The 119,676-nt window shown below is 35.7% G+C and overlaps 2 protein-coding genes and 1 pseudogene across 3 annotated transcripts; 1 reads left to right on the top strand and 2 right to left on the bottom strand.

Annotated features, from left to right (window-relative positions):
* Positions 1-11,696: 11,696 nt before the first annotated feature.
* Positions 11,697-28,956, bottom strand: LARP7 (La ribonucleoprotein 7, transcriptional regulator). Of its 2 annotated transcripts, none has more exons than XM_039217272.1 (12): positions 28,823-28,956; positions 23,062-23,265; positions 22,333-22,433; positions 22,178-22,261; positions 21,874-22,038; positions 21,702-21,795; positions 21,262-21,615; positions 21,037-21,181; positions 19,099-19,366; positions 15,908-16,067; positions 15,597-15,688; positions 11,697-11,886 (listed from the first exon to the last, which is right to left on the bottom strand). In XM_039217272.1, the coding sequence occupies exons 2-12, from the start codon at positions 23,261-23,263 to the stop codon at positions 11,806-11,808; spliced, it is 1,746 nt and encodes a 581-aa protein (XP_039073203.1). In that variant the 5' UTR covers positions 23,264-23,265; positions 28,823-28,956; the 3' UTR covers positions 11,697-11,805. The 2 variants fall into 2 exon arrangements, with proteins under 2 accessions (XP_039073203.1, XP_039073202.1); XM_039217271.1 differs by lacking the exon at positions 28,823-28,956 and adding an exon at positions 27,399-27,491.
* Positions 28,957-29,382: 426 nt separating this feature from the next.
* ZGRF1 (zinc finger GRF-type containing 1) lies at positions 29,383-118,862 on the top strand. The gene is made up of 28 exons (XM_039217256.1): positions 29,383-29,510; positions 35,944-36,034; positions 37,921-38,001; positions 48,508-48,567; positions 50,485-50,670; positions 50,965-53,191; positions 58,939-59,012; positions 62,715-62,765; positions 64,960-65,043; positions 67,066-67,251; positions 77,262-77,412; positions 78,428-79,065; positions 80,184-80,322; positions 81,089-81,273; positions 82,425-82,621; positions 84,099-84,238; positions 92,926-93,069; positions 94,378-94,492; positions 96,863-97,122; positions 98,901-99,060; positions 100,504-100,581; positions 101,028-101,175; positions 105,519-105,646; positions 107,779-107,902; positions 117,025-117,201; positions 117,333-117,467; positions 118,141-118,402; positions 118,553-118,862. Exons 2-28 carry the CDS (start codon positions 36,014-36,016, stop codon positions 118,696-118,698), a joined length of 6,297 nt encoding a protein of 2,098 aa, XP_039073187.1. The 5' UTR covers positions 29,383-29,510; positions 35,944-36,013; the 3' UTR covers positions 118,699-118,862.
* LOC120220217 lies at positions 61,299-62,227 on the bottom strand (annotated as a pseudogene).
* Positions 118,863-119,676: the final 814 nt, after the last annotated feature.

The raw sequence follows: 119,676 nt of genomic DNA, 5'->3' as shown, positions 1-119,676 counted from the left end.
AGTTTTTAGAATAGACGTCTTTCAGCTCCTTGGTTAAATTGCCTCCTAAATATTTCATTATTTTATTTTTTTCTTCTTTCTTTTCTTTGTTTCTTTGTTTCTCTCTTTTTTAAGTAAACTCTACTCCCATCATGGGGCTCGAACACATAACCCTGAGATCAAGAGCTCCATACTCTACTGACTGATCCAGCCAGGCACTCCGTATTTTATTCTTTTTGATACTATTGCAAATGGACTTGTAAATAGTTCATTGTTAGTGAATAGAAATGCAACTAATTTTTGTGTGTTTATCTTTTATCCTTCAACGTTACTGAATTCACTTATTAGTGTTAACAGTTTTTGGTGGAGTCTGTAGTGCTTTTCATGTGTAAGAGCATGTCATCTGCAAACAGAGAATTCTACTTCTTCCTTTTCTATTTGCTTGTCCTTTCCTTCTTTTTTGTTGCCTGGTTGCTCTGGCTAGGGCTCCCAGTATTACAGTAAATAGAAGTGGTAAGAGCGGGCCCCTTGTTGTATTATTCCTGATCTTAGAGGAGAGACTTTCAGCTTTTCACGGAATATGATGTTAGCTACGGGCTGGTCATATGAAGTGTTTATTATGTTGATATAATTTGCTTCTATAGCTAATTTGTTGAGAGCGTGTTGAGTTATGTCACATACTTTTTCTGCGTCTATCAAGACGGCCAACACATCTATTTTGATGCTTTCTATGCACCAGGTACTTATCTGGGCACAGAAGACCTGGCTTAAAATCCCAGCTCTGCCATTTATTAGCTTGTGATCTTGGACAAGTTTCTTAATCCCTCTGATCTCCAGTTTCTTCGTATGTATAATGTATCTATCTCATAGGATTGTTCTAAGTATGAATTAATAAATATATAGTGCTTGCTACAGGGCCTGGCACAGTAAACACCTGTATTATTATTCATTAATTCAACAGAGTTGAATAAAGCAAATAGTGAAAATCCACACCATATCCCACTCTGCAGATACAGCCACTGTTAATATTTTGGTTTATATTTGTCCGTATTTTTGGTATGCATATACACATTTTATATCTGTATGTATGTAAACATGTTTCATATAAGTAAAATTGTTTTACTCTTTAACTTGCTTTTTTACTTAACTACATTTATTTTATAATCAGAAAGAAATCAATATCCACTATATATTATAGTGGATTAAATACACTAGAGAGTTACATGGCTGGCTCAGTGGGTAGAGCATGAGGCTCTTAATCTTGGGGTTGTGAGTTTAAGACCCATGTTGGCTGTAGAGATTACTTAAAAATAAAAATCTTTGAGGGGTGCTCGGGTGGCTCAGTGGGTTAAGCGTCCAACTTAGGCTCAGGTCATGACCTTGCATTTCATGAGTTAGAGTCCTGTGCAGGGCTCTGTGCTGACAGCTCAGAGCCTGGAGCCTGTTTCAGATTCTGTGTCTCCCTCTCTCTCTCTGCCCCTCCCCTGCTCATGCTCTGTCTCTGTCTCTCTCAAAAATAAACATTAATACAGTTTTAATTAAAATCACTTAAAAATATTTTTAATTAAATATATATATTTTAATTAAAATCATTAAAAATATATACTATAGTGGCATCTGAGCAGCTCAGTAGGTTGTGTTGCTGGGTCCAGTGGGAAACCAACTGGATGGGATTTGATTCCCAGACTCCCAAGAGACCCTTGACCTCCCCCAGGTCCAGCCCACACATTTGCCTTTGGTTCGGGTCTAGTCAGTAATGGTCTTGGTAGCAACATGGGTTCTTCACATGCATGGCACAAACCATATCAGCTTTACAGGAGCGGCAAAAAAAAAAAAAAAAAAAAAAAATGCTTTTAGAAACATTTAGCAGGCCCTTAGGATTTCATGGACCACTTTTCACTTCCTTTGTACTCCACCCCTTGCCTGTCATAAATACTTCTAGGAATTTATTCTAAACACAAACATATAATAATAAAAAATTAGAGGGGAACCTTGGTGGCTCAGTTGATTAAGCATCCAACTTCATTCAGCTCAGGTCATGATCACATGGTTTGTGAGTCTGAGCCCCAAGTTGGGCTCTGTGCTTACAGCTCAGAGCCTGGAGCCTGCTTTTGGATTCTATGTCTCCCTCTCTCTGCCCCTTCCCCACTCACACTTTGTCTCTGTCAAATGAATAAACCTTAAAAAAAATTAGAAAACCAAATGTCAAGCGATAATGGGTTAATAAGTTATAGTAGGGAGTGCCTGGCTGGCTCATCAGGTACAGCATGTTACGTTTGATCTTGGGGACCCACACTGGGTATGCATAGAGATTACTTAAAAATAAAATTAGGGGCACCTGGGTGGCTTAGTCGGTTAAGCGTCCGACTTTCGCTTACATCATGATCTCGCGGTTCGTGGGTTCGAGCCCCACGTCGGGCTCTGTGCTGGCTGCCAGCTCAGAGCCTGGAGCCTGTTTCAGTCTGTCACTCCCTCTCTCTCTGATCTCCTAGAAATAAATAAAACATTAAAAAAATAAAAATAAAAAAAATAAAATTAAAAAAAATCTTGGAGTGTCCAGGTGGCTCAGTCAGTTAAGCATCCAACTCTTGATTTCTGCTCAGGTCATGAAATCGAACCCTGAGTTGAGTTTTGCACTGAGAGTGGAGCCTGCTTGAGTCTTTTCCTCTGCCACTCTCCCCCTGTTCCCCATGCTCTCTAAAATTATAAAAACCTGTTAAATAAAATAAAATTTCGAAAACAAAATCTTAAAAAAAAAACTATAGTAGATAACATAATGGTGTACCAAATAGCTATTAAAAGTAACAATGTGGGTACACCTGGGTGGCTCAGTCCTTAAGCATCTGACTTCGGCTCAGGTCATGATCTCACAGTTCGAGCCCCACATTGGGTGAGCTTGAGGTCTGCTTCCAGTTCAACACAAGCCCTGCTTTGAGTAAAAAAATAAATAAATAAATAAACACTAGCCCCAGGGAAGTCCCACTTCTCTCTTTCTCTCACTTCCTCTCTCTCTCTGCCCCTCATGGGATTCTACCCTCTGCTCCCCCTTGCTCACTTGCACTCTCTCTCTCTCCGAAAAACAAGCAAAGAAATAAAAATAAATAAAAGTAAAAATAACAACCCTGGGAGCCTGGGGGGCTCAGTTGAGTGTCTGATTCTTGGTTTCTTCTCAGGTCATGATCTCATGGTTTGTGGGTTCGGGCCCCACACTGGGCTCCATGCTGGCAGTGCAGAGCCTCCTTGGGTTTCTCTCTGTCCCTCTCTCTGCCCCTCTCCTGCTCATTTCTCTCTCTCAAAATAAATAAACACTTATTTATTTACTATTTATTTTTTTATTTTGAGAGAGAGAGAGAAAGAGAGGGTGCAATGAGCAAGGGGCAGAGAGAGAGAGAGAGAGAGAGAATCCCAGGAGGGGCAGTAGGAGAGAGAGAGAGCAAAGTGGGGCTCACCCGAAGGGGGGCTCATGTTCACCCAAAGTGGGGTTTGAGTTCATTCACTGAGGGGCTCATGCTCACCTGGAGTAGGGCTCAAGCTCAATCAATGTGGGACTTGAACTCACAAACCATGAGATTATGACCTGAGCTGAAATCAGATGCTTAATGACTGAGGCCTCAAGATGCCCGTAAATAAATAAACTTAAAATAAAAATGATGCTATTTTTGAATGATTACCATATGCCAAGCATGTGCTACATGGTACATAATATTACTATGTATATATTTTGTAGATTAAAAACATGACTTGGAGGGGCAGCTGGCCTGCTCAGTGAGAAGAACATGCAACTCTTGATTTTAGGATTTTAAGTTTGAGCCCCACATTGGGTATAGAGATTATTTAAAAAATAAAATCTTAAAAAATAAAAATAAAATATAAACCTGACTTGGAAAAGATAATATCTATTGACAGAAAAATCTTTACAGGATACTGTTCAGTAAATTCAGGACATTAAGAAACAGTGCAAAAACTTGTATAAAGTTTTGGTGACTTTCTTTCCCTTTTTGTTCTTATATATTTTCTAATTTTTTCTTTAGTAAATTTGTGTTAATTTTGTAACTCAAATACAATAGGCAAAGATTTTTTGGTGGGGGGATGATTTTTTTTTTAAGTAGGCTCTATATCCAACCTGGGGCTTGAACTCACAACCCCAACTGGGGGGGACAGGGAAGTGCTGGCTGGCTCAGTTGGTAGAGCATGTGAATATTAATCTTTGGGTGGTGAGTTCAAATACCACGTTGGGCACAGAGCCTACTTAAAAAAAAATGTTATTTTCAGTACTTGCGAGAATTTAAAAATCTTTCTTCATTGTCTTATTTAGTCTTTCTTCCTGTTTATCGAACTTGTTGGCCTTTTTAAAAAAAAAATTTAGTGACAGGGAAAATAGAGTTGGTTTCCTTAGTAATAGCAGCTAAAGCTCCCAAACATTCTTGTCTTTTTGTTTTTTCCATTACTTTCTTTTAAAACTGTTTGGATTTCCTGAGTAATAGATATGCATACTAACTATCAGTCTAATTTTATTCTAGGAGCTTGAAAATCATGACTGTGAAAATGGCCTGATTCAAAGTTTAAATCAACAATTTTAACAGCTTAAATCAACAATTTTAAGTGGGTCACCAGTTACTCCTAGAATTTTCAGACAATTTTCAACACTGTGATTTAAGTTCAAGGGCTAATGTTTTATTGCCACAGTTGTCAACAAGAGTTCTCAAATTAAATGCGAGGATTATTATTTGAAGGATTCTTCAACTTTCTATTCATGTTTTTTTTAATTGAATAAAATTCATGGTTATCAAAATATATAAACAACCCAAAGACCTAAAATTGAAGTCTGTCTTTTTAAAAAAAAAATTATTTTTATTTATTTTTGAGAGAAAGACAGAGTGCAAGCAGAGGAGGGGCAAAGAGAGAGAGGGAGACACAGATTCTGAAGCAGGCTCCAGATTCTGAGCTGTCAGCAAAGAGCCTGACGCAGGGCTCGAACCCACAAACCCCAAGATCATGACCAGAGCTTCACCAAAGGCATCATCATTATCAATTTCCTGTGTATTATTCTAAAACGTGTTTAATGTAAAGGGGCACCTGGGTGGATCTGTGGGTGAAGCATACTGTACTTCTCGAGGCTTAATATTCATCTATTTCTTACTCAGATTTCACAAGTCTCCCTTGTATTTACAATAATTTTTTTCCTTTGCTTAATCAAGTGCAGTTAGCTTCTATTTCTTGCAACCAAAAAATATTAAATAATAGGGGCATCTGACTGGCTCAGTCAGTAGGGCCTTCGATTCTTGATCTCATTTTCATGAGTTCTAGCCCCACATTGGGTGTAAAGCCTACTTACAAACAAAAACCAAAGAGAAGAAGCACTTGGGTAGTTCAGACAGTTGGGCATCTGACTTCAGCTCAGATCATGATCTAGGGGTTCATGAGTTCAAGCCCCATACTGGGCTCACTACTGTCAGCACAGAGCTCGCTTCAGAACTTCTGTGCCTCTCTGACCCTCCCCTGCTTGTGCTCTCTCTCAAAAACAAATAAAACACTTCTCACTTGTTCTTGCACACTTATTCTTTTTTCTGTTTACTTTTTTTGTCTTGCATACTTATTCTGTAAATATGTTGCTGGGTCCCATACTAACCTATTCTTACTCTGACAGGTGAAGAGAAGTAAATCACCAAATGTTTACTTCATGAGATGGGCAATTATAGCACAGCATAAAAGCTCTGTAGTTATTTATTAGTCATGTGCATGCCTGAAAAGTGGCATGAGAACTATTGGGCCAAGTATGCAGGAAAAAGGGATACTTATAAACCAGGAGCGAAAGAAGACTTGGAACTAACTGGGGCAGTGGCCTTCTCAGATAATAGAACCAGAGATAAATGGGTGCCCCTCCCACCTGGTATTGCATAAGCATCTCATATTGACTCAGCTTTAAGAAAAAGGGAGAGAACCCTACACTGACTGAGGTTAAGAATTTTGAAGAATGTGGGGCTTGAAATAAAGTTGAATAATAAAATAAAGTTATACTTCTTGCACACTTTCATGGGTTGAGATTTCTATTGCAACAGAAATAATGGATTTTGTAATGCTTATTTTTGAGAGAGAGAGAGAGAAAGAGCATGAGTGGGGGAGGGGCAGAGAAAGAGGGACAGAGGATCTGAAGAGGACTCCAGGCTGACAGCAGCCAGCTGGATGCAGAGCTCGATCTCACTAACCATGTGATCATGACCTGAGCCAAAATCAGTTGTTCAACTGACTGAGCCACCCAGATGCCCCTGGATTTTCTAATACTTCAGTACTGTAAGAAAAACGTTATTATTTGACCATATCCATTGGGCCCAAAATCTAATTTATCAATTGTATAATGAATTCACTAGTTAACCCATAGGATATCAAGATTAATTTTAATATATTCACCCAATTTTTTTAAGTATCACATTATTTAAAATAAGGGCTTGGCAGGTGTGTGTTTGGTTCTAAGTAATTCCATGAAAATTTCTTCGGTTATAAGGGGGAGAAACCACTTAAGTCCTGATAATTTTTTTTAAGCTCTATGCTCGACCTGGGGCTTGAACTTACAATCCTGAGATCTAGAGTTGCATGTTCTACAAAGTGAGTCAGCGAGGCACACCCTGACAATTTTTTAATCACTGCACTAGAAACATATGGAAATACAAATTCAGATCTATTTCAATCAAAAGATAACAAAGATTACCAAATGGTAAGACCTAGAAGAGCCTTTCCCTAGTATCATCTAAGTCTCTTGTAGAGCAATTAGCATTTGGATATTCTCAACCGATTCTTTCTGTAACTGAGTCAGTATAAGCTATTACTATAAATACTACCACTGATTCCAGTTGTACTGTGGTTCCTCCAAGTCAGTGCTATCCTACTGAGATATCATGTGAGCCATGTTAAGTAATTTGAAGTTTTTTATTAGCTGGGGTGCCTGAGTGGCTCAGTAGGTCAAGCATTTGACTTGAGCTCAGGTCACGATCTCCCAGTTCCTGAGTTTCAGAGCCCTGCATGGGGCTCTGTGCTGTCACTGGCTGCTTCTTATCCTCTGTCTCCCTCTCTCACTGCCCCTCCCCTACTCATGTGTGCATACTCTCTCTCAAAAATAAACATTAAAAACAAATAAAAATCAAAAAATAAAATTTTCTCTTAGCCACATAAAAAAAAGTTTAGTAATATTTTAACCCAATAAATATTATCATTTCAATATGCTATTCAAATATCCAAACATTATTATATGTATTTTTAGAAAGCTCTATGCCTGGGGTGCCTGGCTGGCTCAGTTGGTAGACATGCGACTTTTGATCTCGGGACTGTGAGTTCGAGCAGCATGTAGAGTAAGTGCAGTTGACATTTTTCTTTTTTTTCAGAGAAATAGAAAGTGACCACGCACATGCTCTTGGGAGAGGGGCAAAGGAAAAGAGAATCTTAAGCAACTCCACTTTCAGCGCATAGCTGACATCGGGATTGATCTCACAACCACGATGATCTGAGTGGAAATTAACGGACAGAGCCATCCAGATGCTTTTTTAAAAATTAAACTCTATGCACAATGTGGGGCTTGAACTCGTGGCCCCAAGATTAAGAGTCACATGCTCTACCCACTGAGCCAGCTAGGTGCCCCCAAAACACAACACTTTTAAGACCAGGCCCTAGTTAGTTAAGATAAAGCAAATCTAAAACCTTTCAGCAGACATTTACAATATAGTTACATATATTATAGTTCTAAGTATTGCTGTAGAACTTTTTCCTATAATGGTTGCAAAATCTCAGGTTGGAAGACATGTTGAGATCCCTGTTCAAATTCCTGTCCTTAAAAGTTCCTACTTTGATGATAACCTAGTTTATAATATGAACCAAGTCTCCAAGTTTGGATCACCTCAGATCTAGAGTACTATGGCAATCTACAAGAATATTAGTTTTTTGTCTTATTTCCCCAGCAGTGTAAGGATGGTCTCAAGCACAAAATAGAAAAGCAAAAGATCACTGGGATGTCATGGACGGCGTGCAGATTGTGCGCTACATACCTCCAAGAACACCTTCACATTGTAGTCTATGCAAATGCCAACACTGGCGCATAACTTGTACAGCTGTGTAAATGAGACAGCCTTGTTTGTGGTAAGTCTGTTAACAGACAGGTGGGGGATGAATAAAAATGATAGTGTGGACTCTTTTCTAGTGTGACTTCTTCCTACTTTTTCATTTTAATTGCTTCCTACTTTTTCACTTCAAGTTTATATTTATAAACTTCTGACATATTTAAAAAAATAAAATTTGTGATTTCTATTTTAAAGAAAGGTATTGCTTTAATTAAGGTTGTATTTGGCCACAAAGTCTCTCCTGCTAACTCAAAAATTCCTATTTATATGTCAATCTTCTGGACATCAGAGAATAAGAAAAGAAGGCAGGACTCACAGGCTCCAGACTGGGAAATTATTTTGTTAAAAGCAGATTAAAAGATATGGCTCTGTAAAAACATAAAATATTTATACAACAAATGTATTATAAACCAAGTTGAAAAGCAAGTGGTTGAATGGGAGAACACATTTTCAGGGACATGTTAACATAAAAAGTTCTCCAGTTCAGTCCTTAAAAAGAAATTATCCATGCTATAAAAATCTACAGAAAGTAATTTGCTGGGTCGCCTGGGTGGCTTAGTTGGTTAAGCATTTGAATCTTGGTTTTGGCTCACATCATGACCATATTTATCATGAATACATAAATTCAAAAATAAAAAAAAGAAACTTGAAGAGGATATGCATATATTTAACAAGCATGTGAAAAGCACTCAATCTCAGAGTAATCAGGGAAGTACACAATCAGGGAAATACTCATTTTCACTGCATGAAAAGGCAATGAGATGCATTTGCATGTCTCAGATCAGGAAAAATGAAAAAGAATGATTAGAACCTGTATTTTTTTTCAAAATAGTTTGTTTATTGTGAGAGAGAGCAAGCACACACACAAGGGGGGTAAGGCACAGAAAGAGAGGGAGAGAGGGAATCCCAAGGAGGCTCTGAGCTGTCCGCATGGATGGAGCCTGATATGGGCTCCATCTGAAGAATCATGAACTTATGACCTGAGCCAAAATCAAGAGTCAGATGCTTAACTAACTGAGCCACCCAGGTTCTCAACCTGTACTTTTTAAAAAGTAAACTCTATGCCCAAAGAGGGGTTCCAAGTCATAACCCTGAGGTCAACAGGTGCATGCTCTGCTGAGCCAGCTGGACACCCCAGATTCTGTATTAGTAAGAGTTTAAGATTTAAAAAAAAAAAAAGGAAAATGTAATTGTTGGCAGTGAAAATTTATACACCATTTTGGGCTATTTTAGACACACTATATAAAAGATATATATGTATTTTTAAATTTTAAGTAGGCTCCATGCCCAACATGGGGTTTGAACTCATGACTCTGAGATTAAGAGTCAAATGTTCTGCCAAAGGAGCCAGCCTGGCACCCCTAGAAGAGATCTTAATCCCAGCAATCCATCCTGCAGATAGACTTCAAGAAAGGTGGACATGATGTTCATTGCAGCATTGCTCTTAGTAGTAAAAGAGCAGGCAACTACCAGTACAACAGAAGCATGGTTAAATAAACTCTACCATGACATGGAAAACATCAGCTGGAAAGAATAAAATAAGGGAGGAAAGGAGAAAGGCAGGAGGATGGTTAAGAAGGGAGGTATCACAGCTGTTAAATGTGTGGTTTTCAGAATAAGAGAAACTGAGTTTAAATCTCAGATTAGTTAGCTATTATAACCTCTGACAAGTGCTTCAGTTTCAACAACCACTAACAACAGCGACCAATGGGTGGTACTGAGCTACTGTAAGGTGTAAATAAAATTAGTTTTGCAGCTAAGAAACTAAATCCCACCAAAATACACAAAGATAGGTACATTGCAGCACTTAACCAAAAGAAAAGGAATGTGAATACTGAGAATCAGGAAGTTGAGTAAGAAAATATCCTTCATTTGAGCAAATCATAACATCTGTCCTTGGGGACCATCTTGAAAGACACTTTGAATTTAACTCAAATTAAACAAGTACTTATTAAGCAATTGCAATGTGCTAAGTGTTAGATAAAAAGCAAATTCACTTACCCCCCAAAATGAAAGGTTCATTGAAAGCTTGGAAGGTCAGTCATCATGAGTTAACTTTTAGGAATGTATCCCACATAATCTGGAGCTACTTGTTACATTACTTACATAGTATCATGATTTTGTTGACTTGTCCACTTCCCCAAGGCTGTAAAGGTTATAAATTGCTCAAGGGCAGGGTGCCTTTTCCTGGTAGCTCTTAAGTCTATAGTGTCAGTGTCAAATATGTAGCAAGGGCTAAATAAGTATTTAATTAAATGAAGTAAGGAATAAATAGAAAAATGAATGAATGGGGTTTCTCTTCCACCTTTCTCGTTTTTCCTAGGGAGTTACCTACCAAAGTGTAACTTTTATTACCTATTTTTGCTTAACGTCTATAACTACTGTTGAACTGTAAGGTCCATGGGAGAGGGATCTTTGTCCCAAGTGCTAAAAGTGTCCAAAGATATTTGTTGAATGACCACTTATCTTTTTTTAAACTGCCAAGGGGAGAATTTCTGAAATTTTACTTAATAACCCTTCCAAAGTCACCTTCAGACAGTCCTCACTGAGACCAACTGAATCCTTGAAACTTACATGCAACTTTTGACTATTCTGGATCAACTGAAGCATAATCAATCATAATCTTCATAGTAAGGTTTAGTAACTATTTACAGATCTTTCTTTTCCTCCATTAAAGCGTGTGTGTTAGATTTCCTTCATCGAGGAAAAAAGGGGCGAGTCCGTGGCAAATTGCCAGATACCTATTTTTAGTATTAATAAACTGCTGTCACCCCAACCAGTAAGGCAGCCAATCACCTCAAATCCCTGGCCCATAGAAGTAAATAGTTTCCTGACTGTAGGTCTTCTACAATTAGGCACCAAATTAGGCCCTCACTTCTGGATAAAGCTGATGGAACTAGGAATGGTTTCTAGCCCAAGGAAATGAACACCAAGGCTGCTTTTGATATTCTGACAAGGGATTAAGATGCCAGTCATGAAAAAGCCCTCTAGGTTCAGTTCTGAGAAGGCCTTAAATACTCCAGTCTGTGATTTTCCTGAATAAAATGATAGACTTCACTTATGCCTAAGGCTGAATCTGAGAGATTTTTTTTTCTCCCTGTGTTCATAGCATCTGGTACATTTCACTTTGGTTAGGCAAAAATAAAATGTTTAACTTCATTTATGAAAAACTCAATACTTTTAAAAGTTTAACATTTTAATTCGAAACAGTTCGTATGGCCTGTTCAGTGGAAGCTCAGATAAGCAAAGTGCAATAAACAGAATGAAGTATCACACATAAGTCTCTGTATAAATCAACATGAAAAGATATCCTACATATTTGAAATGGAAAAAGCAAACTATAAAATAAGCACAGTGAGTCCACTGTCAAACAAATTTTCTTAAACTATTTTGTAGTATTATTTTTGCAAATGTTTTGTTTTTGTAATATAAAAACAACAAAATTAATGATAGTGTTCAAAACATATTTACTAAATCATTTTGAGGTTGATTTGTAGAAGATAATTTCAGCAAATAAAATGTTTAATGTAAAACTGTGGTATACAATGTACTGGGCTCAAAAAAAAGTCTTATTTACAAGTTAAGGAAGAAAGGAATTTCTCTTAATTAACATAGGTTTCAGAAAAAACATTCTTTATTATTTACTAGCATAATAAAATGGATTTCCTAAGAAAAGTTCAAGTATCCAGTGAAATGTTAAACGGTGAACCAAAAGTGGTTTTCAATCATATTCAGAAAATCTAATATGTTTGCTTGCTTGTTGAGTCTTTGCCAGTCTAATCTTTTCAGCTTTGGTGATTAACTACGGAGAAAGAAATTAGAAATTAGAATGTATTGGATACTTAAAAAGATAATTATGAGTAAAAAAATTCCACAACTATCAATCAGGTTGAATAAAATTTTTTTAAAAGAGGGAGAGGTAGACAAATAAGATAAATTAAGCTTAATCCAAATCAATACAGAAAGAACTATTCAGGATTATGGTTTCTTAAATATAACAGATAATAAATCTGAGAATTATTTAAAACACTATCACTTAAGTTTCACATTATTAAAAATTTTTCAATTGAAAACAGCCACTCCACGCTGGCAGTTTTTTTTTTTTTTTTTTTTTTAACCTTTTAGGACGGTTCAGGGTCCATAGTGGTTAGTTGTTTCATACCCCCTTGGACTTGAGTATTAATTACCAAGACATTTCTTAAAGGACATGTGGTCCTAACTTATTATATTATGTGTGTGAACTCATGCATTATTGTAGTGAAACAATATATTTTGGGGTGTGTGTTACATAAAGGTTTGCTTACAAATCTGAAGATTAAAATATTCTACGTAAGGATCTGCTCTTAAGAGAACTTCTTACTTAGCACACTCTTAACGAAATACTTTAGTATTTTTAAAGGCAAATGAAATTATATGGAATGTAGAACACTGTTTAAGATGTCAAAATATTCCAAGAGTTTTCTTGATGTAGAAATTTTAAATATCTTATTGTAGATTTGAGGAAATGAAAATCTTACTCCCTTAAAAAATAGATTCCAGGGGCCCCTGGGTGGCTCAGAATGTTCGACATCCAACTTCAGCTCAGGTCATGATCTCATAGCTCATGGGTTCAAGCCCTGCGTCAGGCTCTGTGCTGACTGCTCAGAGCCTGGAACCTGCTTCGGATTCTGTTTCCCTCTCTCCCTTCCCTGCTCATGCTAGGTCTGTCTCTGTCTCAAAATAAATAAACATGTAAAAAATAAAAATAGAAAAAAAAATAGATTCTAGTAATTATTCACCAGAGTTTTCGTTAAAATGTTTGGGGACTGTGGCCATTGGTGGGAAGTCACTTTTATTTAGTTTTTAGTTTCTTAAAATGTTTACTAAACATTAAAAGTTTACTTTAAAGAACAAGAGTCAGCATACAGATAGACTGGCTGGACAAGGTAAAAATACAAGTATTTTTAAATGCCAAGGTAACCAAATCGTTTATGATAGAAAACAGTAATAGCCACATGAGGATCACATTCACAAAAGTCATCAGCAAAGCCAGATTCAGGGCTTATATCTATGGAAGTAAAGGTTTATGCTATATATTTAAGGGTTTTATTACTTTGAAAATGAAAATAGGGTGTATTTGTTGAACTGTCTTTCCCTGCTGACTATCTAGCATATCAGTAATTGGTAGAGAAAAGACCATGTTAACTAAATTTCAAATATGCTTTAAAAGCTAAAGACAAATGAGAAAAGACTCACTGTCTCCAGTAGCTGTTATCTAATTTTACCAATGTGCTCAGAGTGATAGGGAAGACTACAAAGGCTAGCGAGAATGAGTAAGACCCTTTCTGGCAGGTACTTCATCATACTGATCTTTTGTGATAGGTCTTAATTTACCCACGCTTGATCTTTATATGTAAAAATACGATCCTAAGTAGAAAATATCTTTTTTCTTTACCTATCCTCTCTCCTCTTTTAATATCGTAGAAACTGACTGGGGCTGAGGAAACTGTCCCGTTTCCTTTTGCTCCCTAACATGAAAATGAAGAACAAGATTTATTACCAGTGCTTTTCTTTGTTCAATTCTGGACCAAATAATACAATACTACTGGGAAACTTTGAACTGTCATATCAGAAAAGTGCTAATGTATACTGTTTTTAGATGCTAATGTTTCCCTAAATATTCAGCTTCCCTTACTAAGGTGCTTGCTCCCATCTCCAGCTATAATGGTCTTCTTCCCGTCAAGGCTTCTGGGCTTTCTGTTGCCTCTGCCTGGAAAGCTGGGCATTTAAGCTCTCGTGTTTAGTGGCTCACTTTCCTGAAGTCTGCTTAATGTCACTTTCACAGAGAACTTCCCAGAAAACCTCATCTCACAATACCCTTTAATTTGAGTTTTATACACAGCATTTGTCATCAGCTGACCTAAACCCTTCATCTGTAGGCTTCATGAAAACAGGGTTTTGTTACTTGCGGCTACATCTCTATTTCTTAGGATGATGGCTGACACAAATCAGCACTCAAAAAATATTAATTAAATGAATTACCAAAAAGGTAAAAAGTAGACTGACATACTAATTATTGTGTTTTCTGTACAATACGCACTTTGTGTGGTTCCTTCTTTTAAGTACATGATAGGAGCCAACTAGCTACTTTCACAGCGTCAGCTAGGATCCTATACTGTTTATGGAACAAATCATGGTAAGGACAAGTCTGGTGGTGCAACAGATAAATGAGATCAGGAAAAAGCTTTCCACCTCAAAAACAGAGGGCTACTCATTGTGTTCCAATACAATTTATAAAATTCCCTAGTCAGTGTTTATTTCCTTGCCTCAAGTTTATTTATGGAGGTCGGATCTTTCTGAAAACACAAAACTAATGCCTAGTTTTAAAAACATACACAATTTAAATGAAATTCACATCAATCAGAAGGATAAGTACTGTTTAACAAAGTGATTTCATTTCAGTTGTGAGCTCTAGAGCAATGATTTTAACATTTAAATAATCTCAAGCAGGCTTTGAAATTAACACCTCATAGACCTAAAAGGGTCTTTAGGGAGGAAGGAGGCCTTCCCACATTTCAGCAAATTCGGTCTGTATTCATGGAAACAAATTTAACAAAGACCAGTAGGAAACCTCCCTCCAAATCATCTTAAATTCCAGTGAATGCTTGGCAATAAAGGCTGATGAAAAACACTTGCTTTTTCATCAATCAATGGAATCCCAAATCAACAAACCTAGGATACAGGAAGTAGTATGATTCTAAGTGCTAACCAGTCACAGAAGAATGCCTATCTTTTTAGATTTTTATTTAATAATACTCATTTTAAAATTTTGATAATAGCTTTAGTTACTATGTACCCTTAATTTGTCCTAAGCACTTAAAAATGTGCTACTATTTATAATAATCTGATTAAAAAGAATGAACATGACAGCTCACAAGCAACAATAAATATTAAGTTACTCAGTATCATTTCAAAGAAAATTATTGAAAGCAAGTCTTATTTTACATTATTTAAAGTATTTAAGCTTGTTAGTTTCACTTGTTGACTACTCTGGAGAAAAAGGAATAAAGCTTATCATTGCTATAACAAACATTAGGCATAAAGTCTCCCAATCTTATCTGTGGTGGCTCATATCTTTAAAAACCACACTCTTAAATACATTGTGTTTTTACCACTAAGACAATCTTTAATTATTTACTACCAAACTACAATACATAGCAACTAGAAATCAATACTGCTTAAATTAAATTGCTACCACCAGGTACAATGAAAGAAAGGAAAACAAAAAACCTCTAAATTAAAATAATGTACCCTGTGGGTAAAATAATTCTAATTTTGTGTATTTCAAAATCCAGAAAAACAAGTATTCTCTCCCACAATTTGAAATGCAGTATATAACATGTAAATCTTTGTCGTCTATAGGAAAACCAAGGTTATTTTAGAACTACACATTACTGACTTCTGGATAACATTCAACTATTTATATTTAAGCTACCAAACAACTATAACAAAAACAAAAAATGAATTGATTACCTTCTCAGTGCCTCTTTTCTTTTCACGAGGCTGATTAAGTTTGGCCTGCCTATCTACCAAAATCTTCTGCCAATACCTCTGCTCATGATCACCTTGAAAACAAACAACAATAATCACTGACACATATAAAGAAACATACTCAAGGCATTAATCACACTTCAATAATAAAACTATGGATGTCTGACTACATTTAATTCTACTTTGTACATACTAGAATGTGAAAAAAAATACTAGTTTATTAACCAAAATGAGAAAGCATAATACAATCATCTCTAAATAAAAGAGTTATTAAAAAAAGACTGAAGTTTTACCGGAAAGGATCTCGAGATTCCAGGAGTGTTTCTTTTTAATTTCCGTATGTGCGTTTGTAACTGCTTGAGCATCCTCAGGGGTTTTAAATCTAGCATGGCATTCTGTATCTCCTTCTAGCAAGTCCACATAAACAACCTCCGAGATTGCAGCCAAAGTATCCTGTATGAGAGTTTAGAAATATTTTAAATAAATAATAAAAATGTCTGCTAGTAATTCTAAAATTATCCCCATGGCTGTGTCAGAATGTATTACATAAAAAAGCCATATCCAGTTTAAAATGAGAAGTAACTATCCTACCTATCATTCTTCCAAAATACATACAGGGGTACCTGGCTGGCTCAGTTAGTACAACAGGTAGGTGACTCCTGATCTCGGGGTTGTGAGTTTGAGCTTCATGTTGAGGCTAGAGATTACCGACATAATCTGGGCTTGAACTCACAACCCTGATAGCAAGAGTCATAAACTCTCTTGATTGAGCCAGCCACACCTCCCCACTTAAAATATACACAAATACTCTTAAAATTGACTTGGACAAAGTTGAAAACGCTAATAAAAACCTTTTTATCAACCACAACCTTAGAATATTAACTAAAATAGGACTACTATACAGAGAGACAATAGATTTATAGAGCAGGATATACAAATAATTTCCCCTAACCCCCAAATCAAGAAGGGGGTTACAAGTCTTGGTTTAGGTGAAATAAGGGATAAAATTGAAAACACAAAAAAACCCAGAATGGGTTGGGAGAGAAGGTGCATTTCCACTCATTTGTACAAAATCCTTTACGACTTAAAATATTTGAAAAAAAAAATTCAACTTTTTCTAACAACGCATGAAAAAAACATTTCATGGGAACCTACAGAAATCCTAGTTTCCTGAGTAGATTTATGGGAATGTAGCTCAAGAGCTCATAGTTTCTGATGAAATACCTGAACAATCTCTTCTAAACAAGTTGTGGTCATCCAGCAAGGAAAAGTTTTACCTATAATGCCTGCTGTGAGGGCAAATTAACAAGATTCCTGCATTCCTAATCAATTCTTCCCAGCATGTTCTGTGATGTAAACAATGCAATTATGCAGGAATGTTATATAATTCTTCATTCATCAATTTCCATTCAGAAAACCAAAGAAATTACTAGAGATTTCCAACTAAAAAAAAAAAAACAGCATTTTACCCATCTGACTTCCTTTACTTTTGACCCAAATTTCAAGCCTCAAAGAATTTAGATTATTTTTAGATGTTGGATTTATAAAGTCTGAATTCCATAAGTGAGCAGTATCTGGAAATATTATTTCATCATAAAATAAGAAAACTTTATTAGTTAGTGATAAAGAATAAGCAGTATACTTAGCATACTGTCTATCTCAAAATTGGCGCTTATTGATTACTAATTACATGAAAAAAATAGAACTGGAGGTAAATATACTTGGCAATTCTTTCCACTTATACTTTAGTATTAAATTTAGACAGAAAGCAAGACAAATAATTGGTATGAAGTTAATGAAATGTGAATATATTAATTGGTAGTGTTCTGTAACTGACTAAGATAGATTTGATTACTAATATTTTAAATATTACCTATCTATCCAGTATAATGTTAGGCTAATCCTGGGACTTAAAATCACTCCTTAAAATGATAAATTAGCCTGGTAATCACATAGGCAAGTTACATAGCAATAAACATCATAACAACTCTTTTTTTTTTTTCCCAGCAAAATGTAAGTAACTACTAACTTTTATGATTTGGATAAGTAACTTTTAACTGGTATATCTTTTAGATAAAAAAAGCTCTTTGATGAATATTACTGAACCTATGTCAGTTATTTCAAATAGCAAACTCTAATTTTTCTTTTAAATCTTTTGCAACCTCACTAACCACAGCTTCATTTACAGCCTCAGTTTTTTTATCCTTCTAATCTGAAATTCTGTATTGTTACCATACTCTGAAATGCAAGCTGGTAAAACCAATTTGGGATTCACCAAATCCCTAATCAATATCGTAAAAAGAACCTAAACTTATGTTAGTGACAGGTACAGGATTTGAAAGGAAAAAGGGTTTCAGATAAAGTGTTTACAAGCTTATTACAGTGAGCAACTTCAATGGTTATGCAAGTTAAAAACTGTGACCAGTAGGAGTCTATGCAAAACCAGAACAACATACTACATGATGATGAATGTCGGTATAACAGTTGAAAATATATTTGCTATGAAAATATATATGCTATTTTACAAAGGAATATGTCAGTAGGAAATACGGTTGTGCTGTTACAAAAGGCTGTTAGGTGATCAAACAGATAAGTACAAAAAGACTGCAGATCAGTAGGTATAGCAATTTGTAAATTATGTAGAACTCTATTTGCACATGCATACAAAAATTTTGTAGCTTTTCAAAATATTTTACACTGCTCTGTAATTGTTTCACATTTTTAAAAACACTCAGTGCAGACTGAAAATAACAAAAAAAAATTTAAGGAATATTAACAAAACCTTTTTTCTCCAGAAAGTCTTTTATTTCTTCTTGGAGAAAAATTTCAATTTCCAAGGGGATTAACAGACAAAAATTACTGAATTTAGTTAAAAAATATGCATATATTATCTCTTTGATACTAAAACAGTTCTGACTTTCCTTAGGTCACAAAATCTTTTAGGAATCTACTGGAAGCTAAAAGCTCTAATGAAAACAAATTATGTTCGCTACAAAAATCAGACAACAGAAGATGATTAAAAATTCATAATAATTTCAGACCAACTCTAATGTTGGTCTGAATACGTTTTGGCATGAAATATCTTCTAAAATCCATTTTCTCTCAAAACAGAAAATGTCCCCTAAAGAAATACTAGGAAAGCATTTTACTCTTTTTATTCTTTTAAGTTATAATGACTACAGTAAAGCTTACTCATTCAACTAATCAACCATTAATGGCACCAAAAAATAAATAAATAAAATTAGCAAAGTGCAGCTCTATAGAAAGATGTTTTAAACTATGCTCATTGAAATTTAATCCAGCAGGGAATTTGAGACTTCACATTTTACTTTAAGTCAAACACAAAAGTTATGGTGGAATCAAATCTAGAAGTAGTTTATTGCAAAGGAACAAATTCTATTGGTTTTGCTTTGTTCTCCATTTTCACACTCGGAAATTTTAAAAAGGGAAGAGAACAACTACCCTTGACACACAAAAGCATTACCCTGACTTGTTTCCTGCCAGGTAGAGGCTCAGTGCTAACAATCTTCACAATCACGCCACTCACAAACTGGGGTCCTGTTGCATTAACCTTTTCCTGGGGACAACACTCTTCACTGTTGGTTTTTTCATTTTCTATTCCAGAGTTAGGAGGTACTCTGTTTGTTTCCATTTTTGACTCAGATTTCATTTGGGATATTGTTTTTTTTAAAGAAGCCATGCTGGCCTTTTGCAGTGCTAAATACTCTTTTTTCAAATCCATCCATTCGCTCCTAAAATGAAAAGAATGTACTTTTGAAATAATGAAAACAGATGGCCAAATAAAAAGTAAATAGCAAAATGTATACATTCACAGTCTCTTGTAATCACTCCTCTGAACTTTTCCTTCTTTAAACACCCATTCCCATTACTTAAGTCCTAAGTCCATCCAGCAAATATGCAAAGGGAAGTTCCATTTGACCCAACGTTCGGATTAAATGTTTTACATTTGACAATTCTTGAATATGTTTCAAATATTTTCCTTTATGAAAATAAAAGTTTTGAATTCATTAACTAGTGACAATTAGTCGTTACTGGGGGGAAAATGGCAGATTATTATTTAAAGATTATTTGTTAAACTGCTTCCAATTTGAGAGATAACATTCCTTAGTATTTACTTGACTCAAAAGGAATTTCTAAGAAGAAAAAAACACCCCATGGAAGCAATTTATTTATTTACATACATTTAACATGTAGATGTCTCTTCAAACAGCTAGAGCTCCTCCAGATAGAAACACAATGCCTCTCCAGGCTCCACAGGAGCACTCATTGTTACTCTAATCTATGCCATCAAACAAGCAGATAGGGGATTTTTTTTTTTTTTAAAGAGAAGGATATCTTGTGGTAATGGTCTTAGTTGTTATTATTGACATCTGTATACTTCAAAAAAAAAAAAGTATCCAGACCCACCCAGGATCATACATTCCCAGAGAGCTGATACATTAGAATAACAAAAACCTCTTGTAATGATTCTCTGAGATAAAAAGGCAAGAGGAATTCAGCAGTTAAGAATAGTATAAATACAAGTGCCTGAAGTCCTTGCCTTTTAACCTTCAAGAGAAGGACCAGATACTTGGAGAGTACAATTCAGGAAGTATCAGAAAAACTTTCTTCCCAAAGGTAAGGCTTTTTTCTTCTTTCCTTTTTTTTTTTTTTCTTCTTACATGGTTTCCACCTTGAGTGGATGGACTCCCTTTAACTTTAACATGGAAGTACTTTCTTTGACTTTTAAAATAGTAAGTGCTTCCATGTTTTAGTAGAAGTGAATCCAAATCCTTCCTCTGAATGTAACAAGTAGACAGGCTCCTTATAGGGCCCAAGGGAATCCCCTTTGCTTTAACATGGGGGTACCTGCTGTGTAAAACAAAAGTAAGTGCTTCCATGTTTCAGTGGAGGTGTTTCCAACTGGACACAACTTTATATTGATCCAGTATTTTCTAAGCTTACTTTACAGGTTAAAGAATGTTCATGATTTCATGTTAGAAGACTAGGCTCCCCACCACTTAAACGTGGATGTACTTGCTTTGTCTCTAAAAAAGTAAGTGCTTCCATGTTTTAGTGATGGTAAGTCTTACTTTTACATTTTAGAGGTTTACAAGGCCTAAGAGAACTCACCATGTAGGGTATATTTAAGCTGTATCTTTAAATTTGTCAAGGAACGCCCTCTACTTTAACATGGAGACGCTTGCTGTGACATGATACAAATAAGTGCTTCCATGTTTTAGTGTGGTGGTTCCGTTTTAATCCTCAATTGCCATCTATACCCATTATGTGTGCAGATCTTGGCTACATGCCATGACTGTTGCTAATATGCAACTCTGTTCAATACAAACTGGAATTGCACTTTAGCAATGGTGATGGAGTGTGTCAATTTTCAACAACAGAACTTGTATCACATACTTACTTTGAAAGTACTCTTAATGGTATAACCTCTTCTCCCATTTTATGCCTCTCTTTGTGTTTTTTCTTATGCTTCCTCTTTGCTTTTAAAAGGGATCCATCTTTTACGTCTCCCGTGTCTTTTTCCTTTTCAGTAGAGACTTCTACATCTTAAAATGTCAGAAGACTAGTTTTAGATTATTATTTTTAATTTTAGATAAAAATTAAGCTTTAATTTGTCAGTCAATACCTTTGTTTTCTTTGGGAACTTCTACATCTTCTGTTTTAATAGTGTCTTTCTGCGTCATTTTCTTTACTTTTGACCTGGAAGTTGGGTGTTCTGCTTCTTCAGAGATACTTCTCTTCCTCTTCCCCGTTCTGACTGTAGGTAAGCTGGATACTTCTGCTCTTTCCCGTTTTTTCTTTTTCTTTGACGGTGGCTTCTGGGGTTCAGTAATTTCTACTTCAGATCCCTCAGATGCGGTCCTGGTTCTTTTCATTTTCCCAATGCTCTCCTTACTCGCGTCAATACTGGACTCTTTGGTCTGGATATTGTCTTCTTTCTTCATTCGGCTTTTCTTCTTCTTTTTCTTTTTCTTTTCTTCTGTAACAATGCTGCATCATTAGTTTTCATTTTACTTGAACTACATTTGTTTACTTAAAATATTAATAGTAATTATATTAAACTACCTGATGTTCCAAGGACAGGAATGGGCTTATTTTTTACTGTCTTAGGAAATATGCCAGGTTTTCTTGGTGCTTCTTCTGGTGGGTTGTTAAGAAACTGAAAATCAACAAAATTTTGTTACTATTTAAAAATATTTGCTAATTCTTTGCTTTTCTTTTTAGGTTCCGGACCTACCTCAATAGCTTTTGCTGCTTGTTCTTTTGTTTCAAATTCCACAAAGGCAAATCCCTTTGGATCTCCAGTAGATTTATAATGTGGTATACTTATATAAACAACATTTCCACATTTCCCAAATACTCTTTCAATCCAACTGTGATTAACATTTTTGGGAAGTAATTCCTATGGTAAATTACAAGCAATATTAAAATAGAAGTACTTTTTCTGGGTCAATAAACTTTTACTTGGATTATTAAAATGTTTCCGTCAATCTTTTGAATGCCAGCACTGAGCTTTTTTTTTTAAAAAAATAAGGGCTTACCACATACACTGTCCGCTCATCCTCATCCTTTGGTCGTTCACCTAAAGGCTTTTTTCTCCTGATTCTGGTGCCTTCTAAGTCCAGCTAAGAAATGGGCACATGAGGTTAATAATTGACATGACATAATTCTGTGATATAATTGTAATAATTCTTACCTCTACAACAGATGAACTTTTCAGTGCTCTGGCTATTAACTTTCCATCTGTGGTCAACTTTTTCATTTTGTTGAAAGACACGAGAAGTGATATGTCAACATCTAATGGAAATGCATAAGTTAGTATTACAGAATGTAAAATCTAAATGACTGCTAAAGGAGGAGGATAAATGCATTTTGGTATAAAATCAATCACACTTCCCTCCAAAAAACTAAGGAGTTTTTAGACTTGGACTAGGGAATATGCTTTGTCTGAATTAACCCATTAAGAATAATACACAGCATTCAAAAACTCAACACTCAATCCCCAATCCCATGTTCTATTTCCCCTGAGCTTGCCAGGAGCTCCACCACACAAACACTGAGCCTGGGTAGCTCAGAGGAGTTTGAGCCCATGGTTTCGCTCAGGTCATAATCTGCTGCCAGCATAGATCCTGCTTGAGAACCTCTGTCCCCATCTCTCTCTGCACTCCCTTCCCCTGCTAGTACCCACGTGCGTGCAGACTCTATCTCTAAAACAAAAATAGGATGTGTGTCTCCAGAATTAACTGAAATCTTTGTCTCTATTTGCTGCCATCCTATGGAAAGTCTTTTAACACTAGAAATATTTGTCCTCTAATGCAAAAAAAGAGGTATAATAGTTTTCATGTGGGAAAATTGAAGAGTGTATGTAATAAATTTTAAGGCAGCATCTAAAAACTATTTCCATGATATGGTGAAGTAAACTTACATCCGTCTCTGGATTTTTCTATTTGTTCTCGGAGAAATCTATCCTTGTGAAGATTTGCATCTCCAAACCAGAAATCCACTTGCTTTGCAATATCTGCAAGCACTTGTTTAACTCGTGACCGTTTCTTTTTTTCCACTTCTTTTTTCTTTTCAGGATTTTCTTCTTCCATTCCCTTTTCTTGATTTCCACTTTCAGTTTCCATTCCTGTGTATTGAAAAAAATATTATAATCACGTGTAATTGGTAATACAGGAAAATATTTCGGTTAGTCTTCAATTCTCTGAAGGGTTAATAGACTCTTAATTCAGGTGGCTGAGGACAAACTGGGTTAACATTTGCAGTCAGCTGAGGAAATTTACATTGGCTTTCTGGTCTGGGTTTTTAACATTTTAATCTTATCTGGAAGTTTTTGATGCATTTTATAATTCAGGACCAGAATATGGTAGTATAATAAAAGCTCTACCAATATCTGTATCTCACCAAACTACACTTCTAAGTCAGTACGTCAAAGTGTAAGATTAAAAGACTGAGACATTTTCCATCTTAACAAACTCGAAAAAAGTTATATTGTTAATCACAGTTTTAAATATACAATCTCCAACGAAATACGTTGATCTTGGTTTTGACTTTTTAAGCATTTTTTTTCCCTTTATTTTCTTTTTAAGTAATCTCTACACTCAATGAGGGGCTTGAATTTACAATCCTGAGTTCAAGAGTCACATGTTCTATGGACTAAGCCAGCCAGGTGCTCCAAAATATTAACTTCTGTTCACTAGACACATAGAACTGGCTTTTTCTTTTCCAGGTGAACTTCCCATCCCAGTGTTTATTTCTTGGACAGCAATTGTCAATACCTCTTTTCTTGAGTTATTTTGTCTCTTCTTTGCTGTACCAGTTATCTAGCTCTTTCTAAAACTTGGCTGGCAAATCTTCAACCTAGGGCCTTCTGAATTTGCTGTTCTCTACCAAACATCGCCTAGATAATATGACTTTGCTCCCTCACTTGCTAAAGTCTTAATGTCACTTCATTTAAAACTGCAAATTTCTGGATACTCTGTATCTCCCCTACCTTATTTTTCCTTTACTGCACTTATGTTCTAACATTATTATATACTTTTAAAAATGCTTATTTGTTTTTGGGAGGAGAGGAGCAAAGACAGAATCCTAGGCAAGCTCCTCACAAAGCCTGACGTGGGGCTCGAATTCATGAATTGTCAGATCATGACCTGAGCTGGAAGTTGGACGCTCAACTGACTAAGCCACCCAGGTGCCCCTACTGTACATTTTCGTACAGTAATGTAATGTTAATGAAATCAGGTTTTTGTCTGTTTTGTATACTGATGCATTCCCATTCCCCTGGCACAGAGAAGTCACTCAAAAATTTATTGAATGAATTGTGGCATCTTCACTGAATCACTAGAAGTACATATACAGAAATGTATAAATGAGCAAAGGCTTATTAAATCGGGCCTGCAATGAGATTTACCCCTATAACATAGTTTTCCCATATTATATTTTCCCAAGCTCCCAGTATACCGTTTTCTTGGGACACAGGAGAGTGAAGACATAAGGGGAGAGTTTTATCTGTCTCCCCTATAGCACCAGGGTGGGAGCCACTATTGGTTGGTATGCAGGCCTTGGACCTAGTGACCAGAAAAACTTATTAGATTGATGGGAAATAGGGGCCAAGGCTTTTACATACCAAGATGATTACATACCAAGATGACCTAAAACATTCTAGTCCTTTGTATGAAAGTCACACATGTCTGTTGTAGGTAAAGGGGGAAAAAGTGGATCTGGGTTAACTGATGAGTATTTTGGCATTTTCAGAACAAGCTGGACCTGATTAACCAAGTACCAATTTTGAAAACACGCAAGTAATGAGGTATTTATTGAGATGCATATAAAATGGAGTTATTTGTCAGAATTAATCATTCAAACAAACAAACCAACCAATCAGGTGTCATTTAGTGCTACAACCACATTCTTCAGCCCATCCTGTCAGGCTTCCCTGGTCGTCACCCTAGTGAAACTGAAAACAGTGATCTCCACTGACTACTGGACCCTTTGGCAATCTCTGCAGTCAAACTAAATATTTTCTTCATCTGGCTTCCAGAAAAGTTTTCCTCTTTCTCAATTTCCTTTTCTGGACCATTCTACTTTGTTCTTCCTTTACCTGCTACCAGAACTGAATTTAGTCCTGGGCTTCCTTCTTACCTCCACACATATCCTTTCAGAGGGTCCCAGGCTTTAAGCTCTTTAGCTCCATGCTGATGTTTCACAAATCGATATATATTCTCCAGCCCTTAGTTCTCCCATTTACTCCCCTCATTCCAACATTCAATCATCCATTTATATCTCTGCTTATTTCCTTAAGTATATCTCATGTGGAAATGGCAAAGATTATACTCTCAAGTTCTAACAAACCACTTTTTGCCTTGTTTTCACCATCCTGGAAAAAGCCAATCACAAAACTGTTGAGAGCAAAAATCCTGAAATCCTCCTTAATTCTTTTCCTCATATGCCAAAATCCATTAGCATTCTTGTTAGCTCTACCTTTATAAGGCAGATTTTGAATATGAATACTTTTAATTTCTTTTATCAACTGGGCCATGCTATCATTGTGTCTTGTCTGAACTACTACAAGAACATAACTTGTGCTTGCCTCTACTCTTCTTCCATTATCATTAGTTCCCTAAATAGTAGGCGGCACAGTCATTTAAATATGTAAATCAGAGCACATCAGTCTCTTGGACAAAATCCTTCAAAGGGTTTTTAATCACACGCAAAATCCAAAATCCATTGATGGCCTACTAAGCAGTATGCTATCTAGCCTGGGGATATCTAACTTCAATTCTTACAATTCTTTCCAACAGGTTCACTCCAACTACAACATATCATTTCTTACACATGCTAAGAGCATTCCCATCTCAAGGTCTTTGCTCTTGCTGTTTCCCTTCCCCACCACATCACAGGGATGTGATAGAGATCTGACCTATTCGTTCAGGTCTCTATAAATGTCAATTTCTCAAAAAGACTTTCTCTCACTCAATCTTAAATGTTCCTTACCTGGCAACCTTAACCCTATCTATCCCCTCTATCACCACTTTGTATCCTTGGATCCTCTTGTTGCTTCTTGGAATTATAATTTGACTGTCTGTCTACCCCACCAGAAAACAAAAACTATGAATGAAGGCAGGGACTTTCGATTGATCACAACCTAAGCACTTGTTAAACAATTAAGTATTTAAAAGACTCTCATGAACTGCAAAATGTTAAGCACTTCAAGTTCTTTTGAAAGGGGATAAGATTATAATTTTTAAATAAGTGGAAGCTAAAGATTATCATTACAGCAGGATCCAATGTTAACTTTTTCTTTTGCAAAAACTCCAAATTAGTAAAGGGCAGACTATCAGCTCTCTAGTTCCTTTCCTGGTCAGAGCCACCATCTAAAGAAACAAAGGACAGCATTGCATAAGTGAAGAGTCACAATTCTCACAAACCAAATTTTCCCCATCATTTTCATCTCAGAGACCCTCCTTCATTCCTTCTCCTAAGGATTATTTTTGTGACTTGGATAATTAAGTTCCAAAACTCTTGCCTAGTGTGTATAACATAGGTCTGCAATTTCTATCTTAAGAAATATATTCTCTAGATAATCAAATACACCTTTGTATTAGAAGAAGATATGGATGACATACAAAGTAGTAAGATAGGATACCATTTAACTTTCCTATGCAATGGCCACTGGAAAATCAGGAAGTTACATGGCAGTACTTTTGTCCCAGTCTTCTTTCTCCAACTCTACCTTCTCACTCCTTCCATAAAGCGTAACCGTTATTATCATTTTATCATTCATCAATCTTTCACAAAGTCCTATCAATTCAACTTCTGGAATGGCTCTTCTCTCCCTCCAGAATTTCTACAACTACTGTTGCTCTAATATGGGAACAGTTTATAAATGGTCCTAGAAATCATCTGTCCTTCTCAGAAGCTGTGTAACTTGTCTAAAACACAGATCCAATTTTATGATTTTAATGTTAAAACTTTCAACATTAAAAATTATTCAGAATTTTCTTATAATATGGTTTAAAAATTGGTAATAAAAAAACAAAAATTAAAAAATTAGTATTGAACCAGTGACATCTAATTGCTATAGAGAGCCTTAAAGAATAAAAGTTACTGTTTAACAATGTCAGTTACTTTACATATATTGTTTTAAATCCTCACAATTACAATCAGGTAGTTTCTTCCAACTTGTTTTGACAGAGGCTTAAAGGTGAAGTGAATTGGCCAAAATTAGCTAGGTAAACAAGTTCTGATAAATTTGATTTCTACCTTTTAGTACAACCTCTTGTAGCCTGTCATCATTCATTCTATCTTCTGATTCAGATATTCTTAACTTAAAGTCCATGGAATTTTGGGTGGGTTTCAAACAGTCTTGCCAATTCTATGAAATTGTAAAAAGGTATATTTTAAAAAGAGAAATTTAAATATAAGTGAATAGAACACGAATACACATCGAATATTTTAAGTAATAAATCAAGGAACTAGTTAAGTAGGATTGTGTGTGTGTGTGTGTGTGTGTGTGTGTGTGTGCGTTCTGTTTTAGGAACTAGTTAAGTATTAAAAAGTAGCCCAGGAGGCACATATCTGGCTGACTGGGTAGACCATGCGACCTTTAATCTCAAGGTCACAAGTGGAGCCTTAAAAAATTAAGTAAAATACCAGTTTAAAGGAGAATTAAAATAAATAAGCAATCAAGAACACTGAAACGAGTTTGTTAATAGATGTAAAACTGGTCAGGGTAAGAACTGCAAAATTAATTTAACTGTAAGACTAATTTCGATTAACGTTTTCTACAATTTACACAAAGTAAAATAACTCAATGACAATGGAAGATACAACCTAGAAAAGTGACCTAGACAATACATACAGTATTATGTTTCTTGGACATTTCACGGTTCTTCATAATTTCCCGACAAAATTATAATAACGCAAAATATTTGGACATGTACATGAATTTTCCTGGGAAACTCATCCATTGCTTTTATCGGTTTTAGAAGAAATGGTATTGTCAAAAACGTTAAGTTCTAGTCACGGCTGACCATCCAACGGTACCAAAACTCCCTTGCCTGTGTGCATGTTTTGAATTAGTCTTTTTGTCTTGTCTTATAAACCTCTATTCAATTTTCAAGACCCACGTTAATTGGCATCTTACTCCCTGTAGCTTTTTAAGACCACTTCTCAGTTAATTGCTTCCGTATTTTCCCTAAAGGGCATCTATTAACGCACTCACTACACTTAACAGTTCTGTCAGCTCCCTTCCGTAACTGATTTTCGTTTCTTTGATGACAAAAACTAAAACCTTGAAAAACAAAATGACTTATCTTCAAAACACAAGCCCTCGCACTAGCTATCGTTTGGCCGCCGAGGCCCACGACGAAGTAAAGCAATTTCCACTTTTGCTATGGCCCGCCTCAGCATCCGTCCTTTCGCAAGGACGTCGCCAAACGCTGAGCGGGACCCCAACCTCCCAACGCCGGACAACGCGCGCCCCCAATCTCTGAAAACTGGAACTACAAGGGCTGCCAAAGGACTTTTTGCGCGTGCGCAGAGAGAACTGACACAAGCAAACTGATGGGTTTGCAGGGAGGGGGCGAGGAGAGAGGGACGACAGATAAAATGGACTGCGTGAAAAAAGAGAAACTGAGACCTCGCTCAACCTGAGCAACACTATCTACAGTCTACTTGGAACTTACTCCGCTCAATTCCCAAAACACAGGGCCGGTGATTGCGTCCTCCAACGTTTTCGTCTCCAGATCCTTAAGGTCCTGGTTTCCGCGTCATAGGACGAGCGACACCGTTCTCCGGTACGCCTCAGAAAAGAGCCCGGAGACGGCGCGTCCGTCGCTGACGTCACAAGCGTGAGCTGGCGCAGGGGGCGGGGCGTCGGAGTTCGAGGCTGGCCTAGGAGGCTCGCAATGAAAAGTTCGGCGGCTTGAAAACGCTGGTTCTAGGGGGCGGGCTGAGCATTGGGTCCTGATCTGCTATGGTCGCGGGTTAGTGACGTCACTGTTTTTCGCGGGAGAAATTCGAAAGTGGATTTTATGCAGTGGACCGGTGAAGTGAACTGTTTTCCCGGGATTGAAGGTGTATAGGCAAGGGGATTTTAAGCGAGAGGCGACGTCACTGATTTAGGGCAAAGAGTGAAAAGAATCTAGATTGCCAGAAGCTGACTGATCCGAGTGCTGTGTGGACCAGGTTTGGGTAGTGACAGTCACACTTGCTCCGAATCCCTGTAAAATTGGTGCCTCGTCTTCGCCGGTTTTCCAAGCCTATGCTCTGCAGTTTTCGCATCCGTGTGAGGACCAGAGAGAGTTTTGCTGTTTGTTCTTATGACTGACAAAGGGGCAAGTCTCATTGCCATTTGGTTAACACAGGATCATGGTAATTATTATCTTGGTAAATGAAGCGTGGGTTTCTTTTGGTTATTTGGACTGACTGGTTTCTTAAACAGGATATTGGGTTCAAGACGCAAACTTTTGAATCTGTGAACCATTTAGAGATTCTAAAGGCCCTGCCTTTTCCAAAAATAAAAGACCAAAAACATCTTGTGGTATTTAAAAGGAAGTGGCACTCATATTTTATTAAGAATACTGAAATCTATGTATGAATGTATAAAGCAGTGTAAGGATGTATGAGTATATATGTGTGTGGGGGGGTGTTTGTATGTGTCTGGTTATATAATCACAACATCTGAGATCTCCATATCACTTCAAAAGCCTAGCACATTAAACTTTGACCCTTTGGAGGTGGATCAACACTTGATGTGGATAGAAAAATTTCTTAAAAGTATTCATAAGAATTTTTTTTCTTTTCAAATTTTTATGTAAGTTATAGTTAATTGACATACAGCACAATATTGGTTTCAGGAGTAGAACCCTGTGAGTCATCACTTGCATACAACACCCAGGGCTCATCCTCCTTAATACCCATCATGCATTTAGCCTGTTCCCCACCTCCCTCCCTCCATCAGCCCTCAGTTTGTTTTCTGTCCTTAAGAGTCTCTTGTGGTTTGTCCTCCCCCCCCATAAGTCTCTGACTGACTTATTTAGCTTAACATAATATACTCTAGCTTTATCCACCTTGTTGCAAATGGCAAGATTTCATTCTTTTTGATCGCTAAGTAATACTCCATTGTGTATATGTATGTATACATGCACCACATCTTTATCCATTCATCAGTTGATGGACAGTTGGGCTTTTTCCATAGTTTGGCTATTGCTGATAATGCTGCTATAAACATCAGGGTGCATATACCCCTTTGAATCTGTATTTTTTTAAATCCTTTGGGCAAATACTTACTACTGAAATTGCTGGATTACAGGGTAGTGGTATTTTTAACTTTTTGAGGAACCCCCATTCTGTTTCCCAGAGTGGATGCACCAGTTTGCACCATTTCTACAAACAATTTAAGAGGGTTCCGGTTTCTCCACATCCTGGCCAACACCTGTTGTTTCTTGTGTTGTTTACTTTAGCCCTTCTGACAGGTGTGAGGTGGTATCTTATGGTTTTGATTTGTATTTCCCTGATGCTGAGTGATGTTGAGCATCTTTTCACGTCTCTTGTTTGCCATCTGGATGTCTTCTTTGGAAAAACGTCTATTCATGTCCTCTGACTGTTTCTTAACTGGATTGTTTTTGGAGTGTTGAGTATGATAAATTTGTTATAGATTTTGGATAGTAACCCTTTATCAGATATGTCATTTGCAAATAACTTCTTCAATTCCAGAGGCTGCCTTTTAGTTTTGTTGATTGTTTCCTTCCCTGGGTAGAAGCTTTTTATCTAGATAAAGTTCCAATACTTCATGTTTGCTTTTGTTTCTCTTGCCTTCCACAATGTGGCTAGTAAGAAGTTGCTCCAGCCAGGGTCAAAGAGGTTTCTGCTTGTTCTCTTCTAGGATTTTGATAGTTTCCTACCTCACATTTAGGTCTTTCCTGCATTTGAATTTATTTATTTATAAAATTTATTTATTTTGAGAGAGACAAACCTGGCATGAGCTGGGAAGGGTCAGAGAGAGAGAGAATCTCAAACCAGCTCTGTGATGCCAGCATGGGTCCTGATGTGGGGCTCGAACTCACAAACTGAAATCATAACTAAAACCAAGAGTTGGACAGTTAACGGACTGAGCCACCTAGGCACCCCCATTTTGAATTTACTTTTGTGTATGGTGTAAAAAGTGGTCCGGTTTCATTTTTCTCCATGTTGCTGTCTGGTTTTCTCAACACCATTTGTTGAAGTGTCTTTTTTCCACTGGATATTCTTTCCTGCTTTGTGAAACATTAATGGACCATATAATTATGGGTTTATTTCTGGATTCTCTATTCTGTCCTGTTGATCTATGTGTCTGTTTTTGTTCCAGTACCATACTGGTGATGACTACAGCTTTGTAATATAGCTTGAAATCCAGAATCGGGATGCCTCCAGTTTTGTTTTTCTTTTTTAGGATCGCTTTGGCCATTTGGGGTCTTTGGCAGTGCCATACAAATTTTAGGATTGTTTGTTCTAGCTGTGTTAAAAATGCTGGTGTTCTTTTGATAGGGAGTGTATTGAATATGTAGATTGCTTTGAGTAGTACAGACATCTTAACAATGTTTTTTTCTTCCAATTCCTGAGCATGGAAAGCTTTTCATTTCCTTGTGCCCTTCTCACAAGGAAAGAAACACTTTCTTTCATAAATGTTCTATACAGTTTTCAAGAGGGTCTTTTACCTCTTTAGTGAGGTTTATTCCTAGGTACCTAATTGTTTTGGTGCAATTACAAATGAGATCGATTCCTTGATTTCTTTTTTTGCTGCTTCATTATTGGTGTATAGAAGTGCAACAGATTTCTGCACATTGATTTTATATCCTGAGACTTTGCTGAATTCATGTATTAGGTCTGGCAATTTTTTTGGTGGGTTCTTTCTGGTTTTCTACATACAATATTGTGTCATCTGCAAATAGTGAAAGTTTGACTTTTTCCTTGCTGATTTGGATGCCTTTTTTTTTTCTTTTTGTTGTCTGATTGCTAAGACATCTAGTACTATTTTTTTACTTTTTAAAAACATTTTTAACATTTATTTATTTTTGAGAGACAGAGAGAGACAGATCATGAGCAGGGGAGGGGCACAGAGAGAGTGAGACACAGAATCTGAAGCAGGCTCCAGGCTCTGAGCTGTCAGCACAGAGCCCAACATGGGGCTCAAACCCACAAACTGTGAGATCATGACCTGAGCCAAAGTCGGACCCGCAACCAACTGAGCCACCCAGGGGCCCCCTTCTAGTACTATTTAACTAGTAATGGTGAGAGTGGACATCCCTGTCTTGTTCCTGACTGTAAAGGAAAAGCTCTCAGTTTTTTTCCCCACTGAGGATGATATTAGCTCTGTGTCTTTCGTATATGGCTTTTATGATATTGAAGTATGTTTCCTCTATGCCTACTTTATTGAGAGTTTTTATCAAGAATTGATGCTATATTTTGTCAAATGCTTTTTCTGCTTCTTTTGACAGGATCATATAGTTCTTATCCTTTCTTTTATTAATGTGTATCACGCTGATTGATTTGTGAAGACTGAACCACCCTTGCATCCCAAGAATGAATCCCACTTGACCATGGTGAATAATTCTTTTAATGTACTGTTGGATTTGATTTGCTGGTATCTTGTTGAGAATTTTTGCATCCATGTTCATCAGAGATATTGGCTTGTAATTTTTCTTTTTAGTGAGGTCTTTGTCTGATTTTGGAATCAAAGTAATGCCGGTGTTGTAGAATGAGTTTGGAAGTTTTCCTTCCATTTCTATTTTTTGGAACAGTTTAAGAAGAATAGTTATTAACACTTCTTTTAAAAAAAAAATATTTTGCGAAGGAAAGTAAGTGTGTGCACCTGCATGCGTGAGGGACAGGCAGAGAGAGAGAGAGAGAGGGACAGAGAGACAGAGAGAGAATCCTAAGTAGCCACCTCACTGTCAGTAGGAGCCTCATGTGGGGCCCAAACTCATGAACCACAACCTGAACTGAAATCAAGAGGCAGATGCTTAACTGACTGAGCCCCAGGTGCCAGGCCAGGTGCCCCAGGCCTCTCTCAATATTTTTAAATACAGTTAGCCTTTTTTTTTTTTTAAGCTAGTCTTTTTCTTATTATCTAACTTACACTTCTGAGAGTATGGCTCTTTACAATTCCTTTTAAATTGTAAATCCCTCAATTAATATCTCAAATTTAGGAAGACAAGGGGATTCATCTTGCAATTCTTAAGTAGGGTATAAGTAATCCTAAATTAGTAAATACCTTATTCCTAATCTATATGTTGTGGTGATCTATTCTTCAGGATTCTGTGACTGACAAATATTATATATAAATTTTATATAAGTTATCTAGTCTAATTCCTGCCTGACATAGTAGGCACTCAATGAATAGTTACGTCATATTTGTGATTATGAGTGCCAGGATTTAGACTGCTTAGTTTTTAAAACTTATTATTTATTTATTTTTAATTTTTTTTTTTTTTAAATTTCTGAGAGAGAGACAGTGTGAGCAGGGGAGGGTCAGAGAGAGGGAGACACAGAATCCGAAACAGGCTTCAGGCTCTGAGCTGTCAGCACAGAGCCTGATGTGGGACTCAAACCCACGAACTGTGAGATCATGACCTGAGCCGAAGTCGGACGCTTAACCGACTGAGCCACCCAGGTGCCCCGAAAAACTTATTATTATTATTTTTTAAAGTAAACTCTATGCCCAACATGGGCTTCAACTCACGACCTGGAGATCAAGAGTTGCATGCATGCTGTAGTGGCTGAGCCGGGCAGGAGCCCTAAACTACTTAGTTTTGAATTCTGAATCTGCCATTTATTTTGTGATCTTGGGCAAATTACTTGCTGTTATGTACTTTTGTTTCCTTTTTTGTAAAATAATGTAAAAATTGGAATCTATACCATAGGGTTGTGAGCATTTAAAGCATGTTAGATGTGTAGCACATAATTGCACTGAACAAGTGATAGCTGTTATTAAAGCAGTCTCCTGTCAATCACTGCCACAGGCCCAGCGCTGTGCCTACACCGTGTAGTCTCTACATATGTAGAATGTCCATCACTTTCAGTGGCTGGGAGCAAGTTGCTGTAAAACAATAGTGAAAGATGTGTTTCTCTGGACGTCTGTTATCTTCTTGGCATTCATTAGGCATTTAGCAATTCCTGTGGGCTTGAGGGGAGGGATGTAGGATATGGGGGTTTTATCTCTGAAAGACAGTGCCTCTGTAGGCCTGTGTCCTGTCCTGTGAGCTGTGTTGTGGGGCAAGTATTCATATCTCGTTTGCCTAATCCCTTATCCCCCCATCGCCATTCAGCAGGCAGAACAATCTCTGTAAAATCTATGTAATCTTATTCTTAAAACCCTACCCTTCCCACTTCCTTTATACAAAGTTCAAACAACTCAGCATAGCATAGAAGGCCATCTGAATCCTATGATTTCTCATTTTTTCAGTCTTCTCTCTCACTATTCACTAGCTTAACTTGACTCTTTAATTGTATTGAGTTCCTTAATCATACCTTGCTGTATCTTTCACAGGCCCTTGTATGTATTGATTACATTTTGGAAATAAATTTCTGGCATCTTCTTTCAGTTATGGTTATTTCAGCTTACAGCTTAGGCATTATGTTCTTTGGGAAGCCTTATTTAATGTCCTTAGATCCAGTTAGGTGTCCCTCCTGTGTTTATTTCTGTCATGGTTTATTCCAGTTACTGATTATCACCCTGCTATACTGAAAATTCCTTGTTTAGGAATAGTATTTTGTTCATTTTAGTACATCAGTTTAGAACAGGGTCTAGCAAGTACTAAGGGAAAGACGAAATAAACATGTAATTTATATATAATATGTAAGTGGTATATTTTGTAGGTATGAAGGGGGATTTGAATCTAGAATTGCAAATTACAGTTTTATTGAATCATCCTGGATGGTTTAGCCCTGTGTTCTCAAACTTAAGCATATATCACTGTCACTTGCAGGGCATGTTAAAACGAAGTACTGGGCCTGACCTTAGCCTTTCTGATTTCATAGGTCAAGGGTGGGACCCAAGACTTTGAATTTCTAACTAGTTCTCAGGTGATGTTATCCTGTTGGTCCAGGGTTCATACCTTTGGAACCAATGCTTTAGAAATTTTTTTCTTTGGCATCTCTATTTACTTCTTCAATTCACCATCAGTAATTTTAGATTTCCAAATTTGCCCACAGTCACAATTTTATCCAGTAGCATAGGACAACTACAGTACTCATTGCAATATTGTTGCAACAATATTGAAAAGATTATTCCTTGCAGAGGAAATTTGTATATTTGTTCCTGGATACTATGATATATTGACTTTAAGATGTAAAAGGAAAAATTCAAAACGAAAGGGGGCCATCTTGTGGTGCCAGTAGCAATTCAGAAAATGGAAAATTGAAGCTCTTTCCATAAGATCTCTATTGTTAGGGGAAGATCATTTTCTGATACATGTTATGGCACCTGGAAAAAGCGTTCCACACTACTACTTTATATATGATATATAGTTATATATTAATATATTAATAGTCTTATTATTTTATGTATTTTATAACATACTATTTTGTATATTTTACTTACTTTTCTCTTAGTTTTTCTTGGCAAATTATTTTTCCACAGAGTAGGGTCACTCTTTTTTTATGCACTTAGTATCAGATAACTTGATTATATCTTATGTTTCCCTTGGTAATTCTAAGAGTCTTAGAACTCTTAGATTTCTCTCTCCTGTCAAGAGTTTGTGGAAAACAGTTGTGTTTGATATTTATTCTTTTCATCAGGCTTGAATGTTCTTTGTTTTCATTTTAGGTGGTATAAATAATTGAATAACCACGGTTATTTTCTGGACCTACCTGGTTTTATAATTTCGGAAGAAATAATGGACAGCCAGGAATTTATTGTGAGTCTTACCAGTTTTCACTATTTCCTTTTTTCTTTTTTTAAAATCTTCTTTATTTTATTATCATTATTTTTTAAGATTTTATTTTCAGGTAATCTCTACACCCAACTTGAGGCAGTAATTCACAACCTTGAGATCAAAAATCGCAGGCCCCACCCATTGAGCCAGCCAAGTGCGCCACTGTTTCCTTATTCTTCCTTCCACATTTCACAAATGTCTCTCTAGGGCTGACAGATTTAACAAACAACCTCAGAACCTAAAAGCAAGACACTTAGTTAAATTTGAATATCAGATAAACAGTGAATAACTTTTTGGTGTAAGTATCCATGTCTCAAATACTGCCTTATGTCTTACCTGGCAACCCTGTCTTTTGCCTACTATTCAGGTTTATTATACAGAATCCTCTAGAACAAACACTTTGTAAGCATTTTGTTAGGACCAGGAAATAATTTCTTTTGAAGAATTGGCAGGCCTCTTCTATCTAGATTAGTGATTCTTTTTTTTTTTTTTAATTTTTTTTTTAATGTTTTATTTATTTCTAGGAGAGAGAGAGAGAGACAGCGTGAGCAGGGGAGGGTCAGAAAGAGAGGGAGATACAGACTCTGAAATAGGCTCCAGGCTCTGAGCTGGCAGTCAGCACAGAGCCCGACGCGGGGCTCGAACCCACGAACCGCGAGATCATGACCTAAGCGAAAGTCGGACGCTTAACCGACTAAGCCACCCAGGCGCCCCTAGATTAGTGATTCTTAAAGTGTTTAGTCTTAGGATCCTTTTATGCTCTAAAAAATTATGGAGGACCCCAGGGAATTTTTGATTATGGAGCTTATGTCTATTGATGTCTTTCATATGGGAAATTGGAACAAATTTAAAAACTGTTTGTTAATTCATTAAAAATAATATATTACATTGAACATAAATCATCTTTTTAAAAAATACAAATAGCTATATTTTCCAAAACAACAACAGAAGAAGACACATTGAAAAGAGTAGCATTGCTGTACATTTTTTGCAAATCCTCCTAACAGTTGACTTAATAGAAGTCTGCTAGATTCTCAGATCTGCCTCTGCGTTCAGTCTGAAATTGAGTCTTGCAGCATTGCATATACATAACCCTGGGAGACACCATTGTGTATGCTCTAAAAAATGAGAGTAAAGGCAGATACCATCACGAAAATAGTTTTGACCTCACAGACCCCTGAAAAGGTCTTGGGGACTTCTAGGAGTCTTTTGACTACATTTTGAGCACAGACCATGACTTATGTATAACTTAACAAATATTTCTCTTCCCGCTGATGACTGAGAAACTCAAAATTATCATTGTTATTATTATTTTTTTTGAGACAGAGAGTGTATAAGCATGCATGCGAGCCGGGGAGAGGGATAGGGGCGGAGGGGAGAGAATCCTAAGCAGGTTCCACACTCGGCAGAGAGCCCAATTTGGGTCTCATTCCCACAACCCTGGGATCATGACCGAAGCTGAAATCAAGAGTTGGATGCTTACGTGACTCTGCCACCCAGGTGCCCCTCAAAATTGTTCAGTTGCCTTCTTAGTTTCCTCCTTAGATTTTATTTCTCCTTTCTTCCCTACTTTGACTTTTACTACCAAGTTTTTTTTTAAATTGATGTTTTGTTGTTATTTATTATTATTATCTTTTTTAATGTAAGCTCTATGCCCAGTGTTGGGCTTGAATTCACACTGCCCAGATCAACAGTTGTCTGCTGTATCAACTGAATCAACCAGACACCCTGATGTTTTGTTGTTATTATTATGATATCTTTTGTTTTGATAAAAGATGTCTAAATATTTTTTGTAGGAAGGGTATAAAAATATATAACATTTAATACATGTAAAAGGAAACCATTTCTTTTGTACTTTTGGAAATAAGGTACTATATACTCACCAAAAAATGAAGAAGTCAAAAGTGTGGCAAGATGGTACTCTGAAGATCACTCACTTGGGAAACAAAGTAAGTACAAAGCAGTTGACTACAAAAGCCAAGAGCTAGATTCTTCACTTTCGATTATTAAAAAGACTAGATGAAAGAATGTTAAATTTGTCCGTAAACTGAAACAATATGAAAACAGAAGCAGTCAAATGATCACTGTGATTAATTTGTGCATTATAAAAGTTCAGTAAGTATTTTTGAATTTGTTTTAATTTTTAAAATTTGAATTAGATTTTCTGTAAACCTTTTTAGGAATTTTGGCACTTTCTTTGCAGGCAATGAGTTTAATGATACAAAAAATTATATTAAGATCTATTTCTAACATGGTAATACAGTGAAATGCTATGTACAAGGTGGACACCATTTTAGAAAAGTTGCCGATTTTTAAAATTATGTATAGAGTACTCTTTATTTTCATGTTTTCTTTCAATCTTTGATTGTGATATGAACCAATCAGTCTTGAGAGAATTATTTATTAGGGTAGTCTTTCACTTTACTAGATATGGTGATCCTTCTATAGGTTTCTTTTCTCACGCTCAAGGATCTCCATCTGCCAAAGTGTAATATTCTTTTACCAGTTCTTACAACCTTATGCAATACTCTTGGCTCCTCCATTCTTCACAATACCTCTTCATTTGACTTCTGTGACACCACACTTTCCTGACATTGCTTACTGATGTCTAAGTATTTTCTGTGAGCACATTCTCTTCTGAAACTTTAAATTTTTCCTTAGGACTCAGTCTTATGTGTACTTATAAAGAAATACATACAGATATATAAATCTTTCCTACTCTCCCTTTAATCCCTGTCTTTCTGTGTGTGTGTGTGTGTGTGTGTGTGTGTGTGTGTGTGTGTGTAGAGAGAGAGAAAGAGAGAAAAGAGATTTATTCTAAGGAATTGGATCATGTGATTGTGAAAGCTGACAATTCCCAAGATCTATAGTTGGTAAGATGGAGACCCAGGAAAGCCAATAGTGTAGTTTCAGTATAAATGTTGGAAGGTTTGAGACTGAGGAAGAGCCAGTACTTCAGTCTGAGTCAAAAGGCAGGAGAGCATTCATGTCTAGGCTCAGAGATAGTCAGGCAGGAGGAGTTTTTTCTTACTCAAGCTTTTTCTCTTCAGTTCTTCCCTGATCGAATGAAGCCCACCCAATAAAGCAATCTGCTCTATTTGTTTATTTTTTTATTGAGGTATAATTGACGTTTAACATTATGTTAGTTTCAAGTATACAGTGTAATGATTTGATATTCATATACATTGCAAAATGATCATAGTATAGTTTACCGTCTGTCACCATATATAGTTAGAAACATTTTTTTTCTTTTATTTTTTGTGATGAGTTCTTTGAAGATTTACTTTTAGCAACTTTAAAATATACAATATGGTAGTATTAATTATGGTCACCATGCTGTACATTACTTATTTTTATAAATAGAATTTTGTATCTTTTGACTTCCTTCATCCATTTTGTCCCTTCACCCCCCCCTTCCCAGATGGATTAAAAGAATTAAAAAAAATTTTTTTTTAATGTTTTATTTATTTCTGAGAGAGAGACAGCATGAGCAGGGGAGGGTCAGAGAGAGAGGGAGACACAGAATCTGAAACAGGCTCCAGGCTCTGAGCTGACTGCCAGCACAGAGCCTGATGCAGGGCTTGAACCCACGAACTGTGAGATCATGACCTGAGCTGAAGTCGGACACTTAACCGACTGAGCCACCCAGGTGCCCCAAAAAGAAATTTTTTTTTTAATGTTTATTTATTTTTGAGAGAGAGAGAGAGATAGTGCAAGCAGGTGAGGGGCAGAGAGGGAGACACAGAATCTGAAGTGGGCTCCAGGCTTAGAGCCTGATACAGGGCTCGAACCCACAAACCACGAGATCATGGCCTGAGGCGAAGTAGGATGCTCTACCGACTGAGCCACCCAGACGCCACCTAGATGGATTTTTAAAAAATTTATAGTTTTGGGACGCCTGGGTGGCTCAGTCGGTTAAGCGTCTGACTTCGGCTCAGGTCATGATCTCACAGTTCGTGGGTTCGAGCCCCACATCAGGCTCTGTACTGACAGCTAGCTCAGAGCCTGGAGCCTGTTTCAGATTCTGTCTTCCTCTCTTTCTGACCCTCCCCTGCTCACACTGTCTCTCTCTCAAAAATAAATGAAACATTAAAAAAAATTTATATTTTTAACTGCTTACTAGGTGCCCCACATGCTTTAAATGTGTCAACTTACTTAGTCTACATAAATCCACTATTAGATATTATTTTTATCTTTATTTTACTAAGGATGAAACTGAAGCACAGAAAGGTGAAGTAACTTGTCCACAGATCTCACAGCTAGAAAGTGAAGTCATAATATGCAGCTTTTTGGCTGCAGAGTTCATATCCTAACCATTCTACTGTCTCCCTTGATATTACAAGTTAAAAACAAAAACACCTCTATCACAGTTGAATTGATAAAAGTTAGGAGTCATACTTCTCAGTTAGCAGTTAAAGATCTCTATATTCTGTCCTTATTCTACATATTTATCACTGTGAAATTATCAGTCAGAGAAGCTTTTTAATGTAGAAAGGCTACTTATTATTTTTGAATTAACAATTAGTTAAAATAAAATTAAAAGAAAAAATAGTTTTCCTTTAAACCTTTAAGTTCAACTTATACATCCTATTAACTAATGTTCAGTGAGTTTAATGTTCAGTCAACTTAAGTTGAACAAACTGGATCCTTTTAATTATTGGTCTATTAACAACATACCATTAAATATTTTACATTTACAAATTTCTTTTTTTTTTAAAGATTTTGTTTTTAAGTAATCTACACCCAACATGGAGCTCAAATCCATAACCCTGAGATCAAGAATCAAATACTCCTCCTACTGAGCAAGCCAGGCGTCTCTCTCTCTCTCTCTTTCTTTCTCTCTCTCTCTCTTTCTCTTCTTCTTTCTTTACTTTCCTTTTCTTTCTTTCTTTCTTTCTTTCTTTCTTTCTTTTCTTTCTTGCTTGCTTTCTTTCTTCTTTCTTTCTTTCTTTCTTTCCTTTCTTTCTTGCTTTCTTTCTTCTTTCTTTCTTTCTTTCTTTCTTTCTTTCTTTCTTTCTTTCTTTCTTTCTTTCTTTCTTCCTTTCTTTCCTTTCTTTCCTTTCTTTCCTTTCTTTCCTTTCGTCTTTAAAGTAATCTCTACATCCAATGTGGGACTCAAACTCATGACTCCAGAATCAAGAGTTGCATCCTGGGGCACCTGGGTGGCTGAGTTGGTTGAGCAATTAACTCTTGATTTCATCTCAGGTCATGATGCCAGGGTTGTAGGATCAAGTCCTCCCTTGGGCTCCACATTCAGTGCAGAGCCTGCTTGGGATTCTCTCCCTCCCTCCCTCTGTGCCTCTCCCCAGCTGATGCTCTCTCTGTCTTTCAAATAAAAAACAAAATAATAATAAAAAATAAAAACTAAACTAAACGAAAAAAAAGAGTTGCATGCTGTATTAATTGAGCCAGCCAGGTGCCTTTGATTTTCTTTCTTTAGCGTTGTAGTTGCCCGAACAAACAAAAACCTCCCAATTGCTTAAATCCTTCTAGTATATCTAGTAACTTAAACATAAATATTTTTATTCTTAAAGCTTTGTAAATATTCTAATATTATTTATAAACTTAGTAAAATTAAGTTAGCCATCTCTTTCAATTAAAAAGTCACATATCTGGGGGACCTGGGTGTCTCATTTGATAATCCAACTCTTGATTTCAGCTCAGGCCATGATGTCAGGGCTGTAGGATCAGCCCCATGTTGAGCTCTGTGCTGAGCATGGAGCCTGCTTAAGATTCTCTTTCTCGAGGCTCCTGGGTGGCTCAGTAGGTTAAGTGTCTAACTTCAGCTCAGGTCATGATCCCACAGCTCGTGGGTTTGAGTCTGTGCTGACAGCTCAGAGCCTGGAGCCTGCTTTGGATTCTGTGTGTCTCTCTCTCTCTCTTTGCCCCTCACCCGCTCATGCTCTGTTTCTCTCTGTCTCAACAATAAATTTTTTAAAAAAATTTAAAAAAGATTCTCTTGGGCCGCTTGGGTGGCTCAGTCAGTTAAGTATCAGACTTTGGCTCAGGTCATGATGTCATGGTTTATGAGTTCAAGCCCCGCGACTGATTAGAGCTCAGAGCTTGGAGCTTGCTTCAGATTCTGTGTCTCCTCTCTCTGCCCCTCCCCTGCTCATATTCTGTCTCTCTCTGTCTCTCAAAAATAAGTAAGTGTGAAAAAAAAAAAAAGATTCTCTTTCTCTCTGCTCCTATCCCCTGCTTGCATTCTGTCTCTCCCTCTCTCTCAAAGTTAAAAAAATAATAAAAGCCACATATCCAAAATGAATTCCTTAGTTACACATTTGGAATCATAAATGTATAGTCTGTCTAATCGTAGATAACATGCAAATTAAAACATTACAAGTACTTTTTTTTAAGTTGTTTTTAATTTTATATATGTCCTCTTTTTTTTTTTAATATTTTTATTTATTTCTAAGAGACAGAGAGAGAGACAGAGTGAGCAGGGGAGGGTCAGAAAGAGAGGGAGATACAGACTCTGAAATAGGCTCCAGGCTCTGAGCTGGCAGTCAGCACAGACCCCGACGCGGGGCTGGAACCCACGAACCGCGAGATCATGACCTAAGCGAAAGTCGGACGCCCAACCGACTAAGCCACCCAGGCGCCCCTACAAGTACTTTTTAAAGTAAAAAATAATTTTTGAAAATTAAAATAACAGATACTTCAAAATCATTGGTTGCATAATTACTAAAACCTATTCATGATCTTAAATCAAAAGCATTGATATTTTTGGTTTGATTTACGGCCTTCTCACTATCCAGTTCTAAATGTTTCAGGAGTTAAAAGGCACTTTTCGATAGTTAAAAAAAAATTTAGAGGCACTTGGCTGGCTCAGTCCATAAAGCATGTGACTCTTGATCTCAGGGTTGTGAATTGTGAGTTTGAGCCCATTGAGTGTAGAGATTAGTAAAAAATAAGCAAACAAACAAATAAATAAACTTTAAATAAAAATGTTACTGTCCCAAGTAAATTGAAGTTATATCGGTGAGCAGAAGTTACTAATTAGATTCTAGGCTGAGACTTGAGACCTAGGGTTACAGATAATCACTGAACCCCTACCAGCATCATTAAGGGATATGTTGAACCTTGTGTCTAGTTGGAGTAACAACAGGATCTCTAAGTCCATGCCCTTTAGAGTGTTGGTCTCATGGTTGATATCTTAGGTTTCAGTTATGGCATTATCTAATTCTTTTATTATTTTTTAATTTTTATTTTATTATTAATTTTTTTTAACGTTTATTTATTTTTGAGAGACAGAGAGCAACAGTGTGATCCGGGGAAGGGGCAGAGAGAGAGAGGGAGATACAGAATCCGAAGCAGGCTCCAGGCTCTTAGCTTTCAGCACAGAGCCCAACGCGGGGCCTGAACCCATGAACCATGAGATCATGACCTGCGCCAAAGTCAGACGCTTAACTGACTGAGCTACCCAGACACCCCTATTAAAAATTTTTTTTAATGTTTCTTTTTGAGAGAGAAAGAAACAGAGCATTAGTGGGGGAAGGGCAGAGAGAGAAGGATACAGGGAATCGAAAGCAGGCTCCAGGCTCTGAGCTGTCAACACAGAGCATGACGTGAGGATCGAACTCACTAACCATGAGATCATGACCTGAGCTGAAGTTGGATGTTCAGCCAAGTGAGCCACCCAGGTGCCCTTATTTTTTTACATTTAAATCCAAGTTAATTAACATATAGTATAATAATGATTTTAGGACTAGAATTTAGTGATTCATAACTTACATATAGCACCCAGTTCTCCTTCCAATCAGTGGCCTCCATAATTCTCATCACCCATTTAGCTCATCCCAGCACCCAACACCTCACAAGCAGCCCTGTGTTTTCTTTGTATTTAGGTCAGTCTCCCTCTCTGTTTTTAATCTTATTTTTGCTTCCCTTTATGTTCATCTGTTTTGTTTGTTAAATTCCACATATAAGTGAAAGCATATGATACTTATCTTTCTCTGACTGACTTATTTCGTTTAGCATAGTATACTCTAGTTCAATCCATGTTGTTGCAAATGGCAAGATTTCATTCTTTTTGATCGCTAAGTAATATTCCATTGTATATGTATACCACGTCTTCTTTATCCATTCATCAATTGATGTACATTTGGGCTCTTTCCGTACTTTGGCTGTTACTGATAGTGCTGCTATAAACATTGGGGTGCATGTGCCCCATCGAATCAGTACTCCTATATCCTTTGGATAAATACCTAGTAGTGCAATTGCTGGGTTGTAGAGTAGTTCTATTTTTAATTTTTTGAGGAACTTCCATACTGTTTTCCAGAGTGACTGCACCAGCCACTAATTATCTAATTCTTTTAATTTGAATAGATGAATATCTATGCCTGTCTTCATTTATATTTTGAAATAATTTGTCTTAAACTAACTAATCTATTCACTGATTGACCTATTTTATCTCTCTCTACATATATACATATATTTAATAGTTTTCCTATTTGGTTGGGCCAAGTCTTCAATGTATTATAGATTTTATCTTATATTAAAAAGGCATCTGGGACACCTGGGTGGTTTAGTTGGTTAAGTGTCTGACTTTGGTTCAGATCATGATCTCGCTGTTTGTGAGTTTGAGCCCTGCATTGGGCTCTGTACTGACAGCTCGGAGGCTGGAGCCTGCTTCAGATTCTGTGTCTCCCTCTCTCTGCTCGTCCTCTGCTCACGTTCTGTCTGTCTGCCTCTCTCTCTAAAAAATAAATAAACATTGGGGAACCTGAGTGGCTCAGTCGGTTGAGCATTCAACTTTGGCTCAGATCTTGAACTCAGGGCTTGAGAGTTCTAGCCCCCAAGTTGGGCTCTGTGCTGACAGCTTAGATCCTGGAGCCTGCTTCAGATTCTGTGTCTCCCTCTCTTTCTGCCCCTCCCCTGTTCATGTTCTGTTTCTCTCTCTGAAAATAAATAAACATTAAAAATAAACAAACAAACAAACATTAAAAAACAAAAAAGACATCTGATTAGATTCTGCATATCCTTCATGTCTTCTGGTACAAAATTATAATATTAGGTCACGCTAGTGGTGTTATCCAACTTTATCTATAGCACATGTGTATTGAATGGCCCTTTTATACCTTGCATTGGTAAATTGTAGGAAAACAAGAAAAGTTCAAGTTAGTCCCAGGGATTTTCTGTAATCCAGGAAAGTTAGTAGATCCTAAATTACACTCTTGTTCTCAAATCCAAGCCACTGCTTGCACCTTTTCTCTTGCTAGTATTACCTTTTCCTTTTCCCTACCTATCCAAATGCTTACTGTCACAGTTACTCATCTTCCATTAATTGAGTCATCATTCAATAAACATATGTTGCTGGTAGGCAATGGGAAAAGTTAAATAAGACATATGAAGGCAATGTAAAAGACATGTTAATGTCAAAAAGACCCCTTAGTTTGAATCCTCATTCTTCACTTATTAGATGTGTAATCTTGGCAGGTTATTTAGCCTCTCAAGGCCTATAGTTTCTTTTCATAAAGTTGTCTTGAGGATTAAATAAGAAAAATGTATAAATCTCTTTTTTTTTAAACGTTTTTAAATTTATTTTTAGGAGAGAGAGGAGAGAGACAGCGTGAGCAGGGGAGGGTCAGAAAGAGAGGGAGATACAGACTCTGAAATAGGCTCCAGGCTCTGAGCTGGCAGTCAGCACAGACCCCGACGCGGGGCTCGAACCCACAAACCACGAGATCATGACCTAAGCGAAAGTTGGACGCTTAACCAACTAAGCCACCCAGGCGCCCCTGTATAAATCTCTTAACAAAATCCCTGGCACACTGTAGAAATGCAGTAAATGGTAACTGTTATTATAGTTTTTGTCTTCAAGGAGCTTTTATCTAAGAACATAAGATTATAATATGTAAAGAGATATGCTTAGGGTCTATGAGAGTATGAAGGAAAGATATCAAAGTCTGACTTTGGTTCTGAGAAGTCTTTCCAGATGAAGAATATTTTTTGAGTATTTTTTTTGTTTTGTAAACAGAATTGATAGGTTGGAGGGAGGGAAACTAAAGATGGTATCATAACTATAACATGGAGCTATGAAACTATATTAAACACTTGGTGAACTATAAGCAATTAAATATACATGGAATGAAGGACTCATTGGGAAATTGTAGAACGTAGCTAAAGAGGCAGACAGGAGTCATATAATGAAGGACTTTGTATTCTCTGCTTCAGGAGCCAGTGAAGAATTATGAGTTGAAGAGTGACATAATCAGGTTTCTGGTTTAGAAAGATCACTTTGGCAGCAATATGTATCATAACTTTAATGCTGTGTAGGATGAAAGATTGGAGTTAGGAAGGCTGTAGACTAAAGAATATATAGACAAAAAGTGATGGGTATCTGACCAAGCGATGACAGTAGAGAGAAAAGATGATGAGGGAGAAATTATGAAAATATTATAGAATCTTAAGGTCTTGGATGTGAAAGGTGAGGAGAATCCATAATGAGTTTCAGATTTTTGTACTGTGGTTATGGTTCTGAGATAGGATATCTAAAAAAAAAAAAGTTTAGGAGGAATAATTAGGATTTTGAGTTCCAGTTTTTGAACTTACTGAATTTGTACTGTCCTAGGAACATTTAAGTAATTGGCTCTATAGACCTGGAACTCAGGAAAGTTCTGGACCACTGATAAAGATAGATTGGGGGTATGTGGCATTTGGATATTTGAAGATGCTGGAGTGGATACATTCATTTATTCATTTAACAGATATTTTTTGAGCACCTGTAATGAGTTACACACTATTCTAGGGAGAGAACAAAACACATAAATCCCTGACTTCATGGAAACACCATGGAGGAAACAGACCAATAAACTAAATGAATATGTATGGCCAGTGTGTTAGGCAAACAACAAGGAGTAGGGTGAGCAAGGGTGAGAATGAAGATAAAGGGGATTATGTAGGCCTTACTGGTCATTGAAAGAACTTTTGTTCTTATTCTTTGGAAGCTATGGAGACATTGGAAGGATTTGAACAGAAGCATGACATGATCTGGTTTGTGTGGATGATACTGCCAAAGGATGGAGTAGAGAATGTAAAGAATAGAGGGGGAAAGATAGAGCCTTTGTAAACACCACTTTTTTAAAGAGTTATATTGAGATATAATTCACAAACTTTTCAATTCACCCATTTAAGGTATTCAGTTTAATGTTTCTTAATATATTCACAGAATTCTGCTGACCATTACTATAATATAATTTCAGACCTTTGGTCACCCAAAAAGAAATCCCATTCCTATTAATGGTCACTACTCAGTACCTACCTCCCAGCCCTAAGCAACCACTAATTTACTGTCACAATAGATTTGCCTATTCTGGACTTCTCACATGAATGGACTTATATAATATGTGTTCTTTCATTGAATGACTACTTTCGTTTAGCATGTTTTCAAGGTTCATCTATGTTAAAGTATATGTCAATACTTTATTCTTTTTATTTTTCAGTAATAGTCTATTGTGTGGATATGTCACATTTTATTTATCCATTCTTTAATTGGTGTACGTATAAGTTGTTTCTACTTTTTGGCTGTTATGTGTAATGTTTGTATGAGCATTTGTGTGCAATTTTTTGTGAAGATCTATGTTTTCATTTCTCTGTATTATGTATCTAGGAGTGGAATTGCTGGATCATGTGGCATCTCATGTTTAACCTTTTAAGAAACTACCAAGCTATTTTCCAAAGTGATGGAAACAGAAATATTTAAGGGACTAGTGGAGAAACTGGTATAAAAAATGGCTAGAGACACAAGGAAAAAGCCGGAAAGTTATAATTACCTTAGCTTCTTTTTTCTCACATATGCCTTACTTCAACAAGTTTTATTACTTACACCCCATAAACAAGTGTCTATCCCAGTGCTGATGCCTTAATTCAAGCACTGATCATCTCGCTGATCCTTCATGCCACACCATTGTCGTAAACTCTTTACTCAGCTTGCCTCCTGTTTTGCCCTCTGATGCATTCCAATTCTGTTTTCTTTCAAGTCCCAGATCCTTTTCATAGAGATTAACTGTGAATTCCTTATATGTATACCTTTGCTCTCTTCCACTGAATAGTTGCATAGGAAACATTTGAAATAGATGCACTTTTTTTCTTTTTTTGAAAATATTTATTTTGAAAGAGAGAGAGAGAATGTGTGTGCTCAAATTGGGGAGGGGCAGAGAGAGAGGGAGGGAACAGAGGATCCAAAGCAGGCTCTGCACTGACAGCAGCAAGCCCAATGTGGGCTCTACCTCACAAACCATGAGATCATGACCTGAGCTGAAATCACACACTTAACTGACTGAGCCACCCAGGTGCCCTGAAATAGATACACTTTCTAGTCCAAAACAAAGTGGGTAAGTAATTATTTCATTATATGAGTTACTTATATAACACTTTTTGATTTGCTGTTTATTGAAGATGTTTAAGAAAAGCAGAATTACATTCTGTGTAACATATATTTTGTTTTAATACAGGCAATTTTATATGATGACAAAGGAGAATGTTTGGAGAGTATATTTCTTAAGTGCCTTGAGGTATTTTAATGTTTCTATCTTATTTTTAAGTTATTTAAATTAAAAAAATCTCTTTACTTCCTTTATGAATATTGTTAAATACCATTAGTATTAATGTAGTATTAATTGTAGTTAGTACTTATTGAACATTTGTTAATAGCCGTACTCTCTGCTAAAATCTTTTAGATATTATTTCATTTAATCTTTACACAGCCCTGTGATTTTTATAGTTTAGGAGTGCAGTACAGAAAGGTTAAGTAACTTGCTTGTATTCATAGAGTTACAGTGGTAAGACTGGGATTTAAACCCAGAAAGTGACCCTGTAGCCTAACTCTATTACTTGGTCTTGATAGGCTGAGAACTATAGTGGGAAATATTTTGTGGAATTATTCCTATTTATAATATTTTCTCAAATATTCTTTTTCCCTTTTGGAGAAAAAAAGGGACTAAAGGCATATTTCAGTGTAAAGAATAAGGCTATTAAAGTTGGTCATTCTGGATTCATTTCCCACTTTCAAGTGCTTTCTAACTAATCTCTGTGTCTAACTTCTGTACTGTTTATAACATGTAAACCATAGACTTCATTGTGTTGGTCAAAAAATTAGAAAATAATTTATGTAAAATGCTTAGCAGTTTAGTATGGTGATTCCAAATGTGTTAAAATGCATATTCTTGTTAACATTGTGTTGATTTTGGTCATAGTGTTAAATCTTTTTAAATTTTACATGACATTAATAGTGGTTGTGGTATTTTTATATTTCTTATAAAGAGGGTCTAGGGAAAGCGCTGACTTAGTAGATGCTTAATTGGGCCTAACTACTGTTATTATTTCATTTTAAATCATTTCATTAGTAAAGACTAAGCACATTATCTGATATAAGACACAGATTTTGTGTCTTACCAACCAGCTTAATAATCTTATTTTTATGCTGCAGAGATGGTGGCAAGTGCTATGTTTTGGGGATTGTTTTTTTTTTAAATTTTTTTTTTTTAACATTTATTCATTTTTGAGAGACAGAGAGACAGAGTGTGAGCAGGGGAAGGGCAGAGAGAGAGGGAGATGCAGAATCTGAAGCAGACTCCAGGCTCTCAGCTGTCAGCACAGAGCCCGGCGTGCATCTTGAACTCGAGCTGTGAGATCATGACTTGAACTGAAGTCTGACACTCAACCATCTGAGCCACCCAGGCGCCCCTTATTTTGTTTTTTAAAAAATATTTTGTTTATGAGGCACCTGGGTGGCTCAGTCAACTGAGCCAACCTCAGCTGAGGTCATGATCTCATGGTTTGTGGGTTCAAGCCCCACGTCAGACTCTGTACTGACAGCTCAGAGCCTGGAGCCTGCTTCAGATTCTGTGCCTCTCTCTCTCTCTGCCCCTCCCCTGCTTGTGCTCTGTCTCTCTCTCTCAAAAATACATAAACATTAAAAACTATTTTGTTTATTCAAGTAATTAAAATGCTTTTTGGATTATGATTAAGCAATAATATATAATAATATTTAATTTGTTTTAATTATGAGTAGGTAGTTCACATGAATTTATAAGGATATATAATTGATATTTAATAGCTCTAATTTTAAAAATTATGTTTAGTTCTTGGTGAACTTCTTCAGAGAGTGTGTACTTGTCCTGTTTGTCTTTGTATCTCCTGCATGCAGAAAGGGTCTCATATGTGTATTATCAAATAAATAAATCGGTGAAAAATGTTTTGTTGTATTATTCTTTTTTATGCTTATCAGTAATTAACTAGTAGATAATAATAAAGATTTAGTTACTGAGTTTTACATTTAACAATTATTTATCGAATATCTGTTGTGTCTTGCTAGTAGTGTTAGTGACCTAGTGGAACACAGGAACACAATCAAATAATTAGATCTATATGATTTTAAATTTATGTTTTAGAACTTATTTGTTTTTTAAAATTTATTGTTTAAAATTTAGGTGAAGCCTGGAGATGACTTAGAAGGTGATCGATACTTAATCACAGTTGAGGAGGTTAAAGTTGCTGGAAGCAGAGCTATTAAACAGAATGTCAGTAAAGAAGCACCAGAGTTAAGTCCAAGGAGATATACATCCTCTGGCCAGTCCCTTGGATGCAAGCCTGCTGGTTTAAAAAGGAAGTTTACTGTAAGTTTCTCTGTTGAAAGTAATAAATCAATATATTTTACATATTCGAAGAAGTAGTGAATTTGAAGCTATTGTACTCTATATCATTAAAATGATACTTCCTAATATATGTTCAGGTAGGGAAGTAAACCCTAATTAGAAAAATCTTAATACAAATGGGTGTTAACATTTTAATTTAGCAAATTTTATATCTTTATTACTTTACCTTTTTTTCCTTTCCTTTTTTTGAGCCAGTTCATTTTACACTTTCTTCATAGATAATGGAACAGCTAATAATTGTTTTAATATTTTTAGGGTTTTCAAGGACCACGTCAAGTGCCAAAGAAAATTATTATTACGGAAAATGGTGAATCAGCTGCATCACTTGAGGCTAAGAAACCTGGCCATAATTTTCTTTCTCCCTTGTATAGCACACCTCCTTTGTTTTCTACTGCTGGCAAGAAAGATATAAATAATATGCCAGTAGACCCTGAGAACATTGTCACTTACAAGAAAAGAGAAGCAAATGGCTTACATTTTTCTTCATTTGTCTCTACTCCATCTTATAAGAGTAACCCAGAAATGCTGTGTGAAGAAAATTATTCTTGCTTTCCTGTCTGTTCTGTAAATAAGCATTCAGATTCTTTACAGACCAATGAGGACCTGAAAAAAGATGGTTTGACATCTCACTGTTTGGGAGTTTCACAAAACATCAGAAGCAAAGCACAGATATTAGCTCTTTTGAAGTCCAAATCAACTATGTGTAAGGAACTAAATTCTGGGATTACAGAACATCTTCCTCAGATACAACTACAAGGAAGTGTAAACATTCCTACTAACCCAAAGTACATAATTGAACAGGAGGAGTGTGCTGAAGTGAAGAGCACAGAAAGTTTCCACTGCCAGCATCCATCAGAAAAATCCATGAGAAATAAAAGCCGATGGGCCATGTATTTATCCTCACAGAATTCACCTGTACATTCTTCTACCGAAGATGGAAATAATATAGAAAGGAAACCCAAGGGAGACAATATAAATTTAAATTTGAAAGATCTTTTGGTACAAGAAAAGGTACAGTTATTTGAAACATGTGCTAAAGAGGGTAAAAAGCATAATGAAAAGAAGCCAGTAGATGCTAATGATCAATCTTGGGATCAGGAAGTAAAACTGGAAATTCCTTCATTCTGTGAAGGCAACCGTGTACCAGTTACCTGTAGCAATGTAGAGAATGATGGCTTATTATCAGAACCTGACATTCAAAACAATAATATACCTGTTAATGAAAATGGCCTGATATGTCTAAAAGGATCAGTTCTCATTAGAGAAAATACTCAGGAAATAAATATATGTGGAACTCCAGAAAAGGAGTACGGACAGCCAGTGTCGTTCCTGCCAGAATATGAACATCTACAGATTGAATCTTCTATAAGTAACAATTCTCAGGTCTCTGATGACTGTCCCCACATGCTTTCTGAAAGTGATACTGATAAGGAAAGTCTTCATAGTGTTCCTAAACCTATGAGCAATGTAACACAGCCGCTTGTGGAGGTGACTTTTAATCTGAACAATTTTGAAACCAGTGACACTGAGGAGGAGTCACAGGAAAACAACATTTCCCAGGAATCAGGGAGTTGTGTAAAGGAAACTTTCGTTGATGACAGTAGTCCAAGTCCAAGTGAACATTTGTCTCTCTTAACATCCATTGGGGATAAACCTACAGAGACATCTCCTAATAAAGAGACTCTTCTATCACAGTTTTGTGATAAAGCTTATGAAGGTTTTGACACAGAACCTTGGAAAGCTGGAAATATTGAAAGAGAAATAGAGGAGTATAGTGACACATTAAGCAATTTTGACTCATCCTTAGAGTGGACTGATGATGTATATGTAGATAATAATGGAGATGCTAACAAATCTATTCAAAAAGTGAGAGTTAACTATGATACTGCTTCACTACTGAGTAAATCTAAAGATGTAAGCTTGAATTTACATATTCCTCATTTAAACATAGCCACTAATCAGACTCCTGAAAATAGCCTATTCTCAGACCAGGATGAACTTCAGCCTTTTATTATGGGAAGTAATTTAGACAAAAATGATGAATGGGTTTTACCGTCAACTTCTAGCAGTGATATCAGTATCCAACAATTAAATGTCCATCAGAATCACTCAGAAGAATGTATTGCACTTGATAAATCAAATACTCAAGTTTCTAATTCTTTATCTTACCCTCTGGGAAAAAATCATCCAATTTTCAAAGACACAGAAGTGTATATTCCTGAATCTGAAGACTTGGGAGAGATTAGTAGAAGTATAGACCATAATCATATTGAAGTAGAAACTGCTGGGGAAACCAAACAGTGCAGGAATATTCCTAGAAATCCTTCAGAACTCTCTGGATTAGTAAATAACATTTCCCTTTTAAAGTCATTGTCGGAACACAGTACAGCTTTAGAAGGCTTGGAAATACTGAAAAAGAAAAATACTGTCTTTAAACAACAAGGAACTTTGCAGACATATGAGCCAGACAGCAGTCCTGAAGGTTAGATTGGCATGTTTGTTTTGGATTGTTCTCTGTATAACTCTTAAGGATGAGAAATATTTGCTTTGGAGGCCACATTAAAGAATTACATAGTATTGGGGCATCTGGGTGGCTCAGGGTTGAGCATCCAACTCTTGATTTTGGCTCAGGTCATAATCTCACGGTTCATGCGTTCAAGTCCTGCAAAGGCTCTGTGCTGACAGTGCAAGAGGCGTTTGGGATTCTTTTTCCCTCTCTGCCCCTCCCTTGCTCATTCTCTCTCTCTCTCTCAAAATAAATAAACTTAAAAAAAGAATTACACAGTATTTAAATAGGCAATACATGTACTTGGTAAAATCAATTCTAATAGAAGATAATATAGTGAAAAGTAAGGCACCTTCCTATTGTAGTCCTTTAGTCCAATCCTCAGATTAGCCAGTTTCCTTCCAGAATATCCTTCTGGAAATATTTTGTGCATATATAAGCATACACAGGCATATATAAGCCATGTGTGTGTGAATATACATTCCTGTCATTCAGTTTTAGACATGTGCTGGAAGATACTTTTTTTTTTTTTGAGAACGAGAGAGGGAGAGAAGTGGGGCTTACTCTCACCCAAAGCAGAACTCAAGCCAGTGAACCGTAGGATCATGACCTGAGCTGAAGTCAGATGTTTAACCAATTGAGCCACCCAGATACCCTACTGGAAGATACTTTTAAAAAATAATCATGAGTTCATATTGATATCTCTAATTCCAGTTCTAAACCACAGGGTTTTTCCTGTCCTTCCATTTCATGATTATATTTCTTCTAAAATAAGAAGGGGCCCTCCCTGGTTCCCAAAGACATCAGTACATTTACTTCTTCATTTCTACAATATACATCAAATGGCTTCCAAATTGTTATATTAGTATCACTACTAGCAACAAAAAAACCTTTACAGATTTGTGAAGTTCACAAATCCTTTGATTTTTTTTTGTTTTGTTTTTTTAGAATATATCCTGGGAATATAGAATTGGAGTATTATGTTCAAAGTTACTTCAGTTATTTTTCTTTTGTGTGATTATATTATCATTTGATGTAAATATAATTTATTGTTTATATTTCACTATGAGGGCTTTTTGCACATCCTCGTTGATTTATTTTTGTTTCTGACTATGTAAAATATTAACCTAGTTCAAGAGTCAAAGCTGTATAAAAATATAAATTCAGATGCCTTCCTTAAGCCTTTTAATACTGTTGTTACTCACCTGCTATACGTAACCAATATATCATACCTGTGTTTGTTTTTGCAAAAATAAATAGCTTTATGTTTAAGTTCTTGTCCTCCTGCCACCCATTCAACAAAGATAATAAAGTCTATATATTCTTTAGTGCCTACTTTTCACTTAAAATATTCTAGAAATCACTTCATATCAATTCATAGGACACATCCTCATTTTATTTGTTTATATCTCTATAATATTCCACTGTGTGGATAAACCATCATTTATTCAACCTGTCTCCAATACTTTGCTATTACAAATAATGTGACAATACATAACCATGTATATGTATGTGTATGTATGTGTGTGTATGTTTGTGTTTGTGTGTTTGTTGCGTATTGTTTGAGGTGTGTCTTCAGGGCAGATTCCTAGTAGGTTTGCTGAGTAAATTCATGACTTTATTAAATACTTCAAAATTCCCTCCATTTTTTACCTCTATCAGTAATGTATGAGAGTGCTTATTTCTCCAGTCTTGCCAATATAGTATGTTGCCCAGCCTTTGACTTTTTATTGATCTAATAGATGAGAAGTGGCATTTCAGTATAAATTTGCATTTCTCTTACTACAAGTAAAATTGAGCATCTTTTCATGTTTGAGTATCATTTATATATCTTTTTTCATGAACTTTACCCTTTTGTTCAGATTTTTAATGGATGTTGTTCTTTTTATTCTCATTGATTTGTAAGGGTTCTTTATATATTAGAGATAATAGCCCTTTATGATATATGTTGCAGATATTTTCTTTCAGTATGGTGTTGGTCTTCTGACTTTGCTTATAGTATGTTGCCAACAGCAACATTTTTTTTAAAGGAAAACTATTATAGAACATATTAGTAAATATTATATACATGAATGTGAATGAACAATGTACTTTATGATACTCAAGGAAAAGTTAAAATTGAAATCTTATTTGAATATCTCACGGGTTCCAGAGAAAAATAGGAATAAATTGTTGTATGTACTAATATGTTTCTTAAAGTTTTATTTATTCATTTGTTTGTTTATGTGAGTGAGAGAAAGTGGGAGAGAAGGCACAAGTATGGGAGGAACAGAAAGAGGAGACAGAATCCCAAGCAGAGGCTCAAACTCACAAACTGTGAGATCATGACCTGAGCCAAACCCAAGAGTCAGCCAGCTTAACCAATTCAGCTACCCAGGCACCCCTGATACGTTTCTTAAAATGTAGTTGTTTGATGGCAGTTGACAGTTTGTTTTCTAAAAATTAAAAAGAAAGAAGAAATTGTAATGAAAAATAAGAAGGAGTAGATATAATTATGTAATGTAAGGGTATAAATCCCTAATATGAAGATTTGGGAATTATAGAATTTAGCTTTAAGAAATCTTTTTTCCTTTCAAGTTGAAAAGAAAATTACATTTGATTCTTCTTACTTGTGGTAGTTATATTCTGTAAAATCAATGTAAGCACTGAATTAGTGACAAATGATCATTGCTTTTCGGGGTAGTTTCCTTCAAACCTCTGGCCAAAGCATTTTCATCAACTGATCAAAATCTTGTTTTTATATGTGTTTCCATTTAAAGACATTAATATATATTGTTGATCCATTAGCGTTGAACTCGTAATGAACAGCACAATGACTAATATGTGAAAGAAACATCTATCAAGGTGTGTGTGGATGGCTCAGTTGGTTAAGCATCCGAATCTTGGGTTTTCGGCTCAGGGCATGAACTCATGGTTTGTAAGTTGGAGTCCCACATCAGGCTCTGTGTTGACAGTGTGGAATCTGCTTGTCTCTCTCTCCCTTTCTCTCCCCTGCCTCTCCCCTGCTTGCACTCTCTCTCTGTCTCTCAAAATAAGTAAATAAACTTAAAAAGAAAAAAGAAACTCATCTGACACGTTTTCTCTGTAAGGGACATCACAACCTTCTTGCACTTAGGAACACGAGATAGCACTATGCTAAGGGAATATTTTAAATAGCACAGCCCCTTACAAAAAGCCCCCCAGTAAAAAAAAAAAGTAGTAAGTAGATGACAAAAAGGACACTTGTTTATAGTATGAAAGCTCAAGAAGGCAGAGTGTTGCCTTGCTCTACCTCAGCTGGGAATGTGTATGTTAGGTAACTTATTTTTTCTAGTTCTGTGTGTCTACAAATGACCTCAAAAACACAGGCTATTGATTTTGGTTTTCCAAATAAACTTTAGTGTGTAGGTAGGATATACAAGTGATGAAGATTGACTGTATTTGTTTTATGATACAAATATATTTCTCGAAAAAAGAATGTTGGTTTTCTTAAGACAATCTGAGAAAATTAATACAGAATTAGAGATGAGTCTGTTTTACCACTAATTTAGGATGTGTGAAAGTGTTAAAATTTTTTTTTCTTCAGTAGGTCAAAGTTTATGAGATAATTGAATATATCTTAGAAATGTTAATTTAGGGGCACCTGGGTGGCTTGGTCAGTTAAGCGTCCGACTTTCGCTTGGGTCATGATCTCGCAGTTCGTGGGTTCGAGCCCCGCGTCGGGCTCTGTGCTGACTGCCAGCTCAGGGCCTGGAGCCTGTTTCAGAGTCTGTGACTCCCTCTCTCTCTGACCCTCCCCTGCTCATGCTGTCTCTCTCTCTCTCTCTCTCTCTGCTAGAAATAAATAAAACATTAAAAAAAAAAAAAGAAATGTTAATTTAGAACTTTATTCTTGAGTGAAGGCAATCAAGGAAAACAACACCAATTTTTGGAAATAGCATCAAGTTCCAAGATCCACTTATTTTTATTTCGTTTATGTATTCTGAATTTTAGCAGGAAAATAATGAAACCAGAAATAACAATTGACTAAAAAATTGTAGTCTTGGTGATTTTAGAAGGAATTGAAATGATTGAATATGCACTTTTCTTTAAGAAAAAAAACTCTATTTGGGAACAAGGTGGGATGGCCTGGCCACCCTGTCCTTTGTATTCAGCAGACTTGTCAACTTCTCTGTCTCAGAGTCTTTTTACTTGTTGTGACTTTTGTCTGAACACCTTTATCCCAAGCATAGCTGGTGGCCTTTTTTTTATATGCAGATCTCAACTTAAAGTCACTTACCACAGAGATCTTTCCAGTTATCCTATCTTGCATTATTCTCTGCCATATCAACCTTTATGAAGCCCTTTTGTATCATAATCTGAATTTATGTGGTTTGTTTATTCTGTTGCTCTCCCTTTTCAACAGACTACTGTTTTCCCAATGCCTGGCATGACACACTTTGGAAATAATTGAAGTCTTTTTTTCCTCTGACCATAGCCAGATGGGTTTAAAATAGACCCAGAAAGGGGCGCCTGGGTGGCTTAGTCGGTTAAGCGTCTGACTTTCGCTTAGGTCATGATCTCGCAGTTCGTGGGTTCGAGCCCCGCGTCGGGCTCTGTGCTGACTGCCAGCTCAGAGCCTGGAGCCTGTTTCAGTCTGTGACTCCCTCTCTCTCTGACCCTCCCCTGCTCACGCTGCCTCTCTCTCTCTCCTAGAAATAAATAAAACATTAAAAATAAAATAAAATAAAATAGACCCAGAAATAGCATTAAGTTCCCTTTTTTCTTTTCTGTGTTTACACTACAGCCATGTAGTGGTGGTCTTGGCTTTGTTCTAACAGTTAATATTTCATTTTTAGAATTGTTAGTATAGGTTATTAGCTGTTTACTCAGTATTTTTCAATTAGTTTGAAAAAAGGAACCATTTCTAATACTGACTTAGAAAACAACCAAAACCGGGGCGCTTGGGTGGCTCAGTCGGTTAAGTGTCTGACTTCGGCTCAGGTCATGATCTCACGGTTCGTGGGTTCCAGCCCTGCGTCGGGCTCTGTGCTGACAGCTCAGAGCCTGGAGCCTGCTTCAGATTCTGTGTCTCCCTCTCTCTCTGACCCTCCCCTGCTCATGCTGTCTCTCTCTCTCTCTCTCTCAAAAATAAATAAAACATTACTCTCTCAGAAATAAATAAAACATTAAAAAAAATTAAAAAAAAGAACCAAAACCTTTTAAAAAATTTTTTTATCATGAAAATGTTTGAACATACAGAAAATAGCAATGAATCCTCAAATATCCCAAATACAGATTGAACAATTATCAAGACTACCTTATCTTCAAATTTAAGTTGTATTCCTTGTTTCATTCTAAGTGTTTTTTTTAAAAATATTTTATTATTTTAAATATTTATTTTGAGAGAGAGTGTAAACCCATGCACACACCTGTGAAGCAGGGTTTAGGGGGAGGCAGGAAGGGAGAGAGAATCTCAAGCAGGCTCTGTGCTATCAGATAGAGGCTTGATCTCTCATGAGACCATGACCTGGGCTGACATCAACAGTCAGACACTTAACCGACTGAGCCACCCAGGTGCCCCAAAGATTTTATTTTTAAGTAGTATCTACACCCAGTGTGGGGTTGCACCTACAACCCAAAATCAAGAGGTACATGCTCTACTACCTGGGCCAGCCAGGCACTCCTAGAAATAAGTTTTTAAAAAGTTTAAAAACACTACTATATGTATGATGAATAAAATTATTTCATTTTATCTATTATAGCCAGGAAACCATTGACTCCAGTAGTTTCACAGACTTTACCAAAGTTTCCTCATCTGAACCAGGATTCTCAACAGGTAAATCTTTTTTTTTCCCCTATCAGCATATTCTTATATTTTGATATAGAATGTTGTTATTTGTAATGAGTTTATAGTAATATAAAGGGTCCCAAGCTATCTTGGTTCATGATTCCCCTACACCCTATATTTCAGTAATTGTTTTCATTATATTCCTTGGCCAAAAAGAAGAAAAACCAAACCTGGCAGTTCCATTTATTAAGTAGTTAGTAGTATTAAACAACATAGTATTATGTCCTAGTAATTTAATGAGCTTTTTACTTTTTTCCATTTTTATTGATATAAAAGACCTATTAACATTGTAATCAGTTTAAGTTGTACAACATAATGATTCGATATATGTATAATGAAATGGTTCTTGTAAGCATTTTATTTATTTTTAATTTTTCCTTTTAACTTATTTTTTAATTTACATCCAAGTTAGTTAGCATATGGTACAATGATTTCAGGAGTAGAGTCCTAATGCCCTTTTAGCCCATCCCCCATCCCACAACTCCTCCAGCCAACCCTCTGTTCTCTATGTTCTCTATACTTAAGTCTAGTATGTTTTTTCTTGCTCCCTCTTTTTATACATTTTTTTGCTTCTCTTCCCATATGTCCATCTTTAAATTCCTCATATGAGTGAAGTCATATGATACTTGTCTTTCTCTGACTAATTTCACTTAGCATCATACCCTCCAGTTCCATCCATGTAGTTGCAAATGTCAAGATTTCATTCTTTTTGATTGCCGAGTAATACTCCATTGTATGTATATACACCACATCTTCTTTATCCATTCATCCATCGATGGACATTTGGACTCTTTCCATACTTTGGCTATTGTCAATAACGCTGCTATAAACATTGGGGTGCATGTGCCCCTTCTAAATAGCACACCGTATTCCTTGGACAAAGACCTAGTAGTGCAATTGCTGGGTCACAGGGTACTTCTATTTTTAATTTTTGAAAAACCTCCATACTGTTTTTCCAGAGTGCCTGCATCAGTTTGCATTCCCACCAGCAGTGCAAAAGAGATCCTCTTTCTCCGCATCCTTGCCAACATCTGTTGTTGCCCGAGTTGTTAATGTTAGCCGTTCTGACAGGTGTGAGGGGGTATCTCTTGTGGTTTTGATTTGTATTTCCCTGATAATGAGTGATGTTGAGTATTTTTTCATGTGTCTGTTTGCCATCTGGATGTCTTCTTTGGAGAAGTAGCCATGTCTTTTGCCCATTTCTTCACTGGATTATTATTTTTTTTTGGGGTGTTGAGTTTGATAAGATCTTTATAGATTTTGGATACTAACCCTTTATTTGATGTGTCATTTGCTAATAACTTCTCCCATTCTGTCAGTTCCTTTGTAGTTTTGCTGATTGTTTTTTTTGCTGTGCAGAAGCTTTTTATTTGGATGAGGTCACAGAGTTCATTTTTGCTTTTGTTTCCCTTGCCTCTGGAGACGTGTTGAGTAAGATGTTGCTGTAAGCACTTTATTTTTAAATAAACACAATCACTGATAGAATGTATGGATTTGTTGGTCATTGCTCAGCTTCCCAAACCTTGGAATAATTAGTTCATGTTGTATTTCTGATGGTAATTGATTTCTTTTTTATCATAGCAATTTCTGAAAACTCAGCTTTACAAAGATATGGTGCCATTGAGAGAAATGACATAAGATCTGTAGTTGAAATGGAACTATCTTGAGTTAGTAGTTTGTTCAGTAGAGATCAATAGAGATCAGATGACACTATTTCCCTTAAATTTAAAGCATCTTATGGAGCCCATGTTGAGTTCCCTGTGGGACCCCAAAGTATCTTGAACAGTTTGGGAACCATTGTAGTAATATAAAAATAATAGTACTAATTAGGTACATTGAAATTCTAGAATAAAATCCTCTAAATTAGTGTTTCTCAGTGGGGATACTATTAATGTATTTGGAGGGACAATTCATATGGCATTGCTCTTTCAAGAAGATAATGTTTGAAAGAAAAGAAAGTGAAATGTTTCATTTGCCCCATTTTGTATATTGCTCTATTTTCCATATTACTGTTTTTTAATAATCTTGATGTTTTCTCTTTTTTAATTACAGAAAAAGTGAAAAAAATAAAACAACCTACTGAGAGATGATTATTATTAATGTTTCCAGGATTTTTTGGCCTATTTTTAAAAATGTTTAGATTGATGTATACAAATAGTTTTGTATCTTTTCCCCTTATTATATTTCTCACTTCATTAAAACACTTCTTAAATGTATCTTCTATTAATTTATTTTATTTTATTAGCCGCTTGGTGAATAAGTTTATTACTGTCTTTAATCTGAAAAATCAAAATTGTGGTTTGGTTTATTAGCTCTCAGCAGCCATTCCTGTGCTCTAAAGAAGCTTGCCTTCTCAGCTACTCTGTCTTTCTTCTGTGCAAGAGACATTTTGAAATGATTCCACCTCTTCTTTTTAACTTCTTTCTTAGGCTGCCTCTCAAAGATTGGATTCTCTTATACAGCAACAAGAGCTTTCTTATACATCTCCATCATGCCTGAAGTTTCCTTGTTCTTTATGTATCAAGAGAATTGTTTCTTGTAAGCATCCTAAGTCTTCTTCCATTAGGAACACATATAATCTACAACGTTCTGACCCAAGATGTGCTTCCCATGTACTTTTGCATTGAATTCCTTGCTTTCCCAGTCATAACCAAGGGATCGTTTAGTACTGTGAGGAATAGAAAAACCTCCATCTGCAGCTCCCTTGAGGGTCTTCCAGAATTATTTCCAGTAGGCATTCTGGCAAGCCCTGTATCCAAATAGCAGGTGAAGGCACCAGATTGACCATCAGTACTTTCCATATTGTATTCATCTTATAGCCTCCACTTGGCCTTCATAGACTTTGCCCAGACCAAACCTACTGAGAAGCCTGTGGGCCAGCATCAGGCCAGTATAGTATGCTGCAGCATGATTTGTCATGCCAACCTTCACACCATACTTTGGGAGTTAATGCGCATAAGCTGCACAAACTATCATATCTCCTTTTATATGAGTGTTAGCAATCTGATAAATGAGATATCTCTGTTGGTAACACAAACTATCATCCTGTATTAAGGGGTGTTGTACTTATTTTTATCCTGAATTACCAAGAATTTCAAAGCAAAGTAATCAATTTTGCACTCTTGTCTTCTAAATTTCACTTGATATCTCTTGAAGTAAGTCTTATTCTTGACAGCTTTAATAAACCCCATCCTGTGGAACAGAGATTGACATTGGTGGCTTGCTACCGACCAGCGGTTAGATATATCTTTTAAAGGCTACTTACTATTCCATTCTATGGATATCCTGTGCTTTGGACAAACAGTGCCCTATTTTGAACATTTAGGTTATTTACAGCATTTGCTTGGATAAATAAAATATTAGTAAATGTTTTTACACATAAATCATTGTTTACATTTAAGTTATTTCCTTAGATGTTAGTCCCAGAAGTGAAACTAATAACTTGAAAAGCTAAGAACAATTTTCTTGATTTATATTGTCAAATTTAAAAGTCTTACTGTTTTACAATATGAATATTTATTTCACTCTTCATTCACCAGTACTAAGATATTTTCAATTCTTACTAAGTCAAAATAGTGTTTAATTAACATTTTTTACTTTTTTGATTATTAGTGATGGTACTCTTTTATTTCTTATTTTTAATAGAAACATGTTTTTTAGTTGTTCTTATGTTAATATTCTGTTCCTAAGATTATAAAAGAAAATGAAGTCAAACCAAGTGAATCACTTCATTCTTTGCAGGTAAGTTTATTTTTAAACTGTAAAGTAGCCAGAAATTATAGTTGTATATATAGGTATGGCATATAATTTTATGTTTGTATTTTATATTGTCAGTTTTCAATCTCATTTATTTTATTTTTTAATTAATTTATTTTTGAGAGAAAGAGAGAGAAGAGGGACACAGAGAGAGGGGGAGAGAGAGAATCTTAAGGTCATGATTGTGAGACCATGACCTGAGCCAAAATCAAGAGTATGATGCTTAACTGCCTAAGCCACCCAGGCACCACTAGTTTTCAATCTCATTTGTAATTGGTACTTAATTAAGTAATTATAAGTACTTAATAAGTAATTATACTTATTTAGATGATCCTACTGTCTTTTGTACAAATGCCTGTGTGGTCAATGGGATTTGGTTAGATAACAGATCTTTTATTATAAGACTAAGTCTGTAAACTTGCAAGCATTACTTAATCCAGTAATTGTCATTGACAATTACAGCTGCACTTGCAACTCTTGTTGCCTAAAAGAGAACAAAAGAAATAAAATTCATATTGTGCTGGCTCAATCATTTTGCACCCTTTATATATAATAAGAGCAAGTATATAATATCATAATTAGCAACTGTATAATTTAGTTTGTAAATGATCACATTCTTTTTTTTTTTTAAGTTTATTTATTTTGACAGAGAGACAGCATGTGCACAATGCACAGGACCAGGGGAGGGACGGAGAGAGAGAATCCGAAGGACGCATCACATTACTGGTGCAAACTCACGAACCATGAGGTCGTGACCTGTGCTGAAAGAAACCAAGAGTGGGATGCTTAACCGACTGAGCCACCCAGGGGCCATAAGTGATCATATTCTTACTGCTTTCTTTCAATTGAAAAATTAGGATTTTAATTTTAATTTTAAATTCAATTGAAATTTAAATTCAAGATCAATTATCACAAAGTATAAACTGCAAATAAACAGTATCACTATTTTTTCCTCCATAAGGAGTTACCCCTTAAAATAAATATTACGTGTTTCAGGACACCTGCGTGGCTCAGCTGGTTAAGCGTCTAACTCTTGGTGTTGGCTCAGGTCATAATCTCATGGTTCATGAGATTGAGCCCTGCATAGGGCTCTGCACTGACAGTGTGGAGCATGCTTGGGATTCTCTCTCTCCATCTCTCTTCCCCTTCTCACTTATGCTTTCTCTAAATAAATAAATAAATAAATAATTGCATGTTTTTAAAAAAATGCATTGTAATCTTAACAGTAATGAAAAAGGTTTTACAGTCTTTTCCAAAAAGAAATTATTATATCTGTAGCATTAATATAGGAGTATATTTGTATTTATGTAATGTCTTTTGTACTACAACCCTCTGAAGCAGCTTCTTCATGTGCATTAATAATAGAACTTTCAAAATTTAAAATTAGGGTATCCTTAGAGGATACACTTAATGGCACTGCCACTTCGATTCTATAATTAGCTACAGATAGCAAAGGAGAAGAGAAGGTGCTGTGCTAATTGATTTTTTTAAACTCACTGTATTAGAAAATTCTAAAATATGACTTGATAAAAAAATAAAATAAAATATGAGTTGAATGTTTTTAAGAACTACTTGGTTGGCAGATCTGCTAATGTATTTTGTTATTAATGGAAAGCACCCATTATTTGAAGAAATACACTAATTTATCTCTTCTGTCTATTGAGGAAATATTTTTCTCTACATTTTTTAAACATAAAAATTGCTTCTCAGTTGAATTCATTTTTCTATCTAATTCATAGTAGGAATTATGGTTATTTTACATAGTTATTTGATGACTTAAAAATGACTAGTTGCTGTTGTCTGTATTTTGTGTTTTATGGTTGCTAGAAAATGATTCTAATAATCATTCATTTTTGAATTAATCTGCATTCACATTAAATATTAGATTTGGTGGGTAATTATTAGGTACTTAACAATTTTTTCTAGTGTTAAAACATTCAGTTGAAATTTTAGAATTAGAATTTTTTATTGCTGAATTTTAAAATTAATTAGCACAAGTACCTCATCTGCTAGAGAACTCCTTTGCGAGGGATAGTTTTTATACATGTGTATATACGGAAGATTGAAATAGCAAATGTATTTTCAAGTGGCAGACTTTAAGTTTTGTGAGTATTTTCCCATCTAACTCATGTACCACCTACAAAACTATTCTAGCTAACACACTGGTATTTTATTCTAGTTCTTTCCCTTGGGAAATGAAGAAGTGACTACTTTTCTAGGTGTTATTCCTAAACAGCTAAAGAGAAAAACTTGTGACCCTAAGGTAAAACTTGTGAAGATCTTTGATTTCCTAATCCACTGTCGTTTCCTGCTATTTTTTATACAACTATCAGAATTTTCACAGGTAGAAGGTTAGTGAGCATAATGAATTAACCTGGTTTTAAGAGCAAGAGTAACTAATAACTGCTAGCCTTTGGTCTTGAGCCCTTTCTCTTTACTCATGAACTAATAATGCATCTCATATATATGCATCTATGAAGGATGTATATATATATATACATGTACATGTATTTATGAAGGATGCCCTAGAGGTTGGACAGGAAGATAAATTATAATTAAGGAATGTTCTGCTGAGAACAAAATGAATATCTTTATAGACCTGAACATAAAGTCTGTTCTACCACTTCTACTACTGTAGAAGTATATCTAACCCAAGGTCTAAATAGTTCTACCTACTGCATATCAAAAATTGATAGAGAAAATAGCATATAAATAGTTGAAGTTTATAAGTACTGATTCTGTTTCTGAAACCCAGTCAACCTCTACAGAAGAGATCCACATAGAAGCACAGAAAACAAGGCATCTGTTTGCTTGTGGAGAATTTGTGTTCCCCATCAAACAAAATGGAAATATACAGTCTTTAACAATTGAGACTTTTTAAATTGAAATGTGTGTGTTTTATAATTCAGAATATTTTCAACAAAAGCCCAATACAGGGACATTTTAGATTTGATTTTCCTCTCAAATGTGTGATTTAGAATCTTCATTTTTAAATAAGAGAATATCCAGATTATGTACTATTATAATTTTGTTCATTTATTAGTTAGAAATAAATTTATCCTTTGTGTGCATTCCTTTGGCTCTATTAGCAATCTTAATTTTCTACGTTCTGGGTAGGCTTGGTCAACCTGTGAGGAGTAAAAATCCTAGCACCCTCAAGGGGGCAGCAGAGAAAGCCACTTGGAGCCTGAAAGCTGATCAAGTCTCTAAGGAGATGACAGTTACCTCCCTGAGGTGCATACCTATATTGACATCATATTCTTAGGCATCACTTTTGTTCTCAGAGCAATAGGATCAGATCTTCTGGGAGGCAGAGAGCCCACCATCCCTCCTTGTCTGTTAAGCCTGATAGTTTACAAAATGCCTAAATAAATGAAAATGTATTGTGTTTCTTCTCTTACTTTCTTTCCTATTATTGTGCTTGTTGACTGTCTCCTGTATGCCAAACACAGTGTTAAGTGCACATTATATCCTGATGAAACAAAAGGTCTCTTCCCTCAAGGATCTTACAATATACTTAGTATATAGGTAAGATAGTATATAGATAAGAAAAAACTTCATTGTACTATAATGTGATAAGTCTATAATGGAAAATTGTATAATGTACAGGGGAAGCATAGAGAAAGGAGCAATTATGTCTTTCTGGTTTTTCCCCATAATGTTTATTTATTTTGTGAAAGAGAGAGCATGCACAAGTAGGGGAAGGGCAGAGAGAAAATCCCAAGTTGGCTCCACATGGAGCCCGAATTAGAGCTAGTCTCATGCCCATGAGATCATGACCTGAGCCCAAATCAAGAGTTGGACACTTAACTGACTGAGCCACCCAGGTGCCCCTTCATTCTGATTTTTTTTAAGTTTATTCATTTATTTTTGAGAGAGAGCAAGTGGGGGAGGGACAGAGAGAAAGGGAGAGATGATCTGAAGCAGGCTCCACAGTGTTCGCACAGAGCCTGACGCAGGGCTCAGACTCACAAACTGTGAGCCACTCCCCATCTTTCTGGTTTAATTAGCCCATTATAACTATACTGTTATACGTGTAATGAAAAAATTGATACTTATTAATTTTTAACTTGAATTCGATTAAATCTATAACTGAGTTATATTTCATAGTTAATGTTAGGATAACAGGAGTATTCCCTGGTTTTTAGTATTGGTCACTTAGCAGTTATTACATTAAGTAATATTTAATAGAGCTGAATTGTGATTTATTTTCTATGTATATATGCTTGTGACTGTATATCAATATATACTTACACAATACTCATTTTTAATAATTTACTTGTAGCCTGTTGAGTTTCAAGGGCACCAAGTGAAAGGATCAGCCAGTAGCTCTGTGATGGTCAGAGGACACAACTCACAGCTAGAATGCAGTCAGTTTCCAGATAGTATTGAGTATGGAAACTGCGTGACGGACTCTTGTTTTTTGACACCAGAATTGACTAGCGCTTGTATGCAGATTGATTTCTTGCAGGTAAAAATATTTTTTATGGTTGCACCTTGCCAGATCATTTTCTTTATGTCAATGTTAAATTTTATAAAGAGATTATATTAAAATCTTTGAACAAATGTAAGTTACAAAGAAGTTTACTAAATTGATATGAAGCATGATATCTGAAATCAATCTAAATAAGAGAAAAATATTTTATTTGAAGGATTTGCTGCCTTTTTGGGATCTGGAATTTAAAGAATTATTTTTCATTTAAGAAAAGACTAGGGAATCATGACAAGGGCAAATAGGCAGATTATGTACAGAAAATATATTTAACAGCTATAGATTTTTTCTTTTCCTTTGTTATCCCCACCCCCACTTCTCTAAGTATGACACCAGGTACCTCTCATTGCTACCAAATAGAGGTCATAGAGAGAGAATGATATGCATATATTTGAAACAATGTCAAAGAGATTAAAATTTTTCCTCTTTTTTATTAAGGTGGAATGCACATACAAAATAAATGTACAGACCATAAGTCCACAGCTTAATGATTACCATGAAGCGAACACACCCATATAACCTCCATCCAGAAGTCCACCTTCCACACCTTTTCAACTACTACCCCTTCTATTCCCTCCAAAGATAACCATTATACTGACTTAAAACATCATATATTTGTTGTGCTTTTAAAACTTGATGTAAATAGAGTAATATGCTATGTGTTTTTTGTGTCTTATTCTTTTTGTTCAAGATTGAATGTTTGAAATTCATCCATATTCTTGCCTGTGGCTGTAGTTTATTCATTTTCCTTGCTGGTGTGCTAGTCCATTATATGAATATGCTCTGGTTTATCCATTCTTCAGTTGTTTGCATTTCGTTGTTACTGATAATACTGATAGGAACATTCATGTGCTGCCATGAACATGTACACACATGATACGCTTCTATTAATTATATTGCGTTGGAGCGGGATTGTTGAGTCCCAGGTATACATATCTTTGCTTTTAGTATATAATGCCCAAACTGCCTTCCAAAAATGGTTGTAATAGTTTACATTTCTGTAAGAAGTGTATGAGAGTCTCCATCACCCTATCTTCATCAGCGCTTGGTGCTGACAATTTTTGTTTTGAATATTAGCTATTCTGGTAGATATGTAGTGGTATTTCATTGTGGTTTTAGTTTTTATTTTCCTGCCTAACAGTGAGGTTTGACCTTTTTAGATGCTGACTGGCCTTCTTTATATTCTTTTTGATGAAGTTTTTGTTCAGATTTCTTCCTCAGTTTTTAATTTGTGTGTTTATCTTTTTAATTAATTTTTGGAATTCTTTATATATTGGATATATACTCATTGTCAGTTGAATACTTCGCAAATATTTTCCCTGATTCTGTCTTATATTTTACTCTTAATGATGCTTTTCATTGAATGGAAGTTTATAATTTTTAACATAATGCAATTTATCTACTATTTCTTTTATGATCAGTGCTTTTTTGTCTTGTTTAAGAAATCTTTCCTCCATGGGGCTCCTGGGTGGTTCAGGAAGTTCAGCGTCCAACTCTTGATTTCAGCTTAGGTCATGATCCCTGGGTTGTGGGATTGAGCCCTGTATAGGGCTCCATGCTAACTGTGGAGCCTGCTTGGTATTTTCTGTCTCTCTCTGTCTTTCTCTCTCTCCCTCTCTCTCTCTCTCTCCCTCTCTCACTCTCACTCTCTCCCAACATCCTTCCCTCCTTCTGCCTTCTCTCCCCTACTCTGATTCACTTTCTCTCTCTAAAAAAAAGAAAAGAAAAGAAAAGAAAAACATTCTCCCATCTTGTAGAAGTTTTATTATTTTGCCTTTCACATTTTGATGTACTATTAACCTGTAATTGATTTTTATGTATTGAGGTATAGATCAAGTGTCATATTTTTCCATACAGACATTCAGTTGACCTAGCACCATTTATTGAAAAAACTATCTTTTCTCCATTCTTTTGTGTTTCTCCTTTTGCTATAAATCAGGTGTCCCTATATTTCAGGTTGATTTTGGTTTCTAGTTTTGGAAGTCTTCATATCTTACAAAGTATGTGTATTCATGCATCTCTAAATCTTCCTACTTTATTCTTTTTAGCTTTTTGCACTTCTATATACTTTTAGAATTAGCTTAAAATTTCCACACATGTACAGAAACATGCTGGGAATTTGAGTGGAATTTCATTGTGTATATAAATCTTGAGGAGACATTTTTATATTTTATTGATATGTTTTCAATATTGTAAAAGTATATTTTCCATTTTGATCTTAAATTTTTCCCGTAGAGTTTTACAGCTGTGGCATATAGGACTCTCTATCTGTTATTTGTGTATTTGATTTGTAGGAGCTCTTTTTATATTAAGAAAATTAATCATTTGTTGTTTTTCCTAACATATTAGTGTTTTGATTCTGTTTGTGATTTTTCACAGAAATGCATTTTTAATATTTATTTAAATTTAAAATTATAAATGCATTTTTAGAATTTAAATATTTATATTCACATCTATGAGTGCTTTTTTTCATGGTTTCTGGAGCCAGAACTCTTAAGTTTTCATTTAGTTCTTTTAATTAATAATTCTTACTGCTTTTATTAACTACTGTCATGGTTTTATACTATTTTTAATAAGAACTAATGATTATAGTGGCTATGTTAAGTAAAATAAGTTGTGTCTGAACTCCTTCTTTATACTCTCTCAGATTCCTAGTATAACTATACTATAATTTTTAGATAAATAGGTGTTCAACATTTTTATTAGTATAAATGTAATATTTTCACAGCTGAACCAATTAATATAGTATGGTTACAGTTTATTTTATAATTTTGGATTTTTTTCTTAGTTTCTAATTGTCTCATTTTTAAAAATTTGCTTAGTATTCTTTGAATATTGGGGTAAAGATTTTTCACCTGCTCGAAAAGCTTTTTATAAAGTACTCTTCAATATAGGAATCTACACATACTTATTAAATAAACTTTGTTCATTTTTTTCCCTCTTGGATCTCTTTCCTAGGTCCTCCGTCTGTCTGTTCCAATCTACATTGTATAGTTGGCATCTTAAAAATAGCCTTTGCCTATTTCCGATCTTGGTTGCCTATATCTTGAACACTGTCTTTTTCTCTTGTTTTGTTATGGCCATCTTAAGTGCCTCTGAAGAAAGGGAGGATGGGAAGTGGAATCTGGGAGATGCGGCGTGTTGTAGATGTTTTTATTCTGTTCTCATACTTGACCAATAGGCTAAATATAGAAATTGGATATGATCTGCTATTTTTCTTTTTAAATTTAAATTTAACAGTGTTTTCTCCTAGAGGTTTTTAGCATATTGTCTTTATATTCTTTATTCTTGAAATTTCACAGTGATGTGCCTTCCTTCAGGTTTTATTAATACTGTATATTGAATACTCAGTGAATCTCTTTATCCTGCAGATACAAGTCCACCAGTCCTATAAACATTTTTTTAAAAATAAGCTTTTGGTAATTTCCTCCCATTTTCTTCTTGATTTTTCTCTTTCTAAACATTATAAAATGTTTTTAGCCTTTTTCAGCCTACTTTTTCAGCAATGCCTGTGGATGGCACAGTTTCTAAGTGTTTCCATGGTTATAGGGGTAAATCAGTTTACTTCTCATTGGACCCCTCCCCCATAATAGGTACTTTGGTGTGACTTTCTTTCGTATTACCAAGTCTGTGTTCTTCCCCATCCTCTTAATCTATTGTTGTTAAAGGTTACCATTGTTTCTTATTTTCATCGAAGATAAAAGATATTTTTGTGTCTTATTCCTATGGTTTCTTTTGAGGAAAATAGAGAGGTACTCATACTGAAAATGAAATTTGTGCCCATTTGTTTTGTTTATTTTATTTTTAAGTTTTATTTTAAGTAGGCTCCATGGAGAGTGGCTTGACCTTACCACCCTGAGCTTACGAGTCACACGCTCTACCGACTGAGCCAGCCAGGCTCCTCCATTTGTTTTATTTCTAATTATTTTCACATACATTGGTTATGGCTATGTTTTATATCATGAGTTTCTAAGATATGTTTTAAGGCAAAATGACCAGGCTTAGGAACACAGATAATTTTTTTTGGTATAAGTGTGGCAAATTGCATATAGCAGTCTCCGAACTTTAAAAAAAGTCTGTGGTTCATCAAATTCTCAGGTGCTATCACTGATCGAAAGAAGCACTGTTACATTACACACCACTAAGAAGGAAGAACAGTCAATTAACATTATACAGTGCTTCATCACTTCGACTTTTCTTGTAAAAACTTTTCATTGTGGTAAAAAACATAAAGTTTCCAGCCTTATCCATTTTTGTGTGTATGGTTCAGTCATGTGAAGTGTATTTGTTGTGAAACAGGGGCGCCTGGGTGGCTTAGTCGGTTAAGTCGGTTAAGCGTCCGACTTTTCGCTTAGATCATTTCGCTTAGGTCATGATCTCGTGGTTCATGGGTTCGGGCCCCGCAACGGGCTCTGTGCTGACTGCCAACTCAGAGCCTGGAGCCTGTTTCAGTCTGTGACTCCCTCTCTCTGTGACCCTCCCCTGCTCATGCTGTCTCTCTCTCTCTCCTAGAAATAAATAAAAACCTTAAAAAAAAATTAAAATAAAGTAAAATAAAATGTTGTGAAACAGATCTCTACAACTTTTTCACTTACACTTAGATTTTTAATGTTATATTTGTTGAAAGAAGGATTTATTTGTATATTACAAATAAAATATATCAGACTGCTTTGTTTCCTTGCCCTTCTGTGAACACAAGACTTTTTTATTCAGTGCCAAATGATAATGTCATCCTTTTGAACATGTCTAAACAGGAAAATTTCATAACATGGCTAATGTTAATGCAAACTCCTATATAAGTGACTACTATATGAACAGTATGTCTAAATTGCATACAGTTTCACTTGCACAGCAATGCTAACTATGTCACAACCATTGCCTGTGTTATAGAGATATAAAAATGTCATCACAGGATGCATCTGTATCTCAGTGGTGTTACATAAGGTATAAGAAATGTGAATTGGGGGTGTCTGGGTGGCTCAATCGGTTAGGCGTCCGACTTTGGCTCAGGTCATGACCTTGTGGTCTGTGGCTTCTAGCCCCACATCAGGCTCTGTGCTGACAGCTCAGAGCCTGGAGCCTGTTTCAGATTCTGTGTCTTCCTCTCTCTCTGCCCTTCCCCAGCTCGTGCTCTGTCTGTCTTTGTCTCAAAAATAAATAAACGTTAAAAAAAAAAAAAAAGAAATGTGAACCATAAGAATAGATGAAATATAATATACTCTGCTTTCCCTGACTAAAATTGACTTCATAACATATTGTTTTCTGTTTGTCTGTGTCTCAAGTTATTACCACAAACTATGTATGTGTGTGTGTGTAGAGAGGTAGATAAAGATGTACATATACACACACACACACACACTGTTTTAATAGATAAACTGATAAATGGATCTCTGTTTTCTAGTTCCCAGATGAAGAAGACTTTCCAAAAGGAGGTATTAGTTTTAATGTTGAAGACAATTTTCAAGTGAGAGCTGAGTCTAATAACAACTCAATTGAAAATGACTGTAAGTAAATTCTAAATAAAATATAACATTGAAAAGTTATTTGACACTGAACAAATGATTAAGTAAAAATCTATGCTTTTTTTTCTCCACAGCAATTTTAGATTTCTCTCCTAAAAATTCAGAACGTTCATATCATTATCTGAATTATAATTTTAAATCAGCAGAGAGGACGTCATCAGAAGCAAATAAGGTATAATGTAAGCAAAGCTGTAATAGCTGAGAGTAAAAAATCTTGGTAGACTTAAATGAACCATTAAAAACTAAAAAGATAAAAATCTTAGATTGGATAATTTTTTAACATGATAAAGTTTATCAATAACCAACCAACATTATTTTAATGATAAAACAAGCAGCAAAATTTCTGATAGAATAAATAACAAAATATAGATGACAGCTATCTTATTATTCAAAGGTGTTTTGAATTTTCTAATATGACATGACATGGGAGGCATACATAATTAAAGAGGAAGAAATAGAAGAATCGATTAAAAATGAGAAGTTTAAGAAGAATTTTGTAAGGGAGCTAAAGACAAGATAAACTTAAAAAATTAATACCTTTCCTGAACCAGTTAGAAAACATAATAGAAAAAGTATCCCGATGATGGTAACAACTGATATACAATGCCTAGGCATAATCTTAACTGGAAATATATGGAACATGTTTGGAATAGACTATGAAATTTTACTGTGAAATAAAAAATTCATGAATACATAGTAATTCACCAATGCCCTCTGTAGGTCAGAACTTGTTAAGACTTAGGTATAGATTGATGGACAAAACAGGTATGATCTCTGTCTTTAAAGGCCAAGGAGAAAGAGGATGAGATGGTTAAGGAGGGAGAGAGATGTTAATCAAGAATGCAAGCAAACAAATAAATTGAGATCATTGCCATGTAGGAAAGCTGTGGAAGTACTCTGAAATTATAGGGGAATCTATTCTGTGAATAAATCTACTTTATTCTGCAGCTGTGGCAGCAGTAGGTGAGGAAGATACCTTGCAAAGAAACTGCAAATCTAAATACCCTGAGACTGAAAAGAGCTAAGTGGGCTTGAGAAAGTGGAAGAAAGCCAGAGTAGTAGGATTGTAGAGAGTGAAAGGGAAAGTAGTAATTAGAAATTGGAAAAGTGAGCAGGACCAGACACACAGTCTTACAGGTGAGGTTAAGAATTTTGATAGCCCTCTGTGTTCCTCAGGGAAATCCATGAAGGGTTTTCAGCAGAAAATCACATGACTTAATTTACATTTTAAAAAGGTTTTGCTGGCTGCTCTGTGGTAGATGGGTTTAGTGGGCACTGCCATGGAAACAGGGAAACCAGTTTAGAGGAGACTTAATTGAAAGCGACTTTGAAGATAGGGATTGTGGCAGTGAAAGGAGTTAGAAGCATGAGTGTTGGTGGATTGAATGTAGAAAGTTAGGGTGAAGGAAAAGGGAGAAGAAAGACTCTTGGCTGCCTGACTTAACAATTGTGTATTTTTCACTGGGTGGAGTAAGATGGAGGCGCGTATTAGTCTGCTGGAATTGCCATAACAAAATACTGCAGAAGGGTCTCTTAAATAATAGAAACTTGTTTTGTCATAGTTTTGGAAGCTAGAAGTCCAAGATCAAAGTTCTGGCTAATTTGATTTCTGATGAGGACTGTCTTCCTTCTTGCAGATGGCTGTCTTTTCACTGTGTCTTCACATGGCCTTTCCTCTGTGTGTACACATGGAGAGAGGGAAAGAGAGCAGGTGAATGCAAGCTCTCTTTTTATGAGGACACTAATTCTGTCAGATCAGAGCCCCACTCTTATGACCTCATTTATCATTTAGACTTTGTTACCTCTTAAGTTTTTTTTAATGTTTTATTTATTTTTGAGACAGAGAGACAGAGCATGAGCTGGGGAGGGGCAGAGAGAGAGACACACACAGAATCGGAAGCAGGCTCCAGGTTCTGAGCTGTCAGCACAGAGCCTGGCGCGGGGCTCGAACTCACGAACTGTGAGATTGTGACCTGAGCCAAAGTTGGACACATAAGCAACTGAGCCACTCAGGCACCCCTAGACTTTGTTACTTCTTACAGGCCATGTCTCCAATTACAGTTACATTGGGGTTAGGACTTCAGCATATGAATTTGTGGGGGATGCAATTCAGTCCACAGCATGGAGGGGCAGTTTTGATGAATATATAGGAACAGGCAAGGAATGCCTGTGGATCAGTCAAGTCAAAGTAGAGATGTAAAGTTAGAAGTTGGGTTACATGGGTCTGGATCAGAGAAGTTTGTGTGCTCATTTGCACATATCAAAGTTTAAAGCACCAAGAACGGATAGGTTCATTTCAAGAGTGTGTACTGAAAGGAAAATTGTTATATCCCATTCTTAAGAATTGGGAGGTAGGAAGGATTAGCTATGTCAGTTATTGTTGAGACATCAGTAAAATGACAGAAACATGTCTGTTTGGCAACTTGGGGGTCATTGGTGACTTTGGCAAGTACAGATTCAAGTTTCAGTTTCAGTTTGAAATAGTGAGGATTGAAACCAGTCTAGAATGGACTAAGTGGTAAATGGGATGTAAGAAAGTAGCGACTGTGGATGTGGAAAATGCCTTAAAAAGATTAGCATATTTAATCGGTCAGTCAGTCACTCATTCCTCAAATATTTTGGGGGCATCTACTGTGTGTTGCACTGTTCTCCATGCTAGAGATAGGCCTGTGAATAAAACAGGCAAAGATCTGCTCTCCTGGAGCTTGCGTTCTGATGGAAGGAGACAGATGATAAGCAAGTATATAGAACCTTAGAGAGTTTAAGTGCCGTGGAGGACAATAAAGCTGTGTAAGGGGGATGGAGTTCTATTTTACAGGTAAATAGGGCCTCTCTAATAAATGACACTGGAGTAGAGACCTGAAAGAAGAGAGGGAGGGAGAGCACACATGCCATGCAGGTATCTGGAGGAAGAGCATTCCAGGCGTAAGGAATAGTAAATGTAAAGGTTTTGAGGCAAGGGAATGTTGGCCAGTTTGTAGAACAGCAAGGAGGTAGCCATGGAATGAGTGAACGAATGAAAGGGAAAGTGTTAGGAAGAGAGATCAAAAAGGAAGAGACCTAATCTTACAGGGCAGCTGTGTAGGACATTTTCAGAGCCTTGTACCTTGGAGAGTTTGGGAACCCTTAGAGTTTTAATGAGAGGAGTGAAATGATTGAGCTTATGTTTAGAAAGAACTCTGTGCCTGGTTGGTAGAGAATGTACTGTGGGAACAAGGTCTAATACTCAGTAAATATTGCCTATTGTTACTTTTGTTGAAGGTGCAATACGATCTTGGCTGCCAGGTTTGAATCCTAACTCTGCTGCTAATAAGCTGGATGAATTTAAACAAGTTTAATTGCTTAACTACTCTTTCTCTCAATTCTTTCAGTTGTAAAATAAGGAAAATGAGGGTACTGACCTCATACGGTTGTGGCAAGGGTCAAATAAGTTAAAAATAAAAGGTACTTAGGACAGTTCCTGGCACATAATAAGAATTTGTTAATTTAATAAGACTATTACTATGGTGAAGAGTTAATGTAATTTCCCATTAATTTGTCTGTTTCTTCTACTAGACTGAACTCCCTGAGTGGGGGGATCATTAATAATCATCTTCACATCCTTATTTCCTAGCTTAGCACCTAAAACCAAGTGACTAATCAAGGGAGTGTTTTAAAATATATATATACATTTTTTAACTTTATTGTAATTTACAAAAAAAAAAAGACATACACATTCTAACAAATTGAAACCATTCAGAAGGACATAAAGTTACAAGAAACTTTTCCCCTTAATTCCACCTCTATTAGAAACCAACCAATTAGAACCAAACTATTAGAAGTTTGGTATGTATTCTTCCAAACTTTTATTCTTTTATTCTATTTTTATATAAATATATATATTAAATGTGATCATCGTATTACATTTTTAAGGTGATTAATTTCTGGAAGTAGCAAGAAAGTTAAATACTATTCTAAAGAGAAGAACACAATGAGTAATATGACTATTCAGATCTGGAATAGATCAGAAAAGTTCACTCTATTTGGGAGCAATTATCTAGAAGTTTAGGTCAACTGTAGATAAACCCTAGACCTGAAGACATAAGAGAAAGCTATTCGTCCCTTGAGTCTGCAGGAAGTTTTACCTTCACAACTCCAAACATGAGGTCTGAGTTAGTCTTAATCCCTATTGACTAGAGATTCATCTTCAGAACCAAATCCCCATAACCCAGATCAGCCTAAATCAGAATCTGACCCATTTTAAATAAATCCAGTGGTTTTTATGTTCTGTGTTTATTTTTTACTATTCTTATTGATTTTAATGAGTTTATCCTGTCCCTTTGGGAAGAATTTTTACCATACTGTAGCTCTATATAATGTGCTTGAAAGCATTATTTGTATAATATGGATTACTAGAATTCATTCAAACTATAGGGGAAAAATATAGTAACATTTGGTTAGTACATTTTATTTTTTCTTTCTTAATAGGTGACATCACCAGAACAAAAGATCTCGACCTTGAACCCTGTGTCTACTTTTTCTTTGAACTCAACAGATGAAGATTTTATGCTAGAATTCTCTAAGGAGTCCCTGAAAGCAAGAACTTTACCTGGTGACTTTCACTTACTCGGCTTAGACAGTGGCTACCCTGCTGCTCTCATAATATCTAGCTGCGTAAAATGAAGTTTTTTATTTGAGAAATTGTCACTAAACTAAAAATATCTTGAAACCAGATTCAGTGTCATCTTCCTCAAGCCTTCCCACACTGCTTTCTATTTGAGATGGCTCTTACTTCCAAATACAGCACTCCCTTGTAACTCTCAGCTTCCTTCTGACTTCTCCTCTCAACTTCTCATCACAGACTTCTGCACATGGCTTCCATTATTGCAGTACTTCTCACAGCTGTTAACTCCAGAGGTGGGCTCTTCTATGGTGCCCTCCCCTCCCAGGGGAATGATTCATTGTGAAGGTCTGATTTACACCATTGGTTGACTTTGGTATAACCTTTAATCCATTTTGAGTTTATTTTTGTGTCTGGTGTAAAAAAGTGGTCCAGTTTTATTCTTTTGCATGTAGCTCTCCAGTTCTCCCAGCACCATTTGTTGAAGAGATTGTCCTTCCCATTTGTATATTCTTGCCTCCTTTGTTGTATGACCATATAAGTGTGAGCTTATTTCTGGACTCTCTATTCTGTCTCAGTTCATGTCCTGATGCTGCCAATCAGTAGTCATGTTACCTCTAGGCCTTGGCAATCTCATCTGTAAAATGAGAATAATAAATCCCGTCTTGTCTATAAAGTATTTTGAAAACTTAAATGCTATGTAAATATAATCTAGTGATTGGTGGTGGTAGGTTGGGGGGGAATTTTAGCTAAGGGGGAAAAGAAAAAGGGAAGGATTTTAAATTCATCAACCTTAAAAAAGTTTAAGTCTCTTGAGCTTTGAAATCTTCATTTTTTTGAGACTAAAATCATTAAAGATATTTTATTATAAAAAAGGAACTAAAATTACCTGGGCTTTTTTGTTTGTTTGTTTTCAGCAAGGCAAGTTGTTACTTTTCTTTTTTGTATAGATAGTTACTGGTTTTTAGAGCCTAGGTGATGGCCATAATACATTTTTATTTAATCAGCTCTTTTTCTTTTTTTTTTCACCCAGTTCTCAAAAAACCCAGTTCTCTGGAGAATAAGAACTTTCAGAGGCTTCCATTAGTAAGTAGAACCCGAGATCCATTTATTACTTTGCCACCTGATTTATATTCTTGTTCATATGAGGCCAACTCTGACAGGCAAGAATCTTCTGGTTCTCCCATATTCAACTTGTGTGAAGAGTCAGCGGTTCTTTCTTTTAGCCTTGGGCTTGACGACCAAGGTGAAACTTCCTTCTCTAAAGAATCTAGAGAAGTGACTCCAGGGGACGTTTTACTTCTCAATAATATGTCCATTCAAAGCAAGTGGCTGAAATATCAAAACATACCCCAGTGCAACTTGACTACTCCAAAAGTAGTTGATAAAGTAACAGATGACTTCTCTGCTGAGGTTGTTTCTGGGACCCATTTTAGTGACATGGGTGAAAGACAGAGTGATGCTGTGAATGAAAGCTCTTTAGACTCCATGCATTTGCAAATGATAAAAGATATGCTCCATCAACAGCAACAGGATTTTAGCAGCCAAGATTTGATTTCCAGAAAGAAAGCACTGTCTTTGAATTTAAAGCAGACTTCTAAGACTAAGAAAACTCACAATATGTTAGGAGAGTCAGCCTGCTACAACTACAGTGTAACAGGAGATTTACAGGTGAGGAAATGAACCAATGTATCTTGGTGCAATTTTTCCAATACTTACTGTTTGAATTTCAACAAAATAATTGACAAAATTATATAGGAGCAATGATTTTACTCTTGGAGCTGAGGACTTCTTTTTTTGAGTTTTATAGAACACTAGCTACAGTCATATCTTCTTTGACTTAAAAACTTGCCTAGTAGGTATGAGCACTGAAAGAAATTATATATTTGAAAGTATCTGATGTGGTATCTGGCACATAATAGGTACTTAATAAATTATAGCTCCAACTGTTTCCACTTCCACTACTACTGTTTTTGTGATTGTTTTCACTTTTCACTATCAGCTCAGTTTTGCCAATCAGATCATTATTAGGGTAAAGTTAGATCTTATTATGTATTAGTTATGCACAATTCTATTGTTGTAACTGGAAATAGAAATACATAATGATCCATTCACATCAGCTAAGTTTTTCCTAGCAAAAAGGTTTTACACACTTATTAAGGGGCAGACAAGAAATGTTTAGTCTTTTTTTTTTTTTAATGTTTGTTTATTTTTCGGAGAGAGCGCATAAGTGGAGGAGAGCAGAGAGATCCAAAGTGGGCTCTGCATTGACAGCAGGGAGCCTGATGTGGAGCTCAAATTCATGAATCATGAGATCATGATTGAGCCGAAGTCAGATGCTCAACTGACGAAGCCACCCAGGTGCCCCACATTTAGTCTTATTTATATGATTAAAAGTGCTATGCGTAACCATTTTTACTATATTGGTGTATCATTTAAAATGAAAAAATGAAAAGCGCCTGGGTGGCTCCATTAGTTGAGCATCTGACTCTTGATTTCATTTGGGTCATTATCCCCGGGTCATGGAATGGAGCCTTGCATTGGGCTCTGCGCTGAGTGTGGAGCTTGCTTAAGATTCTCTTTCTCTCTTCCTCTTGCTCTCTCCCCTGCTTGTGCTCTCTCGCTAAAATAATAATAGTAATAATAATAAAATTATAAGATGATTTTCAAGGATTCTGAAAATCAAAAGAAAAATGTGTTTGTTAAACATATATACAGAAAATAATTTACTCATTAGTAAACGGTATTTTTCTGGAGTTATTATAATAACTTGAATTATTCCATTTCAGGAGATAAGTGGCTCTGAGCTATGCTTCCCAAGTGGGCAGAAAATAAAATCTGCTTATCTTCCTCAAAGGCAAATTCATATACCAGCTGTTTTTCAGTCTCCTGCTCATTACAAGCAGATTTTTACATCTTGTCTCATAGGTATGACTGTTATCTTTCTATTTTATTATAATTGGTTGCTGCTTAATGTAAGTAGTATAGCTGTGAGAAAACATAGTATCTTATACTGTGAATTTTCACATTAATTTCTCTACTTGAGATTTGTTATTTTCCGTATGTTCATTCCAGTTTTCAGCAGTAACTTATATTCTAATTTCAGGTCAAATAGAGTGTCAAAAGTAGGAAATGACAGTATTATCTTTTACAAGTTAGAATTTTTCATTTTTTAAAAAATGTTTATTTTTTAAAGAGAGAGAGAGTGTGTGTGAGTGAGTGGGGGAGGGGCAGAGAAAGAGGGAGACAAAGAATCCCAAGCAGGCTCCAGGCTCTGAGCTGTCAGCACAGAGCCCAATGCAGGACTCAAACTTGCAAACCATGAATTCATGACCTGAGCTGAAATCAAGAGTCAGCCACTCAACTGATTGAGCCACCCAGGTGCCCTTCATTTTTTTTATTAAACTAGAAGTGTTACTGGGGCACCTGCGTGGCTCAATTTAATTTAAAAAATTTTAAAAAACTAGAAGTGTTACAGATGGTTTTGTTTAGAAATTTTAAGTATGATGCATGATTAGTTTTGAGTTTGTTTTGCTGTACAAGGGCAAAACTTGCCTTTAAAAAAATGAATATCAATGTGAGGTTACAGATTACTCTGTTAAAAGTCTATTTGCAAACTTAGCCAACAGTACGCATGATACAAACACAGAATTATTTTGTATTTAATTTTCATTTGTATTTTTCTATTTTGTAGAACATCTAAATATATTGCTGTTTGGGTGGGCACAGAGGTTGCACAAAGCTCTTTCAAAAGTCGACATATCATTTTACACATCATTAAAGGGAGAGAAACTGAAAAATGTAGAAAGTAATGTGCCATCCTGCCATCATCATCAACCTGCAAAACTTGTCACGGTTAAAAAGGAAGGTCCAAATAAGGTATTGTTCCCTGTTACTCACCTGTTGCCCCAGTGAATACTTGTCCTGTAAAACGTTTCAGCACCTATTGCTTTATGACCAGCATAGTTAAGGAGCAAGTCTTGATTAGGAGCCTTCTACTTGAGGTGTTAGTAAGCAACATACAGTAAACTCCGAGTAAATTTTTACTGAAAGATTATCTGTATTCTAGGATATAAAATTATGAGTTAAGATAACCCTTCAAATTGCCTAGGAACCTATTGCATAGTGGTAGATGGAGACAAACATAAAAGGAAATTTTATGTAATAGTGTAATTGATAGAATAGAAAGGATATGCCCAGGTTACAGTGAGAGCACTGAGAAAAGACTATGTCCAACCTGAAGTCTTAGAGAATGCAGAGGTGAGCCTAAAGAATTGAGAGTTGAAGTAGTCTGCTGTGTGATCCCCAGTACAGTCACAGATAAGGCCTGGGGAATATAAAAGCATACTGATTTAATTTGCATTGCTGATAGCATGTTATTATGGAAAGAAGTCAAGTTAGTAAAATGTTTATGTATTGTGTATATAAATTGAGATATAAATTTAGTTGTCAAAGGCAAGCATTTGTAAATAATACAACCATAGAATAAAATAGAGCCATCCAAAGTCTTTTTTTCTTTTTAAGACAATTTGATGACATGGTTGTCATGCATACAGTATGTGATTGTGTTAGGGTAGGTTATGGAATAGAAAACACATCATTATCTGAGTTTTACTCTTTTTAAAAGAACAATGTATATGTGTGTCCTTGTGTGCACACACACACTAACATGAGCAACAAAAAAAGGCCAAAAAGAAATGCACAAGATATTTCTTGTAGTTGTTTCTAGGTAGCTTTCAGGTTGTCTACTGTGAACATTTTCAATTGGGAAAACCAAAAATTTTATTTTTCAAATAAACTTATATTCTCAGAATAATTTAGTTTTTTGATAAAGAGAAAATAAATATAAAGTAAGTGATTTTAAATTTTTATTTATTTAATATTAATAAAAAGATTAACTTGTATAATGAATAATTTATTAGAGTACATTAGTGCTATGTAGCTTTTTATAGGAGTCTTGACAAGAATAGTACAAAAACAGTAAAATATAAAATTTTTCTTACTAAATTATAATATTCTCTTCCTCTTAGGGTCGTCTCTTTTATACCTGTGATGGACCCAAAGCTGACCAATGTAAATTTTTCAAGTGGCTTGAAGAAGTGACCCCAGGACATTTAACACAGGAAGCCTCTCTACCTAGCATGGTTTTAAATGATATAAAGAGTATTGGCTTATATCTAAGAAGTCAAAAGATACCCCTCTTTGAGGAATGCCAGCTTTTGGTGAGGTATGTGTCTTGGTACCATATAATGCCTGTAATTAATTATATCAGAAAATAATAACCTCATATGATTGTTACCAGTTTTAAAAGAGATTGAGCTAGGTAAAGTGTCTAAAAGATAGAATACCTCAGTTTTTCTAACTGTAAAATGGAAATAGTTTTCTAAAGGTATTTTTGGCCCCTCTAAACATCAAGCAGTTTCAGCAATATCAGGAGAAATGACAGGCATGCTACTTTTCTAATCATTTTTATATGTAGTCATAATCCTTAGGGAAACCCTGTTGAACAAACCACAAGAATAATTTTTATCAGTGCAGGATAATAGGTAGTGGTCATTCACAAGCCTTAACTAGTTAGTTTTATAGGATAATACAATGCTACATTTTGGAAACATGTCTTCTAAAAGTGGAATTATCCAAAAAGTAGCTCCAATGAATATTTGCATGGTAATTTAATAACATCTATGGGGAGTTTATACATGTCATGCATTCTTCTAAACACTTTGCATGTATTATTTTATTTAATCATCAAAATAACCTAAGAGATATAGAAATAATGAGGATAATTTATTATAGTTATTGAAGCTGAGATACTCTTTTATGTACTTTTTTGATACTTTTCCTAGCTTAGTCTCTTTTATTTTTTAATTTTTAATATTTTTTTAATGTTTTATTTATTTCTGAGAGAGTGAAAGAGAGAGGCAGCATGAGCAGGGGAGGGTCAGAGAGAGAGGGAGACACAGAATCTGAAGCAGGCTCCAGGCTCTGAGCTAGCTGTCAGCACAGAGTCCAACGCGGGGCTCGAACCCACGAACTGCGAGATCATGACCCGAGCCGAAGCTGGACACTCAACTGACTGAGCCACCCAGGCACCCCAAGCTTAGTTTCTTTTAAAACTAATGATAATTCAGGGCACCTGGGTGACTCAGTCAGTTGAGTGTCTGACTTTGGCTCAGGTCATGATCTCATGGTTCCTGAGTGCAAGCCCCGGGTCAGGCTTGCTGCTGTTAGCCTGTCAGTGTGGAACTAGCTTCAGATCATCTGTCTCCTCTCTTTCTGCCCCTCCCTCGCTTGTGCTCCTCTCTCTCAAAAAATAAATAAAACATTAAAAAAAAAGAAAGCTAATGATAATTCTGTGAGGGTTGTACTGTCTTCCTATTTTTTTATTTTGTGTACATGGATGAAAGTATATAAACATACACTTACCCTGGTTCTCTCCTTTTAATACTGTATTTTAAAGATGAAAAAAATATTGTACTTTCAAACTTCCACTTATAAAGTAAGTCCTGGGGTTATAATGTATAGCACGGTAACATTATATATGTTATATATACACATATATAATAGCTATATATATAATAATATATATATCAAGCCATTATATTGTTACACCTGTAACAACAACCATGTTATTGACAATTGTATCTCAGTAAAAATTTGTACCTTAATATTTACATTCATTTTTGTTTTTACTCATTTTGCAGAAAAGGATTTGACTTTCAAAGAAAACAGTATGGCAAGCTGAAGAAGTTTACTACTGTAAATCCTGAATTTTATAGTGAACCTAAAAGCAAACTTTATCTTAAGCTGAGTCGGAAGGAAAGTTCTTCAACATATAGTAAAAGTAAGTTGACCTGATCATGTTGGTGACAGACTCTACTCTTGTATTTCAGTTACATACAGCTCATTCTTTACATGAAAGAGGTTTTACAAAGTACTGCTTAATGGTAGCATATATTGTGAGTTATTGTATAATAAATGAGACCGTTTCCCAAAAGCGTATTTTAAAATTTCATATTATTATTATTTAAAAAATTTTTTAAATTATTTATTCAGGGGCGCCTGGGTGGCTCAGTCGGTTAAGGGTCCAACTTCGGCTCAGGTCATGATCTCACGGTTTGTGGATTCGAGCCCCGCGTAAGGCTCTGTGCTGACAGCCAGCTCAGAGCCTGGAGCCTGTTTCATATTCTGTGTCTCCCTCTCTCTCTGACCCTCCCCTGCTCATGCTGTCTCTCTCTCTCTCAAAAATAAATAAAAAAAATTAAAAAAAAATATTTATTCATTTTTGAAAGTGAGAGAGACAGAGTATGAGCAGGGGAGAGGCATAGAGAGAGGGAGACACACAGAGCACAGAGCCTGACACAGGGCTCAAACTCACAGATCGCGAGAGCTGAAGTCAGACTCTTAACCGACTGAGCCACCCAGGTGCCCCTAAAATTTGAATTTTTAAAAAAAATTTTATTGAAGGCTAACAAAATCTATTTTCATTTAGAAAAATTATACCAGCTTCTTGGCATTATATAAATAAGTATATTGATTCAGCTGTACTCTGACCTAATGTCAAAAATAGACTGAAAATGTGGGCACCTGGGTGGCTCAGTCAGTTAAGCGTCCGACCCATGGTTTAGGCTCAGGTCATGATCTCAGTTTGTAGGTTCAAGCCCTATGTCGGCATCCTGCTTGGGATTCTTTCTCCCTCTCTTTATTGCCACTCCCCCACTCACAAGTCTCTCTCTTTTTCTTTCACTCTTTACTCTGTCTCTCTCAAAATAAAGAAATCAACTTTTTAAAAAAAAATTTTTTTAATGTTTTATTTATTTCTGAGAGAGACAGCGTGAGCAAGGGAGGGCCAGAGAGAGAGGGAGACACAGAATCCGAAGCAGGCTCCAGGCTCTGAGCTAGGTGTCATCAACACAGACCCGATCCGGGCTCAAACCCATGAACCGTGAGATCATGACTTGAGCCGAAGTTGGACGCTTAACCGACTGAACCACCCAGGCGCCCCAAGAAATCAACTTTAAAAAAATGAACTGAAAATGTAATAACTTTATTGATACTTCTGTCATTGTCTGCACAATTTGACAACACTAGACCACAAGTTTTAGATAACTGGAAGTAAAATCCTTAAAAGAATTTTTTTTCTAAGGAGCTTAGATGCACTACATTGGGTTAATTATTATCTTTGGCTTCATGACCTACTCGTATCATTGGTCCTCACCTAGAGTGCTTTAATTATTTAATTATTTTAAATAATGTAATTATCTGTGAATCTATAAACTGAAACAAAAGCAAGTACCTTTGTAGCTACGTACATTTAATATAAAGTAACCCCACTGACTCATCTGGCTGTCTCCTGACCTAAGGTAATTATTTCCTCCCTGTGTTCATCAGCACCTTGCTCCTCTTTGTTTAGAAGTTTACATAAATGAATTCCTAAAGAGCGTACAGTTAACCGTTGAAAACATAGGTTTGAGCTGTGCGGAATCACTTATACATGGATCTTTAAAATAAATACAGTACAGTATTGTAAATGTAATTTATCTTACGACTTTCTTAATAAAATTTTCTTTTTTGTATCTTTATTTTAAGAATAAACAGAAAATTCATATAACATACAAAATATGTGTTAATTGACTGTTTATGCCATCTGTAAGGTTCTGGTCAATAGGCTATTATTAGGTAAGTCTTTAGGGAGTCAAGTTATATGCAGATTTTTGACTGTGGGAGGTTAGCACCCCTACCCTCCATATTGTTCAGGAGTCAATTGTAGTTTAAATTTTTAGTTTTTTTAAAACATTAAAGTGATATAAATCTGTAATCTTTTGGAGTTTACCTTTTTCACTTAGTGACATATTGTTGCAATATAGATATTTTATTGATGTTGATCTGAAATCTAGAGTCTAGATTACTTGCTTTGCTATATCAATTTATTTTGTGAATGTGCCACAGTTTATTCATTTACTCTTCCACAGATGGTGATTTTGGTTTCTAAGTTTTGCCACTGTGAACAGTATGCTACAAATGTTCTTGTACTGTCTTATAGATACGCAAGAGCTTCTTTTGGATATAATTCTAAGAATGAAAATGCCCACACCTTCAGGTTGTAGTTCCAAACTCTTTTCTAAAGTTGTTACGTCAACTGATATTCCTACTATCTTGCATCAGCCTGCTCAGATGGATGTAAAAGGATCTCACTGTGGTTTTAGTTTGCATTTCTCTGGTCACCAATGATGTTGAACAGCTCTTCATGTGTTTTTTGGTTATGTATGTTGTTTCTTGCCCATTTTACTATTGTTTGTAATCTTATTTATCTTTCTTATATATTTTTAATGCTAATCTTTTGTTGATCATGTATATTGTGACTGTCTGCTCACAGTTTGTATCCTGTCTTTTCACTTTACTTTTATTTATTTTTTAAGTTTCATTTATTCAAGTAATCTCTACACCCAACGTGGAGCTTGAACTTATGGCCCTGATATCATGAGTCACACGCTCTTCTGACTGAGCCAGCCAGGCTCCCCTTCACTTTACTTTTAATACACTCTGGTTTGTTAGGGTTTTTTTTTTTTTTTTTTTGGATAATGCTTTCTGTATCTTTAAAAAAAAATTTTTTTTCTTTTTTAATGTTTGTTTATTTTTGAGAGAAAGAGACAAAGTGTGAGTGGGGGAGCGACAGAGAGAGAGGGAGACACAGAATCCAAAGCAGGCTTTGGGCTCTGAGCTGTCAGGACAGAGCCCGATGTGGGCCTCGAACTCACGAACTAAGAGATCACAACGTGTGCCCAAGTTGGACACTTAACCGACTGATCATCCAGACACCCTGCTGTGTCTTATTTTTAAAATCTTTCCCTACACTGAGGTCTAAAATTATTCACCTATATTCTCTACTAATTTTTTTTTTTTTTTAAGATTTTTATTTATTTCTAGGAGAGAGAGAGACAGCGTGAGCAGGGGAGGGTCAGAGAGAGAGGGAGTCACAGACTGAAACAGGCTCCAGGCTCTGAGCCGGCAGCCAGCACAGAGCCCAACGCGGGGCTTGAACCCACCAACTGAGAGATCATGAAAGATCATGAGAGATCAAGCGAAAGTCGGACGCTTAACCGACTAAGCCACCCAGGCGCCCCACTCTACTAATTTTTTTAAAGTTTTGTTTTTGACTTTTTTTTTTTTACTTCTTTAAAGTTTATTAAGGTTTTCTTACTGACATACTACATGAGAAAATCTTCAGTCCATTTGGAGTTTTTATTTTTTTTGTAAATGGTATGAGATAGGGATCCAATTTCATTTTTTTCTCTTTAATTAACAGTTTTACTAGAATAGTGATCATTTTTTATTGATTAGTCCTGCTTTTCCTCTCTAAATTGAAATGCTATCTTTCTTATAGCCAAGTTCAAAATAATGCTGATTTGTTTCTGGACTCCCTATTTTATACTGTTCAATTGTATATGTTCAATTTGTATATCATTGTGTCAATTCCATACTCTGTAAATTACTGTGGCTTCATCTATGGTATACTTCCTCCCTGCTATTTTATTACGTTTTGGAGCTCATACACTGAGATTGTTTTAACATTTTAATATATTGATGTTTATATTTTAAATTGTTATTATCTTAGTAGATTGAAACATTTATTATTTGGAGACTCTTCATCTCTGATAAAACTTTTTTCTTATAATCTAATTATTAATATAACTGAGATTTATTTTGATTAGTATTTGATAAGTCTTCTAATATTCTTGTTCCACCTTTGAGTGTTCCTACATTACAAGAGTGTCCCTCATAAATAGCATGTCTGAATTTTTAAAATTTTGACTTGTGTATGGAATATGTCCTATATTTAAATTTGTAATAGTAATAATAATAATATGCTTGGGTATGTTTCTACAATTTTAAATGATTTCTCTTTATCCCATTTTATCTATGCTCTTTTAAATCCTTTCTTGCTTTTTTTTTAAATTGATACTTAAAATCTTACCCTCCAATAAGACAAGAACTTGCAAAGCACTCACACTTCTTGTTTCTTTCTCCTTTTTTTTTTTAAAGCGATTGTTTCTTCCTCTTGACTTTTTCTTTCACTTTACCCTTACATCATGTTGGTATTTTCTAGAATGGTGCTACTCAAAGTATGATCTGCAGACTGGTTCTAGTACAAAAACCGTTACTGGTTTCCAAAGAGAGGTGTGGAGCTGCACCAGGGTGTTATGAATCACCCATATCAATAAGGAGACAAGTTTAGTTGTGTTTTGTTTTGTTTGTAGCAAGACTTTCTGAATGAAGGAAGCATTGTATTGATTTGTTAAATTGCATTCTAGCACAGACTTTTGAATAGAACTAATCTAAACCTATAAATTTGAGGTTAGTATGGAATTATTTTCTATCTTCTTTGAATGTAACTACTTTTTTAATTTTTTAATTTTTAAAATATTTTTCATATTTATTTTTTTTGGGGTGGAAGGGCAGAGAGAGGAGATACAGAATCCAAAGCAGGCTCCAGGCTCTGAGCTATCAGCACAGAGACCAATGCAGGGCTTGAACTCATGAACCGTGAGATCATGACCTGAGCTGAAGTCGGACACCCAACTGACTTAGCCACCCAGGCGCTTCTGTAACTACTTTTTAAAAGATGACTCAGACTTGTCCAGGGTAATTTAATTACATTCGTTTCATGTATCTCTTTTAGCATTTCCTAAATTTTTCTCTCAATGTATTTCATCAAAAACTGTTTTGAATATATGTTGTTGTACGGTAAACCTTCTAAGCCTTGAATACTTGAGAATATTTTTATTATGCATTCATAATTGAATGATAGTTTGGCTGCATATACAATTCTAGGTTCTAAATTCTTTTTATTTAATAGTTTTGACCCCCAGAAGCAGCAATTTTATATGTTTTAACCAAATATTAATATGCTTAGTTACCTTCTTACTGTTGAAAAATCTGTTGGCATTTGTTATTCCTTTGTATGTTGTTTGCTCTTTCTGACTGGAAGCTTTAGAATTTTCTCTCTATTATAGTTTTATATTTCCCTATAATGTATCTAAATGTGGATTTTTCCTTTTTCTCCTCTTGGGCATACCGTGGGCCTTTTAAATCTATTAAGTCCTCTATCTCCAAACTCATCCAGTATATGCATTACATATGTACAGCTTTTTGTATGTCAGTCATACCTCCATAAGGTGTTAAAAAAAAAAAAAAACACTAAAGTCCTTTATCTTTTTTTTTTTTTTCTGGGAAATTGATTTACTTCATTTCTTCAAGTAATCTTCAGTTTATTTTTATTTCTCAAGACTTTTATTCCAATGTTAGCACCTCTGACTCAACATTTCTTTTATATTGTCTGGCTTTCGTCCTTTCTTCCTTCTAGGAAATATCCTCAGTATGGTCTTCTAAATTGCTTAGTTATTCCTCAAATGTATCCATTCTGTGATTTATCCCATCAATTATAGCTTTATTTCAGCTGCCATATTTTTTCACCCTGATGTTTTTGTTCAACATTTCTTTTTCATTACTTTTGGTTTTTATTTTGCATTGCAACTATCTTCTCTTACTTCTTGTAAAAAATCTCTTTGCCAGCCTAAATTTAAGTGATTAATCCATCTGTTCTGGTATTGCTTTTTCTATAGGACTCTATAACCCAGTATGTTTTTCTTTTGAAGTCTTTGTTCTCCTTAAGTGTCTCATTATTTTGGCCCATGAACTAATTTTCCTCTGGTGGTATCAGCTGTTCCTTCTGGACAGTGCATATAGGTGAAGGCTGACCACAGTCTGGTCTGCTCTAGTAAGGTCAGGGAGTTGGGTTCAGTTCCAGATCTGCAATTGACTGGCCTTGTATCTATGGGTAATTTAACTTCTTGGGGCCAGTCTTCCTTCCACAATAAAATGATGATGATAATAATAGCAGCTATTTGACATTTAAAATGTCTATTGACCCAGAATATAATATAGGTTATTGTGCAGGAGGGGGGTTTAAAGATTTTATTTTTTTAAGGTAATTTCAGCACCCAACATAGGCTCAGATTTACAACCCTGAGATCAAGAGTCACATGCTCCACTAACTGAGCCACCTAGCCTGCCCTAAGCTATTGTGTTTTACTATAAAGAAAATTCCCATAGATACATGACCTGCCAATAGATTCTGATCTATTTACCCTTCCCTGGGGCCCAATGGTTACGTGGGTAGCTGTCCCAGTTCTCTATTCTCTAGCTTGAAGGCTTCCCCTGATAGTCTTTGTTTTAGAGGGTTACATTCTCAAATTAGCCTTAAGACAGATCCTGGTGTCCACTGCTCCAAGAGTGATAGAATTATTCCATCATTCATTAATGTTCAGCTGAGCTTCTACGCTCACAATTCCTCTGTGTCTCCTTGCTTGGTGAGTGAGCCTGAGTGCACTGTGGGAATCTGCTGGGAAGATTCTTCCTCTACCGCCAGCTCCCAGAATTCCTTTCCATCCTCTGCATAGGATTTGGAGTTTCCTAGCTTAGTAAGATTTTATCATCATCCTTTTCATATTCTCTTTGTGGCTTCTGTAGGACTCTCACTGCTCTGAAGTAAGCATGCCTTTCCCTGTCCCACTGGCTATTTTCTAACATTGTGTTGGGTTTGTGTTTTAAATGTCTCCCATCACTTCATTGGGATAGAGAAAGAAAAAGTGAACAATTTCTGTCTTGAATTGGAGATATTTTAAAAAATTTTGATGATTGGGTTAAATAAATACTGGCAAATAAGGAATAAATTGTTTAAATATACATTACCTAAGTTGACAAGTATTTTTTAAAAATTCTATATAAAATATAAATGAACTTTTTAAAAAGTAGTTTCCTAAACATTTTCTAAAACAGTAGTTCTTTGAGGGTATGATAAAAGTCATTGTAAAAAAAATAGGTTCAGTGGCTAAATAAATTTGGAAAGTACTGTGTTAAACAAATAACCTTAATCTAAGATTTTTTCAGAACCTTAAATATGCTGACATAAATTGGGCTTTTCAAGATGGGAATGTAGCCCAGTACACTATCTTTTCTGGTGCAGTTGAGATTTGTGGTTTGTCAGTTAATTTTCAAAGTTGGTTAAAGTCAGGGATTATAATAAATAATGCATATGAACATTAAATATTTTAACTTAAAATATATTAAATAATTTAATGATTTCCTGATGAAGAATCAAGGCTTTTGCTTAGAAGATGGGTTTTTTTGTTGGAGATCTTTTTTATCTTGTATAAACTATACCCACGAATATACCACTCATAAAGATTAATCATTCTGAATTCTTAAACATGGAAAAAGAACTTTTGAAGCAATCTAAGTGGAGAATGATTTAAATGTTTTTAATTTCTTTTCTAATCTTTTACATATACCTCACCTATGCCTGAGTCAAAAGCAGTTTTTTGTGTTTTGTGGTTTTCTTAAAGCAAATCTTAATTCTTTCTAAATTATTACTTTAATTTTCTTAAAACAATTTTTCTTCTTATTCATATAGTTCAAATAATTATACATATAATACATAACTAATCCCACTATTGTTTTTAATGGTTATTTTTGAGCAAGAGAGACGGGGCGGGGGGAGTGTGAGCAGGGGAGGGCCAGACAGAGAGAGAAACACAGAATCCAAAGCAGGCTCCTGGCTGAGATGTCAGCACAGATTCCAGTGTGGGGCTTGAACCCACCAACAGTGAGATCGTGACCTGAGCCAAAGTTGGACACGTAACTGACTGAGCCACCCAGGCACCCCGCAACTGGCTTTTTTAAAACCAAATCTTATTTAATTCTTTCTAAATCTTACTTTAATTTCCTTAAAACAATTATTTTTTCATACTCATAATAGTTCAAATAATTATATTATATATAATTATAACTAATCAAACTGGTATAAATAAGTTTTAGAACAAATATCATTGACTCTTTGTAATAGTAAGCTCAACTGGTGGTAGAAATGGTGTACAGGTATTGTGAAAAGTAGCCTACTAGCTATGCGTGCTCAATAGGCAGTGGAGATGACGTGTTATCAGAAAGGAAGAATGTTAATTCCTCTAGAGTGTCAGTTAAGGATAGGTCCATTCAGAGAACTTGTATTCTATATCCACAGGTTGCCCACTTTATTTGAGCACGAAAACCATTATATGGCAGAGCATCTTTTAGACTAATGCTCTACCTTCGGAAAGTCTGATACAGTTGTAAAGTTTTCTTTTTAAAAATGTTTATTTATTTTGAAAGAGAGAAAGTGAGAACATGAGCAAGGGAGGGGCAGAGAGAGAAAGGGAGGAAGAGAATCCCAAGGAGACTCGAGCTATCTTCACAGAGTCTGTCATGGGGCACATTCTCATGAACCTGGGGCTCGATCTCATGAACTGAGATCATGACCTGCGCCAAGATCAAGAGTGAGATGCTTAACTGACCGAACCACCCAGGTGCCCCTCAATGTTGTGTTTTTTATTTTTATTTTTTTAAGAAATAACATAGGACTAAACATGTAAGAAATCCAAAGTACTTTAAATTGAGCATAGTTCTAAGTTCCTGAAAAAATAATTGTCTTTTCAGATGATCTTTGGGTGGTTTCAAAAACCCTAGACTTTGAATTGGATACTTTTATTGCACGTAGTGCTTTCTTTGGACCATCATCTACCAATGAGGTGGAGCTACTACCTTTGAAAGGTTATTTCCCCTCTAACTGGCCCACTAACAGTAAGTATTGCCATGCTTATATTAATTTATATTAAAAGAAGAATGATAAACATAAGATGCATTGTGAGTAAGGATGCTAACTTTGTTTGGGATTATTTAATTAAGGCCAACAAAAAGCGTCCACCTCTATATCCTATTATTGTAAAAATGTATTGCTTAGTTTTTGTGTTCCTGAAAAATGGGTATAAAAGTCAAATATATAAATATTTCTGCAGTTCAAGTCTCAGAGGGCTAACAATATAATAAAATTTTGAACCCTCACTTAAGTAATTGGTAAAGTTGATTTTTACATAGGCTATACCTGATTTTTAAAAATATAAGCATTAAACATATAAATAGTTATTTTCTCAAATAGTTTCTTACATCAAGTTTTTGATTCTCTTGTCTTTTTAATTCTTTCGGTTATACTAATAGGGTACATTTCGTAAATAAATCGTTTTTTTTACATTGAGAAGGTCTTCTAGATTTTGCAAGAGATTTTGCAACCAGCTGAATAGGAGAGTATGATTTTTATTTTGAGGGTATTTTATCATCTGTCTTGGGAAATTTTTAATAAGTTACTAGGCTACCAGCCTTATTATTTTAATAAAGAAAATTTTAGGCTGAATCCCTATTCAGTTCTAAGAATCTGTAGATTTCTTTATACATCTTGATCTCTGAAATAATTCCTGATGGTTGAATTTCGTCTATAACTAAAGACAGCATTTAATGATTCATTAAGAACTTCATATACATTTTTAACTTTTGATTTTTTTCTTTAAAAACTGAATAAAGCTAGTCAACTAGCTTGAGTCCAGTAAGAGCCTGCCTAATTAACTAAACATTTGCTACTTAATTTGTCACTTTCATATATGTATTTTAATATTTGTTACAGTTGTTTCCTCAGCAAAATCAGCATTCTAACTTTCTGCTTTCCATATATTTCTATAAAATAGTTGAAGAAATGAAAGATGTTCAGAAGTTATACAAATACTATACAGCACAAGGTGGTATGCTGATTAGGTGGAGCTGTCAAGCAGGGTCACCACCTGCTAACTCAAAACAGTTGTTCTTGCTCATTAGTTGATATATAGAAGTCCAAGTTTGATTTAAGTTATGCAATTTATAGATACCTATATAAAAAGTATAAATAAGCAGATCATATAGTAATTTAATGTGTAGAAGTACCTCCCCATGTACTTAAGGGTTTATTTTATGTCATGTGACTAATGCAGCAGCAGAGCTCTGAGTTGTGTAAACATTTTTAATAGTTCTTCTATGATCCATTTTATTTTCATTAAATGATCAGTTTCTGCATTTCCTCTACAGTAGTGGTCCATGCATTGTTGGTTTGTAATGCTAGCACAGAGCTGACCACTTTGAAAAACATTCAGGACTACTTTAATCCAGCTACTCTACCTCTAACACCGTACCTGTTAACAATGTAAGTTATTATTTACCAATGGTCATTGATATTCAAAAATGGTGACTAACTGTGAATATGAAAATGCAGTCAAAGTACATTACATAAATTTTTGCCAAAAATATTTTAATTATCTTTCAGAGATAATTCAGACAGAAGTTACTGTCAGTAGTTAAAAGGATGTTCCTGTAAATTTTGCCTTCCTCAAGGAATAATATTTTAAGGATCTTTTGAGTGTTGATTCTTTTTATTCATTTCTGTTTTTATGCCACAAATTATTTAACATCAAAAAGAATCCTTTTAGTGGGAATGCAAACTGATGCAGCTACTCTAGAAAACAGTATGGAGGTTCCACAAAAAATTAAAAATAGAACTACCTATGACCCAGCAGTTGCACTACTAGGTGTGTATCCAAAGGATATAGGAGTGCTGTTTCGAAGGGCACATGCATCCCAGTGTTTATAGCAATGCTATTGACAATAGCCAAAAAATGGAAAGAGCCCAAATGTCCATCAACTGATGAATGGTTAAAGAAGATGTGGTATGTAGATACAATGGAATATAACTCGACAATCAAAAAGCATGAAATCTTGCCATTTGCAACAACGTGGGTAGCACTAGAGCATATTATGCTAAGTGAAATTAGTCAGAGAAAGACAAATATCGTGTGACTTCACTTATAAGTGGTATATAAGATGCAAAGGTGAACAAAAGGGAAGGGAAGCAAAAATAATATAAAAACAAGGAAGGAAACAAAACATAAGAGACTTTTCAATGCAGAGAACAAACTGAGGGTTGCTCGTGGGGTGTTGGGTGGGGGGATGGGCTAAATGGGCAAGAGGCATTGAAGAGGGCACTTGTTGGGATGAACACTGGGTGTCATATGTAGGTGATAAATCACTGGATTCCACTCCTGAAATCATTGTTGCACTATATGCTAGCTAACTTGGATGTAAATTTAAAAAATAATAAAATAAAATGAAAAAAGAATCCTTTTTACAGGTTGAATTCAGTATGTATAGTAATACTATTTTTTTAAACCTAATTTATTTTGAGAGAGAGGGAGCGTGCATACATAAGCAGAGAAGGGACAGAAAGAAAGAGAGAGAGAGAGAGAGAGAAAATCCCAAGCAGGCAGGCTCCATGCTGTCAGCACAGAGCTCAGTGTGGGGCTTGATCTCATGAACTGTGAGATCATGTCCTGAGCCAAAGTCAAGGGTTGGACCGTTAACAGACTGAGCCACCCAAGTGCTCTGTACTAACTTTATTCTTTTCTTTTTTATGTTTTATTTATTTCTGAGAGAGAGAGAGAGAGAGACAGAGTGAGCAGGGGAGGGTCAGAGAGAGAGGGAGATACAGAATCTGAAACAGGCTCCAGGCACTCAGCCACCCAGGCTTCAGCTTCCTGAGCCGAAGTTGGATGCTTAACCAACTGAGCCACCCAGGCTCCCCATGTACTAACTTTATTCTTAACATAACCTTAATTTCTTGAGTTTTAAAATACCCCTTTTTAAAATATTGGAAGTGATATTCTCTTAAATTCCCTAAAATGGTAGATAAAGTCTATTTTCTAATTTGGAATGTTATGGGTGCTTTCTTTCTCTCACTATAATGAAGTTCTAGATTAAAAAATAAAAATCATTCTGATTCCATTATGTTATTATCTATCTTTGTTATTTAATCTTTGAAATGAATTCATTGTTTATGAAAATAGAAATAAAATCAATGTATTTATTACAGTTTTACCTTAAATAGAGGCTGTATTAATTATCAAGACAGCCTGTATGACAGAACATGGGCTTTAAAGTCAGTACACCACTTATTATCTGCATGCTTTTTGGGAAAAAAATAATATTTCTGCATCTTATTAAGGCTAAATAACTACTTCTTAGTATTTTTTTAAGACTACATCAAATAGGGGCGCCTGGGTGGCTCAGCTGGTTAAGTGTCTGACTTTGTCTCAGGGCATGATCTCATGATTCATGAGTTCAAGCCCCATGTCAGGCTCTGTGCTGACAGCTCAGAGCCTAGAACCTGCTTCAGATTCTGTGTCTCTCCCTCTCTCTCTGCCCCTTCCCCTGCTCATGCTCTGTTTCTTTCTCTCTCTCAAGAATAAACAAACATTTAAAAATTTTTTTAAAAAATAAGGTTACATCAAATAATATGTAAAATGCTTAGCATAGTACCTGCACATAGTTGGTATTCAATATAGTATTAAAATGTTAATTTTCTTCTCCACCACCCTCCTTCAAAATGGAGCATTTATCCATTTGTGCCCTTAAAAATGTCCTCTCTGATCCTTATGAAATGAAGGTTATTAATAGGTTTACTCACTATTTAAAAAACCCATAATTTTTCTTTCATTTTTTTTTTTTGCTGCCTTTTTACTAGGTCTTCATCAACTATAGTTAGCAATAAGAAAGTCAGTAAGAGAAAATTTATCCCACCAGCCTTCTCAAATATCAACACAAAATTTGAACTGCTCAGCCTAGAAGCAACATTGCAGTTAGCTAGTCAATTGATCCAGGCACACAAGTTAAATGAGGATCAAGCTACAGCCTTAATTCAGATAGCTCAAATGATGGCCTCGCACGGAAATGTTGATGTGAAGGAACTGCAAACACATACCCTCCCTATCACGATCATACATGGTAAGGAGCAAGAAAGAAAACCGTTCTAAAAAATATACTATTATATATGCTTTTGTAACTCTGCTTGTAATTCCCTAACTACAGAAGATTCCAGAATGACTCTACTTTGATTATTTTGAATCTGAGCCTAGTCTAGTAAGCTATTAGATGAGAGCAGAGCTGACCACCCTGAAAGGGGGAATAGGCAGCATATCTGATGAATGAATAGCATTATATAGTCGTTATTCACAGTATCCAGATTTGATCTAGATATCTCTGTGTTGCACCATCAGAATGAACTTCAAGTCTGAGTAACAAAGCCTTTAGTCACTCCTAGTGAGCTCACTCTTTGATCCCCCCCCAGCAGCTCTTCCAAACCTTTAACCTCTCCTGGCCCTGCCCTACTCCCTCTGAAATTAATTCTGCCTTTAAAAGAGGAAATGGAGTTTATAACAGAAATTCCTCTCAATATCCTGCTCGCCTCCATTTTACCCAAGTTTGAACCTATTTTTACCTCTTTTGGTTCTGTCCCAGTAAAGGAGCTTTATTTACTTCCTCTTCTCCAGAGCTAATAATTCTATCTGGATTGTCACCTCTTTAGCTCATTTCCTCAAACATTCACTCCAAAGCTATTTTGTGTTATTTTGAGAATTTATATGACATCCACCCTGTCAACCAAGCTAGATACCTGGAGTCATCCTTGATTATTCTTTCTCCTTAGATGAAGTGACTCTCTTCACTTCTTCACATCTTCCTCCTCCTCTCTGTTTATCTCCCCCCATCCGATCAGTCACCAAGATGTTTCACTTGTGGTTTCTACCTTTCTTTCCTATAAGTTTTCTCTCCAGGTCTCCATCCAAGCCTTCACTGTACCTCCATATGGCCTGGTGGTGAGAAGGTGGGCTCTAGAGCTGGAATCCTGGATTTATATCCTGGCTCTCTTATTTATTAGCTGTATGGTCTTAGCAGGTTACCTATCTCTTAGCTTTAATTTCCTACTTTGTAACATGGAGTTGATAATAGCATCTTTCTCTTCAGGTTGCAGGACTATGTGAGTTAACATTGGTAAAGGGCATAGAATGGTGTCTGGCACATAGACGGCACTGAGGAAAGTTAGCATATATTATTGCTAACTTATTGGTTATCTCGTACTCCTTTCTAACTGATCCACCTTTAGTTTTACCTTTTAATATTTTCACTCAAGTAGTTTTTACAAAATAAGGTCTGCCTAAGTCACTTCTATTGCTGAAAATCCTTCAGTGACTTTCCCTGGTCTGCAAGCCAAAATTTAAACTTTTTAGCCACACTAAGCAGAACTCTTGTGATTTATCTTCTTGCCTACCATGTCCGCTTTGTCTCTTACTTGTTTTGCTATAGGCTCGATAGAAATAGGTAACATCTACATACCTTGTCATGCCTTTGCCTGGAATGACTCTTTCTTTAAGCAGCCTGGATATCTTATGCTGGAAGACTTAGCTCTGCTACTTCTTATTTTTAGGAAGCATTCCCATCTCCACCAAAGCAGAGAGGAATGTTCTTTCTTTGATACAATAACAGTGTTCCTTCACTTTGATTTCCTGCGTAGAATCATTAAACATGGACGTCTTTGATCACTATGTATTATATGTATCTATGTATGTATGTGCAAAGCACATAGTAGTCACTCAGTGGATGTTTTCTTGAAAAATTAATTAAGTGAAAGGGAGCAGGAAGCAGATGGATGAAATATTTCTTGTACTTTCAAAAACTTATTTATGACATTGCCTTTATTCTTTTTCCCCTTCCTTCAAAATAATTAGGTGTTTTTGGAGCAGGGAAGAGTTATTTGCTGGCAGTGGTGATTTTGTTTTTTGTACAGCTATTTGAAAAGAGCGAAGTTCCTATGGTTGGAAATGCAAGACCATGGAAACTTCTCATTTCTTCTTCTACTAACGTAGCTGTGGACAGAGTACTTCTTGGGTAAGTATGACTAGTGTATTTCAGTATCTAATATTTTTTTTATTTTTATTTTTTTACAAGTTTTATTTACTTAAGTAATCTCTACACCCAACGTGGGGGCTCAAACTCATGACTCTGAGATCTAGAGTCACACACTCCTCCACCTGAGCCAGCAATGTGCCCCTAATTAAGCAATTTTTGATCAGTTAATTTTTCCATAGTTTTGCCATTATAAATAATATTGTGACAAAATCCTTAAGTATAAAACTTTGTCTTCGTTTCTGATTCTTTCCTTTGAAACAGTCTCATGTCTAGAATAAAAGATATAAACTTTTTTTTTTTAAATTAAGTCAGCTCTGTGCCCAATGTGGGGCTTAAACTCTCAACCCCTAGATAAAGAGTTGCACTTACTAATTGAGCCAGCCAGGTGCCCCAAGATATAAATATTAAAAAAATTTTTTTTTAATATCACATTTTTTTAAATGTTTCATTTTATTTTTTGAGAGAAAGAGAGAAACTGTGAGCAGGGGAGGGGCAGAGAGAGAGGGAGACACAGAATCCGAAGCAGGATCCAGGCTCTGAGCTGTCAGCACAGAGCCCGACGTAGGGATCAAACCCACAAACTGGGAGATCATGACCTGAGCCGAAGTTGAAAGCTTAACCGACTGAGCCACCCAGGCGCCCCATAAAAAATTTTTTAAGTTTGTTTGTTTGTCTATTGCAAGTTTATTTATTTATTTTGAGAGATATAGACAGAGAGAGAGGCAGAGCCTGATGTGGGGCTCAAAACACCGTGAGATCATGACCTGAACCAAAATCAGGACTCAGATGCTCAACTGACTAAGCCACCCAGGTGCCCCAGGATATAAACATTTGTAAGCTTGCTAATGTATTTTGCAAAATAGTCCTTCAGAAAGGGGGTGATGTGTGTATAAGAATGATCATAGCCTTTGGAGGTAGACAGACTTGCCTAGGTTGAATCATGGCTGACTCCACTTATTAGCTATGTGACCTCAGTGAAATACCTCACTTTTTTTTTTTGGAGTCCTCATCTCTAATATTGAGATATTATCATGCAGAGCTATAATGAGTATTAATTGAGATAATGTATGTAAACATAAGGTATGTATTCCTAATAAATCCTGATGCTAAGTATATGGTAGCTACTCTTTTCTGAATTATGTTGTTAGAGTCCATTTTATATGTAATAAATACTAACATCAGCATTTTTATAAACATTTAATGAACGCTCAGTTGAATTTAAAAATTCTCTATAAAATGCATTATGTAAAAAAACTTTTAGCTACATTGCATTTAGTCTGAGTTTGACATTTCAGATTGACTACTATAACTATAAAATACACTGTTACACAAAATTAATTTTATTAACATAAATATTATATGTAACTTTGCCTAATATTTTTCTAAATAATCAGAATCTATTTTACCTTGTTTTCTTTAAAGGCTTCTCAGTCTTGGATTTGAAAAGTTTGTCAGAGTTGGGAGTGTTAGGAAGATTGCCAAACCAATTCTACCTTATAGGTAAGAACACTGAATTCCAAAAGTCACAGAGTGCTGAAAGAAGTATAATATTTTTTAAAGTTTATTATTTATTTTTGAGAGAGAGAGAGCGCGCGCTCACGTGCAGGCCCACATGAGTGGGGAAAGGGCAGAGAGCAAGAGAGGGAGAAAGAGAGTCCCAAGCAGACTCCACACTCATCGTGGAGCCTGACACTGGGGCTTGATCCCACCACCTCGAAATCATGACCTGAGCCGAAACCGAGAGTCACTTGATCAACTAACTGAGCCACCCAGGTGCCCCAAGAAGTATCATAATTTTATATAACTCTTACCTTAAATTTGGTTTCTGAAGAAGAGTAGAGAAAGCTTTATCTTTTTTTTGGTTAACTTAGAAATCTGTATTTTACTATTTTATACCATGAAAATGGGATAAAGAGAAATTTCTTTTATGTAATACTTTTTTTTAGTTTACATGCTGGCTCAGAAAATGAAAATGAACAACTAAAAGAACTACATGCACTTCTGAAAGAAGACTTAACTCCTCTGGAAAAGGTCTATGTCAGGAAAAGTATTGAGCAGCATAAATTGGGAACCAATAAAACCCTGCTGAAGCAGGTAAGTTTGTTTCTTAATTTATATGTACCATTCAGATTTCTCTCATTCTTGTTGATGGGGAATATTTCCTTTAAATAAAACAAATGCCTGTGATAGTTTAGATTCAAATAAGGTGTGTGTATGTCTATCCAATGCATGTTTTATCCTCTCACAAAACGTTCTTCAAATTTGTGAACAGATCCAGCTTACTATGACTGAGTTATCCTTTCTCCTCTTCTGTATTTGTGTATGTGTGTCTGTGTGTGTTTGTGTATGTTTGTGTATTTATAATTTTGAGAGAGACTGAGAGAGTATGTGCGGGGAAGGGGCAGAGAGATGGGGAGGGAGAGAATCCCAAGCAGGCTTTGCACTGATAGCACAGAGCCCGACATGGGATTTGAACTCATGAAGCTGTAAGATCATGATCTGAGCTGAAATCAAGAGTCATATGCTCAACCAACTGAGCCACCCAGGTGTTCCTGTTTGTATATCTTTTTATAAGCTTAAAGAGGAAAGAGAAGAAGATTTTATTATTAATAAATTATTTTCTAATTTATTATACAGGTTATATATAAATATATTATTTAGAATAATTATTTATTATTAAGAAAAACTTCCCCTTAAAGAGGAAAGAGAAGATAGATTTCTTGGCGAGATAAGTGAAACTTTTTCTAGGTGAAATAGGAGAGGAGAAGGAGGTCTGACCTGGGCAAAACATCAAGTGAAATTTATCTTTAATGTTTTCCTAGAAAGCCAAGCCTTTCAGGGTCTGTTTGTATCTGAGAATCTAGGAGGCTCCGATACTTGCTTCTAGATATTGGGAGCCCAGACCAGACACACAGTATCCTCACCCATAACAGGCAGCATCAGCCCCTTTATCAGCCTCTGATGCAGAGCAGCTTACGTCAGCTGGCAGCTCATAAGAAAGAAGCCGATGAGGAGCTTCCACCAGTGAAAGGAGAGCATGGAGAAAAGAAAGAGGAACAGAGGAAAAGGGAGTTGTTGGGTTGTTGGACCACGTGGACATTGGTCACTTTCTGCAAGAGATTTGGAAAAATCAGGGCACCTGGGTGGCTCAGTCAATTGAGCGACCAACTCTTGGTTTCGGCTCAGGTCATGATCTCACAGCTCATGAGTTCAAGACCCGCATCGGTCTCTGCACTGACAGTACAAAGCCTGCCTGAGACTCTCTCTCTCTCCCTTTCTCTCTCCCCCTCTCTCTCTCTGTGAAGATAAATAAACTTTAAAAGAAATGTATAAAAAGAGATTTGGAAAAATCACCGTGCTTGGGTCCCGGTATTGCTTAGCTATTTTCAAATAATGCTGCTTAACAAACAAAATCTCAGTACTCTAAGACAACAAACTCATGACTCTAGAGGTGGCTTGGCATGGCCCAGCTTGAGGCTATGGTTCAGGTCTCTCATTCTGAGAACAGGTGGCTGTGGCATGATGGCCTCCTGACAGAGACAGAAGCGCAAGAAGAGGGGCTGGATCACACAAATACATTTAAAATGTTTATTCATATTATGTCTGCTAATACTCCGTTTGCTGTAACAGGTCAGATGGCCAAGCTCAGCAATAGTGGGACAGGGAAATACACTCCACCTACTTCCCTGGTGGGAAGCGCTGCAAAGTCACCTGGCCAAGGGTGCGGAAGTGTAATTTCTCACAAGGAGGGAGGAGGAATTGCAAATGATAACCAATCTGCAACAAATTTCACTTACAGAAGTCCTCAGAAGGCTTCAGACTAGCTATTATTTTGAGTTATAGAGTCAACTCTACTTCCTTCTCTGCTTAATCCTGAGGGCTTAGTTTGACGGTGTTCAATCAGTGCAAATTAATCATTTATGTAAATTATTTACCATTTTTGTCACTTATCCAACATAATATTGATATGTAAGAATAATAGTTCATGACTTCTTTGATAATTTACTTTTTTTTAAGATTTAATTTTTAGTTATTTTTTTTTACAAATATTTTATTGTCAAGTTGTTTCCATATAACACCCAGTGCTCATCCCCACAAGTGCCCTCCTCCATGCCCATCTCCCACCTCCTCCCCTCCCCCATCAGTCCTCAGTTTGTTCTCAGCATTCAAGAGTCTCTCATGGTTTGCCTCTCTCCCTCTCCCCCACTATTTTCCCCCTTCTTCTCCCCACGGTCCTCCGTTAAGTTCCTCCTAATCCTCCTATATGTGCAAACATATGATATTTGTCCTTCTCTGCCTGACTTATTTCGCTCAGCATAACACGCTCAAGGTCCATCCATGTTGCTACACATGGCCAGATTTCATTGTTTCTCATTGCCATGTAGTATTCCATGGTATAGATAAACCACATCTTCTTGATCCATTTGTCCGTTGATGGACATTTAGGCTCTTTCCATGTTTTGGCTATTGTTGAGAGTGCTGCTGTGAACATTGGGGTACATGTGCTCCTATGCATTCTTTGATAATTTTCTAGGTGAAAGCCCAGATAGCATAATCTATTGCTCATTGGTAATATCTGTTCACAAATCAGAACTCTTTTAAAGGAAACATTTTTCTTAAAGTTTTATTTATAACAAATTTCCAAGGTCCAATTAGGCATTCAGAGGTAACACATTTCTAAAGTGGCATGTCTTTACAATAAAATTAATTTTAAAAAATGCTTCATGAGTAACTGCAATTTCCTAGATCAATAATAAAAATCTCTTCTGTGGTTAGAATCTCAGCAGTAGAAGGACAAATTAAGAGATATAAGTAATATAATATTTTATTGTATTTTTAAATATAATTTATTGTCAGTTTGACTAACATACAGAGTATAAAGTGTGCTCTTGGTTTTGGGGTAGATTCCTGTGGTTCATCACTTACATACAACACCCAGAGCTCATCCCAACAAGGGTCCTCCTCAATAATAATGTAATATTCTAAAGAAAACTTAGTTCTCTAGGCTTTTGTATTACTTATTTAACTAAAAACATTGCTTCCTGGCTCACAACTTTAGGGTTCTCATTCTAAGGTTGTCTTACCAGATATAGTTTCCAGAAATTAAGTGAGGAATGATACTTGAAAGTGGTACCATGAGAGTGTATAGTGCTATACTAGTGTCCCCTGCTGGATCCATTTACAAGAGCTAAGAATTTAAAAACTGTGGAGTTTTAATATAAATGGGGCTTTTGGGGGTGCCTGGGTGGCTTAGTTGGTTAAGCTTCCAACTTTCACTTAGGTCATGATCTCACGGTTTGTGGGTTCGAGCCCTGCGTCGGGCTCTGTGCTGACTGCCAGCTCAGAGCCTGGAGCCTGTTTCAGAGTCTGTGACTCCCTCTCTCTCTGACCCTCCCCTACTCATGCTGTCTCTCTCCTAGAAATAAATAAAACATTTAAAAAAATAAATAAATAAATGGGGCTTTGGGATTTTTGTTTGTGTTTTTAACAAAAGGAAAACCTAACTGACAAAGGATTATTGTGTGTGTTAAATGCTATTTATTATTAAAGAAAATAAGATGTTTATAATATTTCTTGTTTCACAGGGTCTATTTGATTTGTAAAGTATATTTTTGTCAGTCACGTTTGTTGACTGAAAAATATAATTAGTTTGTGTGGACTGTCCTTGCTACCAAGAAGCAGAATTATACTTCAGATTGTTACAAGAGAAAAAAAATATATATGTATGTGTGTGTTTGTGTATGTGTGTATGTAGCTGTTAGACTACCAGAGCAATGACCATATCTAATTAGAAAATTCAGTCATGTTCCTCTTGTTTATATTTAGTTGAAGAGATTAAATATGAGCTGGTTTTTTTTTTTTAAATCAGGCTTTTTGTCTTGAGAATAATGGTATTCTGCTACCACATTTGAGACTTATAAGATTCAAATATACTTACAGGACACAAGTACACTCTAATTTACTGTTCTTTAGACATAGTTAGCCATCTTTACTTTCTTAAAGAGGTTAAAATCCTAGTGTGCTTGAAGGTTAAACAGACTCCAGTTCCTTAGCATGTTCAGTGCTCTTCGTGGAGAACTTCAGCCTGTGTTGATAATAATACATGTGTCTATTTAGCTTCATCTAGAAGGATAAAATATGTATGTCCCATCCTTAATATTTTTTAAATCCTTGATATTATACCTTCCTTGTGAATGTCAAAATGCATCTTTTATTTGTTCTTATTAAGGGGCTTGTGACTTAAATAGCCTCTATTCTGTGACTTCCATTCCCTATGTGGGAATAACAAAAATGTGGAAATAAAGTGACCTATGATTCCTGATTGCCAGTAATTAAATTAGGACAGCTCATTTCTGACTTTAGTCCACAAGTTCTTTGGTAAATACATTATCTTATTTTTAAAAAATATTTTACTTAATATTCTTATTGTAATAAAGGTGCGGGTAGTTGGAGTTACCTGTGCAGCCTGCCCATTCCCATGCATGAATGATCTTAAATTTCCTGTAGTTGTGCTGGATGAGTGTAGTCAAATAACCGAACCGGCCTCTCTCCTTCCCATCGCAAGGTAACGTAAAAACTTCCTTTCCAAAATGCACTCATATATCATAATTATTTCAAATAATTTTGCACTTCAAACTCTTACCAACCTTTTGTGAAAATTCCTAGCAATTTAGGTACTAAAGCGATTTTTTTAAAAGAATGCAGAGGGAAATTTGAGGGTGGTAATATGTCAAAATTTTGTTAGATCACAGATTAGACATTTGGGTCACATAATTTTTTTTTTTTTAAGTTTTCGTTTTAATTCCAGGTAGTTAACATACAGTGTTATATTAGTTTCAGATGTACAATACAGTGATTCATCAATTCTGTACATCGTCCTGTGCTCATCACAAGTGCCCTCCTTAATCCCCATCACCTGTTTCAACCCATTCCTGCCACCCACCTCCCCTCTTGCAATCATCTATTTGTTCTCTATAGTTAAGATTTTGTTTCTTAGTTTATCTCTCTCTTATTTTTTCCCTTTCTTGTTTATTTTTAAATTCCACATATGAGTGAAATCATATGGTATTTGTCTTTCTTTGACTGATTTGTTTCACTTAGCATTATATTCTCTCACTCCATCTGTGTCATTGCAAATGGCCAGATTTCATTCCTTTTTTATGGCTGAATAATATTCCATTGTATCCATTCATCAGTGGATGGACACTTGTGCTGCTATTATATCTTGCCTATCGTAAATAATGCTGCTATAAACGTGAGAGGGCATGTATCCCTTTGAATTAGTATTTTTATATCCTTTGGGTAAATACCTAATAGTGCAGTTGCTAGATCATAGGGTAGTTGTATTTTTAACTTTTTGAGCTGTTTTACATGGTGGCTGCACCAGTTGGCATTCCCACCAACAGTGTACGAGGGTTCCTTTTTCTCCACGTCCTGGCGAACGCCTGTTGTTTCTTGTGTTGTTGATTTTAGCCATTCTAACAGGTGTGAACTGATATCTCCTTGTAGTTTTGATTTACATTTCCCTGATGACAGGTCACATAATTTCTAAAGCCTTGATAACACTAGTGCTAGAATTATACTAGGAACTTGCAGGTTTCTCAACTAGATTAAAGGCTCTTCTTTAGTTCTAATTTGAGAACCTAAATCTACTGAAGAATGTTCTTTAGTTGCTTACTTTATAAAGTTCCAGTGTTTGGGTTCTGAAAATAAAATTTATGTTATGAAAGGATATAAACTATATACAGAAAAATGAGTTGAAAATGAAAGTTTGTCTATTAAAATTTAGAAAACTATGAAATCTTCTAAGCTATATCAGCTAATTGAAACATTGTACCTTTAAAGCATCTCTAACTGAGGGATCCTAAAGGCAGTGTAAAGAGTGCTAGACTTGGAGTCAATAGGCCTGAGTTCTAATCCTTGTTCTATCCCCAGTTAATGAGGGGACAGGGTACCAGCTGTCATGATTTGCCCGGGATTTGGGATGTCCTGCATCACGGGAATTTTAGTTTAAACAGGGACAGTCCTGGGCAAACCGAGATGAGTCGGTCACCCCCCACTCAGGAGCCAGGAATGGAGGAACAGTAAAGGCCCTGCACGGAGTATAGAGGAGTAATACTTGTGGAGTACCTACTGTATATTAAATGCATTATGTACTTTACTAAGTCCTTTTAACAGTTATGCAAGGTAGTAACATCCAGGTCATTGGTAAGAGTGCTGAAGCTTGGAGAAGTTAAATAACTTGTTGTATCCATAGAATATAATAGAGTTGAGATTTAGACACAAGTTTTCTACAAAACATTGGATATTTTCCCACAATATCCTACATCAATTTAGAAAGACATTTAGCTCCAGGAACTTAATTTATTTCATCTCTAAAGCAAGAGTTTAAGGCAAATGACTTCTAAGAAAGCCTCTAAGTTTACAGAATTTAAAAGTCATTGTTTCTCAAAATGTGTTCTGCAAAATGCTAATTCCATGCTGGGGCAGGGGGATATTTAGTAAGTTTTATGTAGGAAAAAGTTGTAAAGGATTTTTTACTGAGTAAGTTCAAATCCTTTTAATACATTTATTAGCATTATTAAGCCTCGTTAGTTGCCAGAACTCTTCGGGAACACATGGAAAATAGTGCAGCAAATGATGTCAATGCATGCCTTCTCTTGTTGCTTAGATTAATTTTTGGAATTCTGTTTTTAGGTTCGAATGTGAAAAGCTGATTCTTGTTGGAGATCCCAAACAGCTTCCTCCTACTATTCAGGGTTCTGATGCAGCTCATGAAAATGGATTGGAACAAACTCTTTTTGATCGGCTTTGCTTAATGGTACTACTGCTCAATTCATACAGAATTATCATTTACGTATTATATACTGTGTAGATTGATAGAAAATAAAAATATTAGAAGACCTAGTCCCTGCCCAAGATAATTATAACTGTTTAGGAAGTACCCCTCTTAAAGATAACTAGCACTCTGTAATTTAAGTGCCCTCTTATAGACAGGCGAGAATTCTACCACTGAACCACCCATGCTAAGTGCACTTTTATAAAGTGAATCTTTTCCCCATATACGACTTTAGTAGTGGGTAGTAAATATATTGCTTTTGCTCTAAAATCTAAAAATACTGTATGTCTCTACTATCCATGTCCCCTATTGTAGAGCTGTTGTAGAGTTACGCTTTGCATTTAAAAGAATTTTTTGAATTAATTATATATCTACTATATATATTTTAACATTTATTTTCAGAGAGAGCTAGAGGAGAGAGAGAGAGCGTGAACGGGGGAAGAGCAGAGAGAGAAGGAGAGACAGATCCCAAGCAGGCCCTGCACTATTAGGGCAGAGCCCAACACAGGACTCAAACTCATGAACCATGAGATCATGACCTGAGCCGAAATCAAGAATCTGACACTTAACCAACTGAGCCACCCAGGCACCCCTAATTATTAATACATTTTTAAATAGAGGTGACATTCACATACTATAAAATTAACCATTTTTAAAGTGAATAATTTGGTGACATTTAATACGTTCAAAATACTGTGTAACCACGGGCTCTATTTATTTCAAAACACTTTTATCACCCCAAAATATAACTTTATACTCAAATAGCAGTTTCTCCATTTCCTCCTCTCTCCAGCTCCTGGCAACCATGAGTCTGTTTTCAGTCTGTATAGATATATCTAGTCAGGACATTTTATATCATACAGTCTTACAACTTTCATATCATATACAACCTAGAATGTATATAATATGTGACCTTTCATGCCTGATTTCTGTCACTTAGCATAGAGTTTTTGAGGTTCATCCGCATTGTAGCATATATCAGTACTGTATTACATTTAAAAAAATGCATTCACAATGTACTGCAGCCATTACCCTACTTATTTTATTATCCCAGCAGAAACTTTGTACCCATTAAACACTAATTCCTCATACACTTCTTTCCTGTGTTCCTGGTAACCTCTATTCTGCTTTCTGCCTCTGAAATTTCCTACTCTAGGTGCTTCATGTAAGTACAATCATATGATATTTGTCCTTTTGTGTTTGGCTTATTTACTTGGCATAATTCATTCAGAGTTTGTCTATGTTGTAGTATTTATCAGAATTTCATTCCTTGTTAAGGCCAAATAATATTCCATTGTATATAATATCACATATCATTTATCCACTCATGTATGGATGGATATTTGGGTTGTTTCTGACTGTCAACTATAGTGAATAACGGTGCCATGAACATTGGTATACAAATACCTATTCAACTCTCTGCTTTCAGTTGTTTTGAGTATACACGCAGAAGTGCTGCTACTGGGTCATATAATAATTTTTTTTTTTAATCCATTCTCTTTGTTTTTTAACTTTGTATTCAAATTCCAGTCAGCTAACATACAGTGTAATATTAGTTTCAGGTGTACAATATAGTGATTCATCACTTCCATACATTACCCGATGCTCATCACAAGAGCCCTCACTAGGCCTCATCACCTATTTAACACCCCCCCCCCCCCACTTCCCCTCTGGTAACTACATCAGTTGGTTTTCTGTAGTTAAGACTCTGTTTCTTTTCTTTTTTCGTTTTTTTTTTTTTTTAAACATTTATTCATTTTTGAGAGACAGAGCTCAAGCGGGGCTTGGGCAGAGAGAGAGGGAGACACAGAATCAGAAGCAGGCTCCAGTCTCTGAGCTGTCAGCACAGAACCCAATGCGGGGCTTAACTCATGAACTGTGAGATCAGGACCTGAGCTGAGGTCAGACACTTAACCGAGTGAACCACCCAGGTGCCCCTTGACAGTTTCCTTTGATGAACAAAAGTTCCGTAATTTTGGTGAAATCCAATTTATCTTTTTTTTTTTTTTTTTCTTGTGTTGCTTGTGCTTTTGGGGTCAGATCCATGAAGCTTTGTCCAGTATTATACAGATTTTCCCCACTGTTTTCTTCTAAGAGTTTTATTGTCTTAGTCTTACATTTAACTTAAGATTCTTTAATCCATCTTGAGTTTATTTTTGTAAAGGTTCTTTTTTTCCATGCATATATTCAGTTTTCCCAGCACCATTTGTCAAAAAAATCTATCCTTTTTCCCCATTGAATGGTTTTGGCACCCTTGTCAAAAATCAGTTGACTATGTACAGGTTTCTTTCTGTGCCCTCTATTCTAGTCCATTGGTCTATATTATTTAATTTTTTATGGCTGAATAATATTCCATTGTATGCATATACCAATTTGCTGATCTATTATTACTATTGTTTTGATGCAATATTGTAAATCAAGCTATTTTTATAAGCAGATTAAAATATTACAGCCAAAATAATATATAAAACCTACCAAAAGAAAAATTTTATCAATGTTGCTAGTTTAAATTGAATTTAAGGAGTTATTTTGCTGTTTGAACTTTCAATAATCTGTACTTTTTTGAGAGAGAGAGAATGAGAGAGGAGAAAGAGAGGGAGGGAGGGAGAAAGAGAAGTGGGGCTCACCCAAAGTGGGGCTTGTGCTCATGAACCATGAGTTCATGACCTGAGCTGAAGTCAGATGCTTAACTTACTGAGCCCCCCAGATACCCAATATTCTGTACTTTCTTAACAGAAGAAGACAAATGAAAATGAAACTAAAAGAATGATTAAATTTCAAATAAATGTTTCTTCACCCTTAAGAGATAGTATTTTCTAAAAGATCCTTCTAAGAAGATTTTACATGGATGGATTGATTGCTTTGCTCTAAAAGGTAGACATATTAGTGCTCTCATGCTTTCCCCCTTTTCTTATCCCTTCCCATATTCCTATTTTATTAGTTACATTATTCTTTTTGTTCTATAATTATAATTTGTATAGTTGTTTAGAATCATTCTATATATTTTTTAACTTTCAAAAAAAGTGTTTATTTTGAGAGAGAGAGAGAGTGTGTGCTCACATTCATGGATGTGGGGGTAGGCAGAGAGAGAGGGAGAGAGAAAATCCCAAACAGGCTCCACACTGTCAGCATAGAGCCCTGACCCAAGGCTCAGTCTCACAAACTGTGAGATGATGAGCTGAGCTGAAATCAAGAGTCAGGTGCTTAACTGACTGAGCCACCCAGGTGACCCTAGAATTAGTTCTATATTTAGAAGTTTCTATATCATTCATCTGGGTGCCTTGGACTTCATCCTCATTTTTTTTCAAGAGTGGCTTATAGATGCATACTTTCCTGAGTCCTTTTTGTTTCATAATGTATTGCTTTTAAATGTAAAAGGCATCTTGGCTTATTGAATAATTGCATCAAGTATTACTGTGAATTGTAGGGCCAGCCTGATTATTTTTCCCTTGTAATGATTTATTTTTCCTACCTGGCTACAAGAACTCTTTTTATGACCTTAAAGTTTATAAATTTGCCACAGTATATCTCAGTGTGGAGCTTTCTGCAACTAATCATTCTGTAATGAAAGTTCTCTCAAACTGGAGATTCTTTTGTTTCTTTGTTGGAGGAAAGATTTTTGCTCCACCTGATGCATTCTGCATAGTAGCTTAGTCTGTGTAGGATGCTATAACAAAATATCATAGACTGGGTGGCTTAATCAACAGACATTTATTTCTCACAGTTCTGGAGACTAGGAAGGCCAATATCAAGGTTCCTTCAGATTTGGTTCCTGGTAAGAATGCTCTTCTTGGCCATGTCCTTACATGATGGAAAGAGAAAAAAACAAACAAACAAAAAAAAACAACCCTCTGGTCTCTTCCTTTGCTGATAAGGAAACTAATCTTATCATAAGAACCTCATCCTCATGACCTCATCTAAACCCAGTTAACTTCCAAAGGCCCCGCCTCCAAGTATCATCTCTGTGGGGTTTAGGGCTACAACATAGGAATTGGGGTCAGGGACACATTTGGTCTAAAATACAGAGGCCCCCCAATTATTTTTATATTGGGTATCTTTATCTGTTTCCATTAATGTTACTTTAATTTCATCTTCATTATCTGTGAAGGCTTTCTACTATGTCTGTTCCCCTTACACCGAGTTTGAAGTTGCACTGAGTTTTGATTTGGGTTATAGTGAGTTTTATAAAGAAATTCCATTTGTTCTTTGCTGCCTTTGGTTCTCTAATGATACTGTTTTGAAAATTAGTTTGTTTCCTGAGGATTGAAATTTCCCTTTTAATCTCATTATCTTTTTAAATCTCATTGTCTTTTCGTCACCTCACTTTTGAGATTTTGTTTCACTTAGTTATATTCTGATTATATTCTAAAGCTTGGGTACTTGAGGGAAACTTTTCTCTGTTTCTTGGTTATATTTTGTTTAGGCTGGGTTCTATACTTATCATTTGCATTGTCTTCTTCCTTTATTTTGTTAATTGGAGCTGGGGAAGCTGTAGTATGTTAGCATAGTTGCCATTCCTGTTTGATCTCCTTATGTTCATGCTCTCTCAGATTTGTAATCTGTATTCTCTATTTTCTTAGTACCCTGAAAATAGGGTGTGGGGAGTGGGGTAGGAGTGGGATTGGAATAGAACTACATTAAGAATGTATACTGTCTTTTTTTTTTTTTTGCTTACATGAGCTCTCCCAATTCTAAGGTTTTATTAAATATCCAGTGTCAGGATTCATTCACATGGTTGGAGGTATTATCCCTGTCCCAGACGGGGAATATTCCTGGACTTCAGGTGTCCCCCCAGTTTGATGTTTTATCCTCAGAGCCTTCCCTTTACTAAAAACTGCTCAGTTTACTTTTCCTCGTTCATTACTATTCTTAGGAGCCATTTCTACTTTATGACTTCTAGAGAAGTTAGGAATCTCACCATACAGATGATCCTTGACTTAACAGTATTTTGACTTAACAATTTCAACTTAATGATGGTGTGAAATTGATACACATTTAGTAGAAACTATCCTTTGAATCTTGAGTTTTGATGTTTTCCCCAGGCTAATGATATGCTTTAGGATCATCTCTCATGACGCTAGGCAGTGCAGCGAGCACAGCTCCCGGTCAGTGACATGATCATGAGTATAAACACCCTGTACACTTACACCCATTTTTGCACCCATACAGCCATTCTGTTTTTCACTCTCAGTATCGTATTAAATAAATTATATGAAATATTCAGTACTTCATTATAAATTAAGCTTTGTGTTGGATGATTTAGCCCAATTACGTGCTAATGTAAGTATTCTGAGCATGTTTAAGGTAGGATATGCTAAGCTATGATGTTCCATAGTGTAAGTGTATTAAATGCATTTTCACTTATGATGTTTTCAACTTATGATGAGCTCATCAGGATGTAACCCCGTCATAAGTCAAGAAAGATCTGTACTACATTTCTCCCTTCCACTTTAGAATTCTGTTTCTTTCTTGACAAGCACTTTATAAACTTTACGGCACTAAGTTGGCTCTAAACCTTTCTTTGGTGCATGGCTACTGAATTTTTCCTTTGCTGTTGTTTTTAGTATTTTGTTGTAGGTGTTTCTTTAGATATTGGAGAACAGATTCTGCAAGGCAACGTTACTCTACCTTTTTCAGAAGTTTCCCCTTACACTGAGTTTCAAGTTGCATTGTTTTGAATTAAGTTGTACTCAATTTTGTGAAGACTCAAGCTTTCAATGATCTTGAGTTATTAATTGTAACTGAATTGAATCATACAACTTTCTACCCCTTCCATGATAAGTAAGTGTCCAGATTCTTTTCAATCAGACCTTTCCATTGGCTTTTTAAAAATCTCAATTTAAAAACTTATTTAAATTCTTAAAACATTTTTAAATAGTTAACCTAGTCACATGATTCAAAATGCAAATTCTAAAGGAACCACAAAGTAGAGTGAAAACTTTTACTCCTGTCCCCCAACCACTCAGTTTCTTTCCCCCAAAGCACTGTCATCTTTTTCTTGTATTCTTCTAGCGATAACTTATGCCAGTGTAAGCAAATACATAAAATATTTTCCCCTTTTGCAAATGCTACCATCCCATGCATGCTGTTTCGCTCCTTGCTTTTTCACTTATCTTTTGTCAGTGGCTTTTAAAATATGACATAGATTATTGAGGGAATCTTAAAAGGACAAATAGGGGCGCCTGGGTGTCTCAGTCGGTTAGGCCTCCGACTTTGACTCAAGTCGTTATCTCCCGGTTCGTGGCTTTGAGCCCTGCGTCAGGCTCTGTGCTGATAGCTAGCTCAGAGCCTGGAGCCTGCTTCAGATTCTGTGTCTCCCTCTTTCTCTGACCCTCCCCTGCTCACACTGTCTCTCTCTCTCTCTCTCAGAAATAAATAAAAACATTAAAAGTTTTTTTTAATATAAAAGGACAAATAAAAGATAGACTGAAAAGTGGATTTATTTACAGAATGTAATGGAATTGGATTTACAAAATGGAATATATAAAACAGTTAAGGTGAATGAACTTGATCCACATAGGTAATTCTTATAAACATAGTGGAGGTTGAAAGAAGCAAGGTACAAAGGGATACAAAGTATAAAATACAATTTATGTGAATTTCAAAAATACAACAAATAATGTGTATTATTCATAGATACATGCCTATGTATTAGACATGTAAAGCTTACATGGTAATGCCATAAAACACATTCAGTATTGGAGCTATTTCTAGAGAAGGTGGTAGAGAAAATAGAGGAGTGTGAGGGGTAGCTATCTATGTCACATTTCATGTTTTAACAAAAAAAAATCTGAAATAAAATGACTAAATACTAATGTCAGATCTGTGTGGTACATACATTGAGTATCATATTTTTTTTTGCTCTTCTGTATATTTGAACTCGTTCAGAATTAATTAAAAGAAATAAAAATAATATCTATTATTATAGAAAGTGTGGAAACTACAGAAAACTTAAAGGTTAAAAAAAAATCTGTAATAACCTCAGTGCCCCCAAGAGAAAATCCTTTGTAATATTTTGGTATCATTCCCTCTAGCTTTCATCCTAGGAGTGTCTGCATATATCAAACATATACCCTCTAAGAATACATATGTTTGATATATGCTCACACAATGGAATATCATTCAGCCATCAAAAAAGAAGGAAGTCTTGCCACTTACAACAACATGGATGTACCTTGAAAGCATTATGCTAAGTGAAATAAATCAGAAAGAGATAAATACTATATGTTATCACGTATATGTAGAATCTATAAAAAAGCTGACCTCATAGAAACCAAGAATAGAATGGTGGTTCCCAGGAGCTGAGAGGTAGAAAGGTAGGAAAAGGGAGGTGCTGGTCAAAGGGTATAAATTTACAGTTATAAAATGAATACGTTCTGGGGGTCTAATTAACTGCATGATGATTATAGTTAATAATACTATATTATATACTTGAAAATTGCTAAGAGAGTAGATGTTGCATATTCTCACTATTAAAAAAGAAATGGTAATTATGTGATGTGATGGAGGGGTTAGCTAATGCTATGGTGGCAGTCAGTTTGCAATATATAGTATCAAATCAATTCATGGGACACCTTCAACTTATACAGTTATGTTGTACTTATACAATTGTGTTATATGTCAATTATATCACAATAAAACTGTAAAAATATATGTGTATTTTTACATAGTTGAGACCATACCATATAGTTTCTATCTTGCCTTTTATAAACTTTGCATTATAATAAATCATTTCCCTGTGTTATTACTAGCTTTGTAATCATCACTTGTCACAAATATTTTAATCACCAAATATTATGTGAATATACCATAATTTAGTCATTTCTCTAACATTGTTTCCCATACTAAAGAGTGGTCCTTTGAATTTAAAAAAAAAAGATCCTGGGGCGCCTGGGTGGCTTAGTCGGTTAAGCGGCCGACTTTCGCTTGGGTCATGATCTCGCGGTTCGTGGGTTTGAGCCCTGCTTCGGGCTCTGTGCTGACTGCCAGCTCAGAGCCTGGAGCCTGTTTCAGTCTGTGACTCCCTCTCTCTCTGACCCTCCCCTGCTCATGCTGTCTCTATCTCTCTCCTAGAAATAAATAAAACATTTAAAAAAAAAATTTTTTTTTAAAAATAAAAAATAAAAATAAAAATAAAGATCCTTTGAGCATTTTTATATTTTCAACATATTTTGTATTTTTGGCAGAGGTTTCACATGCCCAGCCACTTAGACTCATCCACAAACTTATGCCCTAAATAATACAGAGCACTGTTTTTTTCCTTACTGTTTTTCACCCGTAAAAGATACCTTGTCTGTGTGATCATTAATCCTAGCTTTAACTATGTATTATTATTATTAGAGTAACTTGTAGTTATTCAAAATGTTCAAATAATGCTCCAAAACCTTTTGCAAATAAAGAGCATGCTCTAGAAGAGCCCTAGAGTAGATAGAATATGGACTTCATGATGCACTAACAAAATTGGAACCTTCTTTGAATATTCAGACTGAAAGATGGTTTGTGCCCAAGGAAATTAATGAACTATCAACAAGTCTTTCTAATGTTTTAAAAAAAATTTTTTAATGTTATTTATTTTTGAGAGACAGAGACAGAGTGCAAGTAGGGAGGGGAGAGGGAAACGGAGACACAGAATCTGAAGCAGGCTCCAGGCTTTGAGCTGTCAGCACAGACCCCAACGTGGGGCTTGAACCCACAAACCATGAGATCATGACCTGTGCTGAAGTCAGACAGTTAACTGACTGAGCCACCCACTTGCCCCTCTAAGATATTTTTTTTAAAGATTCCTTTTCAATCTAGTGTCAGGCCACTCCACATACATTATGAAGTCATAATGTTAGGTGCCAAACTTACTAGATAGTAAGTCTAACATTTGATATGCTTTCTTCTTTATAATTTTGTGGTATAATAGTAAGTTACCATGAAGATATTTTTAGTAATTAAATTTTTTTATTTATAGTCTATTCTTTATGGTTGTAATTCATTTACTAAGAGCACAATTGCACAAATGTTCAATATGTTGATGTTTAAAAATTTTTAAATACTATCTTTTTTCCCCCTAAGGAAAAAAAATGCTTTAATTTTTTTTCTGCATTTAAATTTCTTAGGGTCATAAGCCAGTTCTGTTGAGGACCCAGTACCGTTGTCACCCTGCAATCAGTGCTATCTCTAATGACCTGTTTTATGAAGGAAACCTCATGAATGGCGTTTCAGAAACTGAGAGGAGCCCTTTATTGGAATGGCTCCCAACTCTGTGTTTCTATAACGTTAAAGGACTGGAACAGGTAAATGACATTAATGAGACTCAACATGGTTTAGTTTCCGGGTTTAATTTTATTGTTGTTGTTTATATGGTTTTCTTGGTTTTCCGTAGCCTTTCTGGGAAATATAATTTAGGCTCTGTTTCGTATTCCAGATTGAAAGAGATAACAGCTTTCATAATGTGGCAGAAGCTGCTTTTACACTCAAGCTGATTCAATCACTGATTGCAAGTGGGATCGCAGGCTCAGTGATTGGGGTGATAACATTATACAAATCCCAGATGTACAAGGTTTGTGTTACATATTGATACTTAAATATTATAACTTTTTGTTACACTATTTGATAATCACATTTATTGTAGTTGGGTTTGGTACTTAAAAAATTTTCAGGAGTGTAACATTTTTAAAAGTTTTAATTTTTGTGTGGTCTGGCTTTTTTTCTGTATAATTAAATGTAAACCTAACAAGGTCTAATTAAATTCAGTTTACAGCTGTTAGGGCAAAAATGCAAATAAACAAATTAGAGGGAAGAAAATACAGTGTATGCTTTGTGTTTTGGGCCAGATGGGATTCAATCTTTGTTTTTCAAAATGTTCTTTCATTATTATTTCATTTTATTAATAAATCCAAAATTGATAGCAGATATTAATGTACACAGAAACCATTTACTTCTAACTAGTTTTTACATTTTTCTTTTTTAAAAAAAATTTTCCATCTGTTTTATTATTAATCTATCAACTCTGAATTAGTATGAATTCCCCAGCAATAGATAAATCATCACTTTTGATTTGGTTTCCTAATTTATATTGTCATTTAGTTATTTATGAATCATTTTAGAAACTACCAAATCTGTGTGAATCATTAAAAGAAATGAAAATTATCCACTGCTAGTTGCTGTGAATAGGTTCAGGGCTTAAGTTCTTCATGGTCCCTTCCCTGTATGGTCTCTTCTTTCCTCCACAGCTTTGTCATGCACTCAATGCCTTGGACTTTGATCATCCTGATATTAAAGCTGTGCAGGTATCCACAGTAGATGCTTTTCAGGGAGCTGAAAAGGAGATCATTATTCTTTCCTGTGTAAGGACAAGACAAGTAGGATTTATTGATTCAGAAAAAAGAATGAACGTTGCATTGACCAGAGGAAGGAGGCATTTATTGATTGTGGGAAATTTAGCCTGTTTGAGGAAGAATCGACTCTGGGGACATGTGATCCAACACTGTGAAGGTAAAATAAAAACATGTTTAATTCAAGTGTTTTGAATTAAAAATGACTCTTGAGTTAGCGCTTGGAGTGGTTCAGGTAGGACTAGCTCTGAATTTGCCACTGTGTGAGATGACTGAAATATCGTTGTCTCACGTTTTATCTCTTTCTAAGGAAGGGAAGATGGATTACAACATGCAAGCCAGTATGAACCACAGCTGAACCATCTTCTTAAAGATTATTTTGAAAAACAAGCAGAAGAAAAACAGAAGAAAAAGAGTGAAAAAGATAAACCTCATTCACAAAAAGTCATGGCATAGATCATTTGTATTTATATAAATTCAAATTCACTTTACACTATATATTTTTTATTATATTTTTATTACCCTAAAACATTGTTATTGATAAAGCTTTATAATATTTATATAACATTAAATTAACTACATATAAAAATTTGTTCTTCGAAAAAATATAGTTATATTCAGATAGGCAGATGTTGAAGGTAATATAAAATCTTACTAATAAAAATATATTTTTTCTAAAACTTATGGTTTCTTTTTGCTAAAGGAATAAGTTTTACAAAGGGCATGGAAAATACCAATGTTACTTAAAAAATAAGTAAATATCTCAAAAACTCATCTATTAGAACATGGCTACACAGTTGTATCAATACAACCCTTTCTGAACTACAGCTCTATCAGAATCTTTAAAAAATAAATATATTTCATGCCCTGTTACAAGTAAAAACATATTCACAATAACTTTTTAGAAATATAAAAAGAAGAAAAATATTAAAAATTCACTCCTGGAGATAGCAGTGGTCAGTACATGGCCTTGGCCAGCACCCAGCACCATACCTGGTATTGTAGGTGCTCAATAAGTAGCCATTGGTTGAATGAACAAATGAATGAGTGAAAGACTACCTTTGGCTCATTTCCTTCTAGTCTTCTTCCTATGCATTTATTCACATGGTAGTTATTAGTATATAAAATATATAATGGATATAAATTTTTTATTTTGAATTCTTTTTAATACACATGTATAGAAAAGTGTACAAATTACAAGTATACAGCTAAGTGAATTTTCATAAAGTAAAATCTTTGTAATCAGCACTCAGATCGCAGTTGGAACATAACTAATATCGTGGAAGCCCCTTTGTGTCTCACTGCTACTATACTTTCACCTTCAGGGTAACCAGTATCATAATTTTTAGAAACATAGGTTTGTAATGCGTGTTATCATGTGCAGGCTTTTGGACTTTGTAGATATGGAATCATATTATGCTTCTACATGTGATT

This window comes from Hyaena hyaena, unplaced genomic scaffold (assembly GCF_003009895.1).
Source record: "Hyaena hyaena isolate Hyena2069 unplaced genomic scaffold, ASM300989v1 scaffold_674, whole genome shotgun sequence".
Classification (NCBI taxonomy): domain Eukaryota; kingdom Metazoa; phylum Chordata; class Mammalia; order Carnivora; family Hyaenidae; genus Hyaena; species Hyaena hyaena.
Note: the sequence above shows the minus strand (reverse complement) of the source record. Positions and strands in the feature narration are given on the sequence as shown.

Coding starts and splice junctions, on each gene's coding strand:
- ZGRF1 (XM_039217256.1), top strand. CDS start 36,014: ATGGACAGCCAGGAATTTATT. Junction 59,013..62,714: donor TGAACCAGGATTCTCAACAG/GTAAATCTTTTT, acceptor TCTGTTCCTAAG/ATTATAAAAGAAAATGAAGT. Junction 94,493..96,862: donor ACACCGTACCTGTTAACAAT/GTAAGTTATTAT, acceptor CCTTTTTACTAG/GTCTTCATCAACTATAGTTA.
- LARP7 (XM_039217271.1), bottom strand. CDS start 27,474: ATGGACTTTAAGTTAAGAATATCTGAATCAGAAGATAGAATGAATGAT. Junction 23,266..27,398: donor ACAAGAGGTTGTACTAAAAG/GTAGAAATCAAA, acceptor TTCAATACACAG/GAATGGAAACTGAAAGTGGA. Junction 22,434..23,061: donor AGAAAAATCCAGAGACGGAT/GTAAGTTTACTT, acceptor CATTTCCATTAG/ATGTTGACATATCACTTCTC.